Here is a 140,257-nt window from a genome sequence, read left to right as displayed (position 1 = left end):
AAACTAAAATAAAAAGGAATGTGACGGGCCCAGCTAACCCTCCAAGTGTGCCCCTTTGCCTTGCTCTGATTAGAGAGAGGGGAAAGGAGAAAGAGAGGGAGGGAAACATCACTGTGTGGTCGCCTCTCACTCGCGCCCCCAACTGGGGACCTGACGTGCAACCTAGTCATGTGCCCTGACTGGGAATCGAACCAGCGATGCTTGGTTCGCAGGCCGACGCTCAATCTGCTAAGCCCCAGCAGCTGGGGTAAGGGGGTCAGATTTAACGCTTTCTTTTGGAGGAACTCTCATTTGGCCATTTTTTTTTTTTTTTTTTTTTTTTTGTAGCATTTACAACACCAGTAACAGAAGATGCCACGGGAACAAGTTTTACAGAGACACCTATGTCAACTGGTAATGCTAAACTCTGGGACTGGGCGGTTGGGGACGCAAGGCCACCCAGAAGGACTCAGGATGGGGGACTGCTGCAGAGAATCCCACTGGGTGTTAGATGTCGGACAGGAAGGACGGCCTCTGATGGGGTCCGCCTGGGCCTTCAGCCTCTTCTCCTAGACATTCCACACTGAGCAGAACACAGCCCGAGTCTCCATGCTGGCCTCTGCTCAGCCGCTCCTTTTTCCTAAGATCTCTGCCCCCTTGGCCCCTACGCTGCCCCCCTGGGGGTCCCGCAGCGTTCTAGCCCGTCAGTAGGGAAGCAGACACAGGTGGGACAGTAGCACCCACCTAGGGTTCTCTGAGTATAATCGCTTATCTTCTCTCTTCTTTTCTGGTCATTTTTACGTGACGTCGGGAAGTGGTGAATGCCTCTACTTCATCGACACTTCAGGTGGTAACTTCTCACTAGTCCCTCTCTGATCCCAGTCCCGCCTGCCTGTGCAAAAGCACAGGCCATCGTCTGCACCAAACAGCTCGTGCGTTACAAATATATACACCAGGACGCAGGGCAGTAGAATGGTTAAGAGTAGCTGCCTGCCCTTGTCACTTACTAGCCAGCTGGTCTTGGGTCACCTCCCTGAGCCTCAGGGCTGTTTTGAGAATGAACGGAGGTAACACGCGCAAAGCTCTTGGGCATGAAATGAGGTTCCCACCTCATTTGAGGGGAGCCTCAAAATCATCTACCATGATTAAGCTTTAAAAAGCGACACCCTTGGGCGTGTGAGGTAGTTGAGAGGTCACAGCGTGGATTTGAGGGGCAGGAATGTAGTCATCTCAGAAGCCCCCTTGCTGACCCCTGCGCCTTGCTCTGCTTGCTGATGGGGAGTAACCCCATCAGAGTGCACACGCCAGGCAACCCCCGTCCCTGGACGGGGGCAAGGGCACGCCATGGGCACAGCTAGCTTCTCATGGCTGGAATTGGGTTTGAACGCTCAGGCCGGAGGCAGAAGTGGGACCTGAATGTGACTTTGCCACAAAGACCCCCCCCCCCCACACACACACAAAACACAAGGTTGGCCACACTCCACCGAAGACACAGGAGAGTTCAGCTCGTTACGCTGAAACACTAAAGCATGCTGAGGGGTGTGTTTCATTGTCCTGTCTTTTCTGAATCCTCAGTCACTGTGAAGGACTCACATGCACCTGACACCACGTCCCTCGGAAGGGACAGACGGGGACATCTCTGTGCCTCCCTCTAGATTGGGCCTTAAGACCGGTGGCTGGCGGGGGCAGTTGGCAGGGCCCGGGCGGCTGTGCCGGTTGCTTAATGCGCTCACTCCCGGTGCCCCAGGATCCCCGGGTTCAGGAGGCTCTCGGTATCAGTTGGGGTGTTCCAAGACAGTTAAAATTTCCCAGGGGATGATGAGAAGGACCAGGCTATCAGACATCAAAGTATTTAGCTCCTTAGGGGGCCCCTGAGTGCTGGCTCGCCCGCATTTCGGACGGGAAGGCGGAGGCAGGTGCAGCCCGGACCCCTTGGCCGGCAGCGCGCGCTGCCTTGTGAGCACAGGTGCCATCCCGTGACTCTCAGCTGGAGCACTGGGGGGCCTGGCAAAGAGACCCGTACTTTCTGCCGTCGGAAATGACGGCGTGTCCCGTATCCAACGCTGGCTGACCTCTTGTACCGCCAAACCCCCAAGCGCTCGAGCGACAGCCCTGGGGACACGCGAACCCAAGGCTGAGGCCGCAGCGCCCCCTGGTGGACTCGGAGGTGACGCGCAAGCCAGTGCCGGGCTGGAGGTCATTGCCAAGCAGCAGAACCCCGTTTGTAAGACGCGTTTGGTTTCTTTCTAGGTGAGTGGCCCGCCCAGACTACAGACTATGGTAAGACTTTTTTTTGCTTGTATTCCCCGGGTTTTTGCTCACTGGCTGGGTCAGCCAGTTCTGCCGCTGCGGCTGGAGGCTAGTGCAGGCTGAGTGTTGTCTTAGATACAGAGCCAGTGCCCATTGGCCCTTTAGAATGGGGGGGGGGGGCGGAGGGAGAGGTCACAGGGTGCCTGAGACCTCAGGCTTGTCCCACCTGTCGTTCTCCTTCCTTTGCTCTGCCTCTCGGTCATTCACTGCAGATTAACTTGGTGTCAGGAGAGATGGGGGGCAGGGGAGTCAGTGCCTGCTCTCACAGTTAAGGAAGAAGCTATCCTGAAGGTAGCTAACATGTTCCAAGTGTTCGCTGTGCACCCCGCACAAAATGATCTTCACACACCCAACGAGTTACTATATAAAAAAGCATTTAAAATGCTGCCTGGCACATAGTAAGTGCCCAACTAACGCACATAGTACGTCCTATGATCAGGAAATCATCCCAATGACACCTTGAGGTAAGTAAGCGGCATCGTAACCTCTGTTTTGCAGATGCATTAAACGGGGCCTAGTTAGGTAACTTGTCAGTTGTTGGATGTTTAAGGTCACAGGGGCTGGGCCGAGGTTTGAACTCAGAACAGACGCCTTTGCTCCTGCCCAAGATTCTGACTAAACGCATCCTTCTCTCCTCATTCTCTGCAGTGAGAAGGTGCACCCTTTGCCCCAGATTTGACACGTCAGGGTCCTGTCTGTGCTCACTTGGGACAGCTGGCCCTGCCATTGCGTTCCTGGCTCCGTTGAGGCCAATCCCTGCCCATTTGGAGCAGGCCCACGTGGTCCGGAAGTGGCCTGGGAGGGGCGTGTGGAGCAGCTTTCTGGGGACTGAAGCCCAGCTAGGGGCAGGCAGAGGCTGGGAGATGGCCGGCTCTTTTGCAGGGACCCTTCACAGGAGGGACCCGAAAGGGGGAGCAGGAAGGGTGGAGGGGCCCAGAGTGCACCGCGGGAATTCCCTAGACACAGTCGGGTTGTCCTTTGCTCACTCTTCCTGACCCCTCCCCTGACGGCAACTGCCAGCCTCTCGCTTCCGTCCCAGACCAACGGCTCTGGCCACCCCTGAGCGCAAACTTCTCATAACCTCACACTAACCATTGAAAAGCCACCCCCAGGACTGGGCGCCTGCATTTGGGACGCGGGGCTGGATCCCTGAGGACCGGCTGCCTGCTTCCCCTGTGTAATCAGTGCAGGGGACTAGCAGGGTCTTGTCCAGCAGGAACGGGGTCCCTGTGGACTCCCAGTTGACGTCATCTTTATAGTGCGAATGTCTAAGCCCCTCCCAGGGGGCCCGAACGTTATCTTGAGGCCCCCTCTTGGGCAAATGCCACCCTTGGACTTGACCCTCATGGGAGCAGAGTATACAGAGGCGTTCTGAGCAGTGGCCTGAACGTGCCTGTACTTTGTCAGAATAAGCCTCGGGGCGGCCTGGGTGAGTCGGAGGGATCCGGCACAGGGGGGAGGCAGAGTGGGCACCCCGTGGATCCTGGCCGAATCAGCGAGTGGGCACGCACTGGGGAAAGGAGCGCAGCTTCATGGAGGCCGCTGGGGGAGGCCGGGCTCCAAGGAAGATCGAACCTAGTGCAATTTAGGTGGCTGCGCTGAAAGAGAAAATGACCTTGGCCATACGTTGGATCTAAGAGGAGGGGAGAAGAAGGGATCAAATATGGCAACCACATTTCCGGCACAGTTACGGTGGAGCGGGGCGGCCCCGTTGACTCAGGTGGAGGAGTCTGGCGATGGGGGTGGGGTACCCAGGAGGCCACTGAACTGCTGGTCTAGAGGCTGGGGCTGGGGTCGTCAGGCTGAGCAGCCCTGGAGACCTGGATTTGGGGCTCTTTCCGGAGAGGTCCTCAGGGGGTTGGGAAGAGGGCTGAGGCAGAACTTGGGAGGGCAGCGTGGTCAGGCCCTGAGAGAGGAGGGGAACCCGTGAAGGAGACAGGGCAGGGCTCTGACACAGGGGGACACGGAGGCCTGGGTGGCGGCAGCCCGCGGGGCCGAGAGCAGACACGATGGCTCTCCTCTGTGCCGCTGCAGGTTTGCCTCTGAGGCTGGTGAACGGAGGTGACCGGTGTCGGGGCCGGGTGGAGGTCCTCTACCGAGGCTACTGGGGCACCGTGTGCGACGACAGCTGGGATGCTCAGGACGCAGACGTCGTCTGTCGGCAGCTCGGCTGTGGCTACGCGGTGTCGGCCCCGGGCGGGGCCATCTTTGGTCAGGGCTCGGGGAACATCCTCTTGGGCACAGTGGACTGCTCGGGACGGGAGTCCTCCTTGTCCAGCTGCCCCCACGGCGGCTGGTACGACCACGAATGTGGACACAGGGAAGACGCCGGAGTCGTGTGCTCAGGTAGCGCAGACAGTGCCCTGCACGGTCCCCAAGGCTACTCTGGGGACGCGGCTCCTGTGTCCCCTACCACCGTGGTGCCTGCACGGAATGCTTTGCCGTGCGCCCGTCCTACTCTAAGTCGTGTGTGCTTTGATGTTTAGGGCAGGTATCACCGTCCCTTCTCACAGACAAAGAAGTGGGGGCTCAGAGAGGCCAAGTGACAGGGCTGAGGCCCTAAAGCTGGGAGGCGGCGGGGGTGGGTTTCAATCTCGGCCCCGTCCAGAGCTGGCTGACGTGATCAAGCCGCGGGCTCATTCCGATGAGCCGCGTCATGGCCAGCGCTCACCCGGGACGCACAGACACTTCCCTAGGTGACTCTTTCTCCTCCTTTTCACGGTGGGAGACAAGGGTTCAGAACTTCTGATCCTTAAAGCTTATGTCTGTGCCGAAATCAAACTGAGGAGTCACTACCATGTTCCCTTTACTGGGGACAGCAAAAGATATTTACACCCTTATTGGAAAAAGAAAAAAAATTGCCGCTGACCCGCCAGTGCTAGAAGTCACCTGCTCACAGCGTGCTGACTGCTGTTCACCCGCAAACAGCCCTCTGAGGACACCCCCCACTGCGGGTGCCCAGAGGGAAGCTTCTAGCTAAGCTGTCACCGTGAGAGCAGCCGCTGGCGTTGGCCATGTGGGCTGGTGCGTGCGCAGGCCACCACGCATGCCACCAGGCCCAGGGTGTGACTCTGATGATCTGACCACCCCACGAGAATGACTTCCCTGAGAGAGCACGGTGCTCAGAGTGGTCACTCTGGAGCGCGTCTATTTCAGCATTTGGGGACACATCTTGGGAAAATGCCTTTCTTCCTCTTGGGGCCGCCTTCTCAGGGCTGTCTCGGAGATGGTAGCTCTTCGTCATGTGAGGGTGTGCCTGAGCAGCAGAAACTGGCAGTTGCTATTCGAAGTCCAACCTTGTGAATCAGGGGGGTGCTGTTAATCCATGGGGTGATTTTGTGGATGGAGGCTGTGGAAGCTCAGGAGGGGAGGGGGGTGACAGGGGCAGAGGCGTGTCCTTGGTGGCATCCCGCATTGAAGGAGGGCCAGCAAAGGGGCAGAGAGATGAGTCCTGCTTCACAAGAGGAAATGGCCTCTGAGCAGTGAGCGGACTCCTGGGTCTCGGCCTCCGGCCCCTTGTTTCAGAGCTGAGGAAGTGCAGGGCCACCTCCCCCAAATGAGGACCGATGTCAAACAACCTCTGCTTCCCTCCACTCTAGCTTCTTTGGTTTCCACGGAGGAATCCCGGACAACGCATGCAGAAGGTAATGTTTGTTACGTGGGATCTCTGTGGGCTCATTACCCCACTGCACCCAGATCCTGGGGAGGTGCGAAAGGCATGAGAGATGGGGGTGCATAGCTCCCAAGTTGGGGGGGCGGGGGTGTCCTCTGAACAAGGCCTCAGGCCTGAATGGGTATCCTTTGTATGGACCGTGTCCATGGATTAAGGAGGAATCAACCTGCAGAGGCGTCTCCAAGGAGCTCCAAGGTGGAGCTTGGTGTCCTATCTTGGGGGGATCTGTTGTCCATGCTCAGTGCTCGCTCCTGTGGTCCCCACCAAGCCCTGCTGCCTCCTAGCCAGGCGGGGGTGCTGGGTTTCTGGCTGCAGGGCCTGGAGAGGCAGGTACAAACCTGCGGAGCAGCATCCTTGCCTGTGCCCCGTCCTGAGTCCATATCAAGACACCTTGGTTCCTTCTCAGTACGAAGGACTATGGCCCTTCAGCCTGTGGGCAGCAGAGGTCCCATGCACCCCTCTGTCGGGCCTCCAGTGGGGAGAGCTGGAAGGTACAGTCAATATAGCCTGAGGTACTGGTGGCCTGGGCTTTGAGAAGGAAAGTCACTGCCCATTTTCCATGGGAACCTTTGACTCTAGAAACTCTGACCAAGGCCCCTGTGAGGACCCAGCAAGGATCAGCTGGGAATCTTAATGTTACATGTGTCAGGCACTTCTCTCTCCAGGTCTTATGTTTTCCTGTCCCTAAGGCCAATGGCGTAAGGCCTGACTTTGCCTTCTTTTTCCATTCCCTTTGATTAAGGATGTCACTAAACCTGAGGATGAGACTGGCTGTATTCTAAGTTAACCATGTCTCTTCCCCAAAGTCTTAGTTGCAACAGCTGTAACAGAAGAGCCTCTCCCCTCTGCAATGATTTCCTCTGAGAATCCTGCTAGGTATTAGGAGTACCAGTCGGGCCTGACAGGCCCTTGGTACAGCTGCTCTGGCCAGGAGTGCCAGTGAGGGGCTGGAGGGGGTTGATTATCTGCCCATGACATCAGGTGACAGACAGGACTCATCTAGAGCTGTCAGAGTCTCCAGTGAGGGTGGAGCTTGGGATGGGGGGGGGGGCTGTCACACTTCTAGATCCAAAAAGACCTCATGCAGTAGCTCCATAGATAATTTAGACAAAAATCGAGTGCTCTGGGTGCAGTGGGGTAACAGCAGCTCTCAGATCATCTTCTCTCCAAGCCCCAGCACCAAGGAGGCTCTTGCTGGCACCTTGAACAAGCCCCGGGGCTCCTTAAAGCAATTTGAAAACCACAAGCTTAAAGCTAAAATCCTACTTAATGGGGAAACATTGGAAGCATTTTCACAGAACTGAAAAACACAGCAAATATTCCCTTCAGCCCCACCCCCCAACTATGCAACATTGTATTAAAGATGCTAGCCAATGCAATTAGATAAGAGAAAGTGATTGTAAGTAGGATATAAAGATGTGAACATTGTTTTCACATCCATTTCCTGGAGCCCTGCGTAGGTCACATGTGGGAAGGTCAAAATCAAGCTCAGTAGGTTGATACAGAGACACCCCTCTTCCCTCAAATAGCCTTTTAAAGTGAAAGAACTCGAAGCTAGATAGGTGTGTTGACTTTTCCAAAGTCACACAGGAAGACAAAATCCAGGTCAGCAATGACATTTCCGTACCAGATTTAAGTTTCCATTCAGATCTTGATTCTTCTCAGAGGAGACCTAACTATGTTTCTGTTTCTTCCCCGTTCTACAACCTGTAGCAGAGACTACTACCACAAATGTCACAACTGCTTCTGCAAGAGGTAATGAATAATTTTATATGGGTCCTTCTCTGCAGGTCATGATATGAAGTATAGCCATGGGTTTGACTCTTACACGGGAAAACGTTAGGGGCACGGGGAGAGAGAATGATGTCAGCCTGCAGCGCAAAGGGAGGGCTCTGGGGACAGAGTAGAGGCGGCTTAGGTGGCAGCCCCCTTCGCTGTCCGTGTCCCAGTGGGTGGGGAGGAGGCAGGGGTTTCCAGAAGCCTGTGTGCTTTGGGTCAGAGACCAAGGGGATCAGTTTCAAGACCGACCACAGGGTCAGCACTTTTCAGCCACCTTAGCTACAAAGACCTGGATGTCAACTAGAAGGAACATGGGCAAAATGCTCTCCAAGCCAATAGCAGATCCCCAGATGTATGTCAGGGCTCCTCCCAGGACATGCAGGTCTGATCAGACTTCTCTTCAGCATGGGAAAGTCATAGGACACATGTCCCAAGGAATGGAGACACTACCCACAGTCTGCCGAGAGAAGAAACACGTGAACGGTCTCCAGACCCTCTCTAGGGAACCAGCTGAGGAACATTTTCTTGCCCCTGAATTTCTAGTAGCTTGGGTTGGAGAGCAGTCAGTGGGATTGCACCATGAAGAACTCCAATTGAACACACGTGAAGAGTCTAGACCAGTTAGAGATACTCTCAGGGATCCCTGCTTACTGTGAAGAACTCTGAATGACTTAAAGCCTGAAAGCATGAGGGGAACATATAAGAGAAAGGCTGTACCTACTCCTAAGGATGGAATAAAGTAGCCTTGTGCAGGGTTGGGGTAGCAGTCCTGCTCACCAGCTTGGGGGAGGTCATGGGTACTTCCCTACTTTGGAGCATCCTTGACCTGGTGGGAAAGACTGTCTCTGCTCCTTTCCTGTGTTGAAGAGGAGTGTCCAGATGTGTCCAAAGGTGGCTATCTGTCCCGGGGGGGTTTGTCATTAGGAGGTCCCCTGAGTCTGGAATGGGGCAGAGGCCTGGCGGCTCAGCACAGTCACGGACCAGGTGTTCTTGTGTCACCTCTAGTGTTCGGGACCGAATCGGGTTTGGCCCTGAGACTGGTGAACGGAGGTGACCGGTGTCAGGGCCGGGTGGAGGTCCTCTACCGAGGCTCCTGGGGGACCGTGTGTGATGACAGCTGGGACATCAATGATGCCAACGTGGTGTGCAGGCAGCTGGGCTGTGGCTGGGCCAGGTCAGCCCCAGGAAGTGCCCGGTTTGGTCAGGGCTCAGGGCCCATCGTCCTGGACGACGTGCGCTGTGGAGGGTACGAGTCCTACCTGTGGAGTTGTCCCCACAACGGCTGGAACTCACACAACTGTAACCACGGGGAGGACGCCGGCGTCATCTGCTCAGGTGGGCGGCAGACATGTTTGGTCTCCCTGTCACGGGTGACATTGCTCAGAACTAACAAAATTTCCACTTGAGGGCGCTGCCTGGGCCTCATAGCCTTGTTCCTGCTCCTGGAGTTTATTCCAGGGCCCTGGCCCCCAAGGTGTTATGTCACCTGCTTTGGTTATAACAAAGCAGCTGGGTCAGTGTAAGACCCCAGGGTTCTCTGGGTAATGCCCACAGGCATTGGGGGTGACGGCAGCACATGTTCCTGTTCAGGACCAGGCTTCCCGAGGGCAGAGCAGGGGGCCTTTCCTTTTTGCTCCAGTAACACGAGCTCACCTTGGGCTTGGAATGTCCCTGGGGTGCTGCTCTTAGGTGGGGTTGTTTGTGAGGTGTGGGGGGTTGGTAGGAACCTCTGTTCTGTGTTGAGTTCGGTGTATGGGGCTCTCCCAGAATGTGACCCAGAGGAAAGGACCTCGAAGCGTAGGGCTCACCTGTGAAATATAGGAGCAGAGTGAGAGATGACCGGGGGCCATGAATAGAATGCTACTCAGCCAGGCAGGGCCTTGGGGACAGTGGCAGAATGCATTGGGAAACTCTAGATATTGCTATAAAGGTCCACAGTCATCCCATGTCAAGGTGGAGAAATTGGCGTCCACATCAGCCTGTTCTTTAGCGTCAATCTGTGCTAATTCCCTGGGTGTCAATGCCAAGGCCATGGTGGCCTGTCCCAGGCAAGACACTGGCTTTGGCGTACAGAGAAGTCAGTTCTTGGGCAGAGGGAGGCAGCCGATGGCACTGAACAGAGAGGCTGGGACAGACAGTGGTAGTGACTAGAGCGAGGACGTGTGAGAGGTGTCAGCTGAGTGGGAACAAGCTGAGGGTCCTCACACTGGGGTCTGGGCTGGGCACCCGTGTGCTCTGTGTCTGACTGTCCTTCTCTCCCTCGCAGCTGCTCAGTCCCAGTCCACAGCCTGGCCAGGTGAGTTGCCAGTGGCCTTCTCAGATACTACCTTTCTGCACACCAGCTGTCTCCTCCCCACTTTTGGTGAACCCTGTCTCTGTGAACCTATCAGGCCACACATGCACTTTGCCCTCCATCACTGAGATTCCCAACAGTGTTTGGTAAAGTGCGTGGGATTTCCAAGCCTCTGCGTATTATTCATCCATTTGGGTTCTCACCCAATACGTGGGAGCTGACTCTCAGGGTAGTTACGAGCGTTCAGACACGTGGCCTCCAGTTACATGAACGTTGAAGCTATCATATCCAGACCGATGCAATTTGCGGGATAACAGACATTCAAAACCCCTGGGTTTCTGTTGATAGGACATCAGACTTCCATCTTGTCCATAACCCTCGTACCTTGAAACCCTGAGCTTCAGCACGGTCACCTCAGCATAACTGTGTGGGAGAGATGTGTCCAGGGGATGGTAGAGTGACATGTGATGATGGCCCTGTGGGTAGAAGGATACGTGATGGGCTCCCGGTTTCATCGACAGGTCCCTGACTCTTTCTACCCAAGCTTTGGGTCTGGTCACCTCTCAGTGCTGTTAGTGAGTCTTAGACTCACGGATGTCAGGTGTCAGAGGTGTTGTAGTTTAGAGGGAACACCGCAGGCTCAGAGATGTAGAGGGGTCCGTCTGATCTGCACAGGACCACGGACCCCGAGACCTCTCGGTGCATGAGGCTTGTTTCACATAGGAAGCAGGTAGCCAGAGGTGCATGTGGGATTCTCATGCTGCCTGTGAGAAAGAGTTTCTAAAGATGTCTTTCGCTGATGCCTAACTGTGGCCTTTCTATCGGTGTGACTTCCAGGCACATGGCCGACCATGTCCACAGATGCACCGCGGACAACGGAGACAGGTAAATATTTCTTGTCCCCTCCCAGGTGCTCTCTCCCCGCCTCTGAATTCAGTCGGGGACAGAACAGGGTCAGATGAGGCACCAGGCGTGCCATCCTCGCCCCCGTTTCTGGGGTGGGGCCTCCCAGGTGCACCCTCTCGCTCTAGGAGAACCGCTGTTGAACATGCTCCTGGTCTCCTGCATTTTGCTCCCCATCACTGAGACCCCCAACAGTGTTTTTTCAGTGTACGTGGGATTTCCTAGACCCCAGCTCTTCACACTCCATCTCCGTTCTAACCCAGCAATGGTGGCTGTCCTCAATGAGGCTGAAATGATCAGAGGGTTGGCCCCCAGTTCCATGAAGTTAGGACATACTAGATCCAGAATGATGAATTTGGGGATGGGGGTGGGGGGGACATTCCTAACCACTAGGGTTTGTTATGGGACCTCGGACCCTGGTTTCCCTCCTACCCTCACAGCTTCACATCCTCAGATTCCGCGTGGCCACTTCTATATCGCATAGTGGCAGAGACAGTGCCCAGGGGATGATAGATTCACATGTGATTATGGTCCTCTGGGTACAAGGACATTTGTTGAGCTCCAGATTTCATCGACATGGCCCTGACTCTTTCTGTGCAGCTTTGGAGTCTGGTCACCTCTCATAACTACCAGTGAGCACACGACGATGGGATAGCAGATGGCAGAGGCTTTTCACTTAAGGAGAGTACACGAGGCTTAGAGATTCCCTCTGATGCACAGCAGGGTCTTGCCCACCAAGGGTCATCAAACTTGGGTCTGGGTTGGGCACCTGTGTGCTCCTGTCTGACTTTCCTTCTCTCCCTCACGGCTGCTCTGTCCCCGCCCACAGCCTGGCCATGGGAGCTTCCAGCGGCCTTTCTCAGATATTTCTAACTTTCTGCACACCAGGGGTCTCCTTCTCACTCTTGGGGAACCCACTCTCTGTGAACCCGCCAGGTGCTCATGCTCTGTACCTTCCATCTTTGAGGTTCCCAGCAGAGCTTTGGAAGGATGTGTGGGATTTCGAAGTCTCCACGTATCAGTCACCCATTTGGGTTCTCACCCAATATGTGGGTGCTGTCTGTGAGGGCTGCTGCCGTGGTCAGAGAGGTGGCCTCCAGTTGCTGAACAGGGGCTTGTGCTCACGCAGGGGGCAGGTGGCCCGAAGTACATGTGGAATTGTCATGATGCCCCCACACATTTTTAAAGGACTTCTGTCAGTGATGCCTAACTATGGCCTCCCTCTTTGATGTCACTTCCAGACACTTGGTGGACCACAGTTTGGCCTGAAGCAACAACAACAGACCACGGTAAATGTTCCTGTCACCTGCCCAAGGGGTCTCTTTCTGCTCCTGGTTGAAGGTGATGATAGACAGGACTGGAAGAGGTGTCAGATGTGCCGTTCATCTCCTTGTTCCTGCGGTGGGGCCTGCAAAGAAATAGTCTCTGAGAAGGTTGTAGGTGTCACATAGATGCGTGGTTACCTGTCTCTAAGGGATGGGACCCCAGGCAGCGGCTGAGCAGGCCTCCTCCATCGCTGAGTGTAAGTGCTGAGTCTGGCCTGTCCCACTGGGACCCCACTGCTGGCTCAGGCCTCAGGTTCTTGTCCCACAGACAGGGGGTGAAGTGCCTGTCCCCCACCTGTCAGGCAGACATGACATCATATCCTGGGGCTGTCCCTGAGGTCACCCAGGACCATGGAGGAGGAACAAATGCCCAATCAGGAAGCTACCCTGGGAACTATGGGGTTCTCCCCAGGGTGGCCCCGTGACGGTCAGGGTAGCAGTCCTGCTCACCCCCTTGGGGGAGGTCATGGGTGCTCCCCTACATCGGAGCATCCTCGACCTGGTGGGAAAGGCTGTCTGCTCCTTTCCTGAGAGGAAGGTGCTCTCTAGACGTGTCCAAAGCTGGCTGTTTGCCAAGGGGATGTCCCCTGAGTCTGAAGCAGGGCTGAGACCTGGCGGCTCAGCACAGTCACGGACCGGGTGTTCTTGTGTCATCTCTAGGGTTCGGGACCGAATCGGGTTTGGCCCTGAGACTGGTGAACGGAGGTGACCGGTGTCAGGGCCGGGTGGAGGTCCTCTACCGAGGCTCCTGGGGGACCGTGTGTGACGACAGCTGGGACATCAATGATGCCAACGTGGTGTGCAGGCAGCTGGGCTGTGGCTGGGCCACGTCAGCCCCCACAAATGCCCGGTTCGGCCAGGGCTCAGGGCCCATCGTCCTGGACGACGTGCGCTGTGGAGGGTACGAGTCCTACCTGTGGAGTTGTCCCCACAACGGCTGGAACTCACACAACTGTAACCATGGGGAGGATGCTGGAGTCATCTGCTCAGGTGGGCGGCAGACATGTTTGGTCTCCCTGTCACGGGTGACATTGCTCAGAACTAACAAAATTTCCACTTGAGGGTGCCTGCCCGGGTCTCATAGTTTTTCCCTGCTCCTGGAGTTTATTCCAGGGCCCTTGGCCCCCAAGGTGTTATGTCACCTGCTTTGGTTATAACAAAGCAGCTGGGTCAGTGTAAGACCCCAGGGTTCTCTGGGTAATGCCCACAGGTCCATTGGGGGTGACAGCAGCACATGTTCCTGTTGAGGACCAGGCTTCCCGAGGGCAGAGCAGAGAGTTTTGCTTTTCCATTTTGCCGCAGTAACATGAGCTCACCTTGGGCTTGGAAGTTCCCTGGGGCGCTGCTCTTAGGTGGAGTTGATTGTCGGGGTTGGGGGTTGGCAGGAACCTCTGTTCTGTGTTGAGCCCAATATATGGGGCTCTCCCAGAATCTGACCCAGAGGAAAGGACCCGGGAGCACAGGGCTCACTTGGGAAATACAGACGGTGTGGTAGGGAGCAGTCTGAGGTGTGACAGGGCAGCTGGCTATGAGGGGAATGCTGATGCGTCCAGCAGGGCCTTGGGGACAGTGGCAGAATGCATTGGGAAACTCTAGAAGTTTCTATAAAGGTCCACAATCATCACAAGTCAAAGCGCATAAATTGGCGTCCACATCATAACATTCATTAGGGTCAATCTGTGCTAATTCCCTGGGTGTCAATGCCAAGGCCGTGGTGGCCTGTCCCAGGCAAGGCACTGGCTTTGGCGTAGAGAAGTCAGTTCTTGGGCAGAGGGAGGCAGCCGATGGCACTGAACAGAGAGGCTGGGACAGACTGTGGTAGTGACTAGAGCGAGGACGTGTGAGAGGTGTCAGCTGAGTGGGAACAAGCTGAGGGTCCTCACACTGGGGTCTGGGCTGGGCACCCGTGTGCTCCGTGTCTGACTGTCCTTCTCTCCCTCGCAGCTGCTCAGTCCCAGTCCACAGCCTGGCCAGGTGAGTTGCGAGCGGCCTTTCTCAGATATTACCTTTCTGCACACCAGCTGTCTCCTCCCCACTTTTGGTGAACCCCGTCTCTGTGAACCTATCAGGCCACACATGCACTTTGCCCTCCATCACTGAGATTCCCAACAGTGTTTGATAAAGTGCGTGGGATTTCCAAGCCTCCACGTATTATTCATCCAGTTTGGTTCTCACCCAATACGTGGGCGCTGACTCTCAGGGTAGCTGCCATGTTCAGAGACGTGGCCTCCAGTTGCATGAACGTTGAATCTATCATATCCAGGCCAATACAATTTGCAGGATAACAGACATTCATAACCCCTGGGTTTCTCTTGATAGAACATCAGACTTCCATCCTGTCTATAACCCTCATATATTCTACACCCTGAGATTCAGCACGGTCACCTCAGCATGACTGTGTGGCAGAGATGTGCCCAGGGGATGGTAGAGTGACATGTGATGATGGCCCTGTGGGTAGAAGGATATGTGATGGGCTCCCGGTTTCATCGACAGGTCCCTGACTCTTTCTACCCAAGCTTCGGGTCTGGTCACCCTCTCAGTGCTGTTAGTGAGTCTTAGACTCACGGATGTCAGGTGTCAGAGGTGTTGTAGTTTAGAGGGAACACCGCAGGCTCAGAGATGTAGAGGGGTCCGTCTGATCTGCACAGGACCACGGACCCCGAGACCTCTCTGAGCGTGAGGCTCATTTCACATAGGAAGCAGGTAGCTGAGGTGCATGTGGGATTCTCATGCTGCCTGTCAAAAAGAGTTTCTAAAGATGTCTTTCAGTGATGCCTAACTGTGGCCTTTCTATCGGTTGTGACTTCCAGGTACATGGCCGACCACGTCCACAGATGCACCGCGGACAACGGAGACAGGTAAATATTTCTTGTCCCCTCCCAGGTGCTCTGTCCCCGCCTCTGAATTCAGTCGGGGACAGAACAGGGTCAGATGAGGCACCAGACGTGCCATCCTCTCCCCCGTCTCTGTGGTGGGGCCTCCCAGGTGCACCCTCTCGCTCTGGGAGAACCACTGTTGAACATGCTCCTGGTCTCCTGCATTTTGCTCCCCGTCACTGAGATCCCCAACAGTGTTTTTTCAGTATATGTGGGATTTCCTAGACCCCAGCTCTTCACCCTCCATCTCCGTTCTAACCCAGTAATGGGGGCTGTCCTCAATGAGGCTAAAATGATCAGAGAGATGGCCCCCAGTTCCATGAAGTTAGGACATACTAGATCCAGAATGATGAATTTGGGGATGGGGGTGGGGGGGACATTCCTAACCACTAGGGTTTGTTATGGGACCTCGGACCCAGGTTTCCCTCCTACCCTCACAGCTTCACATCCTCAGATTTGGCGCGGTCAGCTCTGTATCTCATAGTAGCAGAGACAGTGCCCAGGGGATGATAGATTCACATGTGATTATGGTCCTCTGGCTCCAAGGACATTTGTTGAGCTCCAGATTTCATCGACATGGCCCTGACTCTTTCTGCCCAGCTTTGGAGTCTGGTCACCTCTCATAACTACCAGTGAGCACACGACGATGGGATAGCAGATGGCAGAGGCTTTTCACTTAAGGAGAGCACACGAGGCTTAGAGATTTACAGGGATCCCTGTGATGCACAGCAGGGTCTTGCCCACCAAGGGTCATCTAACTTGGGTCTGGGTTGGGCACCTGTGTGCTCCTGTCTGACTTTCCTTCTCTCCCTCACGGCTGCTCTGTCCCCAGCCACAGCCTGGCCATGGGAGCTTCCAGCGGCCTTTCTCAGATATTTCTTACTTTCTGCACACCAGGGCTCTCCTTCTCACTCTTGGGGAACCCACTCTCTGTGAACCCACCCAGGTGCTCGTGCTCTGTCACTTCCATCTCTGAGATTCCCAGCAGAGCTTTGGGAGGATGCGTGGGATTTCCAAGGCTCCACAAATCATTCACCCATTTGGGTTCTCACCCAATACGTGGGTGCTGTCTGTGAGGGCTGCTGCCGTGGTCAGAGAGGTGGCCTCCAGTTGCTGAAAAGGGGCTTGTGCTCACACAGGGGGGAGGTGACCTGAAGCACATGTGTAAATGTCATGATGTCCCCACACATTTTTAAAGGACTTCTGTCAGTGATGCCTAACTATGGCCTCCCTCTTTGATGTCACTTCCAGACACTTGGTGGACCACAGTTTGGCCTGAAGCAACAACAGACCACGGTAAATGTTCCTATGAGCCCCCCAAGGGGTCTCTTTCTGCCCCTGGTTGAAGGCGATGATAGATGGGACTGGAAGAGGTGTCAGATGTGCCGTTCATGTCCTTGTCCCTGTGGTGGGGATAGAAACGAAATAGTGTCTGAGACCAGGTTCTGGGTGTGATATAATACGTGGGGGCCTGTTTCTCTTTGGATTCTGGGCAGGATCTCAGCAGAGCTTCCTTCCGTCGCTGAGTGTAAGCGCTGGAGCCTGGCCTGTCCTGCTGAGACCTCTCTGCTGGCTCAGGTCTCTAACTTTTGTCCCACAAAAAGGGGGTGAAATGCCTGTCCCCCACCTGTCAGGCAGACCTGGCATCATATCCTGGGGCTGTGCCCGAGGTCACCAAGGACCACAAGGAGGAACACTTGCCCAACAGGGAATGCCTTGTAGCTATGGAGACCTGCGAGGGTGACCCCGGGGGTCAGTTTGGCAGTCTGGCTGACCCCATTTGGGGCCGTCATGGGGGCTTTTTAGACTGGAGCATCCTTGACCTGGAGCAATAGGCTGTCTCTGCATCTTTCCTGTGATGAAGATGACTCTCTAGACGTGTCCAAAGCTGGCTGTTTTTTGCCAAGGGGATGTCCCCTGAGTCTGAAGCAGGGCTGAGACCTGGCGGCACAGCACAGTCACGGACCGGGTGTTCTTGTGTCATCTCTAGGGTTCGGGACCGAATCGGGTTTGGCCCTGAGGCTGGTGAACGGAGGTGACCGGTGTCAGGGCCGGGTGGAGGTCCTCTACCGAGGCTCCTGGGGGACCGTGTGTGATGACAGCTGGGACATCAATGATGCCAACGTGGTGTGCAGGCAGCTGGGCTGTGGCTGGGCCACGTCAGCCCCCACAAATGCCCGGTTTGGCCAGGGCTCAGGGCCCATCGTCCTGGACGACGTGCGCTGTGGAGGGTACGAGTCCTACCTGTGGAGTTGTCCCCACAACGGCTGGAACTCTCACAACTGTAACCACGGGGAGGACGCCGGCGTCATCTGCTCAGGTGGGCCTCAGCCGTGTTTCGTGTCGCTGTCACGGGGTGGACTTCTCACTGCAACTCGTCTTTAAGTCGCGTTTACTGGCGAGGTCTTGGTGCTTCTCTTGATTCCTTGAAGCTTCCTTAGTGTCTGCCCAGTTCAGTATCGGTCCTTGTCATGGTGCTGGGAGTTGAAAAGTGAATTTGGAAACAAACTGAAAGTGAGACCACCCTCTCCTCCCCACCAGAGAAGTCAAGGCAGCGGCAAGAGGGAGGGTTTGGAGGAACCTTGGGAGTGGGGTTGGTGGGCTAGGATTGCAGCAGTCCTCCCATGGCTGGTCTAGACTTGGGGGTCACAAGTCCTTGACTTTGACTTTCTGCAGAGAATGTGGGTTCAGTCTGTACACTAAGTGAGCTCTGCCGAGGGCAGCAGCCCCTGCAAGGCCTGCCAGGCAACCCCTTGTAGTTACTTGCCTAGCCTTCAACCAGAAACATCACCCACAGGGCTTGTCCTGAGCCTTCTTCCTCAGCCTTGCCACCTCAGTGAGCTGCTGCACAATGCAGGGTGGACAATTTCCTTGTGTCCACTCAATCACTCTGTCTAGAAATAGAGCAAATCACCTGATTCTGGAAATAATAGCACAGGGTCTTCCTGGGTTATGACCACGAGCAATCCTGCCAGGGTCAGAGGGCAAATGCACCATCCCCCGTGGCAAGGGACATACACCCTTGAACATTTCATCTGCTTGGTTTCTTCCTCCTTAGCTGCTAATGGGGCAATCTACTGAGCCACGTGTCTAATCTGACCTTCTCTCCCTCGCAGCTGCTCAGTCCCAGTCCACAGCCTGGCCAGGTGAGTCCCCTGCCTCTGACTGCTGTCTCCCTGCTCACCCGGCAACCCCACCAGGAGCTCTAGGAGGGGCCTGTCGAGGTCCCTGCCTACCAGTCCCTTCCGCCGTTAGTCCAGAGCATGTAGATGCTTCTAGTTGTGCCCATGACACCCTGAGCTGCCAGTTAGGCTCAGGGAGATAAGAGCATTCTGGCTGCAGTGCGTACCCACCTCTGGCGACAGAGGAGGCTCAGTCCTGGCGCCATTGCTGCTGGAAAGCTTTGTCTGGGCCAAACGTGACGTGTACTGGGAGGTCTCTCATGGCACAGACGCCCTGCAGAGCCTCCAGGATGCTCTTCCCGAGGGGCACTGTGTCCGGAGAGCACTGTCATTGCTCTCACACGTGCGCCACCACATTGCCGGTGGGAGGCACGTTCAAGGGCGTGGTCTGGCTCCAGACAAGCTCTCAGAGAAGGCCTCCTTCTCTCCAGCCATGGCTCCCCTCGCCCCCAAAGCCCCCTGACCCCAGTCCCAGATCGTTAGACCCAGCCTCGATGCTGTGTCCTGCTCTAAGCCTGCTTTGCTCTCTTCTCTCCAGGTTGGTGGTCCACCACTCCTTCCTACGGTGAGCATCCCTGGGGCCCAGCCGGAGCATCGGCACTCAACGCTGCGCCCACGGGCCTGGGGGAAGTGCACGCATCTGGGGTGAAAGCAGCTCCGCGCTCATCTCCTCGTCCAATGGGGAGGGGCCCTCTGCCTCCCAGCATGATGGGATACATTAGTCAGGGCATCTGGTTTGCACGTGGCAGGAACGCAGCTCAAACTCCCTGGAGCTAGAAGAGGATCCAGGGCTCACATAACTTTGCGTTTAGTGGTCACCTGGGTTCAGGTACAGCTGGATCCAGAAGTTCCAAGGTCGTCCCGTGTGCTTTTCTTATCTCTACTTTCCTATGTGTATGGTCCTCACTATCACCTTCCTTTCTGCGCGTGGCGGGTATTGCTAGCCCCACGTGTACCTCCCACCAAGAGAAAGAGTCTGTTTGTCCCGGCATCTCAGCTGCCAGGTCTAGGAGGATCGTGAGCAGCTTGCTGGGCACTAGTTACCTTCTCACGAATCAGTCCCATGTGCTCTGATGGCCAAGTCGGGGTGTCATGCCCACCTTCCCCTTCCCCAGGGGACAGGGGGAAGATGTGGCACTAGGACCTCCTTCAGCCTCGTGGCCAGTGGTTTGGGTTTGGTCTCCTATTTAATAGGAAGGAGGGTCATACTACAATGAATGTCAGGGCAAGCTTTGTGTTTGAAAGTGACATGAGTAGGTGCTCAGTTAAAAAGAAACTTCCAGAACAAGGCTAAGGCCCAGTGGGGTGGGGTCCCCCATGTGGGGTGAGCCAACAGAAGATGGAGTCCCCAAAGACCAGGGCCCAGGGCTGGCTGCCCCTCGGTGGGGGCGTTGGGAAGCCGTCTCTGGTGGTGTCCTGTGGCAGGTGCCAGGGTGATCCCAGCGGTCACTGCTGACGCAGACTGCCGGCTTCTCCCCCTTGCCCTCCGCCCCAAGGCCAGGCTCAGCAATTGAATCCCTGGGCATCGTGGGGACCAGTCAGAGAACGTGCATCCGAGCGCACACCGAGGGCTCTAACCCAGCCCGGGGTGGGAGAGGGTGATGCCCAGGCTTTGGTCAGGCCCTGACGCTGGGGAAGAGGACCCCGGACCCAGGTCTTGGTCCGAGGAAGACTTCTGAGCCTCAGCCCACGCCGGAACCTCCTCCTTCAGGAGACACGGGAGAGAATGAGTTTTCATGCCCCTTTCTAGGGACCGAGTCGGGTTTGGCCCTGAGGCTGGTGAACGGAAGTGACCGGTGTGAGGGCCGCGTGGAGGTCCTCTACCGAGGCTCCTGGGGGACCGTGTGTGACGACGGCTGGGACACCAACGATGCCAACGTGGTGTGCAGGCAGCTGGGCTGTGGCTGGGCCACGTGGGCCCCAGGAAGTGCCCAGTTCGGTGAGGGCTCAGGGCCCATCGTCCTGGACGACGTGAACTGCTCGGGGCACGAGTCGCACCTGTGGAGCTGCCCGCACCGAGGCTGGAACTCTCACAACTGTAACCACAGGGAGGACGCCGGCGTCGTCTGCTCAGGTGGGCCTCAGGCGTGACAGAAACCAAGCACACTTGCCAGCCCCGGGCTGCTTCCCATCCTCAGAATGCCTGTGGGGCACTGGGCTTTGCTGGAGGGCAGCTGTCACCCAAGGTATTTTGTCACCTGCTGTAGCTGAGGGAGCATCTTGGTTAGAAGAGGTATGTCCCCAGCGTCCTGCTGGTATTGACCAAAATTGGTGTGGAGGTGACCGTACACTGTGTTCACACACAGGACCAGGCTTCCTGAGGGCACGCAGGGAGCCTCTTCACTGAACCACAGTGATGGGAGCTCATCTTCCTCCTTGAAGGTTACCTGGGGTGTTGCTCTTAGGACAGTTTTGGGGGGTTGGCAGGAACCTCTGTTCTGTGTTGAGCCCAGTGTTTTGGGCTCTCCCAGAATCTGACCCAGAGGAAAGGACCCGGAAGCACAGGGCTCACTTGTGAAATACAGACGGTGTGGTAGGGAGCAGGCTGAGGGGTGACAGGGCAGCTGGCCATGAGGGCAATGCTGATGCGTCCGGCAGGGCCTGGGGACAGTGGCAGAATGCATTGGGAAATTCTAGAAGTTTCGATAAAGGTCCACAATCATCACATGTCAAAGCGCATAAATTGGCGTCCACATCAACACATTCTTTAGGGTCAATCTCTGCTAATTCCCTGGGTGTCAATGCCAAGGCCGTGGTGGCCTGTCCCAGGCAAGGCACTGGCTTTGACGTACAGAGAAGTCAGTTCTTGGGCAGAGGGAGGTAGCCGATGGCACTGAACAGAGAGGCTGGGACAGACAGTGGTAGTGAGTAGAGCGAGGACGTTTGGGAGGTGTCAGCTGAGTGGGTACAAGCAGAGGATCCTCACACTGGGGTCTGGGCTGGGCAACCGTGTGCTCCGTGTCTGACTGTCCTTCTCTCCCTCGCAGCTGCTCAGTCCCAGTCCACAGCCTGGCCAGGTGAGTCCCCTGCCTGTGGCTGCTGTCTCCCTGCTCACCCCGGCAACCCCCACCGGGAGCTCTAGGAGGGGCCTGTCGAGGTCCCTTCTGCCATCAGTCTAGAGCGCGTAGGTGGTTCTAGTTGTGCCCATGACACCCTGAGCTGCCAGTTAGGCTCAGGGAGACAAGAGCATTCTGGCTGCAGTGCGTACCCCCCTCTGGCGACAGAGGAGGCTGAGTCCTGGTGCCATTGCTGTTGGAAAGCTTTGTCTGGGCCAAACGTGTCGTGTACTGGGAGGTCTCTTATGGCACAGACGCCCTACAGAGCCTCCAGGATGATTTCCCGAGGGGCACTGTGTCCGGAGAGCACTGTCATTGCTCTCACACGTGGGCCACCGCATTGCCGGAGGGAGGCACGTTCAAGGGCGTGGTCTGGCTCCGGACGAGCTCTCAGAAAAGGCCTCCTTCTCCCCAGCCACAGGCTCCCCTCGCCCCCACAGCCCTAGACCGCAGTCCCAGATTGTTAGACCCAGCCTCGGTGCTGTGTCCTGCTCTAAGCCTGCTTTGCTCTCTTCTCTCCAGGTTGGTGGTCCACCACTCCTTCCTACGGTGAGCATCCCTGGGGCCCAGCCGGAGCATCGGCACTCAACGCTGCGCCCACGGGCCTGGGGGAAGTGCACGCATCTGGGGTGAAAGCAGCTCCGTGCTCATCTCCTCGTCCAATGGGGAGGGAGCCCTCTGCCTCCCAGCATGATGGGATACATTAGTCAGGGCATCTGGTTTGCACGTGGCAGGAACGCAGCTCAAACTCCCTAGAGCTAGAAGAGGACCCAGGGCTCACATAGCTTTGCATTTACTGGTCTCCTGGGTTCAGGCATAGCTGGATCCAGAAGTTCCAAGGTCGTCCCGTGTGCTTTTCTTATCTCTACTTTCCTATGTGTATGGTCCTCACTATCACCTTCCTTTCTGCGCGTGGCGGGTATTGCTAGCCCCACGTGTACCTCCCACCAAGAGAAAGAGTCTGTTTGTCCCGGCATCTCAGCTGCCAAGTCTAGGAGGACCGTGAGCAGCTTGCTGGGCACTAGTTACCTTCTCACGAATCAGTCCCATGTGCTCTGATGGCCAAGTCGGGGTGTCATGCCCACCTTCCCCTTCCCCAGGGGACAGGGGGATGATGTGGCACTAGGACCTCCTTCAGCCTCGTGGCCAGTGGTTTGAGTTTGTTTTCCTATTTAATAGGAAGGAGGGTCATACTACAATGAATGTCAGGGCAAGCTTTGTGTTTGAAAGTGACATGAGTAGGTGCTCAGTTAAAAAGAAACTTCCAGAACAAGGCTAAGGATCAGTGGGGTGGGGTCCCCTATGTGGGGTGAGTCAACAGAAGATGGAGTCCCCAAAGACCAGGGCCTAGGGCTGGCTGCCCCTCGGTGGGGGGGTTCGGAAGCTGTCTCTGGTGGTGTCCTGTGGCAGGTGCCAGGGTGATCCCAGCGGTCACTGCTGACGCAGACTGCCGGCTTCTCCCCCTTGCCCTCCGCCCCAAGGCCAGGCTCAGCAATTGAATCCCTGGGCTTCGTGGGGACCAGTCAGAGAACGTGCATCCGAGCGCACACCTAGGGCTCTAACCCAGCCCCGGGTGGGAGAGGGTGACGCCCAGGCTTTGGTCAGGCCCTGACGCTGGGGAAGAGGATCCTGGACCCAGGTCTTGGTCCGAGGAAGACTTCTGAGCCTCAGCCCACGCCGGAACCCCCTCCTTCAGGAGACACGGGAGAGAATGAGTTTTCATGTCCCTTTCTAGGGACCGAGTCGGGTTTGGCCCTGAGGCTGGTGAACGGAAGTGACCGGTGTGAGGGCCGCGTGGAGGTCCTCTACCGAGGCTCCTGGGGGACCGTGTGTGACGACAGCTGGGACACCAACGATGCCAACGTGGTGTGCAGGCAGCTGGGCTGTGGCTGGGCCACGTGGGCCCCAGGAAGTGCCCAGTTTGGTCAGGGTTCTGGCCCCATCGTCCTGGACGACGTGCGTTGCTCCGGGCACGAGTCCTACCTGTGGAGTTGTCCCCACAATGGCTGGAACTCACACAACTGTGGACATCATGAGGATGCAGGGGTCGTCTGCTCAGGTGGGCTTCCAATACTTTGGGCTTCTGTTCTTTATGTGGTTTTCTTCAGGATTGCTCACCTTTGCAAGGGCTGCTGTCCCCCTGGACTTCCCTGAGAGAAGGGCAGCCTCACCCACAGCTGTTGGTGGCCCTGGTTTTATGGGTGGGCTGCAGCATGTTCCCTAGGTGGACCCCTGGAGCAGACAAGTGTTTATTGTCCAAGTGTCTGCCATCCACTGGTCTGGGGCAGAGCAACCCGTGAGGTTTACATGTACGACTCAGCTGTCCTGGACAGCCTGCGGGAGCATTTCTCCGTGCATGAAGGGGGCAGGCCGCAGGCATCATGCCTGTGTCTCAGGACTGAGAGGGCTTGTTCCCGCACACCCTGGCCCCTGAGACTGACCTCGTCTCCTTCTCTCTGTCACAGCGTCACAGATCAGCCGGACTACCCCAGGTGAGTGCCTGCGGCCCCGTCTTCCTCTCTGGGACTCCACCCACTCATGTTTCCAGCAGCAGGGGGAGAAGAACGAGCTTCTTCTGGGGAGTGATTTCTCTCTGAGGACTCTGGGGTTTGTCACAGTGAGCAGCTGAGACCCCGGGACCATGGCTGTCACTGAACTTAGCCTGGCGAGCCTCTCGGACCGCTGGCCGCACCAGGAGAGGGGAAGTGGAACGGGTTTTGGCTGTCTGGTCCTTCCAGAGGTGAAGCCTGTCCCCGTTGACCCATGGAGAATCACGACCATTTTAGAAACGTGGCCAAGTGATGCCCTTACACACGCTCATCTGTACAGAATCCCTTCCCATTGAGAGCGCAACCCCCAAAATGTCCTTTGTGTGATAATGAAAATATTCGGTGCCAACTATGTTGGGAAGCGCTACTGTGTGGTTCTTGGCCATTCAGTGCACACTGGAATGGTCAAGGCTCTGAGGACTCCTGCCATAAGGAAAAGGATTTCACTTCTATTAAAGGACTGACCACGGCATGTAAGCATTTCCAGTAAAACCCTAAAGTCACTTCATTCCCTTTCTAGGTTGGTGGCCGTCATCACCTGCGACCACTACGGGTAAGTCTCAGGGTTTTCCACCTCACGCCTAGGCTGGGCCGCCTGTGGTGGAGAGGCCCGCGAGTGCACACTCAGCCACCCCGGGCAGGGCCCTGCGCCCCGCGCCCGCTCCCCACCTGTGCGCTCTGGGTGCCACCAGCCAGCATCTCGCCTGCACACGCGGAACCTTTACCTCCCCGCCGCGGGCTACCCCACTTTTGTTTTAGCCAAGGAGGGCTCCTTCTCCTTCTTTTAAGTGAATGAGCTCATTGATTCTTCAAAGAATAGAATTAAAGGCTTTTATTTCTCGGAATGTTGCCGAAGCTTTGGGAGAAAGAAGGGAGATAATAAATGGATAGTTTCACAAATAATCATGATTGTACCTGCAAATTTTACCTGATGACATGGATACAGTTCAGTAGCTTTTTCTTGCTCTTAAGAAATTCTTCTCACCATCATTTGAAATACCTGTGTTATATCCCATTGCACAGCTAGGCCCACAAATCATTTAACTAGTCCCCAGTTGCTGGGCATTGTGATAATTTATATTTATTCATTATTATAAATGATTCTGCGATGAAGAACACTTCTATAAATAAATCTTGATGTGCCTCATTTTTTCCTTTTAGTACAGATATAGATTTACTGGACTGAAGTTAACATTGAAGTATCTGGTATCTCAAAATACTTTAAAAATACTAAATATTACAATGTTAATTATAAAATTAACATGTTGTGTGTGTGGTCCCATTGTCATTGAGAAGGGTTGTGAAATTACAGAATAATGAAAAAGAGAACGTGACCTCTTCCCTCAGGGAGAACACAGTATTCAATATTTAATTCAGGATTAATGGTATAACTACCGTCGGGACAGGTGTTTCAAAGGGGAAGATCAGGTGCAAAGGGCACATGAGCCGGGGCCTCGCTTGATCCAGGGTTAGGGGAAGTTCTGGATGAGGCCGAGGATTACGAGACAAGCAGACTCATTTGCTCCCGCGGGGTCTGGGGCCAAGGCTGTGGGCTCCCATCTGCCCGCTGTGTTGGGATTCACTCCGTCCCACCAGCCAGAATCCCCCTGTGACCCCAGGGCGGGCACACTTAGCAAGAAAGCACGCCACCGCTGTGTCAGGGACACCGGGAAACTCATCATGATCTTTTCTCTTTGTCAACAGTTCCTGCCCACATTGCCACAAGCCCAGTCAGTAACTTCTGAACCCCCTGATGAACGCTCTTTCCCTCTCCCTCCGTGACAGAGGCCTGGCCCTGGGGGGAGATGATGAGAAAGATGAGGAGAAGGCTTCCCTGAGTGCAGCCATCCTGGAAGGGTGTCCCGCTGACCCTGAGTGGACAGGCCACCTCTCGCTGGGTTTCTGTCTTGGCCATTGTGTGCTCTGGGGCTCACCAGCATCTCTGCTTTGTCCCAGCAGCAAATTATTCCTGCGGAGGCTTCCTGTCCCAGCCATCGGGATGGTTTTCCAGCCCATTCTATCCCGGGAACTACCCGAACAATGCCAGATGTGTGTGGGACATTGAGGTCCAGAACAATCACCGCGTGACTGTCGTCTTCAGAGACATGCAGTAAGTGTGTGGGCGCAGAGCGGGGCGCGTAGGGGACCTCACAGGCATTTTAAAAGGGAACAGATGGTACCTAGCACTTCAGCAGACATGTCTCCCCGTGGACGTTGTTTCTTATGGGTTCCATTTTTGACCTAGCATGGAGACAGCCCAGGAAAGTGGGGCCAGGACAAGAGCCTTGGCTGGAAGTCTCAGTTTGGTCACTAACTTGCCGGGTGACCATAGGAAATCATTTAACTTTCCTGAGCCTCTGTCAAAAACGGAGAATAAAATACCCCCCTCCCCCATCACTGGTCATTGACAATGTCACAGGAGAGAAATATATGCAGGTACTTGGAAAACGTTACCCGGAGGAGAGATTCTGTTAGGAGCAATAATAATGCAGAGGACTCTATTAACCAGCACACCGGCTTTTTTGAAGCTCTCTCTCCACTCCTTTGACTGGGAGCAGTGGGTGAAAGTTTCAGGGCTTAGGCAGAAGTGGGGAAATCATTATTTTAAGCAGAGAAGACATCATGAAAGCACACTAATGAGGGATGGGTCCAGGGGAGGTGGACATGCAGGGTCCCGGTGTTTTTCAGTGTTCCGGAAAGAAGGTACCATAATTTCTTTCCTAAAAGCCACCACTGAGCAAAAACAGTTTTCTCTCTTGAGTTCTGATCTGCAGTGGCCTTGGGGTGTGTGTGTGTCTTTGCCTTGGAAATTTATGTGGGGTCTTGTAGACGCTATATGATTTTAATCACCTTATTATTATAATTCATGTTGGATTTCGGGGACTCCAGTTAAAGCTCATAAAACCCTACAGCGGCAGGTTGACTGGGACTGGTTCCTTAGTCAGCACTGGAATAACAGTGGCCAGCAGCATTTGTGACATTTTGTGTAGCACCTTTTCCACGTGTCATTTCATTTGAGCCTCACGGAAGCTCTGTGCATGAATAGGATCAGTTCACCTTTGTAAGAACCCGACCTTCAGAGAGGTTATTTGACTTATCAAACACTTAATAAGCTATTGAATAAATAGCTTATTCAACAGCTTATTTCTATCTCCATGAATTCATGGATATTTATTTTATTCTAGTGGAAACCAGGCTCTTTTTGATTGAAGGAAGAGTCTAAGGCAGATGGGAGGCTTTCTTCCCAGGATGCAAAGGGCTGTCGGGAGAGGGACTATAAATGTTATACGTGTGACCCCAAAAGGCAGGAAGGGCTAAGACCCGTGTAGGGAGGCCATGAGAAGAGTAATCTCTGCTTGATTTGAGAAAATCGATTATTTTCCACTATTAATTCTGTCGGTTTCTGGCCTGGTGAGAAGTGCGGGCAAACTCGTGTACCCTGTCCCTGCAGACTCGAGGGGAACTGTAACTACGACTATATCGAAGTGTTCGATGGCCCGTACCACAGCTCCCGTCTCATGGCCCGGCTGTGTCATGGAGAACGGGACTCCTTCACCTCGTCGTCCAACTTCATGTCCATCCGCTTCGTCAGCGATGGCAGTGTCACCAGGAGGGGGTTCCAGGCTGACTACTACTCCAGTCCCTCCAACGACAGCACCAGTATGTCCCCAGGCTCGTCAGGGCAGGGGGCACCGCGGAGAGCCCTCTGCTCCTCAGCCGTTCAGTGGTGGTGGGACAGGAACTTGGACCAGCCAGCATCGGCAGGTCACCGAGGCTCGATCTGCAGCTGGAAGGGACCAAGGGCAGTGGGTCTGGGGACTCCAGCTGCCCAGAAATGAGGTCAAGGGCGAGAACCGGCCGACGGGTTGTGTACTGCCCTTACTGCACTCAGTGGAGACTGAGTAGAAGGTACCAGATGATGCCTTCCGCGTATAGTGAGACGTCCCTGGCAAGGGCAGAAGTGACTCCTGTCTTGAGGCCTTGTGGCCATTCCAGGGCATGGGACACTGGCCATGTCCTGAGACCTGGCACATTTGGCTGCCCTCTGAAAGTCCCTGGTCACTCAGTCACCCCCAGCAGAGGCTCATTGCCACGATCTGAGCCATTAAATGGACTGACTTACGGGCTGGCCAGGGAAGGTGCTGGCTAAGCGCTCGTTTTCAGCCTAGAGTTTAAGCTTTGACCTGCTCCATGGCTAAAGGACCTTATTTCACTGCAACCCCACAATTCAACTGGAGCGTCACTTTACTTTCTAGAGAACAGTACCACAGACAAACATTTCACTCCTGTCTCAGCCTGCGCCCCTCTCTTTATCTGAGGAATCCCCTGTGTCCCCGCGGGACTGTCCTCAGAATGAGACTGACTGCAGCCCCAGGGGACCTTGGCGGGGGAGGGCGGCGCATATCCTCATGGGGACCGTCAGTGCCTCCACCTGGATCCCTGCCCCTGTGCATGGGAGGAGCTCCTAGTGGGACTTGCTGGGGCTTGGGAGCACTAACTGACTTCATTGTCTGCTCTTGGCCGCCAGAGCTGCTTTGTCTGTCGAATCAAATGCAAGCCAACGTGAGCCGGAGCTACCTGCAATCCCTGGGCTATTCCGCCAATGACCTTGTCATTCCCAACTGGAACGGGGTCTACCAGTGTAAGCCCCGGATAACATCAAGCCACGTGACCTTCACAATTCCCCACTCAGGCTGTGGCACCATCCAGCAGGTAAGCCCAGGCCTTCCCACTCTACCTCCTGCTGAGCAGGCTTTTTTATGTGATGTGCACTGTGGTGCTGGAATTCCGGGGGCCCAGATGACATGATGACATCTACATGGCTAGAACATAATTGTGGTAATCTGTTCCTGGCCTCTTCCACACAGAAGGAAGGAGGAGGAGGGGAGGGCAGCAGGCAGTTTTCCCAGCACCGTCCCGCACAGGGGGTGCCCAGCAGGATGCCACTCACATCAGCCCCGACAACAGCAGCTTCCAGGGCCGGAAGCTGGTACAGGTTGGGGCTGGAGTTGGGGTGGGTGAGAGGGGCGGGCACCTCATTAAGTGAGAGAATGCAAACATATCTTACTCCTTCCTCTTTGACAAAGTAGCAGATGGCCTTACATTCTAGGATTTGCATTCAGGCCACGATGGTGTTATTTTTGTGCCCTTTCTTGCCAAAGCACCATGGCTATGGAAACTCGTACCTGGTTAGAAGTTTGCGTCTGACCATCATAGCATTTGGGAAGGGCAGACTGTGCCCCGGTCTCCTCCCGGCCACGCCCTGCGTGTGCTCATCTCCCTTGGGGCCCGATGATCGTGACGATGGAACTTCCAGGGGACCTTGTTCCCTGTGTCCTCTGGGCCATTGGGGGCATTAGGGCAGCTTCTGTTGGACCCATCCTTTTCCACCACAGTGCTTCTGCTTGGTTTCCATCCCCTGTCCCTTTCATGGCTATTTATGGATGTTATTGATGCTCTGATTGACAGGATACCAAGCCCTGGGAAGAGAAAGCATCCTTTGCTTGAGACGCTCACAGAGCACTAGGTACAAGGTTCTCATCCCCAGAAAAGTCACTCTCGCTAGATAGTAGGCGCATCACATGGTGCGAGAGACCGATAATCTTATGAACTTGCTGTTTGATGAAAGTCGGGAAGAACCCTGTGGTGCAGGAAGTGAAAAAGCAGAGTGCGACAGGAAGTGCTCCGCCTTACCCTGCCACCCAACTGTCCGTCGGAGCTCTGGGGAAGACCCGCCCCCCGTGGTCAGACACCCGCTGCAGCTACAACTCCGTCTTGTCGCTTCTAGCCCCAGCACCTTCAGACCCCAAGCTGCAGCACAGTGCAAACCGATGCTGGCAGCGCCTCCCACGAGTACCTGACCGCCTCCCCTGGTTTCCCCCAGCAACAGAGAGAACCAAACAGAACCAGCCAGAGAGAGGCCCCGAGCCCTGGAGTCCACACCCAGCTTAGGCATACAGCAGGGCGAGGGGTCACCGAGACACGCCCGTCTCCCCAGGAGGAGCGGCTCCCAGGGGGCCCCGACACCTGGGCCATGCGGTGGTCCCCCGTCCTATGGCAGAAAAGAGGGGATCTGTGAAAGGCGGGTCTTGCTAGATGGGCAGCATGCCCACCCCGGGTCACGGCAGCCCTGGCAGGAGGCACGGGCCGTCTCTGGTCCTGGGAAGGTCCTTGAAGTCTCGATGAGTCTCTTCGCTCTCCTTCTAACCGAAATCAGCCACGAGACTCCCTTAGCAGCAGACGTTAGCCTGACTCTGCTCTCTTGCCTGCCTCTCCTAGGTGGATAATGACACCATCACCTATTCCAACGTGCTCAGCGTCGCGGCGTCCGGCGGCATCATCAGGAGGAAAAAGGACCTCCACATTCACATCAGCTGCAGAATGCTCCAGAACGCGTGGGTGGAGACGATGTATATTGCTAACAACAGCATGGGCGTGAAGGAAGTGCAGTATGGCAACTTCGACGTGAACATCTCCTTCTATACGTCTCCTTCGTTCTCGCACCCTGTGACCAGCAGCCCACACTACGTGGACTTGAACCAGAGTCTGTACCTTCAGGCTGAGATCCTTCACTCCGACGCCTCCTTGGCCTTGTTCGTGGACACCTGCGTAGCATCTCCGTACCCCGACGACTTTACATCGTTGGCTTATTATCTCATCCGGAGTGGGTAAGGAAGGTCCTCGCAGAGCAGACTTGGACCTCTGCCTGATCACGCAAACACGAGTAGCCCAAAGGCTCCAGTAACGCAGATTTCGGTTCTAGTAGCTCAAGCTTAACCAGTCAGGTTGTCCCATCTGGTTTGCATATAGGGAGGTGGGTGTCCGAGGAATTGAATGACTCACCCGTGGTCATCAAGCAGGTTGGCTGCAAACTGGGGTTGGACCCCAGGTGACCAGACCCCGGGCAAACGTTAGTGGTAAAGGGACGTGGGTGTGGTGGGGAAGCGTTAGTTTTGAAGCAGACCGAGATTGAGATGCCAGCTCTGCCATGTAACCAGCTGCAGCTGTCTGCGCGGGCAGGTGCACCTGTCTGAGCCCGTTTCTTCACCCACTGGAGGAACATGGCGGTCCCCACATCGTGGGCTGCTGGGAGGATTAAATGAGAAAGAGCAGGTGGGGATTTGGGCCCCAAAATGCACAGAAGGTGGTTCCCAATGGATGTCACCCTGATGGCGCTGAATGTTGACCTATATCAGCTGGGTGTGGCCATTCTCCGAGTCCATGGTTCCTACCAAGTTCAAAGATGCAGAGGCAAGACCAGGGGTGCCAAGGCTGGGTCCGTGGTGCTCAGGCGGTTACTGTGGTCTCGTTTCCTTGGGTGACAGGACTCTGGTGAGGTGGGAGGGCCCCAAGGACACCGGGACGACGTGCAACTCTAATCACTCCTTTTTCGTCTTTGCTCATCGGTGTTCACATCACTTCTTGCCTTATAATCTGACCTTGGCATTCAGTAAGAGTTGCCTCACGTAGAAGTTGTACTGCCAGGGGAAGGCAGTCTGCTGGGAAATAGGCCTCGGAGGTCAAATCTCTCACCTCCCCGAGACACTAAGAACAGCATCTCTTTCCAGACACAATGCTCATGTGTGTCGATTCGGTAAATGGGTGTTGAGGCTTGTCTTGTTCACAGTCTACACAGCGGTCCAGCTCACGGCAGCCCTGCGGGCAGCAAGGACGGGGGGACGGGGAAGGGGCCTACCCAGGTTCTCTTTGAGCGAATAGTAACAAGATGACATTTGCATTTATGTCAAACGATTGAGAGTAATGCCAATGAGCGAGTGATTTGGTGCTTCTCTGTTAAAGGCTCCTTTTCGGTCAAGTTCTGGCATATATGTGTGTATAAGATAAGACGGTTTTATGGGGAGGGCGTAAGCACCTATGGGGGTACATGTGTCCCAGCCGGACCTGGAGCACAAGGACGCATGGACTACACCTGGCCACCCACTGAATCACCTGCCTGGAGGCCCATTAGAATAACCGTGAGCTTCAAACACCTGGGGCCTCAGAGGAGGTTGAGGTGTGTTAGGAGACAATCTGGAGAGGAGAGGGGACCAAAGACACCAGAGAGTAGCCAAGTGTCACCTTGCCTGACCCTGAAACCAGCAGAGGGAAGGAAATGCCATCTTCCTTCCTGTCCTCTCTCTGGGTTCTGCTGCTCCCTGACTCACCTGGGTACCCGGGGCCAGTGAGCGCATGGTCACTGAGCAATATGGGGACCAGCTTGTCGGGGTGGGAGCCCTGGGCTGACTTGCTGCTTTAAGACGCTGCTGCCACGCGCAAGCTCCCAGGGTCTTCCTGCAGGGTGACAAAGTCGGAACCCCAGGTTTGGAAGGCAGGCAGGTGCAGTGCGGCAGGAGGCCTGGCCCGAGGATTGAGTTCCACACCCAGTGCACCCAAGCCAGGAGGGATGAGAGCCTTGGTGAGCGCAAACGGGTTCCTCTTCTTTCCTCTTCCAGGTGCGTGAAGGACGAGACCTACGAGTCCTACTACCCCCCGTCGCCCCGCATCGCCCGCTTCAAGTTCAGCTCCTTCCACTTCCTGCACCGCTTCCCCTCGGTGTACCTGCAGTGTAAGATGGTGGTGTGCAGGGCCTACGACTCCACGTCCCGCTGCCGCAGAGGCTGCGTGGTGCGGTCCAAGAGGGACGTGGGCTCCTACCAGGAGAAGGTGGATGTCATCCTGGGACCCATCCAGCTGCGGGCGCCGCACGCCTAGAAGACGAGCCCGGGTAGGTGGCTGCCCTCCCACCTCACCCCCCGAGGGGACCCAGGCCCGCGACCCCGGGGACTTGGGGCGTTCCTGTCGGTGTTGTGCTCCACCTTGAACTGGGCACCTGCTGTGCTGTGCCCGTGACGCACAGTTAACGAGACCCGCCGCCCGCCTTCTTCCAAGGGCTCCTGGTCTATGAGGGACCCGTACGTGGGATTTGGTCAAGAGAGTTCTGACCTGGGACGCAGACACACCTGACACCTCTGACCTCTGCTTCTGAGCTCCTCCTCTCTAAGACAAAACTGTTCACACTTAGCTCTTGGGACTGATGAGAGAGTTACATAAAATAACGTTAGTTAAACTGCCGTGGCCTCTGCCTGGTACAGTCACTGAGCGTGATAAACCCTGCGTGGCTTTTGTTACTATCATCATTGTCACCCCTATTAACAACAGTCAGGAGAACGTTATTACTCATGACAGTGATAACCACACCCTGTAGTCCCAGGGACAGGAAACCAGGGTCTGGGCAGGCCGCAGGGAGCAGGCAGGACCGACTTGTTCTGACTGCTCACAGGGGCTGACACCGGCCGAGCCATTTCCTTTTCCTCTCCTGGAATGGGGACCGTGTGTCCTGCTGTGCTGTCTTGTTGTGTGTGGAGGTGAGGGAGTGTTTGCAGACAGACTCCCAGGATTTCAGGGCCAGGCCAGGCCCAGGCCATCTGATGTGGTGGCTCTGGTGACAGGAGCCCTGGTGGGGTAGCAGCAGTTGTCACAAACCACCCCCTGGGTCACAGGCTCCACACCATGGAGCATCTCTGAGAGCTGTCCCTCCTCATGTCCCACATTCAGGCTGTCCCCCATGTCAGGGTGATTCTAGGCTGTTTCCTTACTTCTTCTTTCATTCTGTGCATACCTATTGAAGGCCTACTATGTGCCAGGAGACAAATAACTAAAAGCAGAGACAGATCAAAATCCTCATCCCTGAAAAGCTTACCAGCAGGAGAGGACAGTGCATGCCCCCTCCAATAGGAGTTGGAGCTGTGGACATGGTGGTAGTGCAACAGGACAATAGGGAACCTGCTTGTTCCTCTCCTCTCCCTTCTCTCCCAAGGGGCACCACAGTAGCTGGGGACTTGGGCACCCCTTGCCCGGGACTCATGTACCCATTTCCCAGTTGGTTTCAAGTGCCCCAACTCTCTCCCCTCCCGTCCATTGGGAGCCTCCAGCCGGATTGATTTCCCAAAGCCCCACTCCAACATCCTGCCCAGAAACCACTCCTACTCCCACAGCTGATGAGACACCGTGACTCTCCCCAACCCACACTCAGCTGCCCTTTGGTGTCTGGCCTCAGTTTCCTGTTTGGCACTTCTCTCTCTCATTCCTTTTTCTCCTCCCACCAGACAACCCGTTCTCATGATGTCATCCTGCCCTGGGACCACCCCACTCCCTCATCCCCTCTGTCTCTGCTGGACGCACCCTGATCCTGACATTCTCTCCTTCCCAACCTGCTGGAGTCTGACATGGAGGAGCAAGCCAGCACCCAGGGGAGCTGCTACAGTGCTGCCACCTCCGCTGGGGTCTTCCTGCTGTGGTCCTGGCCTGGGTGGCCTTCACACTGGGTAGGAGCCAGCACGCCACCTGACGCTGGCCTCTGAGCTCTGCGATGGGTCCTCAGGAGAATGACTGCCCAGGACAGGGCTCAGACCTGGACCCTGTGGGCTGTGGAATCTGAGCTTGGCACCCAGCAGCCCCGGACTCCGTTTCCTCTGGCCCAGGCCCATGGTGGGGTGGGTTGAGAAGGGGGGGTGCAGAAAGTCAGGGGCAGGTTTCCCTAAAATCAGGCTCAGTGCTGGGACAGGATGTCAGGCAAGCAGGTGCCTCACTGAAAACCCAGCCTGCGTCTGAGCCAAACGCTTCAGGAGCGGAGCTTCCTCTAGAGAGAATTACTCTTCTGACCTTTAGAAAGTCACTTCTCAGGCCTGTACCGTACGTACATCTTAACCTGTCAATTTGTAGGACAAGCTGAATAAAGAAATTTTTTCAATGCAAACGTCAGTTTGGTCATTGTTTGTAATGGCTCATCTAAGCACTGGGTCCCTTCAAATTAAGCTAAATAGGGTGGGCTGGCCAAAGAAATGACCAAAGAGAGGGGGCTCTGCCCTGTGGCTTCCAGAACCTTCTTGAGAATGGATCAGGTGTCCTCTATTGTCCTTGGCATGTTTTGGTTCTGCCCGAAGCAGGAAATGCTTTGTTTTGGCCCACAGAACATGGCACTGTGGTGGTGTGCGAGTTCTGAGTCTCGATTCAAGGAGCCTTGCAGATTTCCACTCACTCTCGTCGATCCTGCAATGGCCCCGTGAACACACCTGGGCTAACCTGCTGCAGGGAGGAAACCTGGCCCACTGACCCAGCCAATCATCGCCAGCCCCCAGGAGGAGGCCCGCCCACCCGAAGGCAGTTGGCTGTAGACACGTGAGGACCCCAGCTGAGACCAGGAGAACCTCCCAGCTGGGCCCAGTCGCAATTGGTGGGCCACAGAATTACAAGCTAAATTAGTCACTGTTGTTTTAAACTGCTAAATTTAGGGGCCCCGTGGGAGTGGATGAAGAGGAGGAGCCCGCATCCTAGAAGGCAGAGGCAGGCGAGAGCCGAGAATCAGGAGTGGCCTGAAAACAGGAAGCCTTAGCAGACCTGGACACCCGGAGGTCAGGTCCCAGAAGAAGACAGGGAGGGATGGCACCCAGGCAGGCAGCGTTGCAAGAAAAATAAGGACCGTGGTGCTCAGTTCCCCGTGGGGAATAAATAAAACTTTAATAATGGCGAGATGCAGGTTTCCGCAGGCACTCTCCCCAGACACTGGCTCCTCCCAAGCGGTTGGCCTTCATCACGTCACTGGGGTGGGCGCCTCGGGAGGTGAGCTCCTGGTTCATCAGCATTAGGTCTCCCGGGAATTCAGACACGTGAAAAAGACTGCGGTTCGTTAAACCGGTGATGCACCGTTCCGCTCTCTTCCTGGGCAGGAAGGGTTTCAGGTCACTGGGCCGGTATGTGAAACATCTTGGGGGTTCTTCCGCCTTGAAAATTACATTCATTTTTATTTCTTGTCTTTTTGCGGCTCTGTTCCCTCTCTCCTCTTGCGTGCCATCATCGCAGTCGTTCCTGTCACCCTCTGTCTTGTCTTGCCCGTGGCTGTCTCTGGTTCCTGGGCCTGGGAGCCCCCTGGACAGAACGGGAGGGTTCCCGACCCTGTCGATGGAGGGCAGCCGCAGATTGCTCCTCAGGGCCCGAGCGAACTGCATGCGTGCTATGTGCCTGCTGACGTCAAGCCGCGTCCGTCGCGGCATTTTGAACTCCTCCGGGGGCACGACCACCTTGGCCGTCCATAGTACGTCTACAGGCCTGCAGGTGGAACGCATTGAGGAATGCTGTTTCCTGTGGTCCGTCACCTGTTTGTAGTCCGAAGACAGACACTGCAGTTCCTTGAGCATTTTCCGTTCCTCCTCTTGCTTATAAGTCAGAAACTTCCTGGATGCTATGGTGTGAACCCCACCTAGACGCTGAAAACGAGATGCGGGTTGTTAAAATGTCCCCAGGACAGGAGTAGGGGCCACTCACAGGAAGAATGAGCTGGCGGTCCCTTCTACCATCGCTGCTGAGTGTGTCTGAGCCCCTGTGTAGTGGGCAAGAGGGCGAATCTCAGGGGTCAGACAAGCCAGGTTCAAATCCTGACTCTCCTTCTTACCTACTATGAACTTGAAAGAGTTTTATTGACTCTGCAGGACCACGGTACAGCCTCTGGAAAACATCATCTGTGAGAGCAACTAGCACAAGGTAAGGGCTCAAGAAATGATGCCTCTGTCATTTGTTATCTCTTGTAGTCATAGTCCTAATTGGGACTTTGAAATAAGAGAGTGTTTTGCTCTGCAAGCGTGGAAGTCACTAGCGGGCTCAGCCAACTGGAGTCCTGTTCGGGAGACTGATGTCTCTACTGCTGGAACCTCTGGCCTGCCTTCAGGAGGGCCTCCCTGCGTATCATCCTCAGGACACTTACTAGGATCTCTTTCTCCAAGGGGGAGTATTTCCCGAGGGCCATGCGTGGGTCTGATGAGCAGAATTGGATCCATGTCCTGGAAGGCAGAGAGACAGGTGCATTAGCGCTCCAGAAAGGGTTTTCCTAGGTCTCCCTTTGGGAATGGGAGGCCTTACAAAGAGTAACTCTACATTAGTGTGACCAAGGCCACAGGTTTCTGCAGGCTCAGGCGGGCTCCCCGACTCGGCCTTGGTCTGAGACGGACAGAAAGGAATGGACAGGAAGCGTAGCTACACTCACCCCAAAGGGGAAGCGGAACATTGATCCCCTTGACAGCACTGGGAGTCTTTATCCTGAGAAGAATCACCCGTGTTCAGGGTTCTGGCTGGTATTCCGTTCTTGCTTGACTTCCCCTCCACAGTCTTCCTTTCTTGGGCCCTTGGATCTTTGGGCCTCTGTTTTCCATTCTTCTGACAGCCGTTCTCCCATTCTCTGATCATACTCTGGCAACAGGCTAGGATGGAAGGGGTCAGTGCCTGGGGTTATCTTTCTCAGACAGTTTCATGGGGACTCAAGGGACAGTCACCAACTCTTCTTGCATCATAACTGGCCCACCTAGGAGGTATTGTGAGGTCTGAGTTCAGGCATCAAATGATCCCCTGGGGTCACGTTGGTGTGCACGGGGACAGAGTGGCCAGGAAGATGATCTGACCATGTCATTGCTCCTTACGGGCCTGTAAAAACCACTCAGTTCTTTGGGATGAAGGCTCAGTCAACCCAAGTCTCTCTGTCTCTGGGAGGTGCTCACCTCTCCCGTCTTAGTTTCCCATGCTCCATCTGGGCCCCTAACCATGGTTCCTGAAATGGCCTTCTAGGCTGCTCCTACTGCTCCCCTGTCTTGAACACCCTTCTCCTTTTGGGCAACCTGCTTGTCTTTCAGAACCCAGCGACTGCCCTGAGCAGTGCCTGAGCTTTGATGGTTCCAGTCTGGTCTTGACCGTAAGGATACATTTGGGCTGAAGAAAGGGAGGGGGAGGGAAAGCAGGTAGTGCCCCTGAGGCCAGGACCCCAGGGTCAACAGCAGTTAGTGAGTCACCCCCAAGGGGAAGGTGATTCCCAGAAGAGAGGACTTCAAGGAGGTCCAAGCATGAGGCCCAGCTCTCTTATACTTGGAGAGTCCCTCCCCTGCTGATGTTGGAAGACCTAGGCTTGGACTGATCACTCTGCAGAGCAAGCAACATCTCCACCAACTCCTGAAGGACAAGCCAGCTGGGCCAGAGGCATGGGCGTTCCACACACAGGAAACAGCAGAGGGGAGAGTCTAGTAGAGCCCGGTGTGTTCAGAGAACGGAAAGCAGCTTGGGTTTGCAGGGGGAAGGGGAGCAAGTGGAGAGGCCTGGGGAAGGGGAAGGCAGAGATTGGAAGAGCCTGAGGTCGCCCTGAAGAGCTGGCTCTTTCCCCCCGGGAGCAGGAGGCTGGCAAAACAAACCGCCTTGAAGGAGGTGGCATGCTCAGCAGTTTAATTTAAAAAAGAAAAAACTGTATCGAGATTACCATAAAATTCACCTGTTTTAGACATGCAGTTCGATGATTTTTAGGAAATTTACCAAGTTGTGCAGCATTTCCACTGTTCAATTGTGGCACATTTCCATCCCCCACAAAAGATCCCTCATGCCTGTTTAGTTAATCTGCTGACAACCATCAGTCTAATAGTCTACTTTCTATCTCTACCAATTTGCCTTCAAATGTCTTCATATTAAAACGATTCTTCCCCTTCTAGCTTTAAATAACCCTCTCCTCCTCGGCTTTCTGCTGTGGGGTGAGTTGAGTATTTTGTTGTCCCTCTTTCACTGCTGAAGATACCACACTAAGTCCACACCTATGACACCTGCCCTCGTCCCGTGAAACTGGAAATACTGCCTGAGCTTGTCGCTGGGCGAATGCCTGAGCTCACCGGGCTTAATGGCTTCCCTGGCGAGTCGGGCAGATCTGCTTAACTCCCCGTAGGCTGACCCAGAAGTGACTGAGTAGTTCTGAGACTCCGTCGGATTATGGAGGGAGGGTGTGCCCTGTGGTTTCCCTTATGTTTACGTACCGACCTCCTGTATTAGTCTGGCAGGGAGACGGCGCCAGGCAAACCCAACTGCTGTTCTACTCGTCCCACTGCAACCAGAGAAGGCAGGAGACAAAGGGACGGGCAGTTTTCCTGTGTTTGGAATGCTCCTTTCGGCCTATCAGTCCTTGTGAAATCTGGATACAAATAAAACAGGAGAAAAGACCCTTCCCCCTGGAGCCAAGCCAAGACTGTAGGGTTGAGGGGTTACTGTCCCTCGCATGATAGGAGTAGGCTGGGGCCAGCCTCCGTTCTAGTCCTGTTGGGCCCCTTGCCCCGGGGACATCTTTGGTTCAGCTTTGTCCTCTAAATGGGTTGCTACATGCCCCATCTGAGAAGTAAATAACAGAAAAGAGAATGTGGGAGGGAAGAAGCTGCCCCTCTCGGGGAGGTGCGAGCCGTCTAGCTCACCAGATGAAGGGCTTACTGCGGGGCTCATTCCAACAGCGGAGAAATCAAGAGAAAGGGCTGGAAAGGAGCTGCTCAAGGCCGTGTGGGCTAGTGGCAGAGCTGGGTCCCCAGAGCAAGGTGGGCCCACCAGAGAACAGAGGCCACGCGTGGCACATTTCATGTCGGGGTGTAGTGACGGGGCAAAATTAGCATTTGACTGGTGTGTGGACCAGCTTTTCACCCATCTTTCTCTTACCTACAGAAGCATTTTATGGTGATGGATTAACCATGAAACATTTGTTTGGCGTGTTTTGCAAGTACTGACATTACCAACAAAACCTGCTAGTATAGAACCTTGTTACATGAGGATTAGACCGGGATATTTTCGTCCCCTTACGTGTGGTTCTTTAACAGAAAACCCTTTTGTTAGCATCATACACGCATTCACTCAAGTGTGCTGTGAGCCCACCTCTCTGCTAGATGGGGAGGATACTGAGATGGACGAGACCGGGTCCCTCCCCTCCGGGACATCTCACGAAGCGGGGCGAGACAGACACCTAGAAGCTCAGTGCACAACATCAATCACACTGGAACACGTACTATGACAACACTGGGCGGACTCTTCACAGCCAGGGGCTCAGAGACACTTCCCATGGGGCCAAACTATGGATCTTCAGAGATAAGATATACACAAATTTGAAGAAAGAATAAATGTGTACATGTTTATCCACCGCCCTGGCTTTTCTGTGAATTTCTAGCATGGAACAGACTCTGCAAATGGCCCCGGGCCTGGAAGCAGTAGAGGAGATGGGATCAGAGAAGCGGGTTGAAGCGTCTTCTGTGCGGGGAGACTCAGTGTTGGGGAGACGTCTCTGCTTGGCTGCTGAGGCGCAAGCCAGGGAGGGTTGGCCTCTGTCTTCTGTAATGGAACGAGGGCATGCATGGCAATTGCCACCAGGAGGAAGGGGGTAAAATCAGCCATGGCCCAAAGGAGGTTGCCTTCACCCTGGAACCCCAGATTCTTGCATCTCCTCAGTGGCCTTTCTTAAGTAGCTCTCCGACATCTGACTGCAACACCAGAGCACCCCTGCTGAAGACAGCAGCTCCGGTTACGCAGCTGCTCTGCGTCCTGTCCCTCCGGGAGAGTCCCTGGGTCCGCGCTCTGCCCCCAGGAGGCACTTTGTGATTGAACTTCCGTGTTCACAGCCTGACTTACGGAGGGGGGAAGATCCACTCCTTATTTCCAGGACATAACTTCATGCCAGAAAACCCAGAGACAGAATTTGGGTAGGTCCAGGGGCGCCTAGAGCGAGTTGAGACCAGGTGAAGGAAGACCTCTAAGGCTGCTCCCTGCTTCTCAGCTTCATCTCGATTTTAGAATTTGCTGACCTGTCATTACTCTGAAATTTTAATTTCTTTACATGGTGATCTGTCAACATCACCTTAAAAAAGTGTCATTTAAAAAACTGCGGTAACGTTGGTCGGTCACATTATACAGGTTTCAGGTGTATTGACAATGTAATTCGATATCCCTATACTCTGTTGTGTGCTCACTTTAAATGTGAAAAATGGTCCTCACTCATAGTCCTGGCCTTTGGACTTGAGAAGTGTGGATTCTTTGCTACAACGAGAGACATTTGGGAATTGTTCTTGGCTTAAGGCACAGGCAGGGCCGGCCGGCAGCTCTTGCCTGTCAGATAACGAGGGCCCGACAAGCCTTCGCTCCTCTCAGCGCAGACACCTCTGCGTCTCTCTCGGGCTGGAATGCAGCGCTCCCCATTCTCCGTATCCTCTTCAGTGATTATGACTGTGATTCTGTCAGTGTTCGATGACGTTATTTAGGTTGTGATTTCAGATGAAGTCTTTCTTGGTCTGTGTTCGCATCGTCGGTCTTTTCTTCCTTCTACTTTTACGATCCAAGTTGGGATCACAGTCCTCCCAGGAGGATTCTGGGACGTTCCTATGAAGGCTTTCCTCCTGGGTGACTCCCCCTGTGTGTTTGTTAAACACCCCACGGCTCTCACGTTCACACTTGGGTCTTTCTTGCCTCTCTCTTGCAGGTGAGGGGCCTCTTGCTGTACTTCGCTGTGTGCAAATGAGTTTTGCTTGGGAGGCGGCGTAATTTAGAAAAGACTATTTGAAAACTAACTACACCTGTAACTATAGACCATGGCTGTAATATCGCCTAGGCTTAGGCAGCTAGTATGATGATTAAGCATGGGAAAAAATAAAGAAAGAAACATACGTTAGATGTAAACAAGCCACCAAAACATTACCGTGATATTCCTCTCCTTTAGGAGGCTTGTGTTTATGGTTTATTTTAAAAACAAGTTTCTCCACGAATGATATACTTACCTGAACTATGACCTTATGTAGCAATTACTGGGGGGAATAGTCCACTATTCTAAAAGATAAGGGAGCAGAAAAGAACTTTTGCCAAGAACTATACTGTAGAGGTGCTGGTCTCCAAACTTCCAGGACTTGTCCCAATGGCTTTTGTTTTGTGAACTGTAGCAAATTCCTTTCCAGATATTGACAAGGTCAGTCATAGTTTCCAGAACATTGGTTTTAGGCAAATTAAAGCAATTTAAGCTTTTTTGAAGTGCACGGGGAAAATCAGCCGTTGACTTTCCTCAGCTGTTGTTTCCGGGCAGACTTGGAGTAGCTCACGTTTGAGTTCTTGTTCAGGTTCTCACGTGCGGAGAAGTTAGCGACCGTCACTGCCTTCCCCGGCTCCCGGGGACACCGTGCCATTGGCAGAGATTAAGAGACTGTCGTTCTGCTATTTCAGTTGATCTGATTCTGCAACTCCGTCGTCGGCAGCCGTCCGTCTCGAGAGACGATGGTGTAGCTTCTTAAGAGTCTATCTGCACCGCCGAGAATGGCTGTGTAGTCCGACTCAGGAGTGACACGGTATCTGTCTCCTCCCGTGTTGAATCGACATCTTGTGATGACGCTGGAGTGTCCTCTCCAGTGAAGCTGAAGCTACAGAGCCTGGGCAGGGTGATATGGAGGGTCTGCTGTTGCCCATGCAGCAGACCCCCCCTCTCTTCGCAGCTGAAGGATCCAAGGGAAAGACGGAGTCAATACAGCTTGGCTTCAGGTGCGCCGCAGGTGCAACTACTTCACAGAGAATTCCTACAACTTCAAGCGGTCTTTTACATTCTGGACTTGTGAGTGACATTTAAAGCATTAATGTTGTAAAGTGGTATGGAACTTGACAGGAGAGATAGAGGTCAGTTCGAGCCAAAGTGAGTCGCCACAGGAACACTTGGGATATAGATTTTTGTTTTATTCCACCAGGACTTGATACATTATGCTTCGGAATCAATCACGCTTCTAATTCTTAAGACCTGTACATAGTCCTCCCTGATGCCTAATTAAGATATAGCATGCCAGGAGGTGAGAATAAAAGACTATCTGTTTCAGAGGCCAAACCCAAAGACAAAAGACAGCTTTAAGAAAAGGTGATTTACTTTAAGTGCAGATAAGAAAAACAAGCCATTTCCGTCCTCAAACGAGGTGCTCAGCCCACCAGCAGTGATGTCTCATTGTCTCAGATAACGACTCAGGACCCTTAAAATAAGTCCGAGCCCAGGTCACAGCGACAGTGACCCATGCAAATGAGACAAGAGGAGGAAGAGAAGAAGCTCGGGCGTCTTCGTTTTGAGGAGAAGTCTATCACCTCTCAGTGAAGGGGTTTGTCCTGGGTTCAAGTCTCCGCTCTGTCACCCCAGATGTGAGGTCAAAGACAGAAGGAAGCACAGGTGTGGTGGCAAAGGAATGGCAGGAAGACTGTATTGGAATCAAATTACAAGGAGAGAGAGAGGATGCTCAAAAGAGAGAACATCCTCCTTGTCCTCCCACACCCCCAACACACACACGCACACACACACACACACACACACACGCACGCACACGCACGCACACGCACGCACGCACGCACACACGGAGAAGCTGCAAATACAAGCGATTTTGCATCTAGAGGGCCTTTGCTTCCAGGAAGGCCCATGTGTGGACCTGTGGGGAGCACCCGCAGAAGCTGCCAGGGACCGGGTCCCCTCCCGCTCCTTCTCAGGGGGTCCTTTTAAGGCAGTTTGCAGACAAAGAAACCCTTGTACTGAAGGCAGGTTTCAATGACTTGTCCAAGGTCACACTATGCAAAATTAGCCAAAGCGAAACAAAACAAAAAACCACCAATCTCAATATAATCTGAGCTTAGATTACCCAGGAAACGGTGCGGCGACCCGGAACGATGCAAACCGGGCTGATAAGGAGAGTGAAATGGAGTATAAACCACAGAAACCCGCCCAGAAAATCACAAAGAGGCCAGGGGTTGACAGTGCCCGATGCCGCTCCCCGCCAATGGCAGGCTTGGTCCGAAACAAGGACCGCCACCAAGGTTAGCAGTAATAACAACTCCCACGCGATTGAACATTTATAACCAGTAGGCACCAGTCCATGGGCTACACGTACCTTAACTTGCTTCAACACGCCCATATATTTAAAATGATGTAAAAGTTCTAGGGGACATCTGCTCCCGAAACAAATGCGACTGGCCGCGTTAGTCCCCTGCTGAGTGCTCCGTGAAGTGCGGATGCCCCAGCACGGGGCCATCACGGAGCTACGATGTCTTGTCGCTGTGTTTACATTTTATGTTGGGGAGGTCTGCGCTCAGCAAAAGGGATGGGGTTGCAAAGGATTGTGGGGGTGCTCAGGGGGCTCATGACCCACCAGTAAGAAAGAGCCACAATCTTTTTAAAATGGCACAACCACAGTGATCGATCTCTGCTGTCGAGCAGCAGTCCTGTTGGCAGGCGTCAGAACCTTCAGCTTTTCAGGAAACTTTCCCCGGTATCGCCATTATCATGGGGGTGGAGTCTTCCCTCCGTTTCATAGAATGCAGGGCATACCCCCCCTCCCTGGCACCCCACGATGATCTCTTCCTGCCCGGAAATGCGAGTGTTCTCTCTCTGGAAACATCCTTACTGCTTCCCCTGGGTTTTCACATGCCTGAATGAAGTCCTGGTTTTTCCACAAACTGGGTTGTTTTAAGGGCTTGAGCGCCTCTGTATGCTGAGAGAGGACAGTGTAGACAGCTGGTCTCTGGCTGAAGGTTAGGGTTGGGAGCACCCTGAGAATTGTCATCTGCGATCACTATTTACTTAGGTGATTCAGAGGAACCGGTGACAGTGACTTTTAGCTTGGTGCTCGGGGGCTGTGCTTGGCCAGTTTTCCACGGAAACATCTCTGTCCGCAACCCATTCAGTTGTGAAGTCCTCGCAAGTCACAGAAGCTTAAAATATCGAGTAAGAAAGATCACCTTTCCTGTCCCTAACATGAGCTGTTTGGTGGTTTACATGAGAAAGGAAATATAATTATATAAAAGCATGGGGATGGTTTTCCGAAAGAGGTGCCGGCCCGCCCCTCCCAGTTCCTGGGCTCTCAGAGAGTAGCCTTCCATCCTGCTGAGTCTCGTCTCCCAGGAGCTGCCCCAGTGGGGTGGGGCCACCAGCCAGCCTTATCTCTCCACTGTCATGTCCTATGTAGGCAAGCAAGACAGAAATTCAGGTTTTCTTGATGATTTGGGTTGTCCTTTTGTTTTTATTGTGCCTGACAAAATACAGTTATCTGATGGTTCCTTCGTTACGTTATTTTCATAAGATAAATTAAATGTAAAGAAGACAGCCTTTTATCACTAGGGGATTAAACATTCAACTTTTTTAATTAATTTATTTATTTTTTATTTTTTTTTATCATTGTGTGGTTGCCTCTCACGCACCCCCAACTGGGGACCTGACATGCAACCTAGTAATGTGCCCTGACTGGGAATCAAACCAGCGACACTTGGTTCGCAGGCCGACACTCAATCCACTGAGCCACAGCAGCCAGGCAGGGTTAACTTTTTGTTTTTTTAAAGATTACTAGGTACAGTGCAATCCCTTTGTAGAGTTGGTCTGGGAGGCAGGGCTCCCATCGCTTCTCAGGCCTCACTTCCTGTAAGGGAGTGGTGAGCACTGCATTGGTGGGGCCGTGTGACAATGACCGTCACATGTACAACAGGAGTATCTACCCCAGTTACAGCTCTGAAGTTAAGGCTAACCCCAGAAATGATAATAAATGTGTAATGCAACCTAGAGAGAGAGAGGACTTCCTTGTCTCCTGTGGCTTTTGAAGGACACAGACACAGAGAACTTGCCGATCAGCCAGCCTGAGGTCTCACCCTATGGCTTCATTTTCCCATCCGCTGATGCCGGGCATGAGAGTCCATCTTTCCAGGTCTAGTTTGCCCGTCTATAAAACGGACGTCTGACTTACTGCTCTGCTAACTCACAGAACTAGTGAAGGAATTAAAATGAAACAGTGAATGTGAAACTCTCGGTGATAATGAAGTACTAGGAAAATATAAGGAGTTACCTATTACTTTACTTATTTAGACTTATTTTAACTAAACTGTATAATCTGCCCAAGAGCTGAATGGGGGTTCCAAAGAGAGACCGAGTTATAGAAAAGGCAATAGAGATGCACCGTTGGCCTGTAAATATTATACCAGCTTTGGTTCCTTTTGGCTGTGTAACGCTCTCCCTTTATGCCTACTTTTTTCCTGCCTTGGCTGAATTCGACTGAATTTATGATCAATGGGACTGAGACCATTCGAAAAGCTCATAGCTTCTGTTACAAGGGCATCTATTGAGAAAGAATAATCTTGCTTCTGAAATCTGCAGATCTCTTACAGGTGCCTAATTTGACTGAATCCTCCCAGTTACCCTCTAGAGTGAGCAGGGCAGATAGTATCATCTTACCTTTTTACATGAGGAAACTAAGGCTTGGTGAAGCTAAGCGCATTACCCAAAATCACAGCGGAGGAAACAAGACCCCAGAGCTCAGAACAAAAGTCACAGCTCTCAGCCAGCGCTCCTACCCATGATCCTATTTGTCCATCCTGAACAGATGTGGGCCTGGCTGACCTTAGGTGTCCTACACACAAGAGAAGCCCAGAAGCCATTTTTGTCGGACATGGAGATCAACACATTGGATTCACTCAACTTGCAGAATGGTCTTAATAAGTAAGAACAGGTGGAGTAGATGGAGTATTCAGTTGGAAAAACATTTCCTTCCAAAGCCTTTTCACAATCCAGGGCTCGCTGAGTCTCTAACACCGTCCTGTCCTTTCTACTGTTTCATTCGCAGGCACGTAGAGCTAGACACACGCTCTAGAAGCTGTGCTCGTTGTCAGAATACCGTCACATCCTCGGGCTCAGAGCAGAGGAGAAGTCTTTAAAGTCATGGGATACTTTGTTAGTATAAGCCAATTTTCTAAGCAGAGAGAAAATATCTGTCAGGGAAGCAAATTTGAAGAGTACCAGTTATAAATGAGGACTTCCAAGTTCAGTTCCACAGATAGTTAAGTACAAGGCATCATGCTAAGTAAGCAATATTATAAGTAGGACCAGAAATGGAGTCAAGAGAAGGCCTTCCCTCCAAGAGGTTGCAAGCTAATAGGAGAAACACGACAAAAACACTATGAGCTATAGTTAAGGCAGAATGTATTAAGGGATATAAGAGAGGTACCAAGGGGGTGCTGTGGGAATTCGAGGATATATTTGGAAGAATAAGGGAAAACTTCAAGATAGGAGCAGAGGCAGGCATGGCCACTGGACGAGGAGGAGATTTCAGCAGCGTCTTCCTCTGGGCGCCGCCACATGCCAAAGGAAACAATGTCTTCGGTGAAATCCAGGGCTCCTGGAGCCGCGGGGTCCCACCTGCCCAGCCAGGGGCCGGAACACACTTCGTTTCGTCAGCCCTCTGATTGCACCTTCCAGCTCTTCCATGGAATGCTTCTGGAGGGTGGACTCCCCGCTTCCCCCACAGCAAATGCACACGAAGTGCCGGAGCAGACGAGCCTGCCCCCTGCTCTGAGTGCCAGCCAATGCCAGCCTGGAAAGGGTGCCAGGTTACAGGGCCCGCGCCCCAGGGGAGCCTGGAGGGGATATAAAGCTGAAACCAAGGCTTCTCCAGCAGCCGGAAGCCTTCCCGACATGGGCTGCCCAGCCCTCCTACTCGGGCTGCTGCTCCTCCCTGTGGCCGCTCCCCAAGAAGCAGGTAAGCAGCAGGTGCCCCGGGGCCATTTTCCCCATGCCAGGTTCCAAGCTTGGAAGGCACAGTGAGGGTACGTCCACACAGTCCGGCAGCCCACCGTGCGGAAGCTTCAGATGAAACCCCGAAAGATGGAGCTTTTCCCCCCACGGATGGAGATGCTGCTGTGGTGGCCACTGAATGCGTCGTCCTGATCCGTTTAGGGAAGTTGGATCAGATGTTTTCTGTGAGATTTATTTTTTGTGCACAAGGCAGTAGCCAATTTATTGCTCTTTTTTAAAGTATATTTTATTGATTATGCTGTTACAGTTGTCCATTTTTTGTCTTTGCCCCCCTCCTCCCAGTACCCCCTTCCCTCCAGCAATCCCACCCCCCTTAGTTCATGTCCATGGGTCGTGCATATAAGTTCTTTGGCTTCACCCTTTCCTATGTTATTCTTAACTCCCCCCTGTCTATTTTGTACCAACCAATTATGCTTCTTAGCCCCTGCACCATTTCCCCATTTCTCCCCCTTCCCTCTCCCAGCTGATAACCCTCCAAGTGACCCCACATCTATGACTCTATTCCTGTTCTGGTTGTTTGCCTAGTGTGTTTTTGCTTTTATTTTTTAGATTCAGTTGTTGATAGTTGTGAGTCTGTTATCATTTTAATGTTCATAGTGTTGATCTTCTTTTTCTTAAGTAAGTTCCTTTAACATTTCATATAATAATGGCTTGGTGATGATGAACTCCTTTAGCTTCACCTTGTCTGGGAAGCACTTCATCTGCCCTTCCATTCCAAATGATAGCTTTGCTGAATAGAGTAATCTTGGTTGTAGAAGGAATGCTTGGCTGTGGGATAATTAAGGGCTTAAACGTGTTCTCTGGCACATATGTTGATATTTAGCAGTAGAGGCGTTGGATTGCTGCCGTGACTTCTTTCCTGTTACTGAATGGAGCTGAAACATGTACCATAAAAGGCTGTCTTAGCCTGAAATATTAGACATGACATAAAATTATCTGGACTGGATTCATGAAGCCTTCTAATCTGAAAATCTATACCTTTCTTTTTAAAAAAAGTATCAGTTTGATATTCTTAATCTTAATCTGGACTCCACCTCTAGTCTTCTTAAGGAAATTTTAATTTAATTTAGAATTAAACTAATTTAAACTATCCACATAAATTCAACCATTTTATCATTATTTTGTAACTTCAGGGAGAAATATTAAAGTCCTTTGTTACTTAGCTTTCATACTTATACTAATAAATAGAAATTTGGAAATACTCTTGAACAACAAATAGCTTCAATATAATATTTATTCACTATAAAGAAAAATGTAACTCACCGCTCCACACAATGATGTTTGATTGTAAAGTTTCTACTCAAACTCTTTTTTTAAATCCCGCAAGTAATTGCATAGATATGTTTATGCCAGCTCCTCAAACATATTTGTTAAAACACAATGGGGTGTTGAGAAGGATTTAAGTGAGCCCTTGGATCCTTTGGGATTCGGGGCCTGGTTTTTCATCTGTATGTCCAATAATGTATGTGTTTGGGACTGTGGCCTTAGGGCTGGAAAGGGCTGCGTAATTCAAGTCCTCCTAACTCCTTATCGGCTCACCATGTGCATTTGGGCAAGTCTTTAATCTCTCCAGGTTGCTGTTTTCCCTCCCACATAAGGGAGATAATTCACTGGATTGTTGGGGAGATTTAATGATATGATGCTTGTAGATTCCTTGGAAGAGCGCCTCAGGCTTAGAAAAATGCTAAATCAATGCTAACTGTTACCAAATAGATGCTATAAATTCTAAACTGTGCATCTGAAACTGAGAAGAGAGGAAAATACAGGTGATCAGACTCAGATTATAATATTTACCATGATGTAGCCGATCCCCAGGGAACTGAGGCATTTTCCTCTTTCAATATTTCAGTAATACATTTCAAGCAATAGAGTTAATATTTTTGTCATACATAACAGGAAAAGAGTTCTTTTTTTCCAGTATATCAATACTATGGAGGTAGGTACTCTGGAGAGTTATATACCAAGTGGAAAATGGATGGAACTTTCTGAAGCATTACACTTTTCAAATTTTTGAGATGATTCAAAATTCAAGTTCATCATATTGGTTCCAATTTGACAAAGCTGATGCTGACTTTGGTGGTGCTGAGGGTAACGAAGTATGGGCTTGGGAATGCAGTTATAGGCTTGGTTAGTAGTGATCCCCGGAACAATCCGGAATGAACCTCAATGAGCTCTGCTCCAGGGCCTTACCTGAAGTACCTGGCTCCTCTTGGGAAGTAGAACTGGACTATGATTTCATCTGTTTGGAATCAGATGTGCGAAGGGCGCAGTATAGATGTGGAAGGGAGATGGAAGGACGACCCTCACTTTGAGACAAGTGAGTTTAAGATTTCTGGGAACTGCAAAAAGGCCACCCTAAAATCCAGCAGCTCTCCTAAGATCATGCCTTGATAACTAGTCAGTAATGCGTTGGAAGCAGCAGACAGTAGATCCCTGACAAAGGCCAACCTCACTTCTGGTCCCAGCCCCTCCTCCCAACACGCCAAGAAATCAGGTCCCAGTGGCAGAATCAGCCGCCACGAGGGTTATTATTACACTGAATGGGGCATTTTGATAATCCAGTTACAATAATATCCAGCTCTCTGCTTCCTCTGTCATATCCTGCTTTCCTTGAAATTTGCAAACTTACTGCCAATACTGGCCACACGGAGGGCACACGGTGCTACACTTAGGGACCCATGTCCTGGCACAGCTGGGGGCACAGCAGAGGGAGGGCATTCTGTCAACAGCCGGAATAAATAACTGAAAGACAACAACCAAGACGTCACACCACTGAAGTCTGCTTACCGGATCCTCTCAAAATAAATGCCACAGGATTCTGGGGGTCGGGTGTTTCCCCTGAGTGGCTTAAATCTAAAGATATTTGAGCGGCACAGTAGGTCTCGTAGACGTGGCTGGCAAGTCAGCTTTCACCAGGGCCACTTTCTCAAGGACTGTCTGGTTCCTTCTTTATCTCCAGTGCTCTCGTCCACACGTACACTCTCACCTCCCCCCACTCCTCCCCAAGATGTGTACTTCACTCAGCTGCTTGTAGAAGTGTCCTTGAACTTCCAGGAGCGCACAGATTAGTGATACGATACGGCCTCGTGGGCGCCTACAGGCGCCTCGTGCTGATTGCACAAGAGGCTCAGAGACAATGGGGCCAGTGAGCCCTTCCGGGGACAAACACCAGGAACGCAGTTGCGGTTCAGTGCCAGTCTCCCTGCTATCGGAAAGGATTTGGGGCCCCACAGACGGTGGCGGCTCGGTTAATACTAATGCGATTCACAGCGGACACGTGAGGACAAAGGGCGACTTGTTGACCCCCGGAAAAGGAAGGGCCATTTCTGAAAATGCGATTGTTCCCTGGTATGGAATTTATCTGATCGACACAATCCAAGTTCAGTAGTTAAAGGAGTCTAAAAACCACATGGTGATCAAGTTATAATCCGTTCAGCTGTGGTCCTGCACCTGCTCTGCCTCCAGGGCCGAAGCTCTGACCACAAGCCCCTGTCCTTCCCTGACGCCCACAGACCCCGCCCGGAGCATCAGGCCCAGGGTCCCACCCCTGGTGCCACCATGGTTGGGATGGGGGTTCGCAGAGCGTCCTGCTGTCCCGTTCACCCCTGGTCAGACTTCCCGCAGGTTTCACACCGTCGTATGCAGCCTTGAAAGATTGACAACCCAGAGGCCAACCTCCCCCCGCTACACGCATGCACATACATGCACACACCCACACATGTACACACTCTCATACACATGCACACACACACTCGGGACCAACTTGTTTCACCCGTCCTTTCCTGCTTGTTCCCAGCCCGAAGGAAGCCCTGTCTGTCCTTGTCCCCTGTCCCCAGTGCCACCGCCTCTCTCACTAGACTAACTTACCTCCTCACTCACAAACCTCTGCTTTTTTCCAACGCGCTGAGGAAGGCCCTGCCCTGCACCCCATCCCTCTCTGTCTACCTGACCTCTTCCTGCACTTCTTCCAAGATTCGGGTCCATCATCACTTCTTAGAAAGGGTATCAGGGAACCCCACCCCCATCGCGCACTCCGGAACCATTGTGAGCATTTCCCCCTTTGCTCCTTGGCACTTCGCATAGTTGTAAACCTCATCTTAGTTTGGGGTAAACGGGACGGCCTCCTCCGGTTTCCTTAAAGTAGACCCCAAACTCTGGGACGGCAAAGGCCAGGTGCGCTCTGTGAACACGGTGCTCCTGTCCCCCGCACGTGTGCAGGAAACACATGTCCCATGGCTCAACAAGTGGCATGACGCCGGATATGTTCCTTCTCCTAACACGCAATATTTTTGTATCTTTGAAAGGCTGGCCACAGCTGCGACTAGTGAACGGGTCAAGCAGATGCTCCGGACGCGTGGAAGTGTTCTTCCACGGCCAGTGGGGCAGGGTGTGTGACGACCAATGGGACGTGAATGATGCCAGCGTGGTGTGCCGGCAGCTGAGCTGTGGGCCTGCCCTCGCCGCCCCTGAGGGGGCCCAGTTCGGCAGAGGCGAGGGCAGCTTTCTGCTGGATGATGTGGACTGTACAGGAGGGGAGAGTTTTCTGGAACAGTGTCCTCACGCCGGCTGGTCCCTCCATAACTGCGGTCCTGGAGAAGACGCCGGTGTCGTCTGCTCGGGTAACGGCCTCCTCTCCCTCCCGGGGCTGCACACCTTACCCACTGGCATCGCCACCGGTCTCATTGGTGATGCTCACCTGTGTCACCGTAGACCACCTCTGACCACCTTTGTGAGCCGAAAGTAAAGAGGCATCTGTGGTTTGAGAACTTCAGCTTGAGCTCAGGAATTTGCTAGCCGCACAATGTCGACATGGATTTGGTACAGAGAACAATAGTGGGAGATACTGGTGGGGCCATTGCAGGACTAGATTTCGCAGTGGCTGGTAGAAACACAACAAAAGTCAGCAGTAGTAGCATTAGCCACTCACTGAGGGTGCTCGACTATTCTTAAGGACACTGTGGGGACCTGAGTCGTAAAGGTTTTCCCACTGAAAGTCTGCAGTCTAATAGAGGTGAAGAAATGAGGCGTTTATAAATTGAAATAGCACTGACATTTTTTTTTTCCTATTGATTGTGAGTCTAGGCCACGTATTGCTAATCACAAATCTTTGACCAATTAGTAATTACCACGGTCCTCTTAGCCAGGGTTTCTCAACCTCAGCACCACTAACACGCACTGTGGGCTGTTTAGCCTGATCCCTAAACTCCATTCCCTGAATTACAACCGAAAATGTCTTCAGACATTGTCAAGTGTCGCCTGGTGGGGGTTGGTGTGGTGGTAAATGGACCCTCATTGAGAACCTCTGGTCTTGATATACAAATAAATTTCCACCAAACACATAACTAATATTCAGCATACTACCAGTGATAAAAGACATTTATGTGTGCCAATGGGAAATAATGGAGATAAATTTAGCGGGCCTAGAGCAATGAACTGGGTCACTGGCTAAAAATTCCAGTTGCATCCAACCAGAAAGACTCTATCTGTATGACACTAATGTAATTAATACTTTTTTAAAGTCAATTCAAAGAGCTCAGATATTGGGGGTGGGGTGGGTGTCACGCGTGTGTGTGGGTGTGTGTTGATTTGTTTACGTTTATTTTTTGTTTCTCTCTTTCCCCCTTTGATTTGGCTTTATTTTGTTGGGGTTTGGATTTAGAATTCTATCAAAGCAGTCTATTCTGTAACGCCAGTGGGTTCTGCCTGTTCTGTGTGCGTCCTGAGAGTTTGCCTCCTGGTTGGAGGTGAGCCACCGCTTCATGGAACACGTGTTATTAGACACATTTATACGGTTGATGGTTCACGACTAGCCATCTGAACTGAGGCAGGAGAGCCAACATTTGTATTTCTGGGAGTTGTACTCTTGTTTTAAAATGTATTTCAAATTGAAGCATTTCGAGAAAAAACGGCCCTTTTCTGAAGTGATCTTTTCTTTCCCCCCATGTTAGCGGAGACCGAGTATTTAAAGCCTGCCTTGGTGGGTAAGTTCGTGCTTTTGTTTGATCGTCCTGACATTTGTCACTCTCCGGGCTGCCAGGGCAGGTGACAGGCAGATCATAAAGGGAGCCGTGGGACAAGCCGTGGGAGAGACCAGCTCGCCATGTCTGAACGATCATTATTTGTCATTTGCACGTTTCCTGGGCCAGTAAGATGATCCCGCCGCTAAACTGAGAGCGCTGCTGGGCCACGTCCTTTCGCGAGCGCCGTCTTATTTTCGTCTCAGTCATGAGGTTTGCAGTTACCCTCTCGTACCGGCGCTTTTATTTTCCCAACGGAATTGCTGTTAAAAGCACTATTCCTACCACCACGCTAAGGAAAAATCTTGGTAAATCACTTGTGTGTCTTCCTCAACTGTGCCACCTGTCCCCGCCCCTCTGCGGGCTCGCTGTGCCGGCGCGGGGAACGGATCCTTCCACACCCGGCAGCCACCGAGGTCTCGCCCCTCTGCCCGCAGACAATGCCGGGGAGTCGCTGCCGATGCCCCAAGGGAGAAAGTCTTTTCATGTTGAATTTGCCCTTCCGGGGTGCACGTTCTCATTTTAGTTTAAAACCAGAACTTTTTATTTGTTGGCGTGGCGGAGACACATTCGGGGGAGAGCGTTGCACGTGTTCTGTCCAGGAGGAATGTAGGGCGCCCCTGGGTCCTGAGGGCGGCGTGAGCTGGGGAGGAGCTCAGGGGGGACCTGCCGTGGTCCCAGCTGGGAACCCCGGCCCTGCACAGGCGGGCGGTGCTGCACTCCCGGGGTGACTGACTCTTGCTCTTGGCGTGTGGCTTTCGGAAGAGCTAGCGTCCCCTGGTAAAGCTACACCCTCTAGGGCTCTTCAAAACAATCATGTCAACAAATACTTCTGAGCCCTTCTTGTGCCGAGGGGCAGCATTTCTCCTGGGGTTCACTCTAGTTGGCATTGCATAGTTTTGACCTGTCATCTTAAAGATTTGTTGTAAATCTGTAAGTAGGAAGGGTAAAAGTCATTCCATTTAATTAACTAAAAACCATTTTTGTTTTTCTTGTATCAATAGGTGATGGAAACTCCGCAACCATATTATCAGGTAAGAGAACATTTTTCTGCTGTTTGCCCTGGGGTATTTCTAGTGGCCCATCCAAATATAGGAAAGAAGTAAATAAGGAGTTGCTGGTGAGTTATTTTTTTCCTCGGTGACTTATAGTTGAGTTTGTGTGGAGCTGATTTTCAGGGTATTGCCCTCCCACCCCCCCAATAGATCTCTAAATTAAAAAATTAAAAGATAATAATGTCATTGTTTTGCATAAACATTGAAAACCATTCTGACCACAGTGGTTTTGTAATTGCCTTTAAGTGTTATTTCGGCCAGCTGCTCTGAGTGGTCAGGTCCTTTCAACTTTTATAAACAATATATGACAACTTCCTTCAGAGGAAACACCATTTGATCACTTGTCATATTTGCTTATGTTTGAGTTTCCTACGCGTTTGTAACAAATTGCCACAAACGTAGGGTTTTAAACAACATTCGCAGTTCGAGAGATCAGAAGTCCAAAAGGAGTCTCACTGAAATCAAGGCATCATCAGAGCCACATTTGCTCCAGAGGCCGGAGAGGGAGGCCCGTTTCCCTGCCTCTCCCAGTTTCTAGAGGCCGCCTGCACTCCTAGGCTCATGGCCTCCTGCCTCCATCTTCAAAGCCGACAGAGCGGGCTTTGTCCAAATTTCTCTCTGACTTGCTTCTTCAGCCTCTCATTTCCACTTTTAAGAATGCTGTTACTACACTGGGCCCACCTGGATAATCCAGGATAATGTCCCTATTTTAAGGCAGCTGATGAGCAACCTTAATTCCATCTGCAGCCTTAATTCCCCTTAGCCAGGTAACCTGACCTATTCACAGGTTCTACGGATTAGGATGGGAGCACCTTGGGCAGCGGGGGGGGGGGGGGGGGGGGGGGGGGGGGCGTATCCTGCCTCCCGCACTTATTTACCAAATACAATTCTGTAGTTGCTTCTGCTCACTGGCACCAAAATGGACATATCACCCAGGACATCCACGGAAATATGGTGACCCAAGTCAATACAGAGATAAGCAGAGGTGGTCTACCCACTGCCGTTCCTTCTGCCAGTGTTCCTTATGCGAGTGATTCCCGTGGTCCGATATGGCGTGGAGTCAGGTCTGGGGACAGGTGGGAACGTGAGATACTGCAGATTCATGGAGAGGTTTCAGGCCGGAGCAATAGCTGCGACAAAGAGAGATGTCACAATAAAACCGACTGAGCAATGAAATAAGCTGAACACGTAATAAAAGCACCAGGGGACCTGACGGCCCAGACCACCAAGCCAGCACTTAGCACTGTAAACACATAATTCTTATCACAAAACACCAAATACCTGCCGGCGGACATAGCGTCTGGGGGAGACGATGGGATGACTGAGCTGCACAGGACCGAGGGTCAGTGGCCAAGAGGTGATTTAGCATCTCTGTCACTTATGTAGCGGTCACTTCAGAGCCGAGGCCAAACTACACCCTGGGGACTCACAGGGAGCCCTGCCTGGCCACCCCTCTTCCCATCCTTGTGCGCACTTACCGATAACGAGGGTTTCTTCATTGCAGTTCTGCCCGCGGCCATCTCAGCCCACCTGCCCCCGACAGCTGCGGCGCGTTCAGCATCGCCAGGTAGGTCCCCTTCCCACCCACGCCTCCCACTGTGACCAAGTGTATCACAGCTCCTGAGTCACACCGTTGCAACAGTCAGTGGTTCTGCCCATCACTAGGTAAGCCTAATGTTTCATCTGAGAGGGCATAATTGGAGAGGAGAGGGCCAGGAGGTCCCCGAGACGTCTGGGTTTCATGTCATCCAGCCTCACTTTGCATTCGATTGTTGACAGTTTTGCTGTCAAAGAACAACATAACTCAGGACTCCTCATTTGCCACGTTTTCGCAAATATAAAGAGTAAGAGGAAAAGAGGTTCGTGTGTGTGTGCGTGTGTTAGGGTGAGAGGTTACTCTAAGGGTCACCTCGTAGTTTTTGAGTTTAAGAAATAAACTAGAGCGTCTTGCCTAACATCTGTGAGGGGTCCAACTGGAAAGACTAGATTATCTTCCTAGGTCAGTGAGTCCCACAAACAGGGGACACCTCTCCTTGGTCGTGATGAGCAGTGGTCATGGTGACAGTCACCTCATTTCAGCCTCATGTTGGTTGATGCTGCCCCTGCTCCTCCACCATCTGTAACTGCTGACATTTCAATCAGACCACCCTTTAATTCATACTCTGACAATACTGATGACAGCGTCTAGTGAGCCCTCTACCTGCACTGTCCGTGTGCCTGCCGAGTCCTTGAAAGGTGGCTCGGCAGATCTGACACCTGGCGTGTGTGTCACGTACACACTGGGCCTTTCAAAGACTTAGTACCATAAAAAGAAAGTAAAATCCTCTCATGGACATTTATTTTATTGATTAGGTGTTGAAATGACAATGTGTTCGATATATTGGATCAAATAAGACGTATTATTCAACTTAATTTCACCTGTTGCCTTTTACTTTTTAAAATGTGGTACCAAAAAATCTCAGTTTACAGATGTGGCATGTGCTTTCTTTCTATGGGACATAATTGCCTTGCACCATGTCAATTACTGTGCTGACTACCTTATGTGGGTTTCTTATCTACTCCTCCCCACAGCCGGATGGGGGAACGCCTATAATCCCCGTTTCCTGAACAGGAAACTCATGCCCAAGTAGGTCAAATGTTGTCCCCAAGATCAATGGATTGATAACACAAACACTCTGACATCAGAGCCCTAAAGCTTAATCTATGAACTATTTTAACTCTCTAAACCATATTAAAAACCTACAAACTACTAACAAGACACCAGGCATGTGGTCTGTTGAGAAATTACAAGGATCCAGCTAAGACGAGGGAAGCCGAGGGTAAAGCGAGGGGCTCATCTCTGAGCCAGACCTGCATTTATTCTCTTACTCCTGCACTGACTCCTCCCAAACCCACACACACATCGCCGATAGGGTGCCCACCAGAGCCGGCCCTGAGTCACCGGTCCCATCCACCCCACCCAGAGCTGGTGGCTCCTGGACTCCCGTGGCTCTTTATCTGTCCTCACCGGCAGTGCCTACTCCTCCCCTGTGCAGTCGGGTGTGTGTTCACTTGTTTCTCCAGTGACATTGTTAGTTTGTGGAGCAGAATCCATATCTTACTCATCTTTGACATTGTCCCTTATCACGCGCGTGTGGCCCACACACACACACACACACACACACAATGTCAACAACCGCGTCTGCTATTTGGGGGGTAGGCAGTGGTAGTTAAGTGAATAAATAAATAAATGCTTGGCAACAGGAAGGCCACACCGCGGACCCCAGATGGCATGTTTGTGTCCATGCGCACATATTAGCATACAAGAGAGGATAAGCACACTGAATTCTCAGGTCTCACGTCCAAGTGACAGAGGATCCTTTTGAAACCCGGGTGGCATGTTCCATTTACTGACAAGACAGGGCTCAGAGCCAGCTGCCGGGCCACTGGGTTTGGAGCCACGTTCTCTTACCTCCCTCACCAGGTTTCTTCACCTCCTTGTGCTCTAGTTTCCTTACCTGAAAAATGGGGATAATCATGGCTATTTTTTTTTAATTTTATTTTAGTTTATTTACTGATTTTAGAGAGAGGGGAAGGGAGGGCGAGAAAGAGGGAGAGAAACATGAATTGGTTACCCCTCTCACATGTATCCCAACTGGGATGGACCCCACAACCCAGGTGCGTGCCCTGACCAGGAACTGAACCAGCGACCCTTCGGTTTGCAGAATGACACCCAATCAAATGAGCCACACCAGCCAGGGCAAAAACTGCACATTTCAAGGAGTTGTGAAGTGTCAGTCAGGGAGTTAATAAAGTTACCACCTGCCTTGATGAGAGCCCAGTGCACACGCAGGCAGAGTGAGCGTGGGCTTCTTCTCAGCCTTGCAGTGTGTCCAAGGGTTCTGTCATGACTGCTGAGCTGAGGGGACGCGACAGCATCTCTGCTCAGCTTCAAGGCCATTAGGGCACAATTCCACACCCCCACACCTGGCAATCACGCACCTGCTTTCTTTCTGTCTCTCAGGATATTTCATATAAATGGAGTCATACAGTATGTGGCCCTTAGGTCTCACATAATGTTTTCAAGGCTGCCGGTTCCTTGACAATTCTCTCTGTTGAATGAGTTTGAGTGAAGCTAACTGAGATCTTCTGGAGTCTGAAGCAGACAGAAAAAGTCCTTCTCGTTCCGTGCAGGACTAAACACCAGGGGTCGTTTCTCTTGTGTTCTTGTTTTCCCAGCAGCGCTCTCAACTTCTGCTGTCCCAGAAGACATGGGCCACCCCCCCAAGTCACCAGGTAGGTCAGTGCGCTATGAGTTCAGACAACAAAAAGATGGACATGATATGTTGTAGTCACCATTTCCAGCATTTTAAGCCCATAGGAAGGATGAGCTGAAGCTCGGAGCCAGGGAGAATTCACTACCCAGGGCCCTTGGGACAACGTGATAACCAGTGTCAGCTTCAGTGCCGATTCTGAGCTCCGCGAGGACAAGGTTTCGTGTGCCTGATTCTCTAGCACCGATCACAGTATTCCAGGCCCCCGATCAGAGCTGATTGAATCAATAAGAAATGAGTAGGTGGTACATGTGTCAACAGGCTGTTTGACCCCTCTTGGGGTAACGTTGGTCTTGGCTAAGAACAGTCCTGCTAGACAGTGCACAGTGGGGGTGAGTCCTCTGCTCAAGAGACACGGGCTTCCCTCTAGAAAACGCCAGTAGCCCCTGTTTGTACCAGTCGCCCTCCTTAGGAAGAAGCATCAGCTTCCGCATGGGAGCAAACTAGTGAAGCCGATCCGTCTAACAAACATTTTTACTTTTCAGCCTCAGCGGATGATGAAAACGCACGAACCACCTTATCAGGTAGAGCCGTGCCTCCGTTGCGGGCCCTGTAGGTTCACGCTTTACCGTCCAGGTGGGCGGTACAAGCAGATGGATCATGTCTCTAGGCCAGGTAGTGTCATCCGAGGGGTTATCCAAGGCAATCAGCAGCCTTACGAATACAAAGATTTTTGAAACTTTTACCCACTTCTTCAATGACTTATTTTACTACTGCTGAGCGCCCTTATGGAGAACCTGGAGTCAATGTAGGTTAAAAGGGGGCAAGGCATTTGGGGGCAGCAGGATGACATGTAGGAGCTTTCTATCAGCCACGTGAACTTGACTCCAACCTCATTGGAAAGCGACTGTTCTTTAGGAATATGTGGCCAGTCCAGGTGTGTCGGTCAGCTGTGGTACAGCTGGTGGTCTTCGCCGGCTGCTCGCCGAGTCCTCCTCTGATGTCATCTTGTCTGTCTCAGGAAGGGCAGTCTCAGTGCTAACCACTGTTTCCGTCTTGTTCTAGTGCTCCCTGTGGTTGGCTCGCCACCATCGAGTCGCAGAGCTAAAGGTGCTTGGCCTCACCCATCAGGTCAGCTGCCTTCCTCACAGGGACATGTCATTGGGCTGGTGAACCCCAGGGCAGGAGCCTGGGGAGCTGACAGTCAGAGGTGCACGGGGACCACAGTGAGAGGACACAGCCGGTGGGACCCGGCCTAGTAGCTGGGCCTCCCATGTGGCCGGCACCCGGGCATCCCACTTCCCTGCTGTTTCATAGGAACATTTTAAAGTTCAGACGATACAGAGAGTAAGAAATCAAATAGCCGTGTCCCCTTTACCTACACAGGACCGGTGCTCACATCTTCTTATACTGATTTTCCAGTCTTTTCAAGAAAGAAAACATTATAGGTGCATATGAAGTTCCCCAGATTACCCATTCCCACTCTCTTGTCCTCACCTTCTTCCTCAGACACAAACACGCTGCTGAATTTTGTGTATATCTTTAAAAATGAATTATGTGATCTCTACATGTGTTATGTTGTGTTTTTCCTTCACACAAGTGATACCAGTCCCTGTATAGCATTCAGTCCCTTTTATTTTTTCTTTATTTTTATCTTATTAAAAAAAGTTGTTCGGTATTTTTTCTATTACTATTCTCCCCCCTTGGACGCTGTCCCCCAGCAGTCACCACACGATTGTCAACGTCCATGAGTCCTTTCTCCTTTTTTGCTTGTCCCCTTCTCAATGTTATGTTTCTGAGATTCATCCATGTTAATATATGTAACGATATATAGAGATAGATTTTACTGCTTTTCATGGCTATCGTGTTGAATTTTTTTAATAAACCACTTAAGTTATGCATTTTCCCCACTGACAGAAATGTTTCCTGACTTTTTCATATCTGTCCCGCTGACGCCAAGCCCTTGCTCACCAGTGCGTGAGATATACACAGTCTGCAGTCTAATCGGCTTCGTTGCGTGACCGAGAGAGGGCACATTACACAGTGGTGGAATTATGAAGCCATTTTTTTTTCTAGAATGTGCTTATAAATGTGGAGTAATAAAAAAGTTTTCCCCCTAATCTGTAAGCTAGGCAAATAGAATGCCTGCAACAGGGAAGTTTCAAATATGTATCTTTGTTTTTATTTTCACAGAAGGCTGGCTCACAATGAGGCTCGTAAACGGTACCGGAAGGTGCTCCGGACGGGTGGAAGTTTTCTACCAGGGCACCTGGGGGTCAGTGTGTGGGGACGGCTGGGGTCTGAAGGAGGCGCGCGTGGTGTGCCGGCAGCTTGGGTGTGGCCGGGCGGTGTCTGCCCCCCTGGGTGCCCACTTTGGCCCTGGCTTCGGGAAGATTCTCCTGGACAATGTGCACTGCAGTGGAGAGGAGAGCCACCTGGCCCTGTGCGCACATGACACGTGGTTCACTCACACGTGTGGCCATGAAGAGGACGCCGGAGCCATCTGCTCGGGTGAGGGGCCTTCTGCACTCTAGTGCTCGTGGACTGAATGGCTATTTCAGAAAATGGGGACCGAGCCAGTGGCCTCTCCCTGGGAGGGCAGATGATTCCCTCTCTCCACACCCACAGGGTCTCCAGCGGCAGCCCCCGCCCCTCTGTGTAAGACGTATTTGGGCTAGTTCTTGTCCCATTCTACTTATTTCTAGTTCTGTGTGCTGGTATTTATTCTGTGTGGTAGGAATGGAGTGAAAATGACCCTGTTAAATCAAACGTTCAGCAGTTTACAGAGGCTGGTTTGATTGGTCCATTTCACTTGAAACCTAAAAGGCTTTCCCAGTCTATATGTCAACCCACCATGACATATGGAACTCAAAACTTAGATCTGTGGTGTTGACCTTGGTCTCCTGTGCTCAGGCTCTCTTGCTCCAGGAAACCTGCTAATCCTGGCCTGAATGGCCCTTCTTCTGGGCAGCTGCCCAAGGGTAGTTGTCAGGTACCGCTTAGGATGTGGCTTGGAGGAGCTCTCAACACTGAAGAGTAACATCAGCAAAGGAGAGTCTGGGAATTAGCTAGCAGTACACAATCACCCAGGTGCAGGAGCCTTCCCAAGTCAGAACTAAACTACCAGGGAGGTGCAGGCAAGACAGGACCCTTCTGGGGCCATTGACGGGCTGCAATTAATTGTCATCGGCTTTAGGGCATATCAATAGTTTTCTATTACTATGCCCATCAATCATCACAAATTTGAGAGGAAAATTGCCATTCATTTTCCAGAGTGATTAGATTAGAAAATTATCTGTCTGGAGTGTGTGAGGCCTGATTCTTTTAAATAGTCAACGAAACAACATTAGTTGAAAATTTATAGTTATGTGATTTTAGAGTAACTTTACCACTAGGAAAACCCATGGGGCTATTTCAGTCTTTTCTTTTTTATCCTAAAGAAATTATTTTTTAACTTTACTTTTCATCAGAATTACCCTGATGATTTATTAAAAACATATACTGCTGCACCCCACCCAGAGTTTCTGATTCAGTAGGCCGAGGGTGGGGTACGAGAATTTGCATTTCCAAGTCAAGGATGTTTATACTGTGGTCTGAGGGTCACACTTTGAGAACCGCTGTCTTAAAAAAGAAATCTTTTTTTTTTTAATTCTAATAAGCAGAAGCAGAATTATCATCATCCTCATCACTGTTATCTTCATCCTTATCATCATCTTCTTCATCATCACCATCATTACCATTGTCAGCATTGTCATCTTCATCATCACCCTTGTCAGTATCATTGTCATCATCATTGTCATCATTATCATCATCACTACTTTCATCATCATCACCACTGTCTTCATCATCACCACCACCACCGTCTTCATCATTAACATCACCATTGTTAACTTCATCACCATTGTCATCATCATCATCACCACCACTGCCTTCATCATCATCATCACCACTGTCATCATCATCACCATTGTTAACTTCATCACCAAGGTCATCATCATCATCATCATCACCACCACCACCACTGTCTTCATCATCAACATCACCATTGTTAACCTCATCACCATTGTCATCATCATCTAAATCACCATTGTCATCATTATCACCACCACTGCCTTCATCATCATCATCATCACCACTGTCATCATCACCAACATCACCATTGTTCACTTCATCACCGTTGTCATCATTATCTAAATTACCACTGTCATCATCATTGTCATTATCATCACCACTGTCATCATTATCATCACCATTGTCAACTGCATCAACATTGTCATCATCATCACCATTATCATCATCACCACCACCACTACTGTCTTCATCATCAACATTACCATTGTTAACTTCATCACCATTGTCATCATCACCATCACCACTGCCATCATCAACATCACCATTGTCATCATCATTACCATCACCATTATCATCATCATCACCACCACCACCACTGTCTTCATCATCAACATCACCATTGTTAACTTCATCATCATCGTCATCATCATCTGAATCACCATTGTCATCATCATCATCACCACTGCCTTCATCATCATCATCACCACTGTCATCATCACCAACATCACCATTGCCCTCATTATCTAAATTACCACTGTTGTTATCATTAGTGTCATCATCACCACTGTCATCAGCAGCAGCACCACTGTCAACTGCATCCCCATTGTCACCATCATCACCATTGTCATCATCATCACCATTATCATCATCACCACCACCACCACTGTCATCATCATCAACATTACCATTGTTAACTTCATCACAGTTGTCATCATCTCCACCACAACTTTCATCATCACCATTGTCATTATCATCATTATCACCATTATCATCATCACCTCCACGACCACTGTCTTCATCTACATTATCATTGTTAACTTCATCACCATTGTCATCATCACCATCACTTCTGTCATCATCAACATCACCATTGTCATCACCATCACCACTGCCATCAACAACACCACTGTCATCATCACCATCGTTAACTCTATCACCATCACCACTGTCATCATCATCACCATTGTCATCATCATTTAAATCACCGTTGTCATCATCATCACCATTATCATCATCACTACTACTACTGTCATCTCCACCACCACTGTCATCATCACCATTGTCATCATCATCATCACCACCACCACTGTCATCATCATCAGCATTACCATTGTTAACTTCATCACTATTGTCATCATTACCACCACCACTGTCATCTCCACCACCACTTTCATCATCATCATCATCATCGTCACCATCATCATTATCACCATTATCATCACCTCCACGACCACTGTCTTCATCTACATTATCATTGTTAACTTCATCACCATTGTCATCAACACCATCACCTCTGTCATCATCAACATCACCATTGTCATCACCATCATCACTGTCATCATCACCATCGTTAACTCTATCACCGTCATCATTGTCATCATCATCATCACCATTGTCATCATCATCAATGCCACCATTATCAGCATCACTGTTACCAGCACCGGCACCATTATCAGCAAAAACTAGTCAATCCAGTAAGTGAAACTTTGTATTTGTGAATCACTTCCCTGGCTATTTTTAGTTTGTGTGTTTTTATGGTTAAGTATATAGGCAGCTAAACATTCAAACAAGAATAAGTAAATTATTAAGATATCTGCAAACATCTGGTGTTCTGCAAGCAGACGGGTCTCTGTAGATGAATTAATTTTCTGTTTAGAGCTAAGAGACTGCGGTTGCATTCATGGCCTTCTCTTCACCTGCCAACCATCATCCTGATCCAAATCCTCATCACCTCTTCCTGCCTGGATGACGACAGGCTCCTCCTAACTGGCTTCCCTGCCTACAGGCTCTCAACATTCTAATCCATTGTTTACATAACTCAGAGTTACCTTTTTTAAAAAGTCAGGCTTAATTGAGATATAACTAATCTCCAGTAAAAAAAATAATCACCATGTAGTTCAAAGGATTTTGATAAATATTTACAGTTATGTAACCATCACCACCATCATGCCATAGAACATTTCCATTATCTTAAAAAGTTCTTTGTGCCCCTTTATAGTCAATTCCCTCTCCTGACCCCCAGAGAGTGGCAACCACTGATTTGATTTCTGTCTCTATAGGTTCACCTTTTCCAGAATATTATATAACGTAATCAGACAATATGCAGCCTTTGTGTTGAACTTCTTTACTTAGTGTAAATCTTTTGAGACTGCCGCATGTAGTTTCATGTATCAGATGATGATTCTTTTTTTCTTTGAATAGTATTCCACTGGGTGGATGTACGAAAACTTTTTTACCCATTCACCACTTGATGGACATTGGCTTATTTCCAAATTTGACTATTATGAATCAAGCTGCTAAAAACGTTCACATACAGGTTAAATTACTTTCCAAAGTGGTGGTACCATTTTGCATTCCCACCAGCAAAGTATGAGAGTTACAGTTGCTCTATGTCTTTACCCACATTTCAAATTTTCTGGTTTTTGATTAGCCATTATGGTCTCTCTACCATAATGAGGTAGTGATATTTCTGTGTGGTTTTAATTTGCCTTTCCCTAATGACTGACGATAGTGGCCTTGCTTTGTTGTCCCTCCTAGCCGATGGCTTCTTCCCAGAGCCTTCACTGACCACAGCCCCTGAAGCCTGGACACCTCCACCTGCAGGTATGGGAAGGGCTTCCTGAGAAATGGAGGGCTGACGGACATTGTGGGGAGAGGCATCTTTCTAAGAGGGAGGGGAGCTGCAGGCAGAGTTAAAGTGGGACAAAACTCACTTTCAAGCTGCGGGATTTAGAGCGATTCTCTCCACTTTTCTGAGTCTTGGTTTCTCCATCTATAGAACGGGAAGCCGTCTCCTACCACACGAGGCTGTTGTAAAGATTAAGAGAGAAACGCTTAAGTTAGTGGCTCTGTGAGGCTCCGGTATTAACTCATAAACAACTTAGTTTCTACCCTCGGTCTCCTTTTAATAATAAAACCATAAAAAAAGACTTATGGGGCCAAAGAGACCAAGTTGCTCTAAGACTAATGTAGTTCTGCATGACAAGAGGTCTGGTTAGCTGCGACCTGCCTATGGATAGTCTAGTTTCCTATTTCATTAGCTATGTTGACATCTCCTATGTCTATCTCTGTCAAGGCAGTGGAAAAACATGTGGATAAAGTGGTCTCCTTAGGAGAACTGAGGAATTCTGGGAGTTTCTTAAAGAAAGTTCCATACTTTGGAAGTGGGGACACAGTCAAGTCTCACTGAAGGGACTTGAAATTGAAGCTTATTCTGGCTAGTCTAATGTACGCGTGCATGAGCACCATATGAACTTGCATGTGACCTTCCCTAACCTGTGTGTCCCTCTGGTTGACTCCGCCCAAGTCTTTCCTGATTCTGTCCTTCTGGCACCTGGAATAATGTGTCTATGAATGACAAGCTCTTACCAGGCTGCCCCCACCCCTCCTCGGCACCTAAAGGTCCCGGGGAAGCACTGACTTCTGAAGCTCTCCTGGGATGGTCACCATTTGCTGCCTGGTCTCATGTCTCCAATCCCCAGGAAATGCCAAGATCCTCAAGGGCAGGGTCTGTGACTGTCCTTCTGCTTCCCACACGTCCCTAACTGTAGGATGCTCCCAGGAAACATTCACCAGCTAAAACATGATAACATGCACTATCTCTGTTCCCATTGACAGGTGCTGATTCCACAGCTGTTCTGCCTCCAGGTAGGACCCATGTTACACTGGGCGTCCTCTGCTATATACCCAGTACAATTTAGAAAGATCATGAGGTTCAGAGTCAGATCCTAGCTTAATTCCCAGCTTCAGTCACCCCTCTATTCATGCAGTGGATACTGACCGAGTGTTCACCACACGCCAGTAAGCACTGGAGCTACAGCAGTGATCCAAACCCCTTCCTCCCCACTCTCTTGGGGTTTGTACCTTAACAGGAGGGACACACAACATATGATCACCTTCAGTTATGTGACCTCAGCCAAGGTATAGCATCTCCGCATTCCATTTCATCTCGCGTCCTCTTTATTAAGGTAGAAATAATACAGAGAATTGAATAAGAACCTGAACTTGACAATGCTTAAAGGTAGCTAGTATTTGGTAGGCACTCACATACCAATATTTCCTGTTTTTGGTCACATGCTCACCAAAGGGAGGTGGTGTGGGGGATGGAAAGAGCCCTGTGCTGTAGGAATCTGATCCTGGCTGGTCTCTCTTTAATGGAATGACCTTGGCCCCAGCCTCCATGACATTAGAACAAGCACATAGGATTCCATGCCCCCTAAGAGTCTATGCTGTTGACATTCTGTCACTAACAAGAAGAGAATAAGCAGCCACATGGGTTAGCTGAATTAATTAAGTGCGCCACTGGGCAAAGCAAGAGGTTTTTGTCATAAAACAGAGGTGTAGAAATTGAGGGACATATTTCCCTTCATTTTATTATGAAAATATTCAAACATACAGCAAAGTTTGAAGAATTGAACAGTGAAATTTTACCTAGCATGTATGATGTATCCATCCATCTATCATCCCTCTATTCATCCATCAACTCACCTTATTTTTTATTAAGGTTTGGTTTCTTTACCATAAAATTTACCCATTTTAAGGTGCAGTTTGATGAATTTTGGTGGTTGTGTGATCACAGCCACGATAAGGAACAGTTTCCTCACCCTCAAAAGTTTCCTCCTGCATCTCAGAGTTGCCTGCCCCCTCCCTCCCATGCACCCCTCACGAGAAACCGCTGTGCGACTTCCCTTGCTTTGTTGAGGTGAATCACAGCACACCTGGGGACAGCAGAGAGAGGTGAAGGCAACCAATGGCCTCTCGCAGGGCAGGCCACTTGGGGCTACTTACCCACAAGCTTCGCTTTTGCTAGTGGTCACGTGATGCAGGTCAGTCTGTCAACAGGCAGTCATGCCATGTTCTGTCCTAAATGGGGATGTGAGGTCACTGGCCTAGAATGCAGTGTCATTATTATATTCCTACTGAATCCTACAAGGAGGCAGGTGCCCACTGAAGCAACTTTGTGTCCTCTCCCAATGTTCTGACTGCACCCTGATGACAGTTCTTCCTTGTGCCCATCAACAGCCTATGAGAACTCACTTCCCACATCATCGGTGATATCAGTGGCTCAACACCCACCTTCCTCTACACCTCCAGGTAAGGCTGGTTCTTTTTGTATCACGTCTTCTGATTAATTTTGTCCACTTGACAATGAATGAGTGAATGAATATGTCACTAAGGATATACAGGGACTGGCAAAAGTAGGTTTATGGGTATGAGCACACAAAACACAGTGTTTATTCTTGTGTTCTTACTTATTAATTATTGTATTGTTGTCCACATGAACAACTGTAAACCTACTTTTGCACCACCCTGGAGAGCGTCACTGGGGATACATATAGCAATAAACAAAACAGACCCCCACGTAGGCTACACCCACCGGAAGGGGCGTGTTACAGCAGTGTGGCGAACCCTGTGATGGGGGAGCGCAGGGTGCTGTGGGTGCCCAGGCAGATTCAATCCTGGGGCACATGGCATGGACCCCATGCCCCCTCCTGGCTTTGGGTATGACAGGTTATCTAAGAAGGGGGTATGGATAAAGAAGACATGTACGAATTATCTATCACTGTGTAAAACCACCCCAAAACACAGTGGCTTAGAGCAAGGACCCCTTGTAATTGCTCATGAGTCGATGGGCCAGCTGGGCAGTTCCGCAGACCTGGGGTAGGTGGGCTTGGCTGGGTTTGGCCGATCGGGGCAGGCCCCCTCATGCATCGGTGGTTAGCTGGCAGGTCAGCTGGCCCAGGAGGCTGGCCCAGGATGGCCTCCCTCAGAGGTCTTACCTTTCCATAGCTGTTATCGGAGATGACAGAGGGGACAAGGTCACGTGTCTTTTATCACCCAGCCCGCGGGCTCAAGCTTTTTTACATGATCACCCCAGAGTTTCCATGGAGACCTCTTGGGGCCTCAGCTCTCCACGGGTGCACTGTTATTTCTGCTACACTTTTATTGGTCAAAACAAGTCACGGGCCACCAGCCCAGAATCAAGGGGTGGGAAAATAAGCGTGACCCGTAGAGAGGAGGCGCTGCAATGTCACAGCTAAAACCACTGCGTGAACAATCGGCCACAGGCAGCGTCTGCCAACAGGGTTGGGGCTGGAAGGACACGAGCGTCTTCTTGGAGCAGATGCGCCTGGGAGCGGCCAGGGCTCTCTCAGGGCAGCAGGAAGGGCGTGAGCCGCGCAGTCGCGGACACGAGGGAAGCTAGGCTGGGAGAGCTGGTTCGGCCACCCCCGGGCGGAGGGCACCGATCTCACCCTGTGACCCCTCCACACCCCTCCCAGGAGGCTGGGCCCCGGTCAGGCTGGTGGGCGGCCCAGGGAGCTGCGCAGGCCGCGTGGAGCTCTTCTACCAGGGGGCCTGGGGGACCGTGTGCGACGACCTCTGGGACCTGCCGGAAGCCAGCATCGTCTGCAGGCAGCTGGGATGCGGCTGGGCCGTGGCTGCCCCGGCTGAGGCCCACTTTGGGGAAGGTTCTGGAAAGATCCTCCTGGACAACGTGCGCTGCCGGGGAGACGAGCGGCAGCTGGAGGAGTGCTCCCACGCCGGCTGGCTCTCCCACAACTGCGGGCACGGGGAGGATGCGGGCGCCGTGTGCTCAGGTGAGGCCCCGCGCCCTGCGGGCAGAGCCCGGCGTTGGCTCTCCCAAGGCAGCGCTCACAGCAGCGGTCCCATCTCTCACGCCCACAGACGCTGCACCCTGGGCGGCCCCGCCACCAGGTAGGGACGGTGACGTCTCCAGGGAGGAGGTTCGGCTGAAAGTGAGATGTTTCTTAGCCTCCGGCTGGTGGAGGGACTGAGGGGTGGGGAGCCCCAGCTGCCTGATGGGGAGATGGAGGGAGCCTTAGACACCTCCCAGTCCAGGCCCACTTCCCGCCTCGCCTCCTGCGCCACTCTGGAAGCAGAGCCCGAACTCCAGACTTCCGCGTAGCCCTTTCTGTTCATCGGTTCTGAGAGGGGATGGCAGTGAGGTGTGGGTACGGGGTGGTTCAGATATGAGAGGCAGTTAAGGGCACTTCCTGCCCAGGGGCAGATGGCTGGTGGGCCAGACCTGGCCAAAGTCAAGGTGACCCAGTTCTGTTCCCACCCTCTCCTTGGCTCTGCCTTGCTCCTGGCCCAGACCTGGCCCCGCAAGGCTCCCCCAGCTGGTCTTCCCACAGGCTCCCAACGCCAACACCCAGAGTTTTTCATGCCAAGCACCGTCTCTCCCTCCTCAACCCCCAGCCCCACGATGCCCTGCCTTTAGCCAGCTCTGGGTCAGAGAGAGAGTCATGAATGAAACTGAGTGGACGAGGTCCAGTAAAGCTTCAATCACATCCCCTTCTGGGTGGTCCCCTCTAGCAGGTGGGAATGGATTGGCCCTGGGAGAGGATCTCCAATAAGTTCCGGGCCAAGTGTCACTGGTTGGACAGGTGCTGGGGGCATGAAGGGGGATCCATAGCATCCTTAGGCCCTGACTCGCTGTCTCTGAGCAGTAGCTCAAAGGGATCCGCGAATCGGTGCCTCTTGCTATTCTTACAGTGAAGCCTTGTGCTGCAGGCCCTGAGTCACTGGATTTGGCTACAGGAGCCAGAATTTTGCATCTTTCATTTTCTTAACACCCCTCCCCCAATTTAAAAATGTCTCGTTTGTGTGTACAACAAGAGACTAATGCACCAACATCTGGGAGGGCTCGCAATTGATGTTTCTTCTCCCCTGCACATTAACCCCGCTCCATGCTCTGGCCTCAACCCCGAGGCTGACTCCGTAGTCCTCAGAGGGGCCCAGACAGCATGCCTGTCACAAGCCCCTCAGGGTCTCATGTGCAGAGAGGAGGGAGGGCCTCAGTGCCTGCTGACCATTCATGTGTCCTCTGTATGTGTGACAGGTCACCCATTGGCTGTCATGGCAGGGACGATCACTGCAGGTGAGACTTTAGTCCGGAAAGTGTCTGAATTTTGGAAAAAGAAAGTAAAAGGAAAGATGTGTGAATGACAAAATTAGTAAACTGAATAATGAAAAAGTGGAAATTCTAAACCATCTTCCTGCCCGTAGGGGACTCCCAGTGTGGCGGCGTCATTACTAACTCATCTGGGGCCATCAGGAATCCCCCCCAGGAGGAAATGCACGACAACATTACCTGCGTCTGGGAAATCAAGGCGAATGGGTCTGACCACATACTGCTGGCATTTCCGTATCTCAAGTAAGTCGTGGGTGCCCGGCTGCAGTATGCTCTGTACCTTACCATTCCGAGCTCTGTTTCCTTGATTGGGTCTCACAACTGAAAGAGTCCTTCCTCTCTTTGAGTTTTGCCTAGAAATAGCTATAAAGTTCTTAGAGAGAAAAAGTGAGGTAAGAAGTTACAAAAATAACAAGAGTTCCATGTCCCCTTCACCCATTTCCCCCGTTGGTGGCATCTTCGTATAACTGTAGAACCATATCAAAAGCACGAACTTGACATTAGTGCAATGCTGCTAACTTGACTATAGACTTCTTATTCATGTTTCACATGTATGTGTGTGTGCACATAGGTGTGTGTGTATGTGACAGACACTGAGGTGAAGATTAAGACACAGAGTGTGTATGTATTTCAGCCTGCTGGTCAAAGATGCAGATTCCAGGCAACCCCAGACTCAGGAAGTCAGAAAAACTTAGATTTTAATGTCATAGTCAAGGTTGATGTCCTTCATAGATGAATGTCTTATGGAAATTACCTCCCAGGAACAGCTTAACTTACTTATTACTCTTGAATCTTGCTTAATGAAAATATGACTTGGAACGGAGGGCTCATGAGCTGAAGCATGGAAATGGGTTTCTGATTATAGCAAAACTTCACAACAGCGAACGAGAGCCGCTAAAATCGAATGGCTTCCACAAAGCAAGCTGGCAGGCTGGTACTGAACTTCCCTCTAGGCAAGCTGGCTGTCAAAAGCTGGTTGACAGTTTGTTTGGAACATGGAGCCATGCCCTATACTGGCCATTGGAGCAGCCTCTGCCCTCTTCTGCCCAGAAGATCGATTAGCTTGGTTTGCCTGGCCCTGCCCTTGACCCTAGGCTTTGAGGTACCCTGCAGACTCAGGCCTCAGTAGGGGTGCTCCTGGAGCTTCAGTATCCTTTTTCCTATTCCAGTTAAAATCCCCTTCCTTCTTGGGGAGGAAAATCGAGGTAAGAGGAATCCACCCTTCGTTGGAGTGACTGATAAGCTTTTCATCCGTCCCCAGCCTCTTTATAGTAACCACCTGAAGGATCGGCCTCAGAGCAGACCTCCAAGGTGTGCCGGGGGGGACACTGAGAGACCCCCCCCCCACTGTTTCCCTCCCCAGCCTGGACTGCACCAACGAATATTTTGAAATCCTGGATGGTCCTCCATCCTCAGCGAAGTCCCTGGGGAAGACCTGCTCCGGCTTCTACCGCACCTATGCGTCCTCCTCCAGCTCAATGACCCTCAAGTACTTCCGCAGCTTCAACCACATCGGAAAAAACTTCATTGCTTATTATTATTCTGCGGCCAAAGGTAAGAAGGGTGGTTGAGAGCAAGAACCCGGAGCTGGACTCCCTGCCTGGGGACCGGTGACACTCCCATCGCTACTCTGGGTCCTTGAGACTTGACTTCTCTCTGCCTCAGCCCCTTCCCTGGGGAAGGGGGACAGTAGGATAACCTTACGGCCAGGTTTGCTGTGTGGCTGCGTGAAATGACGCGAGTGAAGCACTTATCATGGGCCATCATAACTGCTCAGTGATGGGCAGCTGCGTCACGTCCTATTTAGTTTCGCGTGTCTTGTTACAGTCAGCTCCGTAGGAAGCCGCTCCTGCAGTTACTCCGGGTCCCAGGCGGGTGTGTTAGCACCGACAGAAGGAGGTGTGGTCTCAGCCTTGGAGAGGCTCATGTGCCCCGCAGAGTGAATGCCAGACAAACTCGGGTGATGCAGTTAGGGGACAGATAGAACACAGTAGAGTCAGGCAAACAAACAGAATCTACTAAATTAAGGTGTGCGTGCAGCTCAGCAAAAGACATTAACACGTTGCGTTCGGATGGCAAGAATTCTCGTCATTTGATCGCGTAATTTTAAACAAATAAGGTTATTTAGACATTCGGAAGTAATTTTTCATTTGCTTTTTTTTATTAATTAAGGATAGTAGTAGCTTAATTATTAATTTCGTGAAGTCATTTCATTAATATTAGCCATATAACCATATTTAAATCTTAAAAACCTGCCGGAACAGGGGATTAAAGGGCATTTAAATACCCCGGTCCGCAGCGTGTTAAGAAAGAATAACTAATTTAGGCTTCCAAAAATGTTAACAAAAATGTAAGAAACAGCCTCCGATTTGTCTTTAAACCCGGCGAGGCTGTGAGCAGAGGGACAGGAGGTGGGCACAGCAGGTGACAGAGCCGCGTGAGCACACAGATGAGAGGGATCAGGTGTGTGGTGGCAAGGCAGGCAGGAGCTAGGCCAAGGGTTCTGATGAAATGCAGAGAACTCAAGGTCAGGTCCCAACTGCAGCAGTGGCCGAAATGGCAGCTGACACTTACCGAATGCCCATCTCCTGCCAGACAACACTGTAGGCACTTGTCGTGTGTTACCTCCTCTAATCCTCACGCGAGCCCACAGTTCTCCCCCTTTTACAGATGAGGAAACTGAGGCTTGAGAGGGTCAGTAATTGTCCCAAGGTCACCCGGTGATGGGTCCCGCACTATTTACCAGAGAGAGAAGAGGCTGAGCTCGAGGATGGTTCTTTCAGCATCCGCCCTGGCCAAGATGCTGTTCAAATAGTCTCCTTTTAGCCAGTGCCAGGGCGACTCACTGAGCAAGTGTGGGAAGCATGCTAGAAAACACAGAGTGGACTAAGATGCCCTGTGTCATGAAGTAGATCAGGGGGGTCACCATGATTGATATTAAACAGTTATTGATGATGGTTTCCTTGTATTTTCAGAGCCTGTTCCACAGACCCCGCATCCAATCAGTGAGTCATGTTTACTGTTGCTACTTAATCTTCATGCCTAGTTCCTGGTGCTTTTACTGTCACGGTTTGATGTCCTTCACACGTTTTCTAACTCCCTGCACCCATCTGCTGGAGCTGAGGGACTCTGTCCACACGCTTTTGCACAAGTATGTTGCACATTCACAGGGGAACAAAGTCACACATATCAACAACTGCGTCAGTGTATATTGATCATCGCTGATTTGATTTCCCATCAAAAACAGTGAAACACACCTGGTCAGGCACTCTACATGTAGGGAAAGTCGGCGACAATAACATGAAGCCGAAGCGCGCTGAGAAACGGCTGTTTTCCCCAGAAGAACCTGATAGTGAATGCATTTCAGCACAGAACGGCACAGTTTAATTATCGTATTTCAGTGACAGGGCAGAAAAGGGGAAATATTGTTTCTGCTGGGTCCCCCACACCTGAGAAACATCAAGACCCACCGGTAAAGAAAGTCTGACTTCAGCTTCTTGTAAAGATGATGGGGAGAAGGAATCTGCCAGAACCTTCGCATTGAGTGGAGAGTTATCACAGAATGCTGCCGTCTTGTCTTGTCTGCATTCCCCCTTTCTATTTAAGAATGTTTTCTTGTATCCACAGCGATTCCAGCAGCAACACCCCAGATGGTAACAGCAAGACCAGGTGAGCCCCAGAATGCATCCTTATTCATTACAAGGTGTCCTTTCCTCTTGGTACTTCATAGGCAGAGACTGGACCCACTGCAAATGGTTGGTGTGTTTGCACATCGACCAGTTGACTCTATTCAAAACTATCGGGAACTTTTGTCACTGACTGGCGTCCTAGAGTGAACACAAAGTTTGTTTTCTCAGGGCCTTTCAAAGTCATCAAACTCTGAGCAGGGTCCAGAGCCTTCTAGTGAGATTCTATCTTTTCTTTATATGGCTAGTCATGATCGTAGTTAACGTCACATCCACGCCACTAACAGACTTTTTAAAAAGGAGTAGAGTGTCAGAGCCATTCCAGAGACAGTGAGATAGAATAGCAGAGAAGAAAGGAAAAACTGTGAACTTTGGAATTGGGAGACCTGAGTTTAGATCTGCTACTTATCAGAGGTGAGATATGGGGTAACTCACTTTGCTTCTCTATCAGTTCCTTCAGAGATAAACTTGGTATGCCAATCCTCACACGAAGCACCTCACAAAGCCGTAAATCACTGTGCACATTATTTATAATGGTCTTCTGCATTTAGCCAAAACAGAGTGACACATCTCTCAGACCCAACAGCTACTCAGTTCATGGACATTTTAGGCTCAATGGTATTTTGACAAACCTGATGATCTGTCAAACCTCCAGCCCGGAGGTTGACCAGTTGGCTGACCTTTACCGAGTTCTCCAGTCCTAAGAGGAGTGCAGGGGTGGGGAGCCCAATGGGGTCACAGGAAGTGAGCAGTGTCCCCAGAGGGCAGTGGTCACCAGGTCTCTGCCTGCAGGGGACGGGCCAGAGCTGCGGCTGGCGGACGGCTCAGGCCGGTGCTCAGGGCGCGTAGAAGTCCTCCACCGGGGGGCCTGGGGCACCGTGTGTGACGACCTGTGGGACCTGAACGAAGCCGAGGTCGTGTGCCGACAGCTGGGGTGCGGTCGGGCCGTGTCCGCCCTCGGGAAGGCCCACTTCGGCCCGGGCTCCGGCGACATCCTCCTGGACAACCTCCAGTGCGCCGGGGCGGAGCGCGGCCTGGGCCAGTGTGCCCACTCGGGCTGGGCGGAGCACAACTGCGGCCACCACGAGGATGCCGGTGTCACCTGCTCAGGTAGCCTCTCCCCTTTTGTACAGTCCCTGCCCATTTCACAGAGTGCCACGCCCATGCTGCTGGACGTCAGTCCGCCAGGGAGAAGACAGGACCCTCAAACATGTAGCATTTGATTCTTGCTTTAGCTCTTCTAACTTAGTTAAATAAATGCAATTCATTCATTAGCCTTTCAGAATAAAACCTCCTCTTTTTCTAATTTGGTAGTAAGAGTTACCAAAGCTATGTGTGCTTTCCTGGATACAGACATGTGCAAAGCAGATGTTTAATTATGGGAATTTCTTCTTTAAAGATTTTAAACTTATTTTTTTAGAGAGAGGGGGAGAGAGGGAGAGAAACATCGTCGTGTGGTTGCCTCTCGTACGCCCCCGTCTGGGGACCTGGCCCACAACCCAGGCCTGTGCCCTGACTGGGGATCGAACCAGTGACCCTTTGGTTCTCAGGCCAGTGCTCAATCCACTGAGCCACACCAGCCAGGGCACTATGAGGATTTTTAAGGAGCATGTCAGCAAGCCCTCCATTCAAAGGGTAGCTGGTATGGTCCCGCTAGGGGAGACTTCACGGCTGGAGAGAAGGGAGTCCAGATCCAAGAGCCGGTGCTGACCCTCAGCTGCACTGGCAACATGCAGACTCCCAGTTTCATCATCTGTACAGTTAGGAGACTGACTGCTTTCTTGCAGAATTGCTGAAGGACTCGTGCTATCTTCTGTAAAGCACTACCAGAGCGCCTGGCCAGGGGCTACCTCTTTGGCAATTTACACTCAAAAATTTGCTTTGTGGAGTCTTGTCACGTGGGGCACGACTGACCTGTTATAGCCTCATGGGGGGGGCACGTGTTGTTCCCAAGATATTTGGGGGGGGCACTGATGTATTTATTAGACTTGGGTGCTTTAGTACAGAACAGTACAGGGATCGTACATGTTTGTGCTTCAATTCTTTCAAACACTGAGATTCTGATCATTTCAAGGTAAACAAGTTTCAAGACAGACTCAGTCACACCACCAAGGAAATCAGCGAACTAAAGTGGCTCATTGTGATCGCCTTGTGACAACTTTTAAAAGCACTTTGGACTAGGCTAGGTGCCAACAGTTCACTAGGAGTAATTTGTCCCTGTCTGGAATGTCTATTCATAACCCTCTCTGATAATGAGATGCCTCTTGGTAAATTGGCAGCCGTGATGCCTGATGCAACGGGAGCAAGTCAGGAGCCGTAGCTCGAAGTGGCCATTGTCACCGAGTTGCCCGTGTGAGAAGCAGCTCAGTTGTATGTCAGTACCTGCTCCCTGTGACTTCCGATTTGATGCACAGGTTTATAAGTATTACCTGGTTCGGTACATACTCATTTGTCCATCGTTCTGCTTTGTGGCGTCTTGTAACTTGGGGCACAACTGACCTGTCATAGCCTCATGGGGGGCCACATGTTGTCCCCAAGTGTCAATGTTTGGGAGGGCAACTGTCTAAATCTGAGGTACCCCCAAAACTTCAAGTGAAACTCATCTGCTACAGCATTGTCATTTTAAGCCATGTCATCACAAGCATGCCCGTCACTCCTGGTCATTTTCTCCGAACGCCAGAGCAGACCAGCAACCAGGCTGGGCTTTCCACCAGGCCTGTGGTAGAATCTGCTTCTCCACAGATTATGTCATTTAAAGGCACTAACGCTCCCGGTATCAGATAAATACACTCTTATAAGGATGTTATTAAAATCTTTGTCTTCAGTTATGAAAAGTCAGGATTTCTGAAAAATACTGACCTAATGATTCTCTTTGTAAACAGATGCTGAGGACTCACTTATCAACAGTCCAGGTAGGTCACACTTCTTAAAAAAAATTTCTGATGGACTAAAAGGGCAGCTGTCTGGATTTGCCCTTTGCCTGCTACTTCCTCTGGCTCAGAGTTTATCCTCTTTCTAAACCACAGAGATTTTCTTGCCTTTGAGAAGTCACTTGAAAGTCTCATTTGGATTTATTACTTTGGATTTTTTTTATACACGTGCTGGTGTCTGCGTGTGTGTGAGAGAGAGACACAGGCAGGAATGCAATGGCATTTCAGAGTGTTTGCATGTGCTTGTCCTCTGGCTCCGAGGCTCTTCCCCGCTCCCTCCCTGACCAGCTCCTATCCCTGTTTTAAGAGGGTCTTCGCAGCCCACACCACCTCCTCCCATCGGCCTCTCCCATTAGAGCATCCTGTTCTTTCTCTTCACGGCATTGATCACAAAGTGGAATAGTGCATTGGAGCTTGTCCATATTTGACTAATACATTGGCTTTAGGCTCCCGAGAGCAGGACCCATGCTCTTTGGTTTAAGCAGTATCATCAAGTGCCTGACATGAAAGGTAATCTATCAGAACCTTTGAGATAAAATTAAACTGGCTGAAGACACCTGCACCTCAGAAACACAGGAGCCACATGGGGGAGAGGCCCCAAGGCTGAAGAGCAGGCCACATTCCTCCCCGCACCCCTAGTCCTGCTGACCCTCACAGGCCCGGGGCTGCTGGACACCAGATGGGTCTTTTGGGGACTCACACCCCATCTCTGCCTGCAGGGGACGGGCCAGAGCTGCGGCTGGCGGACGGCTCAGGCCGGTGCTCAGGGCGCGTAGAAGTCCTCCACCAGGGGGCCTGGGGCACCGTGTGTGACGACCTGTGGGACCTGAACGAAGCCGAGGTCGTGTGCCGACAGCTGGGGTGCGGTCGGGCCGTGTCCGCCCTCGGGAAGGCCCACTTCGGCCTGGGCTCCGGCGACATCCTCCTGGACAACCTCCAGTGCGCCGGGGCGGAGCGCGGCCTGGGCCAGTGTGCCCACTCGGGCTGGGCGGAGCACAACTGCGGCCACCACGAGGATGCCGGTGTCACCTGCTCAGGTAGCCTCTCCCCTCTCGGGCGATAATTTCAATGCTGTGGGTGAAGGTGCTTTGAAACCATGCCTCCCAGATGGAATTTTCGTCCATCCATTCATCCATCCTTTCATCAAATGATCCTTAGCTTCCACTCTGGCCCTGGGCTCAGACACACGTCCTGCCACGGGAAGCTGCAGGTTGCACATGGGGGGTCTCAAATGTTGGTGTGTACCAGCACCCCCTGGGGCATTGCAGTGCAGAACCCAGGCCCCTGACCCCAGAGGTAATGACTCACTCAGTTTGTAAAGGGGCTCTGGAATCTTCATTTTAACAAGTATTCCAGGGGACTCAGCATTGGAGGGGTGGCAGGTGATCCAGCCCTGACTCCCAAGAAGCAGTCAGCCCAGCTGCTGTGCCCTGCCCCCGAGACCAAGGACGCTGCCTGAGGAGGGCCGGTGTCATACCCAGAAAGACCATGGTCCTTTCCCCTTCGTCCCCCACACATGCCCCTGTTACCCCACATCCTCCACGCTAAAGAGAGTGAACAATTGCCTTTCTTCATGCACCCAGATGCGGAAGACCTGCCTCCTCCCACACCTCCAGGTATGTCCATTTTTTTCTTCCAGTCCAAACAACTTAATAATAATAGTAATAATAATAATATCAAAGAAATATACATAGAAATGTTGAGAACCATTTGCATTTATAACTCATTTAATTCCCCACAGTAACCCTTGAGGTAAGTACTCTGATTATTCCCATTTTCCAGATGGGTAAGCTGGGACAAGAAAGTTAGTAATCTACCCAGGACTAGCAAATGGACTTGAACCCAAGCTAGCGGTGCTCTCGGGCACCAATCTCATTTACTACACATGCCCAGTGGCTCTGCTATACGAAGACCAGGGAAAATTAGATCAGGAATGGGAAGACGTTTTGCTCAGATCACTGGAAATCCTCAGGACAATCCTGCAAAAAGGCATTTAATGTTATATTTGAAAGAAGGGAAATTTAAGACACAGGAATGTTAAGGAGCTTTCCTGAGGTCACTCAGCAGTTAATGGTAGAACCAAGTTTTGACACTGATCCTTCTGACCCCTAAGAACATGTTCTTGGGGATTTTATGACCTTTGCCTGTTCTCAAAGATCTTACAACTTAATGATTAAATGATATTCATCTGTAATAAAAAGCAAAGATTAGAAAAATCAGGCCAACACATGTGATGTAATTCTGCAATGGTGATGGAGGTGAATGAAAAACATCCCATCGCATTGCAAGAGAGATTTCTGAGCATCTGTGCAGCAGCAGGCAACCTGCTGGGGTTTCTGTACAGGTCGGTTCCATCTTCCCTGCTGACGATTAGGTAGATCAAGAAACCTGCTGAAGATGATGCGATTGCCAAGTGTCAGAACTGGCATTTTCGAGCCCTGTCTCTTGCTCTTTGAATGCACCTGGCAGTCCCCCGCAGAGCCTCAGAGGCATGCACACACCAAGGTCACTGGCAGAAGCATCTCTCTTGGGCATTCCTGGGGCTGGCCAGTTTTATGGGTTGGGGTCATGAGTTAGTGTCAAGGGCTGTCCAACGTTAAAGGGCCATGATTAGTGAGTGTCAAGGGCAATGGGTATTCTAAATGAACATTCATCTGTAGTTTTCTTATTTCATGTAACTCAGCTAAGCTTAAAATCCCATGGATGACTACGAAATGAAGACCACATTGCGTAAAGGCGCCATCTGGTTATCATTGTTATCCTCTTCTCTTTCTTTCCCCTTCTAGGTCTTTCTACTGCTTCTCAGGATCATATAACAGGTAATCACTTGTTTCCGATTGAAATGGTAGTTCTGTGCTAAGAGAACCATCTCCTAGATGCTGGGCAGTGTGCACAGGCCATGCCACAAGGAGATTGGCACAGTGAAAGCCAGGGCAGCCAGGGCCTCAGCTGGAGGAGCCTCTCTGTCCTCACCATGGCTCTGCTAGGGGACATGGCATCAGGATGTCTGATGCCTGTTAATGTTGTTTATTTATTTTTTTAACCAAAAGAGCAGGCTGGGAAGGGGACATGTGGATCTGCCAAGGTCAGAGCAGCCAGCAGGGTGACAAGAGACTTGAAGAACATGTGGCTCAGTCCATCTGGCCCCACTCAGCCTGCCTTCTCTGGGGACGGCCCTGGAGCAGGCACCCCCAGTGGGCACCAATCCATCATCCCCTGCCATATGCAGAGGTTTCGGGAAGCCCAAGTCCCAAGGTCAGTCTGACCTGCCCCCAGTTATTATAACCTACAAATGCAATCAACGCTAGAGCTATGGGATGACTGGTCCCATCACCCCATCCCTCATTCTGGGGTGATTACAGGTTGGCTGGGGTGGAGGGGGAGGACAGAAAGAAGAAAATTAAATAACTTAATAAGTAAGGGACAAGGTCAATAAAGCACACAATGTGTTCAAATCGTCTTTAAAATAATTTAATGATTCTAAGTTTCCTGCTTTTTTTATGCGGCACGCTGCTTTCAATACATACATGTGTGTAAGTGTAATCTATATTAATAGGACAATTTATAGTAGATCTTACTGTGATCTTGTTTCGCCCTGATAAATCCAAACACCTGTAAGGTCCAGTGTCAGTAGACATTGAGTTAAAGGAAACACAGTCTACCCAGAAAAAGTGATGAAAAAGTACTTAAAAGGGGGTCCCAGTGATAACCTCCCCAAACAGCCCTCAACACTCCCCTTCCATGTCTCCAATTCATCAGTCCACAAAGTTGTTCAGAGCTTCTTGTTCTCCAAGCCTCCTCTTCCCCAGGGTGTTACAGCCCGTCTCTTGTCCCCCTCCTGACCGCTCACGTAGATGGACTCTGCCTCTCTCCCAGCAAGTAAGAGGCTTTCCGCTTCAGAAAGAGGGGCGAGACAGTGAACAGACCAGACAAATATAACAATTTCTTTATCAGAGCGGAAGGGAAAGGCAGGGAACTCTCACACGTGAATACTTCTTGAGTCACCAGAGTTTCAAGCAAAAGGACTCGCCTTCCCAGGAGACATTTGGGCTAAAGTTCTATTCAGACACCCCGTGCGTCCCCACCGGGGACACAGCTGTCTAACTGCACCCCGCCGCGCAGTGGGAGCTGCTCATGGCTGAGGTCGCACAGAGGACGCCATGCGGACAGGCCCTGACGCCCTTTTTCCTGCTTTTCCAGGAGGAAGGAACTCCTGCGGAGGAGTCGTTTCTGGCCTCTCCGGCTCCTTTTCCACTCCCCGGTATCCAGAAAACTACCCGACAGACACCCAGTGTGTTTGGGAGATCCACGCGGATAAAAAACTCCGCATCAGACTCATGATTCCGAGTTTGAGGTAAGAAAACAGCTTTTTAGGGAGAGCTTCTATCTAAATGAGAATAGTGGTTGGTGACATCCTAAAAAAGATATGTCTTTTAATGGGAAACTTGAAGGGGTATAACCAGAAAAGAAACAAAATTTTTTCTATGCTGAAGCTAGGGTTAATTTTGTAGTGCCAGCCAGTGTGTTACTTACAGCTTGAAAAATCCAGTGTGGTTTATTACTGTATTTGTTATCATCTTATTTTGATCGTTTTTCTTTTGATGTTTTTTTCTAAAACGTGCCACAAAAATCCTCCTCACCAGGTGTGCCCTTGTTTTACACTGGGCACCAATATTTTTCCTCTCGGACTTGCTTTTCCCTCTGTCTAAATTTTAAACAAACAGTAAGAGCCTTTCCACATGTACAATAGCCAATGACTCCGGCCCAGGCCCCGCGTCTTCTAAATGTCGGCGCACAGGAAGACGAGACAGTGGGGTTATCACCTCGTTTCTTACATGAAGAGAATACATTTTCCAAAGCCACTGCCATTTTTTATGTCCATGACATAAAATAAGAGCCGACGTATGTTTCGTGTGAGCTGTGTGTCAGGCTCTGTACTCTGTGCTTTATAATCTTTGTCTTCTTCCAGCATTGTTACAGCCCTAAGATAGATGTCCTTGTCCCCGTTAGAGTGAGGCTCAGGGAGGTTAACTCAGTTGTCCAAGGCGAACCCTCACGCCTGTCTGAGGTCCAAGCCCCAGCCCTGCCCCATTCTGTAAGCAGACTGGGCATGAAGTTCTTCTTCCTGTGTATGGACACCCCATGTTACAGACACGGCAGTGCTGTCGAATTCTGTGATGATCCACCTTTAGCATGCACGGTCTATGGAGGCAGACATGCCTTAGGCGAAAGAATAGACTAGAAACATGTTACCCTAAGGCCACAGCCTACAAGGAAGTGAAAACCTGGACCTCGCACCTCCAGAGTCTACCGTGTTATCGGTTATCTACTCCTTCAAAATCATCCCTCATGCACATCCCTTCCGAATAATCACCAAAGTGCCAAGACTCTGTACAGGAGGGGCAAAAGCAGGTGGGCTGACAGATGTCCGTACGGAAACGAATACAATAATTAATAAGCAATAATCTAAGAATCAGCCCTGCCTCATGTGCTCACAACCGTCGACCTTTTGCCCACCCCCGTCTGCTGACATTATTATTTTAAAAGCATGTTTTTTCTCCCCAAGAATCTGGTTCTGGAAAATGTTGTGAGATACAGAGGTAGGAAGAAAACGGCTTGGGGTGCCAGTTACATGCTGATCCTCTGGCGGCTGAGAGTTGATTTGCGATGCATGTTAGCACTTCCTGCCATTCTCTGTAGGTGTGATTGGCTAAAATCATGCCTTTAAAGTTTCTGTTACTCAGTTGTAATCCTAAGTCTCCCTCCTTCCTCAGACAAAGAAAATGAGTTCTGATAATAAGGCATCTGAAAAAGTTAATTGATATTTTATTATGTTCATGTGCAATTTGGAACCTAATCCAAACATTTCATCCCACAAGTGCTCTAAGATCTAGAAGGTTCTAGCGCGCTGCTAACCCCCGCTTTGATCCTCGCAGCCTGGAAGATGTCCTCGGATGCCCGTACGACTCGGTGGAAGTCTTCGACGGCCCCAGAATTGCCGCGCTCTCCCTGGGGAAGTTCTGTGCCCCGGCAGCTGTGGGGTTTCTCTCCTCCTCAGACATCATGACCGTGGTGTTCCGCAGTGATTCTGTGGTCACCAGCACCGGCTTTCACGCGCTGTTCCGTGTGATCCCACGGGGAGAAGGACAGTCAGGTAGGAAGCGTCAAGGAGTCTTCAAAGGACAGAACAGTCTTCTGATTCAGGGGACTTTCCTCTTAGCAGATGCTTGGGATTCAGTTTTAAAAGACCCTCCCACTTATGCCCTGGCCAGTGTGGCTCAGATGGCTGGAGTGTCATCCCATAAACTGGAAGGCTGTGGGTTCGGTCCCTGGTCAGGGCACATGCCTATGTTGTGGGTTCGATCCCTGGTCAGGGCATATATGAGAGGCAACAGATCAATGTTTCTCTCTGGCATTGATATTTCTCCCTCTTACTCCCTTCCACTCTCTCCAAAGTCAATCAATACGTCCTCGGGTAAGGATTTTTTAAAAAAGAACCCTCACATTTCGCCCCATCAGCCCTGCCCCATAGCTGCAGGGTTTTCCCACTAAGAGTGTCACATGGGCAGTTGAACTAAGGCAATGACATGCAGCCTGTACATCAGTGGGCAGGCTGCTAGCTCCCACAGGGGAGAGAGAGCTGTGCGCTCCGGAAGTCTTGCGCCTGCTTCCTCACTCCAGGCCCCGTGGGAACTGTCCAGAGTGCTGAAACGTATAGGCCAGACTTTCCTGAAGAATCCGCAGCTCTCCGCTAGCTGCCCACCTCCTACCCTAGACTCTCCCAAATGACAGGCTTGGGGAGTCCTTCAGCCATGGCCCTCTAGGTTCTCATTCCAAAGCCAAGTCCAATTTGCACCCAGCAAGCACCTCACCTGGCCATGGGAGGGCCTCTGATGCTCAGGTCACTTGCGGGAACCCCCATAACTTTTTCAGAAAGCCATGAACACAGGAGCTGGAAATCCTTTCTACTTAAAACTTTCCAAGCTCAAAAGCAGAGTCCTGTTCTGTTTAGAAGGTGGACCACAGCTGAGGCTGGTAGGCGGCTCCGGACGGTGCTCAGAACCCTTGGAGGGCGCTCTGTGCAATGACCTGTGGGACCTGAATGAAGCCGAGGTTTATGTCGACAGCTGGGGTGTGGTTGGTTGGGCCATCGCTGCCCCTGGAAAGGCCCACTTTCGCCCGGGCTCCCGAGACTTCCTCCTGCACAACATTCAGTGCTTGGGAAGCGAGAACCACCTTGGCCAGTGCTCTAGCTCTGGCTGGTCAGACCACAACTGTGGCCACCACGAGGACGCTGGTGCCATCTGCTCGGGTAGCCTCTCCTCCATGGCAGGCTCTTTCTGATCTTTCAGTCAGTACAATCTTGGTAATGGGCGAAGGGTGTACACAGAGCAGGGCCAGAGAAGCTGAGGACCTGGGCCTGACCGAGGAATGTCCCTCAGCCAGGAGGACAGAGAACACTGGGGGTCTGGTTTCATTCTGCAGCCACGCACACCAGGGCCATGAAACGGGCAGGCAGGTCCTGTTCTCTGCGACCTCTCCCAGAGCCTAAACATGCCTTGGTTCTTGCTTCTGTGACTTGAAGCCTGCCTACTTGAGACATGCCTGTGCTAGAAAATCACTCCTTTGTCTTCATTAAACTGAATTTAGATTTCATAAATTTACCTTTTTCCATGCATGCAGATGCTGGGGACTGGGCTCCAGATGTGACTCCTACACCTTCAGGTAGGTCAGACACAAGATATCTGCAAAGTGAATAAGAAGTCTGACCTCTGTCCTGACCGAGACCCTGGTGGATAGTGGTCTAGGCACTAGAACCCCGCCCCCCAGGGAGCTTTGAAAACTCCCAACGTCCAGACTGCACCCTAGCCCAGTTGCATCAGAATGTCTAGGGTCACATTCAGTCATCAGTTATAATTATATTTAAAGCTGCCCATGGGACCCTGATGTGCAGAACCAGTGGCTTGGACAACAAGCTAAGAGCCACATTTCCCAAATGAAATGACATCCAAAACTCTCCTCTCAGGACAGCAGAGCAAGGAGGGGCAGGTTCATCCATGTGGACTTAAGTATAAGATGATTTTATGATGCTAAGCTTTTTCCTGAGTGTCTTGGGTTCTGATTTTTGCAGCTGCTGTTCCCCAAGCTTCTGTACCACAAGGTAACTCTCTTTCACTGTAAAGGATGGAATCACTATGGTAATTCATAAAAGCAGAATAACATTCCCACAAGGGGAGGGAATCGGCGGGTCAGTGCCCTCACAAAGGGTTGTGAATGCACCTGGCTCCCACGGCAGGAAGCTGGGGAGAGCGTTCATGAAGTACGGGCTGGACACCTCACCCCTACCGCCGACCTGTCCAGTCCCATCTCCAGTCTCACCTACAATCGATTGAGGGTCCCGCCTACCACCCCTATGTCTTTCCCTCTTTCCTTCCTGCTCAGCAGTACAATCACACACACCAGCCAAGCCACATCCATTTCTACACCAGCATGAGCCATTCTCACTTGGTGATTCACTGTTGAGCCTGATGGAATTCTGTCTTCTGCACCTGGGAAAATGCAAAGTGCAGGCCTGAAAATGCCACCCTTGTCTGCTTTTCCAGGAGGAAGGGACTCTTGCGGGGGAGTAATTTCAAGTCTGCTGGGCTCCTTCTCCAGTCCTTGGTTCCCTACACACTACCCCACCAACACGCAGTGTGTCTGGGTGGTACATGTGGCTGAGATGTTCCACATAGAGCTGACCATCCTGAGCCTGAAGTAAGTAGCTTGGCTTTTCTCTGCTTCAAATGCCAGGTTAGATCGGAATCCATGCTTTCCTCAAAGACGTGGCACTTCTGTGTGTCTAAGTCCATGTGGGCTGCTATAACAAAAACGCCATAAATGGGGCAGCTTCATAAACAACAGACATTTCTTTCTTATAGTTCTGGAGGCCAGGAAGTCTGAGACTGATACACTAGCAGATTCGGTGTCTGGTAAGGGACGATTTTGTCATAGATGGTGGTCCTTTCCCTATAATCTCACATGGCAGAGGGATGAGGGAGCTTTATTGGGCTTCTTTATAAGGGCACTAATCCCACTCATGAGGACTCTTCATGACCTCACCACCTAATACTGTTACACTGGAGGTTAGTTTTCAACATATGAAGCCTAGGGGGACTATTGCACCATCTGACAAATCCTTTTACATTTTAGGTGAAAATGGGTCTTGTCATCTGAGTTTAGGGGAGTCTTTTAATCACTGAGCTCAACTTCCTGTGCAATTAGAGACTATCCCTCAGGCATCCATGACATCAAGCCTCAGCGAGGGGACCCCCCACAGGGACGTCACCTGTCCGCTCTCAGCCAGCTCCACCTGGGTGCACAGTGTCTCCCTCTGGCGGAACCCACACCTGTTCTTCTTCACCCTCTTCTGACCTTCATCCTTCCCTGCAATGCGACACAAAACAAGTCTGCCCTCCCCCTTTTCCATCAGACTTTTCCTCTCCAAATGAAATGGCCTCAGGTCACTCATCCTTCTCATCCCATGCCTTGTCCTTCCCATTTCTTCCTTCAACCGTCACCCATTTTTAAAGGAATTCACCCTATTTTAGTGCCTATTTATATATATCTATAGTCCTATACACACGCATACGCATGAGTAACTTTTTAACCAAAATAGTACTTTTCCTAATAAACACTTAGCCCTGGTTTCGCCTTTCCACACTGGGTCACGGGTGGGTCATTCTCCCTTCCTCACACGGCCACACGGTCTGTCCCAGACCTCTGCCACCACCTTCCATCTGTGCTCACTGGCCTCAGCAGCCAAAGCTCTGAACGGCAAAAGGCTGCATTCCGTAAAATGGGGAGGCAGTGAGGAAGGAGTCCATGTACTTATCACTCACTCATTCATTCCTTCATTCATTCATCCTTTTCTCACCCCTTTCCTTGTTGAAAGCAATGTGGGAAGATGTGGAGCCGTAGAGTTCAAATCTATTAAACGCACCGTTCTGACGTGCCGGGACACAGAGCACCATTTTGTCACCTCTGGAAAGCAGCTGTGATTTTGTACATAAAGTCAGCAATTACTGGCTCCAGTGAGTCTCCGCTGGGAACAGTTACACCGCCTCACAGGACATTTGGCTATTTCAGCAGACAGTTTTGATTGTCACCATCGGGGGAGGGGGGGTGCCGCTGCCATCTGGCAGGTGGAGGCCAGCGACGCTGCTGAGGAGCAGCCCCCACAGCTAAGACTTATCCAGCCTCCACTGTCAATGGTGCTGAGACAGGAATCCTAACTGGCCCCGAAGCGCGCCTCATTTTTTCTGTTTCACCTGCTATGAGCGTTTGCTTCACACTCGATATGTCAACATTATACCCATATTTAAAGTGCGCTCTTTCACCCTTTCTAAGTGAATTACGCCCTACTTTCTAGTGAAACGAGTTCTCAGACAGCACTGTCACCTTGCATATGAATAGTATCACTTTTTCTTAAAAAAAAAAAAAACACTAAAAATTGGTTATTTTGAGGTACTTGGCTTTTACTCCATTGGGACAGACGTGTCCTGCAATGAGCATGTTTTCAAATTCAGCAGTTCACCTACAAGTGTACCTGTGTCCACTGCATATATATTATGCAGCAAGAGCTTATAATAGAGGCACCAAAGCCTGCTTGCTGTTATTTAAGTGCAAACGTGTGTACGTCCCATTTCTATCCCGTTAGATAAATGCTGATGTTCTTTGCATGTGTGTTTATGGAGCCCACTCTGTATGGGCCGCGGTCCAGGGGCGGGCTTGCCGTGCTGAACAGGACAGACAAGACCACGACCCTCGTAAAGGTTCCACCCTAGAAAGGGAGACAGCTAGCACTCAGAGCAGTAACTCAGTGGGCACGCTCAGGTCACGATAAGCTGGTGCGTGCCGTGAAGAACAGATACACCTCTGTGGGAGCTGGATGGAGAGTGAGGCCGCAGGCAGTGCGGGGTAGGGTGGTCGGGGACAGCTTCTCTGACCACCCAGGGCACATGAAGCATGTCATGAAAACACTTGAACACGGCAGTCGCAGCCTGGGGGGAAGAGTCCTGCTCAATAGGCCCTCGGAGCTCTGATAGCTGTCCCCATTTCGCCTTGCTCTGAGTCTTGTGAGAGTTTTACTCAATGAGACCGAGTGGATGCTTGCCACCACCCCAGGGAGTGACAGAGTTGGAATAAACAGTTGGGGGACCCTCAAGACAGAGATGAAGATGGTGGGAGAGACAGGAAGCCCAGAGAGCAGTTGAGGGCAGGGGGCTGACAGAGAACAGGTGAGACGCAATGAAAGGCTGACCCACCTGGGCCAGTCCCACAAGGGGAGGACAGGAGGACAGACTCCAGCCATGGTCAGGGGTGAAGTCCATTGGCAGGGTGTGTGGTTGGAACGAGGTGGCAGGGCTGATGGCACTTTCTGGCTGGATGCAAGGCAAATGCTGGTTTTGTGTAAGACATTTCTGCTGACTTCTCAGGGAGACTGACTGCATCTCCCCCTCAGGTTAGAGGACGCCTACGGGTGTCCCTACGACTTCATTGAAGTGTTCGATGGACGGCAAGTGGCCTCCCTCTCTATGGGCCGATTTTGTGCGGGGGCAGAGCTCACCTTCCTCTCCTCTTCAAACGTCATGACCGTGGTGTTCAGAAGCGACGTCACGGTCACCAACACAGGGTTTCACGCTCTGTACAAAGCCGTCCGGCGAGAGGAAAGGGAGAGCGGTAGGTGTCCTAACACATACCCGGCAGGCACTACATTTAATGTGTGTCCTTTCCCTTAGAGAAAGGACACACTTTCCAAATCTGACCACGGAGTCCACCTTCATTAATGACATCCGAAGGGACATCCACTCTGACAGTAAGAGCCCCCAGCAACCCCCCACCCTGCCCTGACACTCACCGTCATTTTCCTTCCCCAAAACATGGTCTGGAAGAGCGGGGGCTGACTCTCGCCTCGGGCCTTGGCCGTGTGTGCGCGTGGAGGACCCAAAGGAGCACCTTGCTCTTCTCCAAGGGAAGGGAGCCGGCCGTTGGCAAATCCTTCCAGGGAAAAACTATGTCCACCTGCAGCTACCAGCCCACCTGCTTCCGGATGAATTCAATGCAAAAAGGACCCAGACACATGCACAGCAGGACGTGGGGACATGTCAGAGCCCTCAGTGAGTTGTGCTCAGGGCGACGATGTAAGTTATCCTCCAATCAGGATACTTTTGAGATTTTTAAAGGGACTCTCAAATAAGTAGCAGGCATTCATGGATCTACAGCTGTCAGAAACCGGGACTATTCCAGGCATATCAGGACATAAGGTCACCCATCCAGAGTCCCACAGCGAAGATGGGAACATGTGCTCAAGGCACCGGGCATTCTCTCTCTGAAGAAGGTCCTGGAGTGTGGGGACAGTACCTCGCCCCAGAAGCCTGTTTTTCTGACCCCAGGTGTGGCCCTGAGACTGGTGAATGGCAACCACAGGGGTGAGGGCGGGGTGGGGGTCTCCTACAAAGGCACTTGGGGCGCCGTGTGCGACGACAGCTGGGACCTGAGAGATGCCAGCATGGTGTGTCGGCAGCTGGGCTGTGGCCAGGCCTTGTCGGCCCCGGCTCCGAGCGCCTTTGACAGAGGGACCGGCCACATCGCGCTGGATGACGTGCAGTGCGTGGAGCAGGAAGCCCAGGTGGGGCAGTGCCCGTACAGCGGCTGGCTCTCCCACCACGGCGGCTCCACGAGGATGCCAGCGCCACCTGCTCAGCTGAGCCCCGCGGGACACGGCGCACCGTGGGGCCTCACCCATCAGCAGCCTCTGGGAAGGCAGCTACTCAGAACGGAGCGTGGCGCTTCAAGCCATCTTTTAAAGCCAACTTGTGAAGAATTCATTTTCTTTCCCTTCCGTTGTTGTAGCTGTAAAATTGTCAAGGCTCCCACCTTGAAGGACATGGTGATTCCATAGAAGGTGGGTGTCATCAGACATCCCAGTCCTGGAAAGACTCGCCACGGTGTCGGTGCTGATCCACTCTCTCCTGAGCAGGGGTAGTAGCTGGTGTCCAGAGAGTAGTGAGCACCTGCCAGGCTCTGCACCGAGCCCAGTGCGTGTTCTTGGCTTATCTCCACGACCCCAGTGAAGCAGAGACCACCAGCATCCCTGTTTCATGGACAAGGCGCAGAGCACGTGGCGGGCCGTGCTCTGTGGCTATGACCTCCAAGGAGCCCTGTGAAAGACTGAGCTCAGCTCTGTTACCAAAGCGTCTTCAACCCGATCAGTGAGCAAAAGTAAAGAAATACGAGTTTCCAAAGTCAGTGCTTCCAGCAGCTAGACGAGCCGCCGTGAGACCGAGAGCCAGCGGGCGCGGGCGTGGGCTGCCCATCTCAAACCAACATGAACGGTTTCGATACTACCCTCGCCGCTGCCTGAAATAGAATGTGCTTGATCCTGACAAATAGGGCCTGATTTTCTTTTCTGAGGATGTGACTGTCTAATGCATCTGCTGATCTCTCTTCTGTCTTTGCATAGGTGTCGGTGGCAATCCCGAGGCAGGATCCACAGGTATTGTCCTTCCGTACGTTTCATCACGTTGCCAGGCCCCAGATATATGTGAATTCTGGCTACTGTTTATCCTGAAGTTGGGGCCCAGTTGAATTAAATTATCTGCTGCTAATTAACAAGAGCAATGCAGCTCATTAGTGTGGACACTATGGTAGGGGTGGGAGCCACAGAGGATAGGGAGACAGCCAGGAGGGAGGGAGTGTTCAGATTCACCAGAAATGCAGTTTCCTGGGCCAGTGGGGTTCCGAGTTGGTGCCTGCAGTGAGGGGGGCAAAGGATCTGCAGTGATGGTCCTGCTCTGGGGGCTGCCGAGAGCAGAAATAGAAACGCAGGCTCAGCCTTCAACGAGCTGCAGCAAAGTACCTGTCTGCCCCATGGCGTGCAAATATCTAAACTAGTGCAGGGCCAGAGCCACTCTGTCCATGGGGGCACAGAGAAGTCACAGCTTTGAGTGTCAATATTATTGAGTCTCTCAAAGGAGTGTTTATTCTGGGTACAAGTCCTCACTCATAGTATCATTATTTTCTCGGTGTCTTTTCAGACCCAACGGGTGACGGCTCCCCTCCAGGTACCTCAGCTTTATTTAAACCCTGCATGTGGTTTCTGTGTGCTTCGCTTCCCACTTCTGCATGTCCAGCAACACGATGGAGGCTTTTTCTTCCTTTTACAAGCTTAAAGCTGCAGCAGAGAGGGCTTTTCACAAATCCCACCCCGAATTCAATATTTCAGCCGTGGGTTGGATGCTCAAGTGATTCATCTTGGTCTTGATCTCAGCTAGCAGTCGTATATAATAGGAGGGATCTGCTCCTACCAGCGGTTCCAGGACACATCGCGCTGAGGAAGGGTGCTGTGGCTTGCGCCGTCTTTGCTACCTTTGCACAAAAACGCAGGCTGAGACCTGTCTGTGCGCGTGGGTTCCGAAAGCCCCTCCAGCCGCCTGTCACTCATGTTTCTTCTCAGAGAAGCCCTGTAACCCGACCGGACACCCACGGTGATATCAGCTGACAAAGAGCAGCGTTGGAGACTCCGAGGGGTCCCCAAAGCTAACTTTTTGGCTACCAGTCAAAGCAGCCCCTGAGCCAGTTCTGAGTCTGCCCTCACTCTGTCCCCTCCTGACCCCTCTAAAAACACCAGCAGTAGTCAATGCCCCTTCTCATGGGGTTTCGTCACTGTTTCTTGCAGATGAAAATTTCCACTGTGGAGGTTTGCTCACAAATGCTTCAGGCTCCTTCTCCAGCCCTTGGTACCCTAAAAAATACCCCACAAATGTGGTATGTGCCTGGGACATACAGGTGGATGTCGGGGCTCATGTCAAACTCACATTTGACGTGATGGCGTGAGTAAAAGCTTCCTATTTTTTTACTTTCCTCTTTAGTGGGTGGTTCTGGCCCACACCCACATACCTACCCCACCCCTGCAAAAAAAGTAATAAACTTCCATATTTAATTCTCAAAGATGAGGTAAGCCATGGAGGCCCATTTAATAACAGTGACCAAAATTTGACTCCATGAACCTTAAACCTAGGAGTTCTAGGTCCAGGAGTTTGGTCTATAGATCAAGTCTCCTGGCTCAGAGAACCAACACATTGGAAGCAGCCCAACTGCCCATGAGCGGGCCGCCCGTTACCGAGACCGCGGGGCCTCCATGCACTGCCGCCACACCTGGGGGGCGCGTTGCGATGGAACGACCTGCAGGAAACCACGGACAACGGCACCGTCGCTGCCACCTGTGCAGAGGCTGTCCGTGGGAGGAAACTGTTTATTCCAGCTGCTTCTGGGGAGGGAGCTGCAGTGAGAGGCAGACTCTTGGCGGGGGGGAGGGGGGGTTACTTTTCACCAAAATACCTGTCAGTACTACTTAAATTGTCTCCCTTGCACCTGTAATAAATATTCAGAAAACATAATCGAATGAAAACATTAAACATGAAAACGTTTTTAGAACAGAAAGGTACGTGCTGCCCATACCCGCAGGGTCTTCATTTCCTCTGGCCTGTGTGAAGTGACGTAGGCTTCAGATGGCTTTTCTAGAACCTTCCCTGAACTGATCTGAGCAGCACCGACTGTGGGAAAAGCCCCAGTGGTCCGAGGCTGAGTGCTGTCATTACCTCACAGGCTGGAAGACTTCTACGGCTGTCCCTACGACTTCATTGAAATTTTCGATGGCCCACAGATCGAATCTTTCTCTCTGGGGAGGTTCTGTTCCAGTATAACCCCAGTATTTACCTCCTCCTCCCATCGCCTGACAGTGGTCTTCCACAGCGACGATATCATCACCAACAGAGGCTTCTCCGCCACCTATGAGTCCACCGTGCAAGATGAGAATGATACTGGTAGGTCCTTCGGTCACCTTAGCCCCTGGCCCTGCGGGGTAATGATGGCGAGGTGGGACAGCCACCTCTGTGCCTGGGGACGAGGGGTGGGAGAGGGGTTCCCTTGCTCCTTAGTTTATCCCCAAGGCCTGCCTGGAGGAGGTGGCTGAACAGCAGACACGGCTGCGGAAAGACCCTCACCTGCAGGCCAGCATCAGAGCACGTCCTCTGTGCTGACAAAGGGGGCTGGGCTTCTGCCAGCTTGGAGCCTGCTTTGTGCCAAATGCGTGTGCGGCTCCTGCCCTCCTGCCTCCGGACGCTGCTGCTGACCGCGCAGCGGGCGTCCGGGTCCTCGAAGTGTCCCATGTCCCACAGGGCCTCCGGGGGCCTCCTGCAGCCTCTGTCAAGTAGACAGTCTTGTCTGCGGGAAAAGCTTTAAAAACATAGAAGTCACACGGACATAAGTGATTGCACCCAAACTCCCTCGGCAGCCCTTCCAACCCGCCCCAGTCCTCCCCCCGCCCCAGGGTGACTGGGGACCCCCGGGAGCTGGTCCGCTCAGAGGAAACTCTGGGCAGTGGCAAGGGGGTGGTGCCCGCCGCAGTGACCGCATGTGTCTGCGTTTCCAGGTGTGGCCCTGAGGCTGACCGACGGCAGTCACCGGTGCGAGGGCCGCGTGGAGCTGCACTACAATGGCAGCTGGGGGACAGTGTGTGACGACGGCTGGGACCTGCATGACGCCCAGGTGGTGTGCGCGCAGCTGGCCTGTGGCAGTGCCGTGTCGGCCCCCGGGGGTGCGTATTTTGGCCAAGGCCAGGGCCCCATTGCTTTGGACGACGTGGAGTGCGTGGGGACCGAAGGCAGGCTGTGGCGATGCCCGCATGGCGGCTGGTTCGCCCACAACTGCGGCCACCGTGAGGATGCCGGCGTCATCTGCTCCGGTGAGTAGATTCTCAGGCAGGGGGGCGGGGAACCGACATTCCCCACTGCACTGCAGGGCAGTCCTGGGCTGTCCCTGGGCCACCGTGTCCCAAGCGTCAGGCACACAGATGTCCCTGCACGACCCCCTGACACATCCACCCCCAGCCCACACTATTAATTCTCTTAAGGTTTTCCTTTACACAGACTCTTCTTTCCTCGCTTTAATGAATTCATTTCACAAACACTTTATATCAGCCCCAGAAATGGGATCACTTGCCATAAACGGTACCTAACAATAAATACAGCAGCAATAAAACAATGCTAAAGTGTTTAAAAATTAAAATACAGCCCCGGCTGGTGTGGCTCAGTTGGCTGGAGCATCATCCCATAAACCGAAAGGTCACGGGTTTGATTCCCATTCAGGGCACGGCCTGGGTTGCAGGTTCCGCCCCGCTTGGGCGTGTACAAGAGGCAGCTAACTGATGTTTCTCTCTCATATCGATATTTCTGTCCTCTCTCTCTCGCTTGCTCCCTTCCCCTCTGTCTAAAATCAATAAGCATGTCTTTGGGTGAGGATAAAAAACTGTTTTAGTTAAAACACAGTGCACTATCTTATCTAATCAATTCATACCATGTAGATCTGAAAATATCCTTAAACAGAATAAACTGAATGTGAATTTTTTTTTAATTTTAACGCAATAAATATGTAACTCTTAAAACAGAAAAGGTACCACTTCAAATGATCTCACACCCCACCGGTCCTGAGTCAGGCCTCTGGGAACCGTCCCTTGGGTTCAGCCCCCCGATCCCAGTGGAACTTTTGCAGATAAGTTCAGTACTTGGAGCCAAAAGTCCGCTTTATCTCCACGTCCTTCTAGGTTTGGCCGGGAAGAGGCTCCCTGGCTCACCAGCAGACGGGCCGCCATGAGAGGAGGGAGGGCGAGCAGGAGGTGGGGATGCTGGAAAGTTCTAAGAGGAGAAGAGAGAAGTCAAGAGACAGAATCAGTGTTCTGAGCAAAGCAGGCGCTGAAGCCATGCCGAGTGGGACAACATGCCAATGTGTGTCCCACAAGTGTGACATCAGGAGACAGGGCTGGGGGCCTAGAGAGCAGGGAGGTTTGGAGCCAGGGCCCAGGGCAGAGTGACAGGTAGTGGGTGATCCGAAAGGTCACAACGCAGCAGCTCTGAGTCCCTTCCCCCCGGGCCCGGAGCTCCCGGCCCCACTCCACACCCACTCCCTTCAGCTTCTTCCCGGGGCGGAAGGCGCCGGTGTACGCCTCTGAGACAGCACAGTCCTGCCCTCGGAAAACCTACGCTTACTCTGGGAGGCAAGACACACACACCCAGGGGGAATCACAGAGCCAAAGCCACTGGCAAGATAGACGCCCCTCACTAGACGACCGACCATCCCTGTGGCCACAGTTTGCCAAAGAAAAGGGGGAAAAAGTCATGAAATGACATTGCAGTGTCCGGTGGCAGAATAGAAACGAAAGCAAAGCCCCTTGGCCGTTGTAGCCATGGCAACTCAGGGCAGTTCTCCGACCCCCAGACTGGGTGCGGTTTCTCCCCACACAAGACAGGAGTGTTTCTGACTCAGTAAGCAAGTCGACCTCTTGGGTTCAAGAAGAATGAAGGGCGTGACCTGCCCTCACCTTGCGGTGTCTGTCCCTCACAGCCTCCCTGCCCCCCTCCACACCGCCAGCCGCTGGGAGCCACCCGACTTCAGGTAACTTCACTTGTTCTTAAATCATTACCTTTGCTTTGGCAAAGTCACCCGACATGTAAGGGGAGGGGTTTAGGGGCCACAGGCCCTGGATGTGCCATCGTGGCTTCCTCAGTTACTGCCGTGGGACCCTGAGAGACTGTCCCAGTCACTCAAGGCCTCATTTTCCTCCTCTGGGCACGGATGAGGAGGCGCACGGCACTTGCTTCCTGAGGCCGGGGAGGGTTCAGCGGGTCTCCCGGGGCAGAGGTGGGAGGGCAGTGTGGCCACACGGGGCACGCGGGATGGCAGCCGGGCCCTGATGGATCTCCGTCCACTGCGCTCCCCTCGAGGGAACCGTAAGGGATGAAGGAGCTGAGCACCACTTCTTTGAGTTTCCGTGGCTCTGCCATCAGCCAGGAGGCGTCACGTTTCAGCTGCTGCTCCGTGCCAGCTCTTTAATAAAACACAATATGCAGAGAACAGTTGGGGGAAGAGGGGAAAGACCCCCAACCTTCAAAGGAAGCCTTGGAGGAGGTGATGCAAAACAGCAGTGATCCCCCAAGAGTGCTTTCTTGACTTGAGAATACATCTGTTTTTAGAACATGTAGTCACCACCACACTTTGATTTTCCTGAGTTCCTGTCACTTGGCTGTGGACATACCAGCTGGGTGATGGGGAGAGTGATCCCAGAGAGAAAGGACGAGGGGAGCGGACCACCATAAACTCAGAAACTGTAACTGATTCACAGGGCAGAGAGCCCACCCACCGTTCATTGAGAGCTCAATATGTTTGCGACCTAAGATGGTGTGTAATTTGCTTTTCTCACTTTTCTATCCGTCCTCAGCATCGTTTCCAAAGCCAACCGAGGCGCCCACACCGACAGGTAATCTTCTCTTCTTTCCAGTCACCTTCCCACTGTGGCGTTTTGGCTCAGAAAACCTTCAGCGTTTCTGTGGGGGAAGGTGTCCCTATGGGCACCGCCCTCCTCCAGGCCTCAGGCCGCACACAAGGCTGCGCTGGGGAAAGGGCAATGTTAATGCCACCGCTCCAAAGAGCCGAATGAACACATTCAAACCCTGTTTCATTACCTTCTGTTACTAAATAACTTACGCAGCAAACATCTGGGATTCCCCAGGGCCGTCGGAGATGAGGTTCTGGTGGGCGGCAGTGAAGACGAGGGAGAGGATATTTCTATCACACTCTGCGGCTCCATAGTTTGTTAAATCTGAAGAGTGGGTGTTTGATGTTCCCCAAAAGTCATGGCATCGAACGCTCATCTGTCTATTTTGTGGCCTCAGATCCCCCAAGGGGCTCCTCCCTGGAAAAACTCAGATAGATGCTTCTAGTTGGCGTCCAAACGCTGGGGTCGTGCCCAGGTGAGGGAAAGGTGGGTCAGGGACGCCACCTGGTTTGGACTCAGGCTTTAGAGATGCTGACCTGCCTGTCCCAGGGCTGCCTTTGCTGGAATGTCCCCAACGCCATGTGGCACAGGTGTGACTCAGGTGTCCACGCTGCTGTGCCCGGGCGCATTCTAAACGCACTCACATCAGTGCCTTGGGCTTTCTCTTTCAGCTTCTGACGCTGCCCCAGAACCAGCAGAAACAGCTCCTGCGGATGGTAATGCTCTGGTTGTCACTGTCACGGCTCCGGGGTTGCTGAGTGTGTCTAGCCAGCTCCCTGCGGTGACAGCCAGCGATGTCAGTGCCCACCCCCCGGACTCCTGCCCCCCCCCCGCCCCCGCCCCCAGGACTGAGAAAACCCAGGGCTGATGCGGAGGCAGAGTTACCAGACCATGTGGTGGCTTGCCTAGTTCCTGGTGCTCCCCAAATTTTTAAACGTTGACTCTGGGCCCACAAGTTTGTCCTAAAGGAAACAACAAAAAGTCTGATATATTCCGATGTTGCTTGGCAATCTGATGACCTGGCTCTAAAATGATTTTCATTTTTTTAAATTATTTATTTGTTTATTTATTTTATTTTTAGAGAGAGGGGAAAGGAGAAAGGGAGGGAGAGAAACATCACTGTGTGGTTGCCTCTCACGCGTGCCCCCAACTGGGAACCTGATGTGCTACCTAGTCACGTGCCCTGACTGGGACTCGAACCAGCGACAGTTGGCTCGCAGGTGGATGCTCAATCCACTGAGCCACAGCAGCCAGGGATAAAATGATATTTATTTCCTCCCTGCATTTACCACACCCGAAGATGGCAATGTGGAACAAAACACAGGAAATAAAAAATAGTCTGGGAAAGCCAGTCCCTGCATTTGTGAGCTCCTGTTTGACTTATCCCTCTGGGGCCTAGAAAAAGGAAACAAGAGATTCTGTGTGATAAACGTTAAGAAAAGTCCCACTAGAAATTACTTACCAGAATTGCCGACCACATTCCAATCATAACCCCCGAATCTCCCTCCCACAGAATTGCCCGTCCTCAGGCTGGTGGATGGGAGGGGCCTCTGCGAAGGACGCATCGAAGTCTACCACAATGGCACGTGGGGGACAGTGTGTGATGACCTCTGGGGCATCAACGCTGCCCGTGTGGTGTGCCGGCAGCTGGGCTGCGGGGAGGGCATCCGTGCCCTGGGGAACGGTCACTTTGGGGCAGGCACAGGGCGCATCCTCCTGGACGACGTGCAGTGCCGGGGCAACGAGACCACACTGGGCCAGTGCCGGCATCTGGGCTTCTTCATCCATGACTGTGGCCACCATGAGGACGCCGGCGTCCAGTGCTCAGGTATGCCCTCTCGGTTCCTCCGGAGACCGCGGGGGAGACTAGGTTGTTCTCTGAGCCAATCAGCATTTCTCTCTTCCCGCATCCTCGTCTCTATTTCTGTCTCATCCAAGAAACCTTGCTTAGTTTTAAAGAATCTTCTAAATGTCCTATTGGTGGGTGGGATTCTTGTTTGGATTTTATCTTACATTAGTTTCTGTTTTGTTTGACAATTTCAGCATCAGCCACAGGAATGACCACCTCACCTGGTAATTTTATTTTCTTTCTTGCTTTTAAAAATCTCATAGGTATAGGTTGCCTTGCATATGGTTAGGGTTGGAGCTTATGGCCTCCGGTGAAACTAAATATCAAGCTCCTATCAAGCTAATTAAGGTGCTTCTACAGTCATTGGATGGAATAGTGAGTTGAACAGACAGTGATAGCGCACCTTTTGTCTAAGGGACACCGTGTGCCCTGTTGGTCACCTCCCCCTCGTGCAACAGCGGGTCTCTAACACCAACACAGAGTGAAGTGAGCTTCCTTCATGTTTCCCTCAGTGTCCCCATGCTGGGTGTTCCGTGAGTTCATTTTTTAACAGTCACTTGTCTGGGGTTCCGTGGGGACAGGCCCTGCTTTGTATGGGCGAGTTCTGTCTGGCTCCCTCCTGGTCCATGCCAATTATTTTGGGGCCCGGAGGCATCTCCATTCGGATGCTTGGTGCTTCTCAAAATCCGATGTGCATGGAAGACCCCTGGAGATCTTGTTAATATGCACATTCTGATTCAGGAAGTCTGGGCGGGCCTGAGAGTCTGCGTTTTTAACCAGGCCATACGGATGCTGCTGGCCCACGGACTAGCCCTTCAGGTGCAGCATCTGGGAGATGCAGAAAATGAAGGGACTTGCCCAAGGTCACCTGCTTGCTTCCACAAAAAGCAGAGATGAGAACCCAGGTTTTTGGGTCCCAGACCCATGTACCACCTCCTCCATTATCTGTCTCCCTTAGCTCAATGAAGCAGAGAGTATAAAACCTTACAAGTCTCACAGCTGGCCCTCAGGTCTCCCAACCAGCTGTGTATCATGTGAGACAATGACTGGGGATGGGGAGACCTCACAGCAGAGTCACATCAGCAATGGCCGTAACAGCTAACAGCTGCTGGTCGCAATTATCCGCGGAGTTCCTGATGTGACTTTGGCTTTAATAATTTTACAAATACAGCGTTGGAGCCTTCTTCAGGGAAGGACAGTAAAGAGGGTGCTCTCCCCTCCCTCTGGGTGCTAACGCAATGAATAAATAAAACATCAGAGTCAACACAAAATATGGCCTTTATTACTGATGAAGCTGGGTCGGAGAGCAAATGGGCCTGCCATCCCCTCTCAACCTTCAGTCCAGATCTTGGGACAGCCCACCTGGGGAAAGTTCCCGTGCGCACAGCTGACCCTTTCCTGGGTCGCTGCTTCCCACCCATTTGCCGGGAGGCTCAGGGACAGCAAGTCCCCCACTTACAGAGTCTCTGTTATATTGTCCCCCCCCCCCCAACAGGGGGCAACTGGGAGCAATGGCGGTTGTCCTCTGAACAGATCATCTGGACCTCCAAGGGGAGGAGTAAAGGGTGGGCAAGAGGCACAGAGACCCCAGGAGACGAGAGGTGGCCTGCAGACCCTGTCTGGAAAGCAGAGAAACGAGTCGGGGCAATCACACAGATCTGTGACAGCCACCTTTCTGTCCCCTGTGTCTCACAGAAATATATATGCTGATACAGCTGTCTTATTGCTGCTATTTGTTATCTTTGTTCCTTTACAGCTTCAGTCCCTACTGCGCCGACCTCCACACCAGGTAAAACACCGTCCACTGTCCCCGTAAGGGCCTCTTCTCGGTGCTCCACTTATCAGACTGGGTCGGCTGCTCCTAGACATTTTGTCCCCAGCACAGACACAGTAAAAACAGAAACCCAGGTGTCCTCCCCACTGGTGTTTAAGTGCTTTCTTCTTTTTCTATAGCTACCTCTTCAGTCTCAGCGGAAGTGACCTCCCCACCGGGTAAAGGCTCTCTCGTTGTGATGTTGCAGTTAATGGGACCAGCTTCGTACTTGCCGTGTTCTGTTTAGAAAATGAACCCACTGAGTGCCCATTTTGACCACAAAGTAAACCTCCAGGAAGAGACACACGGGCATGTCCTTTCCCCCATTTTTCAATGTCCTCTTCTCTTTGTTCCTATACAGATGGACCTTCCGCCTCTGCAGAAGAGGACTCCCCCTCTGGTAACGTTTTCTGCTGTCACATTTCTCAAGTTAAATATGATCAACTCTTTCCTCTTTCTGTTTAACAAATGAACGTATGTACCAAGTAGTCTGTCTACAGTACAAGTCCCAGTATCAGCTGGAGTCCCAGCGTCCTTTTCCTAGAAATTAAGCTTCATGGTCTCTCTATGCAACCAGAGACCCAGACTGGTCCCTCCCTTAGGGAATGCCTTCCGCTTGTTACACTGGCCTTAATCAGGTGCGGCCAAGGGAGGTGGGAGGGGGCGGGGGAGGGGGGGCACACCTCCACCTTCTCGGCAGGTGGCACTGTGCCCTCCCAGCGCACCCCAGCACAAGCACTAGAGAACCGGGTTGTCACGGCATCGGTTCTGCCCGTTTGCTCTTCTGTTTTCTACCACACTTGTTCAAAAAAATATATATATATATATTTCTTTTTTCCCCTGACCTTGAGTTTGGTTCTTCTTTGTTTGCAGACCCAACTCCCACTTCGGGTGAAGAGTCTTCCTCACCAGGTATGCTCTCTGCTGAGCGACTCCCTGAGAAACCCCAGCCCAGGCAGTTTGCACACCGAGTCAGTGCTTCCTGCTCCCCGGGAGCCGGCAGAGGAGAGGGGGGATCGGGCAGGGTCCAGGCCACCCCCTTCACGGGTCATAATTCGAAACAAAGGCAGATGTGGGATAAAATGGCGTCAGATGTCAGCCCTGGAAGTGACCTACACCAGGGATTCTCAAAACGGCCTGGGGAGCGGGTCAAAACGCAGATGCTGAGTCCGCGGTTCTCACGGGCTGCCAGGTGAATGCCCTAAAGCCAGTGAACAATCAAGCACCTGTTTTGGAGGAAAATCAGGCCCAAAGAAGGAAGAGTCTTAGTCACCTCGGGCTGCTATAACTAAGTAGTGCCGACCGCATGGCTTACACAAACAGAAGTTTATTTCCTCGCGGGGCTGAAGACTAGAAGTCCAAGATCAAGGCGGCAGCAGGGCTGAGGTCCGGGGAGGGCTCCTGTCTCGGGCTGGAGACAGCCACCTTCTGTGTGTGTGCTCCCAGGGCAGAGAGGGACAGAGAACGTGCTCTGCTGCCTGTTTTAAGAACACCACGCCTATCAGCTCAGGGCCCCATGCTTGTGATCTCACTGAACCTTAACGAGGCCCTTATTTCCTTAGCGGCCCCACCTCCAAATGCGGCCACACTGGGGGTTAGGTCTCGGACATGTAGATTTTGAGGGACCAATTCGGTCCTCAGCTGCCACAGAGCTAAGAGCAAGGCAAGGCTTGATCTCCTGGCTCCCACGCAAGGTCCCTTCTGCTCTCAGGCTTTGCTGGTGCACCCACCCGTGGGATGCCCCCAGGTCCCTGTGACGTGGGTCCCTTCACAGCAAGGCTGGCTGCTTTCCTCTGTTTCGTTTCTTTCTTTTCAAGTGTTGGTTCCCTTGAAGACATTTGAGGTAAAACTCAATGAAACCAAAGGTTAGGACTTTCTTTTCAAGTACATTGAAGTATTGGCTTTCTTCCTTCCCTTCTTCCTCCCTCCCTCCATCCCTTCCCTCCCCTCCCCTTCCGTTCCTTGCTCCCTCCCTCCCCCCATCCTTTACTTCCTTCCCTCCCTTCTTCCTCCCTTCCTTCCTTCCCACCTCAGTCCCTTCATCCTCCTCTTCCTCCCTTCCTTCTTTCCCTGCCACCATCGAGGCTCCACTTGGGGCAGAGGATCCCTTCCCTTGTAATTCTCACTGGCTCCTGAGTTTTCTTCGTAGGCCTGGTTGATGGTAACAGCTTTCCGTGCAGATTAGGTAGCACTCACATGGTTTACCCCCTTTACAAAAGCATGACAGCCAAGGTCACTGCTGTTTCTGCAGGGCGTGCCTTTTGGAGTGTAAGGACAGATGTGGTGGCTGTCTGTTATTCACCTTGCTGAGCCCAGAGTGAATGCAGCTCCCCCATCTTAGGCTTCTGAAAGGCACAGGAAGGGTGTGAGCCCTGGGGCCTCACAGGTTTAGATTGTAGGGGACCTGGGCCTGTTATACAAGCCCTCGAGTCTCCAGCTCCTCACCTCTGACATGGCGATTATACCTGGCACCGTCGCTGTAAGGATTAGAGAGGTAAGCTATAGGACACATTGTAGAAACGCAGAATGAGAACTGTTGTTAATCCACCTCGCAAAATATCAGCTTCTCACACACCATTCCACCCCTGGTGTGTAAATCCACGAGATAAATAAGCAGGGTAGACTCTATTGCATACGGCTTATAGAACTGACTTGTTTTTATAAACTTGTAGTCTACAGTGTAAAGTTTCAATGAAGCCAAATTTTAAAGCTTTCTTTCACTGAAAAAAAATTTTTTTTTGGCAGCCACAGATCTGATTTCAACAGAACTGACACCATCACCTGGTAATGACCTTGTGCCTGTCACTGAATTAACCCTCAGTTTTTCAGTAATTTATAGAACCATACTCTTATCATAAAACCCACTGTTATTTTTTCTACCTCGTTCCCCTCTGTATGTTTTCACATGGAATTACACCTCTCAGATATGATCTTTCTCCCTAAAAATTTTTTCTGAGGAATCTGCATTGATTTTCTTCCCTTATTTTTCAGATCCTGTAAAAAAAATTATCTACAAAATCAAATGCTTTTGTATTCTTCCTCTCAAAAATTCACTATATTTATAAAGCTTGTTCTCTGACCATTTAATAAATTATTTTATTTTCGGAGAGTAAACAGGACACAAACCGAAGGAGAGACTTAAACAAAGTGTTCGTGTCCAAACTTAGAGACACCGCCTGGTTCTCTCTGAGCTTTGACTATAAATACGTGACTTTGAGGATATGCATTTTAAAGCTTAGTTTCCTTTTTTACAGTTACAATTTCGGTTGGTGAAGAAATGGTCCCTTTACCTGGTAATCTTTGTTTGTTTCTAAGCATTAAAATGATGATATCATTAGGAGTCCTGTTAAGATCGTATTAATTATTCATTCAAATGTCCTACCCTTTTCAGAAAGCCTTTATGAGCATACACCACCACTTTTGTGGGTTAGAAGGCCCAAATTCATCCCTGGGATCTCACTCAGAAGATACTTGCTTTTATCCATAGTTCAAACAAGAGTGATTATCTTGCTTCCAAAACACAGCAGCAAATTCGGGAAAGCCACCATCTGACAGCAGGACACTGTAGCCACAGAGAACTGAAGCCAGTATCGCTTCTTCGCACCCACTAAGGCTCTTCTGTGCGCCGAGCACAGCAGGAAGTTGAGAAATAGACCCTTGCAACCAGTTACGTGAAGACAAATCATTTGACACATGCCTGGGGGTATGGCACCACCAACAGAATATAGGTTTCATTTTTTATTATTTTTACTTTTTAAAATCACCTTTTTTGAAGTATAGTTATCCGCAGTAAAGTGCACACATCCAGAGTTTTGCCTAATGTGTACAGCTGTGTACCCATCACAATAATCAAGAGATGAGCCTTTTTATCATCCCAGAGAGTCCCTCAGGCCCCTTTGCAGTAAGTCTCTCCCGCCTCCTCTAGGCAACCACCGATCTGCTTTCTGTCTCTGTAGTTTAGATTTGTTTTTCTAGAATCTCATATTAATGGAATCAAATAATATGTGCTCTTTTGTGTCTGCCTTCTCTTGCTTAACAAGTTGTTTTTGAGATTTGTCCATTTGGTTCCATAATTGGACATTTATTTCTCATATTGCTTGATAGTATTCCTTTGTGTGGATACACCACAAGTCACCCATTCTCCTGCAGAGGGACATTGGGATTATATCCGGTTTTTGTCTATTATCGAGACTTCTGCTATGCCCAGATCTCTCTCTAGACATGTTATTATTTACCTGAATAGTTAGGTTACATAATATAAGTTCTTAAAAAATATATTGAGATAGAACATTAAATTAGTTTCAGGTGTACAATATAATGATTCAGTATTTGTATATATTGCAAAATAATCACAATAATCTAGTTAACATCCATCACCACACACATTGTTACAATGTTTTTTTTTATGATGAGAATATTTAAGATCTATTCTCTTAGCAACTTTCAAATATGCAATACAATGTGCAGTAGTTTACATAATAAACTACACACACCATGCTGTACATTACATGCCCAGGACTTACCTATCTTATAACTGGAAATGTGTACCGATAACAGAGCTTTTACGGTTAATATGTCAGCTTCTGTCCTCAAGAGTAAATGACATTTCTTTGGATAGGTCTTCTTTAAGGAGTGAGAGCCAAGCCTCATGTTAGAAGTAATTGTCTTCCAAGGATTTAGTTTTTTGCCTCTTGTTCTCTTTTGGTATTTAATATTTTGTTTAAAGATTGATTCTTATGTATCTAGAAAATTATACTGCCCAGCATGGCCATTCTTTGAGGATTTCGGTTCATTAAGGTTTAACGTTTTGTGAAAGACTGAGAGGGCGGGTGGGGGGGTGGATACAGGCAGACATAGAATTCATCCCAGTGCTGTTCTTTTCTACTGTAAATGACAAGGGACCCTGAGTGCGTCCCGCGATAGGAACCTGCCCGCGCGTCCTTTCCACCTGACACGCGCCCTTCCCCCCGCAGACCCGCCCCTGCGCCTGGCAGGCGGGCGCAGCCGCTGCGAGGGCCGGGTCGAGGTCTCGTACCAGGGCGTGTGGGGCACGGTGTGCGACGACCACTGGAACATCAGGAATGCCCGCGTCGTGTGCCGCCTTCTCGGCTGCGGCCGCGCGCTCAGTGCCCCGGGGCGCTCCCGCTTCGGCCCGGGCTCGGGGCCCATCCTGCTGGACGACGTGCGCTGCGCTGGCACCGAGGACGCGCTGGACCGCTGCGCCCACTCGGGCTGGGCTCAGCACGACTGCCAGCACCGGGAGGACGCGGGCGTGGTGTGCGCAGGTACCCGCCCCCACGCCCCCCACCCAGCCCAGGCCCGCGCACGGTCTTCCCGAGGCTCTGCCCCTTCTTCCCTCCCCAAACATTCCCAAGGTCAGAACCCACCACCCCAAGAAAGACAAGGTTGGCCAAGGCGCCGGATTCTAGGATAACAAGAATGTATTTGCTACACAATCGTTTTCGTAAAGGTTTTAATTATACAGCCTGGAGACTTTATGAATTTGTTTTATTCAACTGCAATTCGGTAGTTGTTCCAAAATATAACTCAAGGAGCATGAGGCCCAAGGAAGAAGTGAGTGTCATAAAGTGATACAGAACTTGCTGCCAGCAGTGAGACTGCCATTTACCGCAGTCCTTTTCTCGCTCTCTCGGTCAAGGGCCCAGTCCTGGATGGCTTCCCTTCGTCACCTTGACCTAGCCCGCAGAGGGCAGAACCCCACCGGGGCCCCAGATCCCCGTGTCCTTTCCATGTCTATACCTTTCCTGAAATACTTTTTATCCCTCCCCATATCTGTCTTGTCATTCTGACCTCCACAGGCGGACCCACTCCTGCGTGGGGCACTACTTCCTTCTCTTTGTCTTAGATTCACCCCCGTAAATCTCACTGTGTTACGGAGTTCTAAGACTCAGTGACCAGGTCTCCACTCACCTGGTCTGTTCCATTCTTGGTTATTTTATAGGGAAACGAGGTAAAGAAACAATTGCCATTGCTGTTATCGGTGTAGGAGTTACTCTTGTTTGCACAGAAATGGGGCCCAAATAGAGAAACGATCCGAGTCCCCTTGAGCCAAACATTAATCCTGCAGAAGCCACGTAGTATCAGTCTGCGGGGGTTGTGGGGTCTTTCTCTTCCGGGTCCTCACTTTTGTTGGGTCTGCTCACAGTTCCAGCCATTCCTCCTGCCGCCACGGGGCCCCCTGTAAATGATCACTCCTTCTCCATTCTGGGATTATACACCAAGGAGTTTCCTTGTCACCACATACAGCAACCAAAGGACCGGCGGTCTGGGGCCAAGCGTGTCTAAAGGGGCTGAGTGAGTCCGGTCAGCCACGCTTCCTGGCCCCGGCCCTGGCCCCCGGGTCCTGTCCTGCCCTGCTTCTGGGCCGGGGAGGCCTTTGAGAACCACACTCCCTGTGTCCCAGGCAGAGTGCATAAATGTGTCTGTGTTTACAAGCTGCAAAGCCCTATATTTACTATTCTCTTGCCCCAGCGTAGCTCCATGTGGATGACACCCGTGTTCTCAACACCGCTGCACACGGGCCAGGGTCCCTCCCTCCCTCCGGCTCCATCAGGAGGCCCAGGCTCTCCTTCCTTGTGCGTTGCCCTGGGGAACTTTCATGCCACGTCCTTGGGCTTTAACAGCTAAGGCACGTGAGCGCGGTTCCCTCCGCCTGGGGTCTGCTGCGGGCTACGCCGCCGTCCCCGGGCGTTTCTGCAGAGCTGACCTTTGCTTCCCCTCACTCTCCCCCAACCAGGAGGAGCCGACCCCGTTGTGCCCAAGGACCACGGTAAGGCCTCCTGCTCCCCCAGGGTCTGAGGCTGTGGAAAGGGGGAGCTGCCTGGGAAGAGAGAACAGGCTGTGGGGGGACTGGCTCCTGTGCGTCCGCTGAGGCCCCTCCATCCGCTCATCAGGCTTTAGGAGGCTGGGGAAGAAGCCCCTTTGCATCTATCGCCCCGCCCCCCGAGCTTCCCCTCCCCTTTCCCAGCCTGCGGGAGGCAAAGTTAAGGCTCAGGTGTTTCCGACATGTGAAATGAACTTACAAGAGGCTCTGTCTCCTGGCCCGTGGGATGCCTGCTGTGGGTGGGACCCCCATGGATGTGGTGTGACTTTTGGAAAAGGGGACATAAAGTCAAAGCAAGTCACGTCCAACGTGGGGGTGCTGAGAGCTGAGCCCACCCAGGGCACCGTTGGTACCTGTATGGGGCAACCACGCACGCGCACCCCGCCCACACCCCGCGGGCCTGCACGTCCGGCGTGTCAAGGGCGCGTGTGATTGTGTCCCCGCCCCGCCTCCCCTGCAGCCCAGCTCTCCTGCTGGCCTCAGCTCTTCCAAGTCGCCATCGACCGAGGCTACCTCCGGAGGCTGGGCTACTCCTCCTGGGACGTTCACTTAAATGACGAGCGGTGTCGCCCCCGAGTCACAGGGCGCTACCTGACCTTCAGCATCCCCTACGGCCACTGTGGCACCGTCCGACAGGTGAGAAACGGACGAGGTGGTGGCGCGCGGCTGCGGACGGGGCCGACGGGGTACGTCTGGAAGACTGCCCCACCTGCGAGCACCTGGGTAGGACCGGGAACCCTGGCCACCGACTCTCCTCTCGTCCTCGCAGGAAAGCCTCGGCTCCCTCAGCTTCTCCAACGCCATCAGAGGCCGGGGACAGGGCCACCCCGACCGAGTCGTTGTGCGGCACAGGCTGCCGCAGCTGACGTTCACCTGCACCGTAGGGGGCCCGTCCGCAATTGAAATCACGCCCGGGGCTGACGGCCCGAGGCAGGGCGCCCGCTACGACGTGGCCATAGCGTTTCTTGAGTTGCCGGTGTCCCTGCACGAGGGGAGCGAGGGGCCGTACTACGCCAGCCGGAAGGAGGAGGTCGTCCTCCAGGCCACGCTCCACAGCCGCGATCGCCACCTGAGGCTCTTCGTGGACACCTGTGTGGCCTCCCCAGATCCCCGCGATTTTACCACCGTCAGGCACGAGTTGATCCTGCGAGGGTAAGCGTGACGGCGGGCCCTCCAGGGCTGCCTGTCGTATCACGTGGCGTTCCTTTGGGGGCTCTGGGCTTCTCAGCTGGGAGTCCTAAATCATAACACTGTGCCGGAGTCCTGGGGGGGCCCAGAGGCAGAGCCGAGGCCCTCGCCACACCTGTGGCCCCCGTGGGGGACCAATAGTTACAGGAAGTGGGAACAACTTCGCTTGAATTTCCGAAGAGCCCTCCGCAGAGTCCTTGCTTTCCCGTCCACCCGTCCGCACCCACTCCTTTCTCTTTAAGTTCTATGACTCTATTTCCCTCCCCGGTCCTCGGGGCATTGTGCTTTTATTGGTGGGCTGGTGGGTTATCCCAGGCTAAGCTCTTCCAGTGGCGAGGTTTATTCTGGCTCCTTCAGTTAAACAACAGACCGCCAAGTTCGAACCCTGGCAAGTTGTTTGCCTCTGTAGCTCCCTTGTCCCTTAGAAGGTCAAGATGGTTACGGACGAGCAACTGGCAACCAGGGCAAAGAGAACGAGCACCCAGCGCTTACTGGTGGCAGGTTAGAGAGGTGAGGCCGCGGCTGCCGGGAGCCCCGAGAAGCATCGTAGGGCCTGGACTGTCTCTCAAAGCCCCGGGGACGAGCAGGGGCCGGTGCCCTCCATAGGGGGCGGGAGCCAGGGCGCGGGCGGCCGGCACTGGACAGCCGCGGGCCAGAGAGAGAAAGCCCTTCCTATGGCTCTCCGTACAGATCCACCCAGGACAGCGGCACAGTTTGGTACCAGAAGTTAACAGCCACCGCTTTTTACTTCTGCTTGTCTTAGGTTTAGTGTTCTCTTCTAAGATCCTAAGGCGGGAGCTTACACTATTGACTTCAGATCTTTCTTCTTTTCCAACACATGCATTTGATGCTGTAGATTTCTCTCTAAGCGCCCCTAGCAGTTTCCTACAAATTTTGGTAAATTGTATATTCATTCTCATATAGTGTGAAATTTTGAAAAACTTCGAGACCTTTTTCTTTGATCTATGGGTTACTTACAAGTGTGTTAATTTCCAAATATTTAGGAATTTTCTGCTATTGGTCTTTTGGTTTAATTCCATGGTGATCTTAAAGTGTCTTGTGTGATTTCTATTCTTTTAAATTGGTTAAGGGGTGTGGTCCATCTTGGGGCACGTTCCCTGTGAGCCTGAGGAGAATGTGTATTCTGCTCTCATTGGATGGAATGTCCGTTAGGTCTCACGGATTGATTGTGCTTTTTAGGGCATCTCTGTCTTCCCTGATTTTCTGTCTGCTGATATCTCATTTCCTGACCAAGGCGCACTGAAGTCTCCAACCATTATAGTGGCGTTCTATCAGTTTTTGCCTCCTATATTTTGACACCCTGTTATTAGGTGCATATACATTAAGGATTGTTATGTCTTCTTGAAGGATTGACCCCTTTTTTATTTTGCAATGCCCCTCTTCATTCCTGTTATCTGGCTCTGAAGTCTGTTTTGTCTGGAATTAACATAGCTATTCCAGCTTCCTTTTGATTAGCATAGTAAATCTCTACTTACTTTTAATTTATCTGTGTCTTTATATTTAAAGTGGGTTTCTTATAGACAACATATATCAGGTCTTGATATTTTAACCTACTCGGCCAATCTCTGTCTTTAAATCAGTATATTTAGACCATTTACATTTAAAATGATTACTGATATAGCTGGATTAAAATCTACCATCTTGATAACTATTTGCTATTAATTGCATTTGTTTCGGTCCCGACTCCCCTTTTGCTACCTTCTCTGTTTTTTTAATATTTTATTTATTTTATTTTTAGAGAGAAGGGACAGGAGGGAGAACGAGAGGGAGAGAAACATCAATGTGTGGCTGCCTCTCGTGCGCCCTGCCAACCAGGGACCTGACCTGCAGCCCAGGCCTGTGCCCTGACTGGGAATTGAACTGGCGACCCTTTGGTTCACAGGCCAGCACTCCATCCACTGAGCCACACCAGATGGGGCAACCTTCTCTGGTTTTAATTGAGCTTTTTATATTATTCCATTTTATCTTCTCTCTTAATGTATCAGGTAGACTTCTTAACTTTTTTAGTGGTTGCACTAGGGTTTATAAAATACATTTAAATAAATTTTTAAATAATCTAAGCCCTGGCTGGTGTGGCTCAGTGGATTGAGCGCTGGCCTGAGAACCAAGGGGTCCCCATTCAATTGCTAGTCAGGGCATAGGTCTGGGTTGCCGGCCAGGTCCTTGGTTAGGGGGTTATGAGAGGCAACCGATCAATGTTTCTCTCACACATTGATATTTCTCTCCCTCTGTTTCTCCCTCCCTTTCCCTCTCTCTAAAAGTAAAACAAATTTAAAAATCTTTAAAAAATAATTAAAAATAGAATAATTTAAGTTCACCTTCAAATGATGCAACCTCCATCTTTAACCTCCCCTTCTGAAAAAATAGAGTAGCCGTTCTGAAGGCAACAGTTCTAACTAGAATTGAATTACCTTGTTTTATGCTTATTACGTTTATTCATAGTTCCCTTCTATTTCTGGCCAAGAACAGTGGTTTTTCCACTCATAGTAGTGTTATAAAACATTGTTATGAAACAGGGAAAGAGTGGTAGTGGGAAGAGCTCCATCTGGAATTCATATTCTGGGTCCCCGCCGGAGTCTGTGGTCAGAGTGAAGTCACACTGGGCTTTCAGTTAATCCTCTGGCCTGGGGCTCTCCTTCCTCTCAGCTGCGTCAAAGACAATACCTACGTCAACCTTCATCCGCACCAGAAGAACGTGGCCCAGTTCAAGTTCAACGCCTTCCGCTTTCTCAGCAGCTACGAAGTGGTCTATCTGCAGTGCAAGGTCACCGTGTGCAAAGTGGAGGACCCCTCCTCCCGCTGCTCCCAGGGCTGTGCGGGGCCGAGTCAGAGGGGTGTGGACCCCGTGGGGGCCCCAGAAGGGCAGGCTGAGCACTTCCAGATGGTGGGGCCCCTGGAAATCCACAGAGGAATAGATCAGAGCAGGAACGCTGTGTGATTCCTCAAATTTCCCCACAAATCTGTTAGAAATTAGCAGCAAAGTTTATTTCTCTTCAATAGTATAACAGGTTTGATAAATCAGAGATTGTCCACATGGAGAGAGGTGTAAAGAAAGAACAGCTAAACCGGTCCTGTCTACACTTTGTTGCTAATAAATCTTTTCTGATTACTAAACTTCTCCTTTTTATGTATGGAATTTATTGGGATGAAATTGGTTAATAAAATTATATAAGTTTCAGGTGTACAGTTCTATAATTCATCATCCGAACATCGTATTGTGCGTTCACCACCCCATGATTACTCAAGTTCTAATGCAATTGCTCTCCTTGAGGCTAGAAACGTTGCATTTCCCGTTCTTCACCGTCCAGGACTCGGTCGTGGTCTCAGACCTTACAGAGTGTTATAAAGAGCAGCGCTATTTCTCTATAACGCATTAACAACTTGAAGATTTTTAAAAATTGTCTCCTTGTCTCCTTAACTGTCTCCTGGTGGATCTTTTTGTTTCTATTCCTCTGGTGCTGGGAGAATTTATTTTCAGGTCTTGCCAAAAATCTTATGGAAAATAAATTAAGCATCAGTCAGGAAGCCCCTACTCTTAAAAATTAAGAAAAAGAAACAAAAAACTCTAAGAACTGTTCAGCTGAATCACATAAATGCATCATTCACTCAACACCAGTTTTGTTTATTTCAAAGGAAATGAGTTGGACCCAGGCTTTGCTGGGTTCGCGTTGCGGTTTGCTGATTAGGTTCTGAAAGGAAATCCCGAGAACCCCCGTGGCTGCTTTCTGAGGCGCACACGCACTAGGGAACCTGTGGACGAGAGAACATGCGCAGGTGCCCACATCCTCCCCAGAGGGGTCAGCGGCCACCCCACCGCATCTCTCCTTCTGTCTTAATGGACCAAGGCCTGCGCCAGGCTCAGTACCTTCACGGTTGTCTTAAAGAAACAGACTTGAACATAAATTTCTTGTTTCCTTGTGGAGAAATATTCAGTAGTAATATTTAAAATACGAGTCCTCAACACCCAGAAATTGTTCTCGTCTTCATCAAGGACTAGCATGTGACAGAAGAACACAGGATGGTCAGGTCCCCCAGGGCGCAGGGCAGGCAGTGTGTGGTGGAGCCTGGGAGCAAACCCTGGAGTCCTGAGAGATGGAAATTGGACAAGTGACCCGAGGACAGACGAGGCCGAGAGGGGACCAACTCAGTTTCATGCAAACCTGCCCTTCATTCACTACTGTTTTGGTAAAAAGTAAAATACTGGCGTTTATTTTGATGAAGTGCCCTGCTACGCAGAGTAAAAGCTGATGGAACGGAACTCCTGGGCAGTGTGAAGAACGCGGCATCTTTAAAGCAAAAGTTAAGTCGTTTCGCCTCTCTCAGCCTGACCTCACACTGCTATCACCTGGGCACTTACCAAATGCTTGTGAGCATACGTATTTATTTCAAAATAAGTTTAAAGTTCAAGAAGAAAACCTAATGCCTGGGACCCACTCCCAGAACTGTGATCCAAAGGGTGCAGCCTGGGAATCTGAGTCTGCAGACGCTCCCCTGCTGATTCTAACGCACAGCCAAGTTGGGAACCATGAGCTCAGTGTTTTGGGGCCGAGAATCTGGAACTAGATGAGCTGGGCCCACCCCAGGCATCCCATTTACTGGCTGGAGGACCTGAGACGATCTCCCCACCTCCCCATGGCTGCCGTCCTTGTACTGACCTCACAGAACCGCTGTGACCAGAGCCCGGGGCACAGGCCCTCCGCCGGTGACTGTCGGCCATCACCCCCCACATCGTGGTCATGGGTCACCGCCACCTCGAGGAGCCTCAGGTCCCTTCCCATAGGCGCCCTGGTGTGGCCAGAGCTCAGCCACCCTCTTTAGAACCCGGAGCTGCTACTTACTGCACGTGGGAGAAGACGACCCGCATGCTTCTGTTTTCTGGCCTTTCTAGGGTCCAGGTGCAGTTCTCGTGGGGACTGAGCTGCAGGATCGCGGATTTGTGCACCTCCGACTGGCTGGAGCCTCCCACGCTGGCCCTGCAGCTGGATTGGCCTGTCGGAGGCCACAGAGGTGGCACTGAGAAGGATTGGCGGCCCCTGCCCTCCTCCGGGGCCTGGGAATCTGCCCCCCACGTGGAATAGGCACACCAGCATGCTGGTAATTATGGATGGAATGGAGCTCATTCCGAAGTAAGCCACCAGTTATTATACCGAGTTCCCCTTCGTGAGCCCTTGCGGAGCAAGAATTTATGATATCCCTAACTACAGTGCATAAAAGAATAAAGTATATATTAGGGCCTGAAAAAAGATGATTTAATTTTTTTATAAAGATTTTATTTATTTATTTTTCAGAGAGAGGAGACGGGAGGGAGAAAGAGAGGGAGGGAAACATCGATGTGTGAGAGACAGCTCATCGGCTGCCTCTTGTGCACCCCCGGCCAGGGACTGCCCGCAACCCAGGCCTGTGCCCTGACAGGGCACACGGTCCACTGAGCCACACCAGCCAGGGCAAAAGGTGATTTTCAAAAGAAGCTTTATATCTAGGATATGTAAAGGACTCTTACAACTCAATAATTAAAGGACATCCCAATTAAAAATGGACAAAGAACCAAAATGGATATTTCTCCAAAGATATAAATGGCCAATAAACACATGAAGAGATACGCAACATCATTAGTCAACAGGGAAATGCAAATCCAAATCACAGTGAGGTCCCACTTCACACACATGAGGATCTGAAACAAAAACTGGCATCCAAGCAGAAAATAACAAGGATGGGGAGGAGGTGGGACCCTTCGGCACTGCTCACGGGAATGTAAGATGGGACGGCTGCTGGGGAACGGTCTGGAATTACAGCCCAGCCATTGCACTTCTAGGCATATATCCCCAAAGGAAATGAAAATGTGTCTCCACACAGAAACTTGTACTCTCAAGTTTGTAGCATCACTACTCAAAACAACAATAAGAGGAAACAACCCAAATGACCATCAACTGATGAATAAATAGAACGTGGCGTTATCCATACAGCGGAATATTACTTGGTGAGAGGAAGGAATGAGGTGCTGATACATGGTACAGCGTAGATGAGCCTTGTAAACATATTGAATGATTCCATTCATATGAAATGTCCAGAACAGGTACATCTGTAGAGACAGATTAGTGGTTGTCCTGGGCTGGGGACTTGGGGGAAATGGAGAGTGACTGTTAATTGGTACAGTTTCTTTGGGGGGGATAAAATATTCTCGAATTAGTGGTGATGGGTGCACAGGACGGTGTATATACTAAAAACCACTGAGTGGCACACGTTAGAAGGCTGGATTTTATGGTATATGAATTATGTCTCAATGAAGCCGTTACTAAACAAGAGGAGGAGGAGGAAGAGGAGGAGCAGCGACAGCTATAATTGAATGTGAACAAAAACAATCCCATACTTCATAAGGGAACCTGATCAATAGTTAAAAACTCCAGTTAGAATCAATGGTTTTTATTCTGTTTTACCCATGATGAGTGATATCCTTATAACAATAGTTTTTGTTTAGTTTTCCCTAACAGTAACTATTAATATTGTTTATTAGTAAAGAAATTAGAAAGCAAAGACAATTAGAGAATAATCCCATCCACCCAGAAACAAATATAATTAAAAACTTCTCACATGTACATCAAGGCTCTCTCATTTTCTCTTCTACCTGCTAATTTTTTGATAAATGTGTATCTTTTAAACATAAGCACCGTTCTATTTTACAAACTTCAAGTAGGCTTTTTTTTCTCCTAAAGGACATGCTGGGCACCTTTCTCCTATCTCAGTCTTACCTTTTAGGAATCGCAGGTTATTCCTCTGTGTGCGTGTACCGTGCCTTGCAGAGTAAATGGTGGAAATTTCCATTGCTTGCTACGATTACATCACATACGTTTGGGCACTTACACAATTGTTTCCTAAATATTAATCCTTAGTAGTGACATTACCTGGTAAACGTTTTTGTGCTTTTTTTATGTTTCATGTCCTATGGGCCTGAAAAAAAGGTTAGTCCTGACTCAAAATCCCATCAAGAGCATAGGTGTAGATATTCCGTTTTGGTGTAAACAGCAGATATTAGATGCTTAAAATTTGGGCAGAGGTCTCTTGAAAGGAGGTCTCCCCTATTTCGACTGAAAAAAAAAAAAAGTCTCATTTCCTTACCTTCAGACTTGGTCACATTAAACTCTGCCAAACATGACCCAATTAAAAGGGCCAAGGGGATGAGCCTCCTTGCGGCCCCCATCTTGGCACGGGGAGCACAGCCAGCCTGAGGGGTTAGCAGGCCCTTATACTCCTCTCTCACGCCTGCCTGGTTTCATAAGCTCCCTGGTGACCTTCAGGGAAGTGTGTCGGTCTGACCACGTGCGGGTAGATTGGTGTGAGAGTGTGGCAGCTGTGGCCAGTTTATTATCAGCAACCCTTCAGTGTTTGCTCTTCTCAGATGACTCCCCGAAGCCCTTTGGGTAGGACCCAGCTACTGCTCTTCCCGGGGGACCTCCAACGCCTGGTACACGGTGGCACTGTTTGGACTTGGGCCTTTGCCCTGTGTGTGATTTGTTCAGACCACCAAGGGGGGAACATCACTGGCACCGGGAGCCTTCACCGCTCTTACCTAAACATGAAAGCCTTTGGGGGGGAGGGGCCAAAGAATCAAGTTGGGGGGTGACACCTGGGCCAACTCCAGGTGCAGCCAGGTCACTGTGACGCCTGCCAGGTGGCTGCCACCGAGGGAGAGGAGGAGGTGGCACAGGATGGGGAGGAAAAAGGAAGTCCAGGTCCAGGTTCAGCCTCCAGGCACTTCTAGCCGGTTACGTCCAGAAAGCCCGAAGCAGGTGAATTCCAGTCCCGCAGGCGCTGTGTGTCCCAGATGACAGGAATCCTGGTGTCCACGTGAGACCAGCCCCGCAGCGGAGGTCCCGCACCCGTGGCCTCACTCACTCACTCACTCATTCACGCACTCAACAACTATGCGTTCGCTACACGAGACACACAGTCCCTGACCTCATGGGACTTATTCTCTAAGTGGGGAAGACGACAATCAGAAGTAAATTACAAATAGTGACAAATGAGGCAATATTAAGTGAAATTTTGAGCATACGCAGATACACATGCATGACATGGGCTTAAGAGGGGCATCGAGACACAGAACAGCAAGTGCCAACCAAGGAAGGCCCTGAGGCAGGAGCCAGCTGGGCACACCTGCAGGATAAGGGCGGTCCGGCCAGTGTGCTGCATGTGAGTGAACGGGAGGAAGGTGGGGGATGATGGTGAAAAGGAGAGACAGGTCATGGTCAAATGGTGAAGACCTTGTAGGTCAGATGAGAAGCGTGGGTCTTATTTTAAGTTAGCATTTTGAGCAGGAACATGACCAATTTGTAAAGAATCTCCCCCACACACCTGTGACGGTAAAGGGAAGTACAGACTGGGTCCTCTAGGCTGAACCCCGTCCTAGTTGCCGTCAACCCTTCCTTGATGTACTAACTGCCTCACGCCCAGAACCCCTCCCCGGGCTCTAGGATATTGGGGCTGGGAAGGGCCCCGGCCTACAGCATGACCCGGGGGGACCCATTCCAGGTTGGGATCCTGGCCCAGGTGTTGGGCCCATGCCCAGTGATGCAGTGGCAAAGCCAGTACCTGCGACACTGAGAAGCTGTGTTCTCAAGGAGCTGGGACACTGAGCACGTACTTACCCAGCTCCTCTCAGGAGCCCGCTGGTGAGGCGGGGAAACCGAAGCTGACATTAGCCCTAAGACAAGGCGGTGGAACCAGGAGACCCCAGGAGAGGGAGAAAGCGCCCCGGGAACTCACAGACGGTCATTCAGCTGGAAGGGCCCAAGGCAGGCTCCAGGGAAGATGTGGCCTTGAATCTGTCCCTTAAAACGTGTCCTGGGACTGTTCTGGGGAAGCAGCTCCACTCCCACTGCCCTTCCGGCAGATTGCACCTCACTAAGCGCTGACCACCCCGCACCAGCCAGCCCTCTGCTGGGGGAGCTGACTCTCAGCCGGGAGGTGCCACTCCCACAGCTCGGCTCAGTTCCCAACTCCCTGTCAGCCTGGAGGCAGCAGGGGTTTCCTTCCTCAGTTCCCATCCTTCTCACCCCTTTCACTGGGAGCTACCTGTGACTGGTTAACTCTTTACATTCAGTACAACATGGCCGCTCACAAGGTTCTGTTAACGAGAGGATGCGCTTACTGTGCTTATGGACAGGGAGCCTGCGATCAGAGGGGCGCCCAGAAGGCCCAGTGGAAAGAGCAGAGGTCAACAGGGGTGGGCCCCCTGCCTACTGCTGGGACCAAGAATTCCGAGCTCTGATATTCAGCGAAGGTTCCTATTAGCAGTTAAAGACATTGACAGATGAGTCAGCAAAAGTCTGTGTTAAAAACCAATCCGAGGAGGGGGAGGAACTCTGAGGATCCGGAGGACGTCCACAGGAGGAATCTCAGGTTCTCCAAATGTCCTCTGACACCACTGAGCTCAACCCCATCATCATAGATCAGGTAACCTAACCACAGACACGTCCCAAATGGCTGTCCTCTCTGCCTCCCGGGTGCATGGGGTTCCCCTTCGGGACGATGGAGCGTAACCGTCCGCCGTCCGGGAGCTGACAGTGGATGAAGCCCCAGAAGGGCAGAGCCTGAACGAACTGCTCCAGCTTGGGAAGGTCAGCTGGGTCTGGAGCTGCAAACACTCTAAGATCAACGCCTATTTCCCTTCTGGGGCTAGAGATGCGCTCCAGGTCTCCATTTTCTACCCTCCCACCCCCCGTCTCCTTGTGTTGGAACGGAATGTTACACGCTGGCTGCCACGTCCCAAAGCGGGTGACACACAGAGTTAAGTACATTTCTAACGACCAACAGCAAAAATACCAGAGGCACAGAAGATTAGCTTCAAGAGCACATTTATTTCTGTTATGTAAGTGTATTACATAGTACATAATATAAACAAGATACTTGAATAAAAAAGAATTCTACTACGAAAGATATACGTCTTGCTCATGAAGATATTTGTGCCAGCAAGTCAGAGACCCTCGTATGCTGTCTCTCCCATGTCTGAAGGATCCTCTCCCCCAAACCTAATTACGTCTTGTCTGATGACACTCCTTTTCAGGTGTCCCCAGGGTCTTCACCCAGCTCAGCCTCCCCACAGTCTTACAGGCCCACCGCACTGTCCCCAAGGCCGTGGGCAACGAGAAGGGAATGCCTGGAGAGCCCCCAGCTCAGGCAAGGGGAGACCAATTCAGCCTGCTCCCCTGAGTGAGCCTGAGGGGGAGACGCGCGGACGGACGCAGCCTGGCCCGCAGTCTTCCGTCTGCAGGGCCTGGGACACCGGCAGGGCCCAGCCGCTGTGCTGAGTCCGCCAGCCAGTGGAGGGCAAACTCCCTGAGGTCAGGTGACAGCAGAAGGCGGGGACCCCCAGAGCTGCCGGCTGAGACACTCACTTGTGAGCTCACAGCCCCCAGCCAGGAGGCGGAGAAGCTGAAAGTCTGCACTCACCTGCCTGTGTGCCTTTTCAAGCCTGCCCCTGGTCCTGACCTCAGCCAGGGCGCGGCCCCAGGCGTCCCCTGGAAGGCCCCTAGTCCCTCTCACCCACGTCACTCACCTCAATGCAGCGGCCACTTTGGAGTATAGACAGATGACAACACCGAACAACATGAGCAGAGCCACCAGCATGCCACCACCGATGCGGGGCAGAAGGATGCAGCTGACTTTAGAAGTCTCATCTTTACCTGTGCAGGGAAGTGCAGGCTGCGGTGAACGTGGCTCCCCTCCCCACACCACCACGTGGCATGCCCCCCCCAGTGGAGGGAGAATGCACCCCAGATCACGGTCTTATGCATGTAAAGCACCGATCAGCCTACCAAGTGGGGCCTGGCAGGGGGCTGGGCCAACAGAGGCACACGAGGGCTTACTGATGAAGGCGAGGTAACATGCAAATCCAGAGGGAAGGACGGAGACTGGGAGGAACCCTCCCCTCCCCCACCCCGTCCTGGGCGGGGACGCGCAGCTCTAAGTAACCGGCAGGCTGCACCTGAGCCAATGGGTTTCCTCCCAAACACCTGGGCCTCCTAAAATAGGTTCACTTTCAGAGTAAGAATCAACCCTTACTATACAGCAGACGGAAAAAGCTGCTATGGGCATGATTAAGAGAACAACCTTTTCAAAATGCTATGTTCAACAATAGTGAGAATATACAAATCCACTTTGTGATGTGTTTTAGGAAATAAGTTTTCAATTCTCCCACTGCCAACTGCCCTTTTCCCTCCGCAGCCCTGAATCGCCCCGGAAACCGCCGTTGTCGGGAACAGCAGCCTGTGTCACCGAACCCCCCGGGCAGGCGCGAGCCAGAACGGAATGACCGGCCTGCCGCCAGAGCACGCGTGCCGTCGAGACCTCGGAGCGGGAGGGACACCGAAAGGTTAAAAGTCTGAATTGAAGTAGATGTAGGGAATACAAGCACCTTGTCGGGAACTTCTCAAGCCTTTAACCTGCGAGGGCCAGTTCTCCTTATCCTCGTCAGGGGTAAAGCCAAGAAAGGGGCTCGCGGAGGCCGCTCCCGAGCGCAGGCCCCGCCAGAGCGGCCGCCCAACCCCGCGGCCCAGCCCCGGGCACGGCCCAGCCCGGCTGTGACATCCGCGCCCCGGGCACCGGCTCTCCGCACGGGGTTCTCAATTCCCGCCCATTCGGAGGTGCCAGGCCCCGCGGAGACACGACCGCCCACGGACTATTTTAAATCACTTCATCTCGGTCTCAGCTGGGTCTGCGTCCCTCGGGGACCTTTTCAGAGCAGACTGTTAATCAAAAGGAAATCTGCGTTCATAATCAAATAAAAGGACAGTAATGTGGAGGGACTAATACCTAGAAATACTCATAGGTCTCAAAGTCCAACCACAAAAGACTGACTGGACTCTATGTTTTAGCCACACAATGAAGTAATACATAGTTATAGCCATGTAACAGAATTCAATGTAGATACACCGGCGTCAGAATATTATCATACTTTATGGTTAAGACAAAGATTTCAAAAGGTAATTTGAATATAATACCTGTTCTAATTAGATCTCCATGACTTTTGAGGCACTCACGCCCAACAAAGCTGGTCCAATTACATAAGGGAATTATTTGGACCACAGAGGTTATCCCTTGCTGCTCAGGCCCAACCCCGGCTGAGGCCGTGAGAAGCACAGATGTCAACAAAAATGGTGGCATAAGAACTCTGAAAATTCTCTCCTCTATAAAAGCCATAAAAAATTGGGCGAAATTGTCAGAATCACTCTCATGGACCCTGGAAACTAACTAAAGCTCACAGCCCCTGAGGCGACACTCACTCAGAAACAACAGCTGAACCCAGCACACACAGCCAGGCCTGGGACGCTGCTCCACCGTCCACTCTCCAGCTCCACGGAGGCTTGAAAAGGCCAGCCCAGATTCCACGCTGGCCACCAGAGGGAGGGAATAAAGGTCCAGCTCTTTGCAAGCCTCATTTCCAAAGAACTTTCACGATTTTGACCTGCCTGCTGGTTACCTGGGAGACCTCATCTGCAGAGCTATCTGCATTTGGCCTCATTAGGAGTCTACCCAGTGCAAAAGGCTTCTCCTCAGGGGACTTGACAAAAACAATTACAGGCCATTGTTTTAACTTCCTGGCTGCTTGAAAAAGTGAGTAACATTTGGGGCAAATGATAGATTAGCCAAAATCTTAAAGCAAAAGCCAGTAAGTTAGCTGTCCCTGGAGATTGTGAAAAGCCCCGACAGAGGCCTGGATCTAGAAGGCCATGCACACGTGTAGGGCCGTGAGCATGCTCAAGAAAGACAGGAGACGGCCTTAAGCATCACGTCTGGTTGACCTTGGGGCTTTTCCCAAGCAGGAAGTAAAGGCAAAGGCACAGTTTTCAGCCTCCTGGCTGACTGCTGAAGGTATGACCCACCATGCACACACAGCCCCTCGGGAAAGACTGAGAGAATTACTGGTTCCAGGCATTTAAGATTATTTCTGTCCAACCATTCGCGGACCAATAAGCTAATCAATAGACACTTCAGTGTCCACACACAACAAAAAGTACAGATTTTACAGAATTAGTTGAGAAAAGTCACTACAAAACAGTAACAACTGTAACAAGCTGCAAGAACAACAAACCTTGGAGAGTGGGGAGAAACTGATTTCCAGAGCTGCCATGTTATGTTAGTTTAAACGTCCAGTTTTCAGCCAAAGACTGTAAAACTTGCAAAGAAACAAGACACTAGGGCCCATCAAAATGGGGGAAGGGGAGCAATTAATAAAAAATTTCTCCAAAGAGCCCCAGACAATGGCCCCACTAGACAAAGACTTTAAATCAGCTATTTTAAATATGTCTAAAGGAAGCCATGCCTAAAAGAGTCAAGTATGAGAATGATGTCTCCAATAGAGAATATCAATAAAGAGATACAAAGTAGCAGGAAAAAAAAAAAGAAGAACCACATGGGAATTAACTGGAAAAAAAAATCACTAGAAGGGCTCAACAGCAGACCTTGGTAGGCAGAAGAACCAGTGGGCCTGAAATAGGTCAGTTGAGATGGTCTATTTTGAGAGCGGAAATCATAAAGTGCATAAAAACGAACACCAAACTTCCAGTTTCTACCCCAACATGTGAAGAGCCTGCGAGTTGTCATCCTCAACAAGCAGCAAGCTGGAAACGCTGCAAGTCAACCAGACTTCTTAGGCGAACCACAGAACTGAAGTCACAGGGTAAACAGCCACCTCAAAAGTGAAGACAAGTGAAAACGGAGAAGTCAGCCTACCAGGAGCAGAAGCCAGTGCCGGAGCCAGAACCGAGGAGGAACACCTAAATGGTAATTAATGAATTGCCAGAGGCTGAATGAGGACTAGCTTGAGTTTTTAAAAATTCCTGGGGGCCCAGGTTTTTGTTTTTGTTTTTTGCAGGGAGGCCACAGTTGCATGAATCTTACCTCTAGGAGCTCAAATAGGTTCTTATAGTTAAGACTGCAGAAAAAAACAAAAAGAATCCTTCATGCTTTGCTCTGTACTGACGCCCCAGTGGAGGGGAAGGGGCGTTACAACCCAGAGATAAAGGTCTCAGTTCTGTTCAGCCCTTTCTGACACAGCCCTGGGGTACCTCCTTACAGTCTGCTGGTGCTTCTCAGCACCCAAATATTCACAACGTGCGGCCCCTTTTGTTTTGGTATCACCTGTTGTGGGGCGCAGGACAATTTTTGGTCACCTTTGACTAATTTCCCTTTCACTGAATACGTGAGTAACAAACTGTCTGAGTCTAGAAGTGGGATCGGTGTATTTTTACCAGCAGAACTGGTCGGATTTCACCTCGTCTCATGTGTTCTTGACAGAGCCATCCTGTGCTTTCATCCCGGCCTCTTGACTTTTAAGGTCTGCGTTCCTGGGGAAGAGCAGAGGTTTAAAGATTCAGCGATGCCTCCCCGGCTGGGGGGGCTCAGTCGGCTGAGCGGCGTCCCCTAAGCAAAAGGCTGGGGGTTTGATTCCCAGACAGGGCACATACCTAGGTTGCGGGTTCCGTCCCCAGTCCTGGTGCGTAAGATTCCAGGCAGGCTCTTACGGGAAGCAATCAATCAGCGCTTCTCTCTCACAGAAATGTTTCTCTCCCCTCCTTTCGCTCTAAAAAGCAATGAAAAAAACATCCTTGGGTGAGGATTCAATAAAAAAACTTAAAAACATTCAATGATGCCAAGTCATTTATAATCTTAACATAAGAGTAAAGGACGAAGGCCAGGTTGATTCCACAAGGAAGTGCCCGGTGCCTGCTCCACCCTACGTATGCAGACTACCCAGCGAATGCCTTTGGTTATGGCCCTGCCTGTGAACGAGGGGAAGGGAACACGTCCCCCTTTCAGATTGCTCGTAAATGGCTGGTCGTGCAGCTGCCATGTTCCCACAGGAATCTACACGTGGCTGGCACTGATGCCTCCCTGGAGGCCAAAGGTACAGAACAGGTGTAAGTGACAGGCAGACTAAGACTTCAGGTTTGTTAGCCCTTATGGTTTTTTTTTTCCTCTAAACTACTCTGGAAATGTCTCCTCCGAAAGCATTTGGCGAGCCTTGTGGGAACGAGCAGGAAACCAAAACTCTGGGCTACCATGTCCAAAGCAGAGCATGCTACTAACTTTACACGTGGGGAAGTGGCCATGCGGGAAAGGAAGGGGGACCTGGGGAGATGCTGAAGTTCCCTTTGCCTACCGCTAGATGCAGAGGGCCCGTGTAAATTACTTAACCTTGCAAGACCAATATCCGGGCAAGGGAATTGTGAGTCTCAGGGCAACCATGGAAGAAGAGTTCCTTTATCCAACTACTTTCTGTTCCAAATGACAAAGGGGTTGAGTGCCAATAGGAAGGTCTGTTATGGGCTGAACAGTGTGTCTCCGCCCCCCAACCCCCGCAATATACATGCGGAAGCCCAATCCCTATCCAGTCCCTTCCTCCCCCAACGGTGTTATAAACTTGGCCCCGCTCTGCCACTTCCTGACCGGCCAGTGACCAATCAGCGAGTCCCTGCGGGCCCAGAGGTGCCTGGACGGTGTCCTCCTCGGAGGCAGGTGGTGGGGACACGGACAAGAACAGGAACCCATATAGCCTTTTGTGTGTCGTGGGAAGCTTAGGGACCCTTTTCTGAGTAACACATTTAAGTGTAAAACATAAAACACACAGGATGACAAAGGACATCGAGTACATTGAAACAGAATCCCAAAATATTTTCAAAACCACAAGCAGAGGAGTAGTACGTGCGCTGCCTTACACACGGGCTGCGGGAACTCCGGCACGCAGCCCGCATGCAACACGCCCACACCGCGGGGCTCCCTGCGCGACCGCGTCCGCCAAAAGTCAAGGAGCTGTTTACTGAACATTGTGACTCCTGCCGTAACAACGCTGCCGTATAAAACGCTGTCGTGGCAGCCTAACGGCCACAATTTTGAGCTTTTGATGGTTTTAAGAGAGCTGTGAGAACACGAATGTGGTGTGACGTCACGGGTGTACCTGAGTGCCGAGCTGACAGCGGCTGGCCACCCTCCTGCGGTTTGCTATTTTACTGATGATCACTGAAATGTAAAATGTCAGGGCGAGGCGCACAGCAGGAAAAGACGGGCCTGTTTTTCCCAGCCTGGGCAGAGGGCCCTCATACAGTCCACCCACAGGGGGAGACACGGGAGCAGTGAGACCCACTGCAGGCGGAAGAGATCGGGAGCTGCGGGGGTGTCCGTGAACACGGCCATCGGAGGCAGACGCGGGGACACGGTGGCCGGACTAAGGTGAGGTTGGGAGGAAGGGGCAAAGTGGCATCACCATTTACGCGCCTCCCCGCGGGGATCTGCGAAGTCCCATCTGCTCTCCTGTCCAAGACCCTTCCCGGCCCAGCTCGGGGCTGCTTCACCGGAGACCCCAGGCCCCGTTCTGCTCGCTCGTGCCGAGGCCAGGGGCGCAGGTCCCGCGGTGCGGCCGCCCTTCGACTACGGGCCGCCACGTTCCCGGCCCCAGGGCACGGGGCTCCATCCCGCCTGCGCCCCGGCCCGGCCGCCGTCAGCGAGGACGGAGACGGCGCGGGGACTCGGCGCGCCCCAAAGCTTCCACGGACACCGCCGCCCCGGTGCCGCCTGTGGCTCCGTTCAGGCCCCCGCCTGAGAGCCACACACCGCCAGCGCCACCGCTCCCCCGTCCGAGGGGGGCACGCGCCCGCGCAGAGAAGGACGAGTAACAAGAAAACGCCGGCTCCGCGCCCGGGCCCGGGCCGCCGCGCGCTCCAGGCGCCGTCGGGAAAGCGCCGCGTCCACTCCGGAGGGTCTGGGGGAGGTCCTTCGGGTCGAGTGGGGGGACGACAACACGCCTGCTCGGTGACACACTCTCCTTGTTGGGTCCGCCCTCCCGGACCGCCGGCGACCGTCACCCGACACCTGCCTTTTCTCTGCGGGCAACGGCGAGACGCCCACCTGCTCCTGTGCGCACCGCGCCGCGCCTGCGCGCCGCTCCGGCGGTCGGACAAGGCGCTCAGTGCGCACGCGCCACCGACGGGGCCTCCCGGCAGGTTTGCAGCCGCGTTGCTGAATCCGGCCGCACGCGCATGCGTCGCTCCCGTGCTTAGGTCTCTCCGGACGGGAGCGAGCGGCGCGGGGGAGGTAGGAAGCAGGACGAGCCGGAAGTTGCTCGGCGTTACCACCTCCCTCCGCCCGGGCGGAAACTCCAGCTCCGGGACACAGGTTCCGGGGCTGCCCGGGCCTGCAGGCGGCCGAATGGAGACCGAGGCTGAGGACGGGCGGTTGGACCGCCGCCCGTCGCTGGCTTCTTCCTGGGATGCCACATGCGGGGCCCTGGGCCAGAGCCTCCTCGTCGTCACCGGAGCTGGTCTCGGCGCCCGGGACTCGGACTGGGAGGAGCTGCTGGCGCCGCCTGCCGCGGGGTGCGCTGGCCCGCGGGGACGGGGTGGCTGCTCCGTGGCAGCCGCGCTGCTGGGGGCGTCGGGAGGGGACGCGAGGGCCGTGAGGGGCGAGGGTCTGGGCCCGGGACCGGGGGGCGGAGCTGGTGAGCGGTCAGTGCGGGGAGCCCGGGCCGAGCCGGCGGGGGGCGGGGCACGGGGGGCAGGAGGGCGGGGCGACTGCGCGGCGGGATTGTCGGGCGCAGGGGTTGGGGACAGACGGGTGACCTGGAGACTCACACCCGCCTTAGGCCCCTCAGCTCAGCCCTTGAGGGCGCCTGTGACAACCGGGGTGCGCCTCTGTTCCCTCGCAAAGAGGAAGCGCCCGCAGTCCTGGCAACCAAAAGGGTCGTAAAAAAAGGTCCAACAGTTGAGAACCTCCATCCTCTTAATTTTGGAAAAGACACATTCTGTCTGTTATCACATTGTCTTCCCACGCTTACGCACGGAACAGGGGACCTTTCAGTTAAATGAGGGTTACGGGGGGTGGAGCAAGGTGCCGATGATCAGGGGAAAGCCAGGGGGAAGCCGTGGTGTCCGAATGGATGTTTCTCGGTGACCCTGTGCTGCGCGTGTGGTGGGTGCGTGGGAAGGCGCGGGACCCCCGAGGCGAATGCGAGTGAACACAAGAAACGCTCGCGGCCTGGGGAGTGGGTTGGCCGCCGTGCTGAGAGCGCGGTGCCATGTGTTCTCGGTGCTGCTTTCAGCCAGGACCCGGCGATTCTGCAAAGGGGCCCGAACAGCCAAGGGGAAAAGCCCTGCTTCCTTCACCTGCGCTGTGACCCCGACGGCGGGGAGGAGATCGCCTCGGTTGGCGTGTTAAGTTCGGCCAGAAACATGGAAGTCTACCTCGGGGACGAGTACCGGGGAACCAGCAGGGGCCGGGCCGCGGGCCAAGCGCCGGGGAACAGGTGCGTGGGATCCGCCCGTGCGCGCGCGCGCGCGCGGCCCTGGTTTTCCTCCCCGGGGCTTGTGCCGGGCGGGTGGGTTGGTTCTCCGACGTTGGTGCTGGGCCTTGGGGACAGAAGGTAAAACGTCCCAGATGGCACGGCGGTTACACCTTCGGGGATCTCAGGACAGGCTGGGTCAGCCCCGTTGTCAGGAATGGGGACACTGAGCGCCGACAGAGGGACGGGCCGGGACGGCTGTGCGCGTCACCCGGCCTGTGGGGGTCACCCGGCCTGTGCGGGTCACCCGGCCTGTGGGGGTCACTCGGCCTGTGGGGGTCACCCGGCCTGTGCGGGTCACTCGGCCTGTGGGGGTCACCCGGCCTGTGGGGGTCACTCGGCCTGTGGGGGTCACCCGGCCTGTGCGGGTCACTCGGCCTGTGGGGGTCACCCGGCCTGTGGGGGTCACCCGGCCTGTGCGGGTCACCCGGCCTGTGCGGTCACTCGGCCTGTGCGGGTCACTCGGCCTGTGGGGGTCACCCGGCCTGTGGGGGTCACTCGGCCTGTGGGGGTCACCCGGCCTGTGCGGGTCACTCGGCCTGTGGGGGTCACTCGGCCTGTGCGGTCACCCGGCCTGTGGGGGTCACCCGGCCTGTGGGGGTCACCCGGCCTGTGCGGGTCACTCGGCCTGTGCGGTCACCCGGCCTGTGGGGGTCACCCGGCCTGTGGGGGTCACTCGGCCTGTGGGGGTCACCCGGCCTGTGCGGGTCACTCGGCCTGTGCGGGTCACTCGGCCTGTGCGGGTCACCCGGCCTGTGCGGGTCACCCGGCCTGTGGGGGTCACTCGGCCTGTGGGGGTCACCCGGCCTGTGCGGATCACCCGGCCTGTGCGGATCACTCGGCCTGTGCGGGTCACCCGGCCTGTGGGGGTCACCCGGCCTGTGCGCACCACACCCGGGGCGGCTCCCACGGCCGCTCTCGGCTTCCCACGAGCGCACACGCTCTGTTTTCCGGAAGTTGGCTTGGCAGTCGGTCTGCAGCCCTGACCGCTGTTCTGTTCTGTTTTGTTGGAAGGACGACATGACATGTTGCCCAGGCCCAAGACGGTGCCACGTCAGCCTGTTAAATCCATAATTCATCCTGTTGCCATTTGACTTGTTCTTTAGCCTCTTTTACAAAGATTCTGCCCTAACCTCTCCTTAGCGTAACTCAAGACATGGACTAGTTTACATATTGTGCGTATTGGAAATAACAGATACGTTCACTGAGCTTTTGTATATGCGCTGTGCTACATGGTTTTATATACATTGTATCATTTACTTTTCTCACTAAAGTGCAAAGAGCAGAAACAGTGTTTGTTACCAAGTCACTTGGGAAGGGACACCCCCCACACACACACACCTCTTTGTCCCCTGCCAGACAAACTGAGTCTCAGGGTTTGAGTAATGTTCTAGGAACAGTTCATTTTCAAATGTAGCTATTAAAAGTGGTAATGAAATTAAAAATCATTTAAATTCTGTTTTATTTTTAGTGAACATGAAACTATTTTCTATAAAAAGTATTTAAAGTTGGAGCCCTCCACTCTTGCCTGTAAAATCAAGGTAAGTCATCACTAAATTTTAACTAATTTGACAGCTACAAATGTTTTTGTATAATTTGCACTTATTTTCTATAGGTATGGTAATAGTCCAACTTTGTCCTGGTTCTCTTTATTAAAAACTATACTGAGTGTCAAGATAACTACAAGCAGTCTTGGCCCCTTATGTTACAAAAAATGTAAAGGAATTAGACAAGTTATAGAGAAGAGTGTCTAGAAGTTAAAAGAATTTGGACTGGTGTGTTGACTATAAAAAATATGTAGAGGTTAAGTTTTCTGATGGGCCTGACACCTAGCGAAAGGGCCCGGAGCTGGCCGTCATAAGCCCAGAATATTAATTCTGCTGGGTTGCATACTAGCTGAGTGACCATGGGCAGATCTCTTTAACTCTTTGGAACCAACTCAAGGATAAATTAAGAATGCTAAAAATAAATAAATAAACCCTTCCTGTGTACATGACTGTTCATGGCATCGTCGTTTCTAATAGCCAAAAGGTAGACACAGCCCAAATATCCATCGCCTAACGAATGGGCAAACAAAACATGATATACCCATACAATGGAAAAGTATTCAGTCATGAAGAAGCAGTGCACCGCTGATGCGTACCACAAACATGGCTGGGCCTTGGAAATAAAATAAGCCGGTCACAAAGGACCACATGTTGTATGATTCCATTTATATACGAAACGGCCAGAATATGCAAATCCGTAGACACTGAAAGTCAGTGAGCTGTTTTCAAGGGCTGGGGGGTGGGAGTCAGGGGCTTGGGGGAGTGGGGAGTGAATGCCAGTGGTGTAGGGCTGCCTTCGGGGTGATGTCCTGAAATTGTGGTGATGGTTACACAACTCTGTGAATATCCTCCTGGACTAAACTGTGAACTCTAATATATCTCAGTAAAAGCAGGCAGGTAGTAGATTTGCAGAACTGATTATGCCAAGATATTGTTTTAGAGAGAATATAGTCATAGCTTCCAAATTTATTTAAATAAAGTGACTCATTCATTTAACATGAAATATTCATTCAAAAGACATTTGAATGCCTACTGACAACAGATATTGTAGCAGCACATAGTAGTTAGCAGCCACATAATAAACAGGGCACATGATAAACTCATGTCGCTTAGTGGGAGAGACAGACAACAGGCGACTCAAGAGTAAAATATGGACAGTATTCAGTGGGAAGGAAAGATATGGAGGTTAAAAAGCAGAAACGGGATAGCAGGGAGGTTGAGAGCTAGGAGTATAAATTTAATGGGGAGGGTCCTTAATTATTGAGGACAGTCACCTCTTTGGTATCATACTCAGAGTTTTTGGGTCATGGATATGGTTTGACCTATGTCTTCATGTTACATACAGTTGGTTCTGTATGTGTCTCTGAAAGTACTAAGAGTTTTGTAACCGTTCTGTGAAAGTACATGGGAGCGCAGAGTCATTTCACTTAGGGAAATTCTAAATCTGCTAAAGCTGGTTCTGGGGCAGTAGGAAATGAAAGTTGAAAATAAGTTCCTGACGCACATTGGAACACTGCTCGAGAAGCCGGAAGAGCTAAGTTCCGAGCTTGACCTCTGCTCAGTGGGTAACCCTTTGACAAATTAGAAAATCACCCTTGACCTCATCTTTTTCACCTGTGCACCAGCAGGTACTGTTAGACCATCCTGAGTTTCACGTAAAATCCTATATCCTAAAGAGTGACTTATATTTAGGATTTTAATACATGCTTTGCAATGTATTGAATACATTATGAATAGCCTTATTTTGTGTTAAATTATAGGTACCTGTGGTGTGTTATCATTTGATATAGTTTATTTTTATTCCTTACATGAAGAAAATGAAACTTTATGTTAGCCCCTTTTGCATATTCTATATTGTTCCCGTTTGAAAGTGACATTCTTTTACACAAATAGTTCTTCTGATCCTCATAATAAATGAGAAGTGCTGGCCTTTACAATTTTAGGGAAAACTTTAAAATGAAAATGGATTTAACGTTTATATTGCTTTCCCAAGTACTTCACTATTGCTAGTTTGTACAAAAAAATAAGTGACTTTAAATAGTGATTACTGTTTATTATTATTTCCTGTAACGTTTTTGTTTTATAATAGTTGCTCTCCTTTGGTGAAAAGCAGTGTGTGTTCGTCAGTAAAGTCGTGGTACATGTGAGACCGGCTTCAGCAAATTCTTCACGCCCTCCTGCCGGAGGAGCGAGGATAGACCTCGAGAGGGTCCAAGCCATCATGGGGTCCCTGGGGGCAAAGCTGTCCCCTGGGGCTCAGCAGCTGATGAGCATGGTTAGATTCCAGCAGCAGGTGAGTAGAAAGGAATTTCTTTTCCTAGCTACCAAAAAATTTCAAAATTTATGGCTCTTTATAATATATACTGACTTAAATTTTTTCCTTTGACCTTTTATTGCTGATTTGCCTGATATCTATTTCCTTTAGTAAAAATTGAGGCTGGTCTGTCCCACGTTGGGCATCAGATGAGACTGATCTGCCCCACGTTGGGCATCAGATGAGGCTGGTCTGTCCCACGTTGCGGCGCCAGATGAGGCTGAGCTGTCCCTGTTTGGGCGTCAGATGAGGCAGAGCTGCCTCTAACGCCCCGGCTCGGTGGGAAACTGCTCTGTCCAGCAGAGGTTTGACGACCGTGGCGGAACAGACTTATCCAGGACGCTGTATTTTGTCTGGGGGAAAGGAGGCGGCTGTTCCCTCTAGTGGAGAAAGCGCAAGACCTCCGTCCCTCATGCTTTTCATTGAGAAGGGTGTGCATGGGAGACACGGGGTCAAAGTTCATAAATCACCAATAGCTTTTAGGCACTTGGGTTATAGCTGACAGTTACTGATTACAGATACCAATATAGAGGGCACAGTGACCAGTCTGTGTCAGGCTCTGCTAAATCTTGAGGCCACACTGGCATTAGGTGCAAAGCTTCGTACATTCCTTGCCAGAGACTGTTTACAGGTAGCTCAGAGATAAGAAAAGCAGGGCAAGCTCTAAGGCACAATAAGCATTCTTTCAACCCAGTTCCCACGGGAACCCCCTGAGCGGCCTTCGGTCTTGTCTGCCCCACTTTCCGGCTTTCTGTTGAGACTTAAAGGCTTCCCCGGGCGGGAGGGGGCAGCCTGGCTCACGGCTGGGGCTACAATTCCCAAAACCACAAGGAGCGGTTCCCCACAAAACCATCACATTTTGAACACCTAACATCTTACAAACTATTTTTGTTAAAGATCCTCACAACTCTTCATAAACTTAGGCCCCCACCCACTCAGCAAGTGTCTGTGACGCCCCTTCCCGGGCGCTCGTGAGCTCTTCAGCAGATGGAAGGGCAATTTCCTGTGTCTTGTCTTGAAGGGCCTTGTGGTCTTACGTTCCTAGGCCTCTAAAGAAGAAGGCTTGGGTCAGGCACGTGCATTAGGAGGGATGCAGCGTCACAGACAGAAAACAGTGAGGATTAAGTCTTCAATGCCGAAAGGAACAGATGAGCTTGGAAGTAAACAGAAGTGCATTTCTTTCGAACAGAGACGTGACGGGGAGTGTAACGTAGACCGGGGCTGGGTCAGAGCAGGCTTTGCGGCTGTTTTTAAGTTTGCAGGGTTTGAACTGCATCGTCAGGAAACAGCAGTCCCCGCTGTGTGTAGGGTGAGCCCGCAGAGAAGAGGGGGCCGTGCGTAGTGGGGCTACAAGGAGGAGCGTGGCTGCCAGTGTCTCCCACGCCGGCGAGCGCTCCCGGGGGTCTGGCACGGGGCAGGGGAGCAGGACGCCAGGCTGTGATGGCGGACACGGGGGGGGCCCGAGGACGCGACCGCTGAGCTCAAGCGGAAGGGTCCAGTGGAGGTGGAGACTGAAAGTGTGAAAACCAGAAGGAATTATTTTTTGGGGAGATTTTGGAAGCCTTAGAGGGGTTCCTGAATTAAAATCAGTCCATGCACTGACTTACTGAATACAAGCAACAACTTATGTTTTGAAAACTTGACATTGGAAAAAAGAATAAAATGAATAGTAGATTATTTTTTCCATGCTTTTAATGTTTGAGTTTTTTAAATTTAATTCCTAACATTAAATGGTTTCTTTGCCAGGAATTTCAGTCAATTCAGAAGGACAGAGTAAATTTTCCTTTTGTTCCCCCAATTTTTTATTGTTCTATTACATTTGCCCCATCTTTTCCCCCTTGCTCTCCCCTGCCCCGCCCCCTCCCCCCTCCCACAGTCAGTCCCCCCCTGTTGTCCAGGTCTATGGGTCATTTACACTAGTTCCTCGGCTAGACCCTTCCCCTGCTGTTCCCCCTTCCCCTCTCCCCCACCTGCCCTCTGGTCACTGTCAGTCTGTTCCTTGTTAGCTCAGTAAATTTTCTAAGTGCTTCCTGTCCTCTTATTCCCCATCTTAATGTGATTCCTTCTAGAGTTTTCTTTGCATATAGAAACAAATACCAGTTCTCTCACCCAGTACATGGGCTGTAACCTGCTCTCCCCACACACATGCTAAATCATTCTATAGGGGGACGTTTGGGGAACACCCTGGAAAAGAAAGAAGGTGACCCCATTAAATCTTCTGTTAAACATGCTAATAAAAGACTTCTTCCTAGTGGGCAGGCTCTATTTATGGAATGATCCTTACAGGACACACCTGGTTCTCTAGGGTTGTTTATTGTTCAACAAACCAGCAGTCTGTGGAATGTCTCCCTGGAAAATGTCATGTCAGTCATTTAACTATCTGAGCATAAAACGAGGATGTTTCCTGACCAGAACCACTGCTGCGGTGAGGGGGGTGGGGGGTGGAACCACACACACAGCTGAGAACCTTCCTCTGTCAGTGTGGGCAGGGCCTGTCCCGAAGGGGGGCGCAGGGACCCAGGAAGCTGGCTTAGCAGTCCCAGCCCGCTCCCTGCTTCCCTGGGCCTGGGGTTGCTTGTTTTCCTGAGGTTTCATTGATTGCCTTTCCTGCATTTGGAGTTCAAATCTGCAGGCTTTGTTTTGGCTTTAGCAATTTAGAAAAGTTGAATAGGAATCTATATCAAAGTGCCTAGCATATAGTTGTGATTTAATGTCATTGAATGAGGGCCCTGTTTTCCCAAAGAAAATATATTCATAATCTATTATCCTACAAATTACTAATGCAGACATAGCCCAAAGGTAGCTCATTTTAGTCATTGGAATGTCACACATTTACCCATAGAACATGAAACTTTTAATTATTTAACTATTCGGTGTTTCCTCCATGAAAAAGTAGTTCCCAAAGGTGTCCTTAGTTGGCTTACTACATGTGAAGTTGACAGGTAATGTTTAATGCTATGAAAAACACCAACTATTGTGACTAAATTGAAAGTACTACATTTTACCGCCATAAATCAAGACGGTTTTTGCAGTGGAAATATTGAACTATGCTAACGCAATTTTACTACGTATGTTAATATTTATTGTAACATTTTCTTTAGGAAAAACTACAGTCAAATGATTAAAAGCCGTGACTCGAGTTAGGTGGCCTGGTTCTAGCCCGTCACCGGGTGTGTGACCTTGGCCAAGTTCCCTTTCACCTTGGCCTCGTCAACTCAATATTAGAGAGTTGGTATCACATTTCATGGGGACGTTTGGAGATCAAATGAAAGACCTCACATTGCGTGATCCTAAGTTACTCCCACGCCAGCGGTCAGGGTCAGTAACAGCATCGGTAACGTGCGTGTACTTACTCTGCCTAGAACGGCGCGCCCCCCGCGGAGCAGCTTCGTGCGGTTCTGGGAAGTCCTGCGTGCAAGCGGGTGATTGACCTGTGGTCGTCGTCTACTTCGGGAGCCTTGGACAGGGCCCCGTCCACTCCGTCCCCGTGCAGAACCAGACTGACTCCCGGGAACGGGGCTGAGGACCCAGAAGCTCGCGTTGACGGAAGCACAGAGCCAGCCGGCGGAGGAGACCTCACAGACCGCGGGGAGAGCCCCGCTGGGCCACGGAACCATTCCCTTCCTGGGAGGGGCCTCAGGAATGCCGTGTGCCCCTTCTCACCAAAGAGAGGCGACAGCTCCAGTGTCGCGCCCTCGGAGCTGCTGCCTCTTCTCCAGAGTCTGTGTGGCCAGGCGAACGGGCTCCGCGTGGGACAGAGCCCCGCGCGGCCGGGAAGCGTCCCCCAGCCCAGGGAGGGCGTCGCCGGCGCCGCGTGAGTATTTCACACACACGTGGGGCTTAGCCTGGGTGGGCGGAAGCGCCCGCTGGGCAAACGTGCTCATGTCAGTAACCACCGGCTGGGAACGGTCCCAGCGGTAAAAGCCGTGGGAAGGGGTGCCGGCGTCGGGCAGGGCGCAGTGGGCCCCCTGTGTGACCGGGGGCAGCCGTGGGGAGGGGTGCCGGCGTCGGGCAGGGCGCAGTGGGGCCCCTGTGTGACCGGGGGCAGCCGTGGGGAGGGGTGCCGGCGTCGGGCAGGGCGCAGTGGGCCCCCTGTGTGACCGGGGGCAGCCGTGGAAAGGGGTGCCGGCGTCGGGCAGGGCGCGGCGGGGCCCCCGTGTGACCGGGGGCGGCCGTGGGGAGGGGTGCCGGCGTCGGGCAGGGCGCGGTGGGGCCCCCGTGTGACCGGGGGCGGCCGTGGGGAGGGGTGCCGGCGTCGGGCAGGGCGCGGTGGGGCCCCCGTGTGACCGGGGGCGGCCGTGGGGAGGGGTGCCGGCGTCGGGCAGGGCGCGGTGGGGCCCCCGTGTGACCGGGGGCCGCCGTGGGGAGGGGTGCCGGCGTCGGGCAGGGCGCGGTGGGGCCCCCGTGTGACCGGGGGCCGCCGTGGGGAGGGGTGCCGGCGTCGGGCAGGGCGCGGTGGGGCCTCCGTGTGACCGGGGGCAGCCGTGGGGAGGGGTGCCGGCGTCGGGCAGGGCGCCGTGGGGCCCCCGTGTGACCGGGGGCTGCCGTGGGGAGAGGTGCCGGCGTCGGGCAGGGCGCGGTGGGGCCCCTGCGTGACCGGGGGCAGCCGTGGGAAGCATCATCAGTACAGATTCGGCCTCACTGTTCCCATGAACCACAGAGTCATCAATATGTTGTTAACCTTTTAATCGTTTATGACGTACAGGCTCTTATCCCCCGATCTCATAACTGCAGTTTTTGGTGGTCCTGGTTTGGTTGAGGGATGTCTAAGATTTCCTGTGTTCCCTTATGCTTTACATGGTATGTAATGTGTCAGAGTATGCACCAAACTGGAATTCAGCACTGTAGTCGTAGTCCTGGCTTAACTATTTTGCCTCACTGTTTAAATCTTTTGGCTTAGATTTTTTTCACATGTAAAATGAGATGGTTGTATTGGTTGAGATTTTCTTAAGTTCTTCAAGTGCATTGACATTTGAGGAGGTACTGGAAGAAATGTGGTTCATATTCAGTAAAGATATAGAAAGACAACATTAGTCTTTCATTGTCGGTAGTCTGCCTCAGTGTTAACTAGTCGATATGTATAGGGCAAAAATAAACCCCCCAAAAGCCAAAAAAGCAAAAATAAAGAAAAGAAAAAGAAGAAAACTAGTCAGATTTAAGAACTGCTTCTGGGTCCTGCTGAGAGGGAATGCTCCCCTCGTTCACAGGTCCCCTTTTACAGAGAAAACGCTCTGCACAGCTCGCAGCAAATATTCAAAGACTAGAAGGTGGAAAGAACCAGGCAAATATGCTCAGCCGATGTCTGACAAAGGGCGACAGCAATTCAGCGAGGCTAGGACAGTCTGTGACACATGGTGTTGGAGAAACTGGATACCCAGTGGGTGAGAAGGAGCCCTGATCGAAACCGCATGCCTCGTACCAAAATTAACTCAGAAGCGATGATGGGTGTAAATGTAAAACCTAAAGCTGTATATTAGCTGCTTGTTGTATAGTTTGGTGGTTTTTGTTTCAGTATTAGAGATAATTGTTATATTGTTTTTAAATTTATTTTTAGAACGGGTGAGCAACGTGTTTGCGCCTACCTGGAAAAGATTCTTTCTAAAAATATGGAACTGATGGAAAAGAAACTTATAGACTACATTGACCAGCGGATCTATAAACTCCAGGAGCACATAGATAATAAGGTCGCTTTGCTGATGGACTTGCTGCAGAGTCCCAGCTGCCCGCGCCCCGGGCGGCCTCTGAGACGTTACGACTCTGAAGACAGGCTTTCAAACGGAGAAAGATAAGTGCTCCGCATGCGCCGCGCGCTGCAGATATTTATTCCGTATTTATTACCGAGCCTGAACCCAAATGTGCAGAGCAAGTATTTAATGTCATTGGAGGCTCCTCCTCCTCCTCCTCACGTAAAGTGACCTCCACATTCGTTTCAGCTCTACTTGTTATTATAAATCTAGTACTGTACTCTGCGGGCGAACACGGCTGCGTCCTAAGTCACTTTGTTTGCAATATTGTTTATTTTTATAAAAAATTTACATATATTTCTGTGTTTAAAATTTTTAAGGATTTCTAGTACAGCTCAGTGTCTATAGTATATGTGTTTGAAGTACTGTTTTATTTATACAAAGACCTTATGTTTTAGGAATACGGAAGAAGTACTTGATTGATTTTTTTTTTGTCTAATTGATTGTTCTTGGAAAACCAGGTATCTAAGACTTGCAACCTTTAATTTCATATCACCAAATTATGTTGTATGATTGTTTATGTCAATAAAAAATTAAGTGTGGTTTTGGCATTTGTAAAATGAGTTTGCATTTGGGCCATTAATTATACGTTCTATCATATTGTAGCTATAGGTCGGGAATTAGAAATCAAAGCTGGCCTATTCTCCTTTAGAAATATTACTTTAGGTTCAGTGATTGATAGGAAACGAGAGAAGTTATGTTGTTTTATGTCAACTAACCCAGAAAGGATAAGGGACGCCCCTTTTCTGAGCTGGTCAGGTGCTCCTTCCCCGAGCCCTTTCCCCGGGCTGTCGGGGCGGGACGCTGGGGCCCCGCGTCGGAGGAGTGAGACCCGGGACTCAAGGGGCCGGCAGTTCTCGCAGGCGGGCTTCATCTCCAGAAGTTATAACTGTCGCGTCTGTGCTGAAGGGCGATGTATTTGCCTCTAAGAAACAAGTGTATCCACTCTGGACTCTATTTAGTCTGTTAAAAGGGGAATGTCACATTCTCCTCTATGAAGTTAGTAAAATTTTGCCCACGGTGCCCCTAGCACAGGCCTGGTGTATAGATGTCCCGGAAATAGCAAACTTTTCTCTCCCTCTTTCTACTCTTCTGTTCTCTGTCTTCCTAACTAGTAAGGATGACACACGTGTTTCCTAACCCCATTACTGTTTCAACAAATTTGAAAGTCCCCCTCTTCTTCTGTATCCCGTGTTAGGTGCAAAGGGAGGTCCCATTCAAAGCCCATTACAGTCATGTGCCACGTAACGATGAGGACACGTTCTGAGAAATGCTGTCCTTAAGGAACGTCGCTGTGTAGACCTCACAGTGCACTCACACACACCTGGACGGTCTAGCCTGCCGCACATCCAGACTCCATGGGAGAGACTGCAGCTCCTAGGCTGCAGGCCTGCACAGCATGTCCCTGGACAAAACTGCCCAAGATTATTAAATAAAGACAAGAGAAAACGATGCTATCAAGAGATGTGATGAACACGGGATATGTGGGGTCGCTGCCAGCATAGCATGGCAGACTGTTTTACAGTAAACTTTCTTTACAAGTAGAAAGGGTACACTCTAAAATAATGATTAAAAAGTATTGTATAGCCCTGGCTGGCGTGGCTCAGTGGATGGAGCGCCAGCCTGCCAACCAAAGGGTCGCCTGTTTGCTTCCCAGTCAGGGCACGTGCCTGGGTTGCAGGCCAGGTACCCAGTTGGGGGTGTGCAAGAGGCAACCACACATGGATGTTTCTCTCCCTCTGTCTCTCTCTCTCTCTCTCTCCCCCTTCCCCTCTCTAAAAATAAATAAATAAAATCCTTAAAAAAATTAAAAGTAGAGTAAGTACATAAACCAATAACATAGTCATTTATTATCATTATCACATCTATATTATACATAATTCTATGTGCTGTACTTTTATACAACTGTCAGGGCAGGTTTGTTTACACTAGCATCCCCACAGTATGACATGACGCCACTAGGTCATAGGAATTTGTCAGTGCCATTATCACCTGAGAGACCACCTTCATATACGCAGTCCATCATTGACCAAAAAACGTCATTACGTGGTGCGTGACTGTATTGAGCTGTGGTTCCTGAGTCTGGTCCAGGAACCGGCAGCATCACCATCACCTGGGAATGAACATGAAATGTCCATTCTCAGGCCCCACCTCAGACATACGAGTCAGAAACTGGGGGTGAGGCCAGCCATCTGTGCTGACCCGGCCTTGCCGTCGAGGTGGGCGCACGGCCAGTCTGAGAACTGCTGGTCTACGTGCAAAAGCACAAGCCCCGCAGCCAGATTACACGGGTTCCTTCCTAAAGCCCCCGCCGGTGTCCTCCCAAGGCGTTCTCTAGAACAGACCGAAGAAAACACTAGGCTTTTTATCAGAGCTTGGAACCCCCACGAGGTTGTGTTCTTAGCTGCTTTCTCCCGCTCGTCTCCCGCCCACGCTCCTCCATGCGGCCGAGTCCAGCCACACGGCCTTTTCTTGTTCCTGAAACGCACCAAACCCACGGCAGCCTGAAAATTCTGTTGTTACCCGGAATACACCTCATTTTGCAACCTTCCTTTCTCCAGCTCTCCGCTGAAATGTCACCTCGGAGATGCCTTCCTCGACATCCTAGCTCAACTGTTCCTCCCCACGCCCATCACTTTCTCAGCTATTGTCACTTCATTTTTCCTGTACTGTTCTTTAAGGGTTCGATCTGTCCAGAACAAATTTTTAGTTTGTCCTCATCTGAGGATGTTTCTTTTTTTCTGTCTTTGATTCCCAGTGGATAGTTTTGCTGGATATATAATTTGAAGTTGACAATTCTTTTCATTCAGCACTTGAAAAACAGGGTGTGCTACTTCCTTGTCACCTCCATGGTTACAGATGAGAAACCCATTGTCATTTGAGTTGGTATTGTTTCTCTCTGGCTGCTTTCAAATTTGTTTCTTTGTCTTTAATTTCCAGAAGTTTGATATTGTAATGTGTTTTGCATGGACTTCCTTGGTTTTACCCTGCTTGGGGTTTTCTCAGCTTTTTGAATCAGTCAGTTTGGGTCTTTACCAAATTTGAGACGTTTTAGCTATTATTTCTTTTTGTTTTTCGCTATTATTTCTTCAAAAATTTTTTCAGCTCCATTTTCTTTCTCTTTCTACAACTGATCTTTTGTTATAGTCCCACAGCTCCCTGAAGTTTTAATTTTTGTTCAGATTGGGCAAATTCATTTCTTCTGTTCTTAAGTTCATTGATTCAATCCTGTCATCTCCATCTGCTCTTGAGCCTATCCGGTGAAGTTTTTTTGTTTTTAATTTCTGTTAATGTGCTTTTTACTTCTATAATTTCTATTTGGTTCTTTTTTATAACTTCCATTTTTACTGGTATTTCTATATTTTTGTTTTCTTAAGAAAATTTGTTATATCCTTTTTGGGTATTTCCAGCATTGACATTATTCTGCTGCTGGCTCTTTTCTCTTTCAGGTGTCCTCTGGTTTTGGGTCTGACAGGTGACTTTCCATATAATCCTGTATATTTTTGCTATTATATTAGGAGACTCTAGGTCCTATTTCAATCTTTTATTTTATCACAAAGTCACCTGCTTAGGTTTAACAGGCAGATCTTGGCCTACTTTTGTTGACTGAGGTTCTAAAACCATTTGAATGTTCCGAGGCTTTCCAGTGTTACTTAAATCTGCTAGTTTCTCTGGTGCCGCTGGGGCTCCATCGTCCCTGACAGTGCCGCCTGGAGGAGCAGGAGGAGGTTCCCCGTTCTAGAGCCACCTGGTGCCACCTGGGTGGCAGAAGGGAACGCCTGGTCTGTGGGGACAAAGCAGCTTGTTACAGTGGAGTCCTCTTCGGGCTGCCCACTGACCACCCCACTGGCCCTCCGTGGAGGAAAGGATCTCGGACCCAGAAAGGACACACAGCACTCCCTCCTGGCCACTTACTGTCAGCAGGGCTCCCACACTGTCAGCCTGGATCTGTCAGCAGGACTCGCT

The 140,257-nt window shown here is 51.5% G+C and overlaps 5 protein-coding genes and 1 long non-coding RNA gene across 8 annotated transcripts in view; 4 read left to right on the top strand and 2 right to left on the bottom strand.

Moving 5' to 3' along the window:
- Nucleotides 1-32,678, top strand: part of DMBT1 (deleted in malignant brain tumors 1) — a 36,454-nt gene extending 3,776 nt beyond the window's left edge. The window contains exons 2-28 of the mRNA XM_090279443.1: nt 328-393; nt 2,230-2,259; nt 4,324-4,635; nt 5,889-6,020; nt 8,747-9,076; nt 10,008-10,037; nt 10,872-10,919; nt 12,179-12,226; nt 12,923-13,252; nt 14,117-14,236; nt 15,073-15,120; nt 16,390-16,434; nt 17,129-17,458; nt 18,255-18,284; nt 18,859-18,885; nt 20,071-20,394; nt 21,308-21,337; nt 21,899-21,925; nt 23,112-23,435; nt 23,842-23,868; nt 24,446-24,479; nt 25,506-25,534; nt 25,882-26,035; nt 27,377-27,585; nt 28,454-28,638; nt 30,205-30,593; nt 32,379-32,678. Of these exons, the coding sequence (XP_090135569.1) occupies nt 328-393; nt 2,230-2,259; nt 4,324-4,635; nt 5,889-6,020; nt 8,747-9,076; nt 10,008-10,037; nt 10,872-10,919; nt 12,179-12,226; nt 12,923-13,252; nt 14,117-14,236; nt 15,073-15,120; nt 16,390-16,434; nt 17,129-17,458; nt 18,255-18,284; nt 18,859-18,885; nt 20,071-20,394; nt 21,308-21,337; nt 21,899-21,925; nt 23,112-23,435; nt 23,842-23,868; nt 24,446-24,479; nt 25,506-25,534; nt 25,882-26,035; nt 27,377-27,585; nt 28,454-28,638; nt 30,205-30,593; nt 32,379-32,637 (3,917 nt within the window). The 3' untranslated portion in view covers nt 32,638-32,678. The remainder of the gene's footprint in view (nt 1-327; nt 394-2,229; nt 2,260-4,323; nt 4,636-5,888; nt 6,021-8,746; nt 9,077-10,007; nt 10,038-10,871; nt 10,920-12,178; nt 12,227-12,922; nt 13,253-14,116; nt 14,237-15,072; nt 15,121-16,389; nt 16,435-17,128; nt 17,459-18,254; nt 18,285-18,858; nt 18,886-20,070; nt 20,395-21,307; nt 21,338-21,898; nt 21,926-23,111; nt 23,436-23,841; nt 23,869-24,445; nt 24,480-25,505; nt 25,535-25,881; nt 26,036-27,376; nt 27,586-28,453; nt 28,639-30,204; nt 30,594-32,378) is intronic.
- Nucleotides 32,679-35,441: 2,763 nt separating this feature from the next.
- CUNH10orf120 (chromosome unknown C10orf120 homolog) lies at nt 35,442-37,498 on the bottom strand. Its single transcript, XM_090279442.1, has 3 exons — nt 37,470-37,498; nt 36,683-36,758; nt 35,442-36,188 (listed from the first exon to the last, which is right to left on the bottom strand). The coding sequence occupies exons 1-3, from the start codon at nt 37,496-37,498 to the stop codon at nt 35,442-35,444; spliced, it is 852 nt and encodes a 283-aa protein (XP_090135568.1).
- A 23,357-nt stretch (nt 37,499-60,855) lies between these two features.
- SPADH (spermadhesin family member) lies at nt 60,856-73,345 on the top strand. Its single transcript, XM_090279439.1, has 6 exons — nt 60,856-61,159; nt 63,295-63,358; nt 68,990-69,318; nt 70,751-70,898; nt 72,019-72,209; nt 73,326-73,345. Exons 1-6 carry the CDS (start codon nt 60,856-60,858, stop codon nt 73,343-73,345), a joined length of 1,056 nt encoding a protein of 351 aa, XP_090135565.1.
- Nucleotides 73,346-74,305: 960 nt separating this feature from the next.
- On the top strand, nt 74,306-113,436 carry LOC150010754 (scavenger receptor cysteine-rich domain-containing protein DMBT1). The gene is made up of 19 exons (XM_090279438.1): nt 74,306-74,324; nt 75,134-75,451; nt 77,991-78,308; nt 81,472-81,625; nt 83,208-83,425; nt 84,287-84,583; nt 85,875-86,028; nt 88,775-88,992; nt 89,706-90,042; nt 92,920-93,137; nt 93,746-94,057; nt 95,713-95,763; nt 98,157-98,471; nt 105,279-105,590; nt 107,063-107,095; nt 107,610-107,785; nt 107,919-108,301; nt 111,005-111,292; nt 113,247-113,436. The coding sequence occupies exons 1-19, from the start codon at nt 74,306-74,308 to the stop codon at nt 113,434-113,436; spliced, it is 4,311 nt and encodes a 1,436-aa protein (XP_090135564.1).
- A 5,162-nt stretch (nt 113,437-118,598) lies between these two features.
- On the bottom strand, nt 118,599-125,761 carry LOC150010753 (uncharacterized). 3 transcript variants are annotated; one of them, XR_016511263.1, is made up of 4 exons: nt 125,274-125,761; nt 122,821-122,936; nt 122,605-122,700; nt 118,599-119,037 (listed from the first exon to the last, which is right to left on the bottom strand). It is a non-coding gene; the product is annotated as an uncharacterized LOC150010753 (long non-coding RNA). The 3 variants fall into 3 exon arrangements; XR_016511261.1 differs by having other exon boundaries at nt 125,226-125,760; XR_016511262.1 differs by having other exon boundaries at nt 125,258-125,760.
- On the top strand, nt 125,470-136,468 carry LOC150010752 (ATPase PAAT-like). Its single transcript, XM_090278724.1, has 6 exons — nt 125,470-125,724; nt 126,447-126,650; nt 128,158-128,227; nt 130,323-130,526; nt 133,910-134,361; nt 136,102-136,468. The coding sequence occupies exons 1-6, from the start codon at nt 125,558-125,560 to the stop codon at nt 136,334-136,336; spliced, it is 1,332 nt and encodes a 443-aa protein (XP_090134850.1). The 5' UTR covers nt 125,470-125,557; the 3' UTR covers nt 136,337-136,468.
- Nucleotides 136,469-140,257: the final 3,789 nt, after the last annotated feature.

This window comes from Furipterus horrens, unplaced genomic scaffold, assembly GCF_987537825.1.
Source record: "Furipterus horrens unplaced genomic scaffold, mFurHor1.1.pri manual_scaffold_5, whole genome shotgun sequence".
Lineage (NCBI taxonomy): Eukaryota > Metazoa > Chordata > Mammalia > Chiroptera > Furipteridae > Furipterus > Furipterus horrens.
Note: the sequence above shows the minus strand (reverse complement) of the source record. Positions and strands in the feature narration are given on the sequence as shown.

What these genes read in the sequence shown, in the direction of transcription:
- LOC150010754 (XM_090279438.1), top strand. An exon ending in TGCCGGTGTCACCTGCTCAG is followed by an intron (nt 75,452 to 77,990) that starts GTAGCCTCTCCC and finishes CTCTGCCTGCAG; the next exon opens with GGGACGGGCCAGAGCTGCGG. An exon ending in TGCCGGCGTCATCTGCTCCG is followed by an intron (nt 94,058 to 95,712) that starts GTGAGTAGATTC and finishes TGTCCCTCACAG; the next exon opens with CCTCCCTGCCCCCCTCCACA.
- LOC150010752 (XM_090278724.1), top strand. Translation starts at nt 125,558, where the DNA reads ATGGAGACCGAGGCTGAGGACGGGCGGTTGGACCGCCGCCCGTCGCTG. An exon ending in TGGTTAGATTCCAGCAGCAG is followed by an intron (nt 130,527 to 133,909) that starts GTGAGTAGAAAG and finishes TACTCTGCCTAG; the next exon opens with AACGGCGCGCCCCCCGCGGA. An exon ending in GAGGGCGTCGCCGGCGCCGC is followed by an intron (nt 134,362 to 136,101) that starts GTGAGTATTTCA and finishes ATTTATTTTTAG; the next exon opens with AACGGGTGAGCAACGTGTTT.
- SPADH (XM_090279439.1), top strand. Translation starts at nt 60,856, where the DNA reads ATGAGGCTCGTAAACGGTACCGGAAGGTGCTCCGGACGGGTGGAAGTT. An exon ending in CTGGCATTTCCGTATCTCAA is followed by an intron (nt 70,899 to 72,018) that starts GTAAGTCGTGGG and finishes TTCCCTCCCCAG; the next exon opens with CCTGGACTGCACCAACGAAT. An exon ending in TTATTATTCTGCGGCCAAAG is followed by an intron (nt 72,210 to 73,325) that starts GTAAGAAGGGTG and finishes CCCCTTTTACAG; the next exon opens with ATGAGGAAACTGAGGCTTGA.
- CUNH10orf120 (XM_090279442.1), bottom strand. Translation starts at nt 37,498, where the DNA reads ATGGAGCATGGGAAACTAAGACGGGAGAG. An exon ending in GGGAAACTAAGACGGGAGAG is followed by an intron (nt 36,759 to 37,469) that starts GTGAGCACCTCC and finishes TCTGCCTTCCAG; the next exon opens with GACATGGATCCAATTCTGCT. An exon ending in CCTTGGAGAAAGAGATCCTA is followed by an intron (nt 36,189 to 36,682) that starts GTAAGTGTCCTG and finishes TCTCGTTTTCAG; the next exon opens with CGTCTAGGTGGGGTTCACAC.